The 128,526-nt window shown below is 30.7% G+C and overlaps 3 protein-coding genes across 10 annotated transcripts; 2 read left to right on the plus strand and 1 right to left on the minus strand.

Annotated features, from left to right (window-relative positions):
* Window positions 1-8,124: 8,124 nt before the first annotated feature.
* LOC136968901 (uncharacterized) lies at window positions 8,125-14,519 on the plus strand. Its single transcript, XM_067262964.1, has 10 exons — window positions 8,125-8,172; window positions 8,264-8,395; window positions 9,226-9,297; window positions 10,380-10,535; window positions 10,784-10,942; window positions 11,548-11,658; window positions 13,678-13,811; window positions 13,887-14,121; window positions 14,248-14,418; window positions 14,460-14,519. The coding sequence occupies exons 1-10, from the start codon at window positions 8,125-8,127 to the stop codon at window positions 14,517-14,519; spliced, it is 1,278 nt and encodes a 425-aa protein (XP_067119065.1).
* A 207-nt stretch (window positions 14,520-14,726) lies between these two features.
* LOC136968887 (uncharacterized) lies at window positions 14,727-89,806 on the plus strand. Of its 5 annotated transcripts, none has more exons than XM_067262950.1 (5): window positions 14,727-14,811; window positions 18,492-18,614; window positions 21,850-21,906; window positions 21,979-22,263; window positions 89,747-89,806. In XM_067262950.1, the coding sequence occupies exons 1-5, from the start codon at window positions 14,791-14,793 to the stop codon at window positions 89,792-89,794; spliced, it is 534 nt and encodes a 177-aa protein (XP_067119051.1). In that variant the 5' UTR covers window positions 14,727-14,790; the 3' UTR covers window positions 89,795-89,806. The 5 variants fall into 5 exon arrangements, with proteins under 5 accessions (XP_067119051.1, XP_067119049.1, XP_067119053.1 ...); XM_067262948.1 differs by lacking the exon at window positions 89,747-89,806 and adding an exon at window positions 88,140-88,304; XM_067262952.1 differs by lacking the exon at window positions 89,747-89,806 and adding an exon at window positions 85,996-86,047.
* On the minus strand, window positions 36,793-120,461 carry LOC136968886 (nesprin-1-like). 4 transcript variants are annotated; one of them, XM_067262946.1, is made up of 41 exons: window positions 120,113-120,461; window positions 119,645-119,953; window positions 117,196-117,519; window positions 94,755-98,048; window positions 94,518-94,670; window positions 92,693-92,857; window positions 91,454-91,681; window positions 87,802-88,002; window positions 87,444-87,698; window positions 85,340-85,546; window positions 82,829-82,921; window positions 80,429-80,572; window positions 80,185-80,352; window positions 77,323-77,622; window positions 76,914-77,240; window positions 75,817-76,137; window positions 72,714-73,040; window positions 72,315-72,644; window positions 70,109-70,242; window positions 64,287-64,458; window positions 63,949-64,206; window positions 63,814-63,879; window positions 61,945-62,250; window positions 57,933-58,262; window positions 57,537-57,857; window positions 57,072-57,386; window positions 54,054-54,217; window positions 53,802-53,964; window positions 51,102-51,289; window positions 50,861-51,017; window positions 50,484-50,789; window positions 45,548-45,736; window positions 45,336-45,392; window positions 45,132-45,249; window positions 44,085-44,254; window positions 43,658-43,984; window positions 43,434-43,556; window positions 43,139-43,351; window positions 42,569-42,799; window positions 41,560-41,615; window positions 36,793-37,855 (listed from the first exon to the last, which is right to left on the minus strand). In XM_067262946.1, exons 1-41 carry the CDS (start codon window positions 120,413-120,415, stop codon window positions 37,630-37,632), a joined length of 12,039 nt encoding a protein of 4,012 aa, XP_067119047.1. In that variant the 5' UTR covers window positions 120,416-120,461; the 3' UTR covers window positions 36,793-37,629. The 4 variants fall into 4 exon arrangements, with proteins under 4 accessions (XP_067119047.1, XP_067119046.1, XP_067119045.1 ...); XM_067262945.1 differs by lacking the exons at window positions 117,196-117,519; window positions 119,645-119,953; window positions 120,113-120,461 and adding an exon at window positions 105,973-107,089 and having other exon boundaries at window positions 44,085-44,251; XM_067262944.1 differs by lacking the exons at window positions 117,196-117,519; window positions 119,645-119,953; window positions 120,113-120,461 and adding an exon at window positions 105,973-107,089.
* Between the last annotated feature and the right edge of the window lie 8,065 nt (window positions 120,462-128,526).

Below are 128,526 nucleotides of genomic sequence, written 5' to 3' on the forward strand. Positions count from 1 at the left end.
CTATGTGAATTTATATTTTAAAAAATGTTTTATTATTATTATTATTATTTAATGCAGGTTATAAGTTAGTTTATGCTGTGTATATTATTGTAATTTTAGATTTTTTGCCATGAAATTTTTATATGTAAACTGGAGAAGTAAATGTACTAAACAGTTCAAGAATATAATCTCTAAAGGAAGTTTAAAATTACCTAAAGTTTTTATAAATAAAGATGAAGGAATTTTAAAATCTTACACCTAATTTTATCCTTATATTGTTGAATTTTATGAATAAAATGTTTCAAATTTTAAACTGTTTCATCAATGGATGGATTATTGAATGAAAAATGTTAAAAAAAAAAATCTTAATAATTTCATTTTTAAAGTTTCTTTACATTTATACATCACAGATATTTTCTTCGATTTAGTTTTATCATCACAATAGAGACAATGAAGGGGTTACTAATATATTATTATAATAACAAAAGCGGAAGTGATTAAGCAAAATGATTTAACTAATGATTTGTCAGTCAGTCCCTTTCATTACCCAGCCATCCCCATTGTCTGTGTGTGGAGGGTCTTCCCATCTGGTTTGATGGGGAGACCCCCACACACCCATCATGGGTAAACCAACCCGTGAGGGGCATGAAGAAAAAGGGCCTTCTCAGTGCTCAAACGGCGGAAAGAGTTAAAAAAGGATTTGTATATAGATTAAGCATTCGATAAATTTTATACAAATATTGTATTGTATTGTTTATGTTCCAAAATAAATACATTATACGCTCGATAACTCGAAGTGGACGGGACAGATAAATTTTCGAGTTGCAGAAATTACCATTATTAAAATAAGATCGTAAATATCACAATTCAAGCAATATAGTTGGAGTTATACATGTGAGGCCGGGACTTCAAACTGGAAACTGGCTGTCGAGTTAGAGCCATTAAATCGGTGACTAATTCCGTAAACAGCACCGGTGTGGCCGAGGAAGGGGGTGCGAGACGGTTTAATTGTCGCATTCCCGACCTAATTGACAGATCCCCGATCGTACATGGTGAGAAGGATAAGGGATCATCCGCCGGGTAACTTTGGACGGTCATCTTACAGAGAGTTCAAAGCGAGACCTGCTGACACTTCCGTGGAGGGGGCGGCGACCTGGACAGCTGCATCTTCTCCGGGACAGAAAAATACACATTAGAGTAAAATTTACGGGACGGCCATTCAGGGAAGGCTTGATCCGACTCTGGAGGGGATCGGCCCCTAACGGGGGAGATCAGGAATGTTCGGCGACCCCGCGGCCCGAATCGCGCCCCTAGCAACAGACCAGGGATCAATAGAATTACCGGGGATCATCTTTCGGACCAACTATAACCTCGGGATTTCGGGTAAAAATGATATAAAAGCCCGAGATTCCAAGGACTCGGGGCGGTGGTGATCGAGAGCGTCAATCCTTGCGCCGGACTGCTGATACTCGGGCGACAGACAAAAGAGAAACCTTAAGGACTCCGACAAAGGACAGAGAAGAGATTCGAAAGACAACGTTAGAGTAATATACGGTACCCCCATACGGTAAAAAGGCTTTCTCGTGTCATCCTGACAGATCGCGGGTAAAGCGAGGGTCGTAACCTTTTCACCTAAGGTCGACCCTAAGCGAGTAGGGTCGGACGATATTACGCCATTCTCACATACACCAGTATATTTTATTATTTTTTTTAGATACGTTGATATAAAATATAATAAAAAATCTTCGTATACCACTCTGGAAATCTAGGAAGACGAAATATTCCTGGAAATTTCCGGGTGTTGTCTGTTCTGGATATGTCAGTTTTCGTTCTTCGCCACCCAGTCGGCCCACTGTGGATTTGACGAAACCCACAATGGACCTTAAAAAGGTTGTTAAGGTGTCAGACTACTGCTCTAGAGAACGAGATAAGATTTTGTGTCAGTAATTAAATAGTAGAAAGCCTATTCACTCTCCCATTTTACAATCGCAATGCATTCCCGTAGACTCCTAAAGCAAATTTTTTAAAAATTGGGGACAAAATTATCATTAATTTGAATAGAATAAGTCGCGATGCGTTGGCGAGTCTAATAATATCGCCCATTTCCATCCAAATATGTTAAAATATCACACAGTGACAAAGTTATTCCAATAATTAGAACTAATTATCATAACATTATCTAAAAATGCAGTATAGTATTTCAGTATATGTGAAATAAGATTTGTTATAATTCAGATATTTCACAAAATATATTTTGAGAGATGATGATTAATAATTTATTACGGTCGTTTATAAAATACAATGTGCTCTTGAATATTTCATCATGCATTTATACAAGGAAACTAATGCGTGAGAACATGAAAATAATTTTTAAAAAGTATTAATTTATAACATTTATATATAAAAAAAAACAATCGATGTGGCACGAAAGGCGAGGAAAAAGTGATAAGCAGTCACTGTTAATTTACACTTGTTTACTGTATAACATATTAATACAGTATTAACTCAACTGATTTGTCTTATGTTGTCTCTACTTAAGATTTAATTTATATACTGTACAGTATATTTACAGGATGTTTCGCGGGTCTGGAAACATAGGAATTATGTGCATAGCTCTGAGTCAGGAGGAACGAATTCGAGTTATTTAATTGGTAGGAACCCGCAGTTATCGAGAAGTTGCCACAGTTTAACAGCTGCATTCAGACTTCCACCACAGCAGTCTGGATGCGGCTTGTTAAACTGGCAACTTCTCGATAACTGCGGGTTCCTACCAATAAAATAACTCGAATTCGTTCCTCAGTGTTATGAGAACCATCCTTGGTCAGTTATTAAACCTGTAATAGAATAAACATAGATCAATCTAACTCCTGTGGTTCCAAAGCTATGGGATGCCCTGTAAAAAAGTCTGTTTTTTCTCTCTTTTTATAGAATTGTAGACTTAAAAATTAATTTTATAAATGTAATCAGATTCTAAAACGCTTCTAAAAAATACTTTAAAATAACTTTAGAAAAACATTTGAAGACAAAAGAAATAAATCAAATATTAAGAAGCGCGACATACATCGTTTATAACATCGAAAGGAGCCATTAATCATCCGTATATAGAAAATTTAGTAATATAATTGGATTCATTATTGATTACTTTATTATTTTAAATGATAATTGAAACGTTAATCTATAATAATTGTATAAATAATACTCTGAATGGATGATGGACAATGATCTTTATAAAATATTCGTACGTAAGCTAACAGAATCGATGTAAGAAAACTTTAATTCTAAAATTATAATTTAAACTTTATCGTATAATTTAGAAAATGCGATAAGAGCTGATAAAAATTATCCATTTAAATTGCTGATAATTAGTTATAAATCATTTGCATATAATAGAAAGGCGGGTTATACTTTTAATAACCAAACTAATCGAATTAAATTGATAAAGACCATTGATTTCAGGAAAAATACCTAGCTCTCCCTTTCGTTGGCCCCGATTGCAAGAAATGCTATTTGTTGGCCATATTATAAAGTTCAAAGTAGTTTTTAACCCACTTTATGACACTGAGTCTATCGGTAGAGCAACCAGGAAAGGGCCAAGGAGCCACATTACCTCTGTAAATAAATACAGAAAAAATCAAATAAGTTCAAGAAAAAGATTTGATTGAGGTAAACTCACTTATACATATATATATATACTTCATCCACAGCGCTGGTGTACACTGTACAGGATGATAGTGGGTTTGCACGTTCTAATTCGAGCCCGATAATTTCGATTCTAGTTACTCTAATGTAATCAAATGGGGGAATTAGAGTTCGATTTACGACGTCTCTCTCAACGACCTTTGACCTACGCTTTTACGACTTAATTGATTAAGTCGTAAAAGCGGGGGTGTGCTGTATTATTATTTTAAGGATATCATAGTTCATGTACGTAAAACGTTTTCAGTCTGGCCATTATTAATCTCATCCTGTTAACACAGATACGTGTTCTGTCCTATATCCTGTAAACTATTTCGTGACAAGCAATTACTTATTCGTATTTGGCAAGATGTGGCCTTAATAAATGCGTTTTATATGACATATATAGACTTATATGTATATGTTTATAAAAAAATAAAATTGTAAATCAATGATATTTAAATAATATTAATTAAATTTTTAATTAAAACTAATGTTGCAACGAATAGTATATTCGGCCAGGAGCGTGGCCGAATAGCCGAATATTCGGCCAAACTATTCGGCTTGATTAACGCACGTACGAAAATTGGCGCAAACCGCAAACCGCATTATGGCAAGGACCCTGCTCTCTATTGGCCCGCTGTCACTACGCTTCGCCAATCGCGTTAATTCTTGACAGTTGTAGCGGACAGACACACGTCAAGGCAGTATGTGATACCGAATAGTGGTTAAATATTCGGTATTCTGCCGAATAGCGAAAAATAGGCCGAATACCGAATAGTAACCGAATATTCGTTGCATAACTAATTAAAACTCATTGTTGGTATAATTTAGTAAGAAATAAGCAAATTTCCATTATAAAATTTCTAAGAAGAGATATTAGGTATATATTACTTTTATACTATTCTTTCCTTAATTAATTAATTGATGTAAATAATGACAGACATACTGATTTGTAATTAACTTTACTTGATTAATTACAATACATTGTTATAATTATTCTTACATGACACACTTTAAATGTGTAAAAATAGCCTTTTGTCAATTGACTAACTGCTTTAATTGTAGATTTAAAATGAATATATTACAATTAAAGTCTGTCTTGAACTTAGTAATTGTAAGGCCGAGACCTCACCCCAAACAACGATCATCTTTTTTCATCGTGACCATTGTTCAGAGGTTTGACTGTATATAAAAATAATTTTCCTATCGTGTTTAAGAATAGAAATTTTTAAACATTTAGGTGAGCTTTAAATAATTATTTAATCATAATAATTAAAAATTGAATGTTGCATAAAGTGATTTCATGTATTTTATCAACTGAAAATAATATTTAATCAGAATTTTAAATCTGATTGTAATGTTTACAAGGGCATATCCATTTGATCCTCTGTATCTCTTGATACAAAACCAATCAGGTTTGTTACTTCAAAATAAAAATAAATATAATAATACATATTGCGCGACTTCAATGGCAAAATATAGTCTCAGAAACAAGAAATAAGCAGAAAAAATTTTAATTATTTCTCAGAAGCACTTGTCGAAAATTGTGAAGCACGGACATATGAATTCAAAACAACTGTAATGTCGATAATTTCTAGTGAAAATAAGAAATGTAATGATTTTTTTTATCCTTTCTTTACCTTCATTTAGAATCGCACAGCAATTTGTATAATTTGTAATCAATCTATCAATTCATAATTATCATTTATCCATTTTCCATCTTTCACAATTTAACAATTATAAAAAAAAAAACTAACGAAAAACAGCACTCTCACTGTCAAAATCCTTGATACGCCCCTGGTCCTTTAAGATTATTTTCATATCAAACCAGATCAGAAAATGGAATGAAACAAATAAGAATATTTTAAAACAAATTGGAGAATTAAATATTTTAGAAAACACGTAAAATATATTTAGTTTTATTTTAAATTCTTCCTTCTTGAGAGTAGTGCCAAGGCCTTTATCCATGCCTGTCGTGAATTCGACCAGGTTTGTAACGGAGGTGACCGGATGGTGAGGGACGTGGCCTCATATATCCGGATCAATCCATTTATAAAAATTTCTGAATCGATCCGAACACGAAATCAATTCATCGGAACAATATTACAACTGGTAACTTTATCGTCTCGATCATCCGGTTGTCACAATGAATAGCTCGGTTTGCATGACTGCATCTTGATCCTATTGGGTTTTCGTATGAAAAGAATTTGTCGGACAGATGGCCGTACAGGTGAGATGTCTGCCTATAACCGTAAGAGATTCCGATTCGAATCCGTTCTGATCTCCATAATTTAAGCTATTATGGATATTATATAAATTGCAGCATTGTTTTTCATTTCTCACCTATGATGGTTGGTCTCATTGCAGGGCAGATCTACCTGTAACGAATATTTTTCCCCTCAAAATATTCTAAGAAATATTTAAGGCAACAACCGGATGACGAGGCAGTCAGGGGAACCTGAAATTGAATTCCTAGGAATTTTTATGGGCGATATGTCTCGGATATATGTTTCTCACTACCTGGCCTCCTCCATTTGGGCTTGGCCGAATCCACGACGGGTATAATAAAAAGATACTCTTAGTGCTCATAAAGTTAATTAAAAATGCAAAAAATATATATGTAATATTTAAGATGAAAATTTCTACTTGCGCCCACCAGTGGCCGAGTGGATAAAACCACTGAACACTGGTAGTCGGTCGTGGTTTTATGCCCCACCAACGGGCTGGCCACGTGGAGTTTTTCGGGTTTTCTTCACATTAGTAACACCTAAACAGGAACCGGTTTCCCGTAAAAGACCTCTTAGGAGGTATTTATTCCTCCTTGGCATATTGCCCATGTGTCGAGTTGCCGTGTACGAACAAACCAAACGTACTTCCTGTTTTATTAATACAGTAGTTACAAAGCTAGATACATTTTCTTATTAAGTATAAAACTTTTAGATGAAAAATAAATTTCTGTATGCACAAAATTTCAGAATAGGGAATCAATCCTTCAGTCAGTCTGGCCTGATTTTGAGTCGGGTCGAATTCTCAGAAATTTCACAAGTACTTTGACCCAGATATGTCGGATCTCGCTCTCATTATCCAATTCTACACAATGGACACAAAAACAAAGGTCACATTGTGTCCTCTTCTTTTAGGAACGACTAAGGAGAAGAAAGTTAAAAAAAAAAAAATCTAGAAAAATTTCTTGTATTCATTTATGCATAATCCATTATGTCAGTATATTTATCTGATTTGATTTCTCGAATAATAGCTTTTTTTTTTTTATTTTATTTTACTCCGTCCGATCATGGGCACTAAGAAGACTTTTTAATCAAGCCCTTCATGGATTCGGCCAGTTCCACTGCAATGGAGCAGCTGGGTACAGTGGCATACCTATAACTGATATTAGGTATTGCATATTTACCCTTGTATCACTGTAGATAAAGTGTAAATCCTTAGCTACTGCGACATATACATGCGTATAAGTGCATTTGTCACATTCAACTCTTTTACCTATACTTGTTTGATTACTTATTTATTAATTTACAGAGGTAAAGAAATTAGGCTCTCTAGGTCCATATATGGTTAAACTACTAAGGGATGGAACCCGACATACTCCCAAAGAAATAAGCTATCACCTTAACCACTCGGCCATTCTAACAACAGGCTATTTAGTTGAATCTTTTAAATTTGGCATCACTTTCATTGCAATTTGTTCAAGATATCGAACGAGATTGTTTTGCTTTATTGAAGTGTATTCCGAAGAAGAAAATTTGTCACCATTTTCATATATTGAATATTGTCGGATTACTCATAAATTTTATTTCAAATTTGGTTTTAAAGTAATTTATCTAATTATATTCAACTTATTTTAATTAAAACAATGATGTCCAAACAAAGAAATCTCAAATTGTTGAGAATTCTTATCGCAATGACGAAATAACAGTACCAAACTATGAATTCCAATATTCCTACCATCGCCTATCCTCAAGCAATCGCAACATTTTCAATCGTTGCCATGGCTGGATATCAAAGTGTCAAAAATTTAATTTGTGAGATATATTTAATATTAAAACATACATTTACATATAAAATAATAATTTTCATAAAATATAACAAATGTTTTTATTTTTGGCTCTTTCTAACCCGTGGTCACTAAGAGGATCTTTTTCCATACTCAAGTGGTTCTGCCAGGCCCACACTGGGAGCTATTGGTTTTTTTTTTTTTTTTTTTTAACTCTTTCCGCCTTGTGGGCACTAAGAGGGCATTTTTAGCAAGCCCAGTTTGGATTCGGCCATATGGGCTTGGTAAATTAATTTCCATCGTTTGAATTCATTTTTTTTTTTTTTTTTACAGATAATAAAAGACGCATTTCTTCAATTAAGTCAATTCAAAACTGGATTCGGAAACATTACAATACAAATACGCGAGATGAGGTTAAAAAGTTATGTAGTTATCAGAATATTCAGAGATGCATAAGAATGAATCAATTAGTCAAAGAATCAAAAATATCACAATATAGAATGAAAGTATATGGAATTTTTAAATATTTTAATTGGATTTCTTTATTTGAATAAAATTAAATAACTTAAAAAAAACCATCCTTGTTTTTATTTTAAGGAAATTTCCGCTTTGTTGATTCAAATTTGGTGGAAAACTAAATATACTAACAAACAGATTATGCAAATTATGAAGTATGTTGAAAGCCAACGAAATCCTACAGTTTCTTTAAATATCTTAAAGTTAAAAGAGGTAATAACTGATTTATTTTATCAAGTTTTTTACTTTTGATGTCTTAATTTAAATTTTCAGCTTGTTTTTTTTAAATTTAAATACATACTTTTGTCAAGGCTGAGGTCACGCGATTAAAGTGATTAGAGCGTTTTCAGACAGAATTAGATTTTTTAAAAATTCTTTTTACCCTTTGAGAACCAAGACCGCCATTTTTAACAAGCCAATTATGAGTTCGGTCAGGCCCACAATGGCGTAAAGTGGGCCTAACGTATCGGGACGAAGCACCCTCGCAAAAGTCTAGGGTTCTCGTCGCTGGTCTCCAGAGCCGTTAAGGTGTCAGCGTATTGTTCTGGAGACTGGGTTCGAATCCGGGCGGTCGAAAAACCCCAGCATTTTTCCGGGGCTTTTTCAGAATAATAATAGTCATGTAAAATGCTATATAATATGCAAGCATTTATTTAACTTTTCTGTCATGAAATATTTTCTTGCAGTTTGTTATTATACAAGGGTTAATGTTACCTTAGGTAGCCAAAATGGCGGCTCGTCTCTAATTCCAGCAAGAAAACAGTGGGACGCACGTTCTAACCTAATCTAACCTATTGTAATAAATTACCATAATTATTAGTAATCATATTATTAGAATAGGTTAGGTTAGGTTAGAACGTGCGTCCCACTGTTTCCTTGCTGGAATTAGAGACGAGTCGCCATCTTGGCTACCTAAGGTAACATTAAACTAAAAAAGACTATCCAGCATGGACAACAACACCGGTTTTATGTGTCAAGCTTAATTACCAATACCTAGTTTGAGTTATTGAATTTAATTAATATATTGTTTTTACATTTTACAGTTTATAATAAAAAATATCTTGAAAATTTTTTGGAGATTGTTTTCTAGAGAACAGAAGGAAGAGAATGAAAATGTAAGCTTTTATTTCATTCTATGAAATTATATTATTTAAATATGAAAGAATATATATAAATATATATATATATATATATATATATATATATATTTTTTTTTTTTTGAAGATTTATAATTGCTATATATGTATGAACATAGAAATATTTGAATTAAAGTTAATTATAAAGATTAAACTGTAGTAGAAGATTACTTTATTATTTAAAGAAGATTTACTTTATTTTAAATTAATTTTCATATATCTTATATTTAATCAGCATGTTTCTTACAATCAATACAAATACAATAAATTTTACATTGTAAATCAGTAATTTTCAAGTGTTTATCATTTGAATATATTCTTAAAATAGCATTCACATGTATATACTCTGTAAATATTCTTATCAATTAATTCTATTTTTCTAACTTTGTGAAGAAATAAAATAAATTTGAATGGTAAGTGAAATTACATGTGAGGATTTTGCTTCCATATTTCATCACCTTCCAAGAAGTTTTTAAAGCGTTTGCAAACTTTTAGGAAAATAGTGATAACAGACTAATAAAGCGAATTCAAAATATCATGGCTAGTTCTTCTAGATAATTAATATAAGATAATTAAGTAAAATAAGAGTGCAGTAGACAATTGAATGATTGGTTTTTATAATTTGTTAATTTCTATTAATAATCTGCAAGAATAATTTGGTACTTTTCTGTTAACCCCGCCAATTGTAACTAACTAATCTGATGCGTGATTTTGTCTCCTTACTCACATAATACAAAGCCAGAATGGCCAATTACTTCTTGCAGTTTAAACTGAAGTACATAGTCTAAAGTCCAGCCTAGATGTTCACAAAGTACAAGGACTTCACCCTACTAGGAAAAAAGTTCCAGGATGCCACCCTGTTATGCCCTGGCACAACTACAGTGCTGTTTTAATTGCTTTTACTATTAATTTGTTTTTAAAAATTAAAGTGCTAGACTTTGAAAGAAAATCCCTACTTCTTTAGAGCTTTTTGTTTATAGCAAATTTATTAGAGCTGAGAAAGTGTATTTATATTATTACAATCATTTATTCAAAATTGAATTTAATATTATTTTACATAGGTTCAGAAAATTACTCATGATGCAGTTATTTGGTGGGAAGAAATGTTATCTTGTAAGCATCATGGAGAAGTTTTTGACAATTTAGTTATCATTCAAGCTAGATTAAAAGGATTAATGGAGAGGATAAGATTTGTAAAGATTTGTAAAATTCAAGAGGTAAATTGGGAAAACAAACACTTATAATTGATTTAGAAATCACAAAAATATTTATTATTTAATTATTTTTTATATCTTGATTGTATTTTATCATCATGATACTGCTTACAATTAATGTTGCAGTGCCTGAAACTTTGAATAAAACATTAAAACAATAATTTGATTTTATTATTATTATATTAACTGTATTATCAATCATTATTCAGCATATATTTTAGTTTGTTATATTTATATTTTTAATTTTTTAGAATGATCAAATTACAGCAAAAATTAATCTTTGGTGGGATAAACTTCTGGAACATAAGTACAGGAAACCAATTTTTAACAGTTTAATTTGTGTACAAGCATTTGTAATAGGATTCATAAAAAATTTGCAATTAAAAAAGAAAGTTAATAAAGTTGAAAAAGTAAACTATAATTTTATTTAAAAGTTTTAACGTTTTTGATAGATCATTTGAAATTCTTTTCTTTTTTTTTTTTGAATGAATGCCTTAATTACTAGTATTTCAATGTAATAACCGTTGAAAATTTTTCATATTTCTTTCATAAATATTTTTACATGTTTATAAATACAACAGTAGTAATGTGTATAAATTTATTAATAATAACACATTAATTTATTATGAAATTTTAACTTTTTACTAGAACTTTTTCAAATTTAATATGATGAAACATTCCTTTTATTTGTGGGAATATTTCTTTTCTTTACATTTAAAAATGTACTTGAAGTTAATGAAATAAAAAGAATTCATATCTTTTATATAGATAAATACCCAAATTTGTTAAAAATAATATTTTATTTCTATATCTGTTACTATCTGATTGCTATAATGAATACAGTACTTATAATGAGGTTAAAACATTCTCCATTTAATTTACTACATAACAAATTCTCCATGTTTCTCTGAGGCAGTTCATTTTAAGGAAGTTTGACTGTATAGTACCTTATGCATTATTAAAAATCAATATTGATTATTTTCATTTTTGAATTGTATATAATTATTTTTTTAAGGAAATGGCAGCTTTAAATATTCAGAAGTTTTGGAAACACTTTCAACTAAAAAAGAATGGATGCCAGATTTCAGTGAGAATTACATTAGAATTGCAAAATTGTCTTCACAAAGTAATCATTTTGCTTATTTTCTGTATATTAATTAAACAATAATCTCTTAACCAGTTAAGAAGTTTTTTTGTATAGTTATGTACTCTGTAAATTAAGAAATAAAAACAGATCAGATTGATTTCTAAGGATGGATTAGCTTCTGTGATTACTCCAGTTGAATATTATTAATTAATGTACCTTTAACCTTATTCTAATTTTTGCATAAAAACTCCATCTATTTAGCTTATTTGTGATATTTTTACAAAAAAATAAATACAAGATACATTAAATAGAAAATAGAAAAATGCCATTTAAAAATTGAAAGGATGAGCAATAGAAATTTTGACATGCAAAACTTTCAAGTTAGAGACAACAGTAACTGTGACTGACAACACAGTTAATGTGCAAGAACATAAAACAACAGGCCAATAAAATGGCAGCCAGCAGTGTAAGAAGCAAGAGCCATATAGTGTTGCCCAATTTTGGACAAAAAAACTAATCAACATCCATTAGCACATACGGGTACAGTAAGGGGACGACTGCATGAAATGGCACACAAGTTCCAAAAACGGCCATAGTTCTGTGGAAGATTCTCCATGGCATTCACTATGTATCACTAGCTGTGGAGAATCTTCCAAAGAATTGACTGTTTTTGAATTTTAGAACTCAATTCATGTAGTCATGTGGTGGGTAAAGCTTCCCTCCATGTAATTATGTATATATTATCATATTTTATAAGTTAACGGTTAGCATTGTTTTCACTAACCCTATCGTTTATAATTTTTTACTCATTTTCTAAAATATTTTTCTTGTGGCGAGCTTTGGGCGAGTGCGAGGTCACCCACCTTGTGTCAAAGGTGAGAAAGTGGATTTTCGGCATTCGAGGGAGGACTACGAGAGGAGGAATACGTGCAGAGAAGGAGAAAGTCACCGAAAAAGAAAAGAACAAGAGAGGGAGATCCAGAGTTGTGTTCGAGGACTGGAGTAATCAAGAGATAAAGTAGTTTTTTTTTTTTATTTGGATGTTTCGTCCCACCGAAGAAGTTCCACGTGGTCAGTTTATGTCCTTTGTTAATCGTAATAGACTTCCTAACTCGCCAAACAAAGAAGAGGAGTTTTCTTATAACACAACTATCCTGTACTTCCTTTTTTTTTAATCTAACTAACATTAGTCATAGTCTAATTTAAGTAGGTTTAATTGGTACTGTAATGCGATTAAAACCGATTGTGAACCAACCGCTTTCGGGGTTTGAATGTTCAATCTGCACTACACACATTGTGGACAAAAGAAAAAATTAATTGGCTTAGCCTTTGTAATTTACGTCGACAAATGAATAAAATTGTTATTACTATCGCTTATTTGTAATACGTGTGTATCCGTAATATTATTCATATAACGTGGTTTTCTTTAACCCGTCACACCACAGTCATCCCCTTACTGTACCTGTATGTGCTAATGTCCAAAATTGGACAACACCATATGGCTCTTGCTTCATGCACTGCTGGAGAGGAGCTGCTATTTTATTGGTCCATTGTCTTATGTTCTCATGCATCAATAGTGCTGCCAGTTACAGTTACTGTGACCTCTGACTTGGAAGTTTTCAGTGCCAGAATAACTACACTGTGCTTCCTTGATCACCTAAATCTCAATTTAAGTGTTTATTTTAAAGACATACTGAAAACATCAAACTGCGTGTGTGGAAGAACTCTGTTAAAAACTCTATCTTTGGAATGTGATTTTGAATTTAGCTGCTATTATGTCAAAATTTTTGCTTTACTCAGGTTGTTGTGCAATTTATGTATAAAAGGTTTTCTCTTTTCATGTTAGACAAGTTTCTAACTTATGATAGTATTTTACGTAGAAAATCCTTTAATCATTTTGTCCCTAGATTTATTTATCATTTAGACAGTTTCCATTTTGCAGAGAGTTTGTTATAGACAAGCTTTACTAAAAATAATTTATTATTTGACAATTACTTATTTATATATTTAAATCAGTATAAATGAAATATCTAAAAAATTATTTTCTACTGTTTACAGTTTAAAGAAATCCAGAAAATTGATAAAAAATTCAACAAAAGTGATATGACAAGAAACACCAAATTAATTAGAGAAGAACTTAGAATATTATCAAGTAAAAAGCTAAGTTATGGAAGACAAAGAATTTCTTTAGAGTATGGAATATAACTGTTTTTCCTGACAGTCTAATTTATTACATGAAATTAAAAACAATTATATATTTTATATAGGAAGAATGAACTGCAGCCCTATTCAAACTCTGAATTTAAACTTCAGGTCTCTGCATTTAGTAATCAATCCACACCACTTTCTCTTAATTTACAGATTTTCAAAACTGAATATTTTCTATTGGTTTTCGAGTCCACAAACAATAAGAAAAATCTTTCTAACATTATCACTTCAATTCAAACAGTTATTCGCAGATTTATCACATTTTTGAAATACAAGAAAGAAATTTATCAACAGGTAAAATAAAGCGTAACAAATTTAGTTGTTTCTTATTTATATATACGCAAAAGATTTGTTAATCAGTTTTTCAAATAATTTCCTTAATAGATTTTGTAATTTTAAAAAGTATTTTAATAATTATAGAATGAAAATGCTCAGAAAATAATCAAATGGTGGAAAGAATTAACTTCAAATTTAAATAGATCAAAGGAAAAGCTAACATATCCTTCGCAATTAGAAAAACAACCTCGTAGTGTAAAGCAGAAAATTTTTGATATTGATGGCTCCCAGACAGACAACAAAAAACAATTTATGGTAAGTACATTCTATTTGATTTAAATTTTTAAATCAAAAAGAAACATCAAAGTCTGCTGCTATTTAATGGAAAAACTTTTATGGTAGTTTTTTACAAATAGGTTGTTTCATTAGTAATAAAGATTTATTCTTCTTCACTTTTATTGAAAGTTATCTCAAAATTTTTAGTAAAATAGTAATATAAAAAATCTAAAAGTAGAATAAACAACTTTATAAGAAGTAGTAAATATTATATAATATATATATATAAAATATATTTTTGATTTGAAGGAAGACGCAGAATTAATTTCTCCAAAAGACAATGAGAGAGATGGCTCTTTGCTTTCTTCATCAGCTTCAGGTAGTTTGGTTGAAATTACATGTAGTGCAATTATGAAGGAACAAGAGAGAAAGGTATGAATGTTAAAATTATATTCTATAGTTTTATGAATAAAGTAATGAAAATAAAAACGAGCAATTATTCGTGACAATGCCAGGCTGCACATTTTTCATTATATTTTTAATTTATTTAATTTGAAACATATGCCTCCGCGTCAAATTAGTAGTGCCTTGCCCGTGTACATCATAGTTTTCCTGTTATCAACAGAGTAATGCCAGTCATTATCTAATTTCTTTTAGGGGAAAAATTTATTAATTGAAATAATGTGACTTTCAGTTTGAACCGACGTTCGTATATAGTTAATTGGGGCCTCCTGCTCCTAATCTTTCCTTATCTGGTCACGACTTTCATATAGCTAATTCCATTCTTGAGATTCAAGAAAGATCGACAGAGGGATGGACAGACGGACAACAGTGGGGATGTTTCCACAATTTTTTTTTCAAATTGCAGCCCAAAAAAAGGAAATATCCAAAAATACTAATCTTTGCTCTGCTTGTTTAGTATTGATAGTTGTTTATTGTTATTTTCTTAGCAGAAATAAAAACAAGAAATAATCCATTAACACTGCTACTACTTTTCATTAAATACCTATATTTTGGGATTATTAATAAGAAAGGTGATTAATGGAATGTTCAGATGTTTTTATAAGTTACTAAATATAAAATCTTGTTACATAATTAAAAGAAATATTGATAATAAATTGCTATTTATTTATTTTTATAAAAATACACCAAGTGATATATTCTAATAACAATTTTAATTTATATTATTAAAATATTTATGAAAGTAAATATTCAGATAATCATGCTGCTTTTGATTATTAAGTTTTTAGAAACTTTTTCATTTATTGTTATAAATGCTTGCAGCAGATAATGTAGAATATTCTTCGTTATAATTGAATCCACATTATAAACTGAAATTCACTAATGCTAAAACAAGTTTTTAAGGAAAATTAAGATTTTAAAATTTTTAATGGTCTCTATGACAAGTGACGCTATCATAAGTGAGAAAAGAGAACATCCCTTTGTGGGTATGGCTCATTAGTTTGATGACCAACATGTAATCTGAGAATTATTCAAATAAGACTGATTGGTTTCTTCATAAACACTTTCCTACACTATGGACTCGGTTGCCATGGATAGCAACTGACCCGATTTCAGATGGATGTGGCTATGATCAATGCTAAAAATTGTTAAGTTCAAACATATGTGGTTGATTTTTTTTTTTATATAGTTTGTATTCTGTATATTTACTTTTATTTTCTAATATTAAAACGTATCAATAATTTCGTTAGATTTAGTTAGATAAGTTACTGATTTATAGAACACATATTTAAATTTTTGAAACAAAAAATTGTTCCAAAGCTATTTTAGGATTCCTCTCCTAATGTGTATAATGACAAAGTCTGATGATGGGAACTAATATCCTGAAAAATGTTTAATTCTGAAATAAAATGATCAGTTGAACTCCTTAAAAACTTATTTTAGCATTAGAAAACTTTAGTACAGAATATAATAATCATAATTGTAATTATAGATAATTACAATTGTTTAAGTATTATTATGATTAATATCAAACAATTTCTGGATTACATTGGGCTATAATAATGATACTAATTACTAATCAAATGTCAAGTAATTTGGTCTAGAGGTAGGCATTAGGCATCATCTGTTGATAAATTTAATAATTATAATTAATATTTAATAATTAATTTAGAAGGTTCTGGAAGAAAAGAACTGGCTCTGAGTAGTGTGACTACACACCATATTTCTAATGTATATTTTTGTATAAATGTATATTACTTTAAAATTGTTTGTTCCCTGTCCCCTGTCTATCTTTTCTATTGTCTTATTTTTCTGGAATGTTCTTATTTTCTTATTTAACCCTCCTTCTTGGTATGTGGATAACTAATCTCTGAGAACAATAGATGGAATGCAACCCTAAGGGTGAGAAGGGTAGCACGTGGCTCATTCTGGAACAGGAACCCAGAGAGGTAAAACGGTGAAATCGGTCTCCCCAGTGCATTTTAGCCTCGCATGGTAGAGACAAGGACTTCGGGAAGAGAGAGAATGATTTGTTGTGAGGAATAGAAAACACAGTCGGCCCTTTGAACTGATTATAAAATAGTGAGAGAATTGAGCCCATTCAGGATCCCAGGAAGAAATCTCGTCTCAACATACCAACGAAAAATAGAACATTGCAACAGATTGTGGGTACCCTCTTTCTTATCTCCTGTTCTTATTCTTCAGTTTTTCTAATTAATTATTTTATTTTTATCAGTTATAAGTAGTCATAAGCACCTAGTTGTAAGTTATGTATAATTCTAGACAATTTGACGAGTGATTTGGGTAGAGGTCACCACGCAAATTTTATTATCGGGAATTGATCTTGTGTTATTTTTCATGTGAGTACTATTGTGTATTATTTAGTGGGAGAGGTATTTGTTGGCATCCTAAAAGAATCTTGTATTGCAATGATCAAGAAATAAATTTTTTTGTTATTTTATTTCTTTATCTACATTTTGCTCTATCAAATTTCACATAGGATTTGAACTAGCAACTGTTTATCGTATGGACACATTGTCAGTTAAACTAGCTGGACCTCCATCCAATCTTCACTTCCAGAACTATTAATTTAGATATAACTGTGAGAGTATAAAATGTGAGAACAAGTCATGTCGACTTGTTCTCACATTTAGTACTTTAGTGATTATTCGAAGGGACAAATTTAAAATAAGCGTGCTTGATAGAGCAGATGCTTAGCAGGGGAAATCCACTGATCTCAATAGGGACTAGACAAAGGCAACTATCCAAATAACAAGATAACCCTTTAATTTTCCTGAGAACATACAGTACTTCTAGGAAAAAAACACAGGAATGTACGGAGCCCGACAATCCAATATACCGAAAATCGTTAACATCAAATCTCCCGACAATATACTGCTCAAAATTCCCGTAATGTGAGGACATAAAACATACCAACAAATGAGTTTGAAGTGCACCTCTTCCTTTTTCTTCGTACTGGGCAGAAAACAGTTTGAAATTCAAAATATCCACACTGACATGGTTTCACAGTCTTTACTTTTCCACTTCCCAACTATTTTTCCCCGCACTTTCACACAGCACCACTACTTTGCTTCTTCTCCATCCTCTCTCCACTTCCGTTCTAACTTCTCCCCGAGACACACCCTCCAATAAAACTCCCACCCTCGGTTACACACCCAGAATTACACAACTCATCTCCACCGAGTCGGACCCGCCATGTGGCGAAGGGGGGCAGGAAAAGATGTAAGGCACAATAACTATGATGATTACTCAAAGTACTGAATAGGATGACTTCAATGCCTATGGGCTGTAACTCCCATCATGACACTTAGCAAGCTATCGCTTTACTCCAGCATGGTGTATATATACAACTATAACCTGATATAACAACATCCATTAACCTGATTTTTAGAACAATGCCAAACAATTATTTGACATTTAATTAGTAATTAGAAGCATTATTATTATATATGATTTATTCTAAAAATATAAATTTTAGTTACACAAAAATTGTGATTTAATTAATGTTAGCTCATTAAAATAAATTTTAAATTTATGCTTATAGAATTGTTTTAACAATTTATGATGAATTAAAAAGTTCTATACAAAGTAAATGAATAATCTTATTAAAGACATATATATTAAAATAGGAAAGTGAATCATTTATTGAGAGAAAATATGAAGAAATTTGGAGCATAATAATTGTGCAAACAGCTGTTCGAAGTTTATTGACATGGTTTCAATTACAAAAAGATGCAATGGAAATGACTCAGGTAACTGATTTTATAGCTTTAAACTTTGCTTTTTAAATAAAATATAATAAAATTATTACAATATTATATTTTATTTGGTGAATGTCTGAATTCCACCTTTACTGTTGAGTATCATGTTCTATTCACAATTCCTTCAGACTGGAGTGACAGTATTAAAAATTCTTTAAAGTATCCTTCCAGAGGGGAGGATTTAAAACGTTAGTCTACATATGAGTAAGGAGTTACTGGAGTTTTATTTTAGAAGGTACTTCAAAGAATTTTTAATAGTTGATTAGCATATTTCCCTCACTGCTGGTGTGCTGTTTTAGAGAGCTATCTCTTATGACAGCCATTTTCCTGGCAGATAATGCTTAGCAGCATAATTGTTTCCCAGGAATGTCTCCCTCACATTGCCACACTTCCTAGGTCTGATCAATCTCCAAATATGTTGCCCATCAAACATTTATAGGACCAGATAAGATACCATCTTAAACCATGAGCAAGTGTGAGGGATCTGGAGTGGCAGTTGCAACATTGTAAATCTGTTGCAGGATAGAATGTGGTATCTGTATGCCTCAATGTCTAACCACATTGTGCATGTATTTAGCGAAGAGAAAATCCTACAATGCACTAAAGGTTTCTTTTAAATTGTATCTTTGTTCTGCAGGAAATTTTTTTTATCCTACGATATCGTAATTGCTTATTGCCATTGTATATTACCCATTAAGCTCTATCAAATCTACATACATCTAAATCTACATACATACATCATTTCCACATAAAACCAAATAGAAAATTTTTTAACAGGGATGGAAATTTGACTTTCTTATAATAAATAAGAAATAATAATGACATTTTTAACCTGTCAGCTGCGCACTGGATAATCCGAAACAACACAGCTGTTGCGTACAGGTTTTGTGGTTTTTAAAGTGGTTTTTCGATTTGCGATATCTCACTTAAAAATTGTAGTAGATATAATCTGTTTTCAGTTTTCTATCACGTACATATTACACTTTACGATTGTTAACTTCAAAATATTATGTACGTTTAAAAAAATTAATAAAATTTAAGATTTTAAAATATTTTAAAAAAATCGTTTTTTTTATAAATTTTCCATTAATTTGTTACATACGTTACTTAGACATGTATATTTTCTGTCAAATAAAAAAAACTGCAGCTTTCTAAATCAATGTAGAGAAATAATACGGCCTATAGATTATAACGCCGATCGGCGTGGGGGGGTGGTGGCCTTTCTAAATCTAGGTTAATACACTTTTATTACTGATGATGTGTATTTGATTCTATTTATACGTTATTTAATTTATTGTACTAATAGTAGACTATAATAAGCGATTATTACTTTATTATATTAATGACTATACATGTATATCTTATGTATTACGGAAGTACCACCATAACCGGAAGTACTTTGTTTTTTGAAAGATTTATGGCTGAATGGCTTTAAAAACAAGCTTATTTGTTAAATAGGATAAACATACATAAAAATTTATTAAATTCATGCTAAAAATAGATAAGAATAATGATTTATAATTGTTTGTTTACGTTTGTAGCTGACAATGTAGCTCAAAGTTGGTATAACTTTTTCCAAGAAAGTTCCCACCCCACAAACCCAAGTCAATGCTTATTGGTCAAAGGATAGTCATTTAGCTATAATATACCAATTAGAACTTAACGGGCATGCTAAGTAGGATTTTATTGTCAAATGAACAAAAGAAAAGTCTCCCATAGACTTAACATGGAATGGAGGAGTTTCGTGCCTAAATTTAAAAATACGGGGTGGTAACAAATATCTTATTCGTTGAAACAGACTTAGTCTATGTAAATAAAAGCCAATCAGTGCTTAAATCGCCACCAACTAGTTAATTACGAAAGAAAATTGACAGTTACTCCAACTGGAGTACTCCGCAACAGTTTAACGAAAACTGGTTACTCCAATAGCAGTACTCCACAAACAACTGGTTAAGTTCTTTTTCTTGTATTATGAGAAATTGGAGTTGCTTTATAAAAAGTATGAAGTGTGTTCAGAAAGTAAAGAATGTCTGGTAATAAAAAGTAAAAAAACAGTAATAACAGAAAAATTTTATTAAGTAATAATTTAAAATATATGCTCTCTATCTCAACTTAGTAATGTCTTGCTGCTGTACATCATACTTTTCCTGTTAGCAATAGTTGTGCCGGTCATCTAACTTGTTTCAGAGGAAAATTTTTGATTTAAAATAATGTGACCTCAGGTTTGTATCAGTAATTTGTATATAGTTAATCAGGGCCTCCTGCCCCTAAGTTTTCCATATCCAGTCTTAGCTTTCATCTACATAATGCTGTTTTTGAGATTAGGGAAGGACAGACATCACTACTTATGGACTACTTATGGACGACAGTGGGAATTTATAGGTCTGCAATTTGGAAAAATTGCAGCCCAATTAGTGTAAAACCAGTTACTTCTCTACATAGTTGCCATTATATTATGTACTGCTTCTCGTGTACAATAGTCCACGAGAAGCAGTACACAAAAAAAAAATAACAGCAATAATTTTTATTTTTTTTTACGTGATTAGCGATATACAGGATTCTTTTGGATTCCAACTCTTAATGTTATACAATATCCCAAACTGGGGCGAGGAATTGAGCGAATACAGAACAAAAGAAAACTTAAAACTAAATTTATATATATACATTAATATGGCATATTGCCCCAAAAGCAATTGTCATAGCACGACACTAGTTTTTGTATTCATTTGTCATAGACTTCCATCACCAGTTCCTATGGCCAGTTAGTGACAGCTTCTTTCATCTCTCATCTGTTTCAAAACATTCCAAATCCACCCAAAAACTCTTTCAGCTTGGGAAAGAGGTGAAAATCACCGGGAGCCAGGTTGGGACTGTATTATACAGTTATCTTTCTTGAACTATAATTATCAATAAGTAAAAAGAAGTCCTTGTTTTATAAATGTTATAAGTACTCTGTCAAACGAAGAATTTGTAGTGATGGTTCATAAGAAATCATTGCTTTCAAATCACAACTTTTACAGAATATGTAGTGTCTTTAGTTTAAAATACTATATTTTTATAAATTGTTAATTGTTTTATGCTCCTTCAGCTCTTTCTTATGTCTTAGTTCTTATGTTTTATGCTCTCTCTTCAAATAAATGTTAGAGATATACATTGATGATATATTAATATTTGTGTATTTATTTTAAAAAAATCTGAGTATTAATAACTACTATATTTTTGATAGAAAATTATGACTACATTATTCGAAAATGCACAGAACTCGCTCATAAATTTTTCTGAAGTAAGTTTTTTTTTATTTTATTAAAAATAAAAATAAATTTAAATTTAAATTGATAAATTATTTTAAAATTAGGTTGAAAAAATTGATTCTGAGAATATCTTAAGTGCACTGAAACATGCAATAGAACGTCCAATTGTAAATAACAATTCCAATAATTTATGCCTGCTTCAGGATGACAAAAAAGAAAATATTACTGAAGTAAAAACTGTGAAAGAAAAAAAGAAATCATTGGATATTGACACAAGCCCATTACTTATTTCAAGATCAAATGCAACCGTAGGATCTTTTAAAGAACTGAAACAAAGTATTTTCAAGAATACTGAAAATATAAAATGTAAAAGAAAAGAGGTTAGAAAGGTTAGAAATTATTGATTATTATTATTACTGCTACATTAATTTTTAGTGTATATACAGGATTGGCTCAAAGCAGGTGTAATGCATATAAAATCATGCAGATGCCGAAAGGCATTGAAATCTTCTAAGATTTGCAGATTTTATAACAAAATACAGTTGTTCTTTATGGTGGCACAATTGTATGGCAGTACTGTTGCTTTGTTGGCAAAGTGTGCTGTGTATAATTGTGTGAACAAACAGAACGGGCTATGATTAAGAGCACAGATGAGTAGGCTGAAGCAAAATATGAGGCAAAAGCCTAATCCCAACACTCCCATGTTTATATGGAATATGCAATTTTGACTATATAGTTTATAAGACACATGTTAATAAAACAGTTTATGTTAAGTTTACTGAATTTTAGCTAAAGGACGGTGACATTAAAACTCAAGTTTGTTTTTGCTTTTCTTTAAATTCCATGACTTCCCTTGGAATTTTTAATTTAAAGTAACTCTCATTTATTTATTTCTAATCAAAATAATCAAAAAAGTTTCTCTTAACAAATATTATTTTTTTGGCCTTTTGTTTTTACCAGAAGATTCCAAGTATTCTTTACCTATACTCAATGTTTATTTAGAGCTGGCTCTGTGCATACATGTATAATTCTGTATTATAGCTTTGCACCATGCTTAGTAAAATAGATAACTATTGATAACTAGCTACACAGTAGCAAATTTGAATTTTTCAAATTATGATTTTAAGTAATTTTTAAAATATTTGTTTTGTTCTTATAAATTAAATCATCCATTTCATGTTTTAAACATGCTCATATTGAGAGATTACTATATAGATAGATTGTGAGATACGATAGTGTTTCAATTAGCCACAAAGGCAAACACACAACAAATGTGCAATTTCTTTGACAGATACTTTTGTGGATGTCAACTCTAGGCTAGTTACAATTATGTTGGCATTGCCCAAATCTGATAGTCAGTGGAACAATTACAAAATCTATATACACATTATGACACCAAATTGTGACAAGACTGTTAGTATTGTTAGCCGAGTATATGAAATAACAAGACCCTGAGAGTCGCTCGGCTTTGATAGAATAAAAAAAAAGGTTTATTAATTTCAGCGAACATAAATAATTTACAAAGAAACGATTACACACACTTACTAATTACTAATACAAATACATTTGGGACTGCGCGTAACAATGTCATCAATTAGTCCCCGCGTGCCGACAAGACAAAGAACTTATTCTAACATATCTAGCTTAACTAAGTACAGGGCCCTAGAGAAAGATAAGGTGGAAGAGAATTAAACAGAGATGATAAGACTGAAAATTGGTTCGAAGGGGTGACTGGCGGTAATAAATAAGAAAAAAAAACCTCGGATCCGTTCCTTAATAACTTTCTTTGTTTCTGTTCGTCCCGTTTTTCTCTCTCTCCGAAAAATCTTCCTTCCTCTCGCTCCTGTCCTCCTATCTCCTCTGACGTAACCCCTCGACCCCTCGGTGTCACACCCTTTTTGTTTTTATTACCGTCCAGGCCACATGTGTCGACTAACTACCGCGTGGTTAAGTAAATAGAAAACGGAAGTAAAATTGTTACTACAGGAAGATAGTATAAGGAAAGTAAAGAAAAGAAAATAAATAAGGTTTAATAAAGCCACATACGTCCCCACCAAAAGACATATTAACAATTAACAGAAACATTAATATGGAGATACACAACCATTAATGGATGATGAACTACAGTTCATCTTCCAAAGTGAAGCCGGCGATAGTCCACTTTCTGCCCCCGTAAGTTATACGGGTGGGAGATATTACCCCTCTGTTCCAGCATGGTCTCATTACCCGAATCCTTGCGGTCTCCTTGATGCTGCTGGTTATGTTGATTATACCTATTGTAGCTCGCCCGTTGCGCAGTGGGTAGGTGAGGGATGTCTTCTTCCTCTTCAATCTCCTCGATCTCTCCGGATTGTGATCCTTCGTGTCCAATTGGGATGTTACGCTTCCGTCTAGGCTCACGGAAGTTTGAGAAGCACGGTTTTAGTCTGTCTATGTGTACAACAAGTTTTTCCTTTTTATTACAATTTTGGATTTCCGCGTTAACAGGCCCCAGGAGGCGAGAGACACGGAAAGGACCTAAATATTTTGGAGAAAACTTGCCTTGCTTCTTCCCTTTCCTTAACATCCAAACTTTCTGCCCTACCTCAAAGCTCCTCACCTTCCTCCCTGTGTTGATGCGGTTACGGTTAAGTTTGTTACGGTTGCGACTTAATTCGTATGCCGATTCACGGATGCATCGTAGCTTATCCATAAGGAAATCACGATACTCCCGAATACCCGGGTAGTCATTTGTCTGTTCAACAGGGAACGCATGAGGGAATTTAGGATCAAATCCGTAAAGAAGAAATGAAGGTGACTCACTAGTAGAGGAGTGTGTAGCATTATTATAAGCGAACACAGCAGTCTGTAAGAAGGTATCCCAATTGTTGTTGCTGCCGCCTGATATTCTGGCCAAAAGGTTACTGATGGATTTGTTCACACGTTCACAAACTGAGTTCGAACAAGGGCGATATGATGTCGTAACATTGTGCTTGACGGTAAGGATGTTGCACATTTCATTAAAGATGGAGGACGTAAAATTCGTGCCCCGGTCAGAGATGATGATCTCGGGACTGCCATATCTGCAGACTATCCTTTCGAAAAACACATTGGCTACAGAGGCCGCAGATTGGTCCCTTAAAGGGACGGCTTCTGTGTATCGAGTAAACATGTCAATTATGGTGAGAATATAACGATTACCCTTATGTGTTTGATTTAAAGGGCCAATTATGTCGATTGACACCTTTTGAAACGGATAATTAGCGACTTCCGTTTCTTGAAAGGGGGCTCTTCCTTGATGTAAGTTATGTTGTTGGCAAACTTTGCAGAACTTCACGAATCTATCGACGAGTTTTTTCATCTTCTTGAAGTAGTAGTAACGGTTGATCAGGTCACACGTTTTTTCTTTGCCGTAGTGTCCGGCTAATGGTGATTCATGGAATGCTTTAATTACGTCATTAATTGCTGTTTCCCCTACACAAACACGCCTCCATTGACGTATTCCAAACCGTCCCGGTCGTACGTGGACTAATACATCACCATCTACTTGATACTCAGGAAGTATGCCACTACTCGGGTAATCATTGTAAGAGGGTGGGAATTTAATTAAATGATTTCTCATTGGACCAAAAATTCTGTCCCCAATCTGGGACTTCTTTACCTTTTTCCACAACTCTTCACTGATGCAATTAATGACATCGCTGTTTGAGGGGGCTTCTTCTCTACTACCATGTGGTCGAGACAATAAATCAGCCACTGGGTTACTCTTTCCTTGAACATGCGTAATGACCAAATCAAAATTAGATAATTCTACGGCCCATCTCATGAGGCGGTTATTGTGATTTTTCATATTTTTCACAAAGGTTAAAGGTTTGTGGTCGGAAAGCACAGTGACCTTCTGACCAAGAATAAGATGTTTAAAGTGGCGGAGGGCTAAGATTATTGAGTAGCATTCCTTCTCGATAGTGGAATATTTTAGTTCGGGCCCACGGAACTTCCTACTAAAGTAACCAATGGGAATGAGTTTCCCTTCGCTTTCCTGTTCTAAGACCGCACCAGCCCAGGTATCTGAAGCGTCCGAGTGCATGAAAAAAGGTATTTTAAAGTCGGGATGAGATAGCACAGGGGGTTTAGATAATAGTTCTTTAAATTTTTCGAAGCTTGATTGGCACTGGTCGTCCCATAAGAACTTTACATATTTTTTAGTCAGATATGTAAGAGGAAGAGCAATCTCGGCAAAGTTTGGGATAAAGTTGCGGAAGAATCCCACCATTCCGAGGAAACTCCTGACGTCTTTCACATTACGCGGGGGTTGGACTTCTTTAATCGCATCCACGTTGCAGGGATCAGGTCGTATCCCCTTACTATCGATGATGTGTCCCAGATACCGCACTTCTTTCACCATGAATTTCGATTTTTTTGGGTGCAATTTCAAGTTGGCTTTGTCTAATATAGAGATTACCTCCCTTAGGAGTTTCACGTGATCTTCAAAGGATTGGGAGAACAACACAATATCGTCTTGAAAGACGAAACAATTGATATCTATGAATCTCCCCAACAGCCTAGACATGGCGTATTGAAAATACCTCCCGCTATTCTTTCCACCTTGCGGGAGGCGGCACATCTGGAATTTTCCCCAAGGAGTAGAGAAAGCAAAGAAATGACGTGTTGATTCATGTATGGGTATCTGGAAATATCCAGACTTTAGGTCGATTACCGAGAAGAATTTGCTTCCCTGAAACTTCGTTAAGATCTCATCCACACGGGCTAGAGGGAACTCCTGGGACTGGGTTACTTCGTTAATTCTTCGTAGATCGAGAGTAACCCTTAACTCGCCGGACTCCTTCGGGACAATGTGAAGGGGGGAATTCCATTCAGAAGTACTCTCCTCGCAAATCCCCGCCTTCAGATATGAAACTATCATTTTCTTTAGTTCACTCAAATAACATTGCGGTATTCTATATTGTTTTGTATTAATTATTTGGTTACTCTTAATGATAGGTGTATGAAGAAATTCCTTAGTACCGGTCAAATCTTCTATTTTCCGTGCGAAACATCCGGGGTGTTCATTAAAGATACGCTCCACTTCCTTTTTTTCGTAGTCTTTCAAATGGGATAAATTAACCTCCATCGTATTATCGGATTCCTCCCTTCTGAATCCACAACACTGATAAAAGTCATCAATTTCGGTTCTATTCCAAGATGTTACATTCTCACCTGTTTCAATTAATACTTCCGGGAACCTGTTTAACACATCCATACCCAATACTCCTTCGTATTCGACTTCGGATGGCAAGTGCATGCAAGTCATTTGAACATTTTGAGTTCTCCCTCCTCTTTCGATCTTGATATTAGACTCCCATTCGCATTCGATAACCTCCCCACCGATTCCTCGTAGTCGTTTCCAACTCCTGTGAAGTGCACCGTTCGGTCCCCTACTCCATATCTCGCTCTGAGCGATCTTCAGGCTTAGCACGGACCTTTCCGCACCCGTATCGACCAGAAACTTGATACTGGTACCATAAGCATCACCAAGAATGAGGGGAAGGCCCTTTTTAGAGAAGAACACATTAGGGGCCAGGGTTAGCTCGATGCATGGGACGTGATACTGGCTATCATCACGCCCCGTAATTAGTTTAAATCATTTATATTCCGTTGAGGGCACTGGCGGGCCAGGTGGCGAGGATTCCCACAAATGTAACACCTTTTTAGGACAGATCGGTTCGGGCTATCCTTATTTTTATCTAGATTTCCACCCAGTCTTTCGACCAAACCATTAACAGTACTACATAACGACCCCACCATTTTTTCCAACCTTTCAAGTCTATCGTCTTCCTTTGTTTTCACAATATTCATCACACCATTCGGATCCTCATTAGCGGTTGGGTTCTTTATTTCAATGGTGTGTACAAATTTATTTTCTCTACTAACGTTACACTCGAGTTCGACCCGTTCTTCCCTCTCCGCTTCCTTAATTGCCTGATCTAAGGTCTGGGGTTCTCTCCTTAATACGTATCCCTTTAGCTGGGGCCTTAGGCCCTTTATAAATCTCTCTCTAATAATGTCATCCCTCAAGGCACCAATTTTTTCGTTATTGGAAGCGGCCTTCGACAACAGTGTATTCATGCGGATGACATAGTCACATACCGTCTCATCATGGTTCTGCTTAATACTTAAGAGTTGGTCGAGTGCATTCTTTTCCTTAAGTTCTCGCTTTTCGTAACATTGAATTAATTTTTGCCTAATTCCCTCAAAAGTACAAGGATCTTGGTCAGCCAAGCTGAAGAACGTCGATAATGGCCCCCCTTTTAACCGAGCTTGTAAGACAGCCAATTTCACTTCACTGTTCCACCCAGCCAGGCGAGATATATTATCTATGGTCTTGAAGAATTGGCGGACATTAACCAAATCACTGCCACTATTAGAAAAAATGGGAACCATTCCTAGAAACCCTGTGACTACCGGAGGGATCCCCTCACCCTCGCCTCCTGAGGATGTAGCAAGATTGTTCTGGTTACAATCATCCATAATTAATGATATAAAAATAATACAATTGATTACAAATTGTAGGGCCTTAAATCTACAGGCACGATAATACAATGCTACGTTCTATACAATAAAAACCGTATCCCGTTACTAACAGAATCCTGTCGCGGACGCCATTGTTAGCCGAGTATATGAAATAACAAGACCCTGAGAGTCGCTCGGCTTTGATAGAATAAAAAAAAAGGTTTATTAATTTCAGCGAACATAAATAATTTACAAAGAAACGATTACACACACTTACTAATTACTAATACAAATACATTTGGGACTGCGCGTAACAATGTCATCAATTAGTCCCCGCGTGCCGACAAGACAAAGAACTTATTCTAACTTATATCTAGCTTAACTAAGTACAGGGCCCTAGAGAAAGATAAGGTGGAAGAGAATTAAACAGAGATGATAAGACTGAAAATTGGTTCGAAGGGGTGACTGGCGGTAATAAATAAGAAAAAAAAACCTCGGATCCGTTCCTTAATAACTTTCTTTGTTTCTGTTCGTCCCGTTTTTCTCTCTCTCCGAAAAATCTTCCTTCCTCTCGCTCCTGTCCTCCTATCTCCTCTGACGTAACCCCTCGACCCCTCGGTGTCACACCCTTTTTGTTTTTATTACCGTCCAGGCCACATGTGTCGACTAACTACCGCGTGGTTAAGTAAATAGAAAACGGAAGTAAAATTGTTACTACAGGAAGATAGTATAAGGAAAGTAAAGAAAAGAAAATAAATAAGGTTTAATAAAGCCACAGTATGAAAAAAATATTTTATTTTCTCTTTGTTTTAGGCTTGGTATTTGGCCTCATATGATTCTGACGGTTCCATTAAAATAACTAATGCATACTTCATAATTGCAATCATTTGCAATAATGCAATTATTGAATTTGCATCCTCCCTTCAGCTTGTGATACAATGTAATTCTGTTTATATTCTGACATGGACTGAGTTTTCTTACATATATTAAAAGATTTTTTTGTTAATTGTAAAATGTGCAATAAGCCAAACTTAGTATTTAAATTGAATAGATCTAATGCTTCCAAGCATGTGTATGGTTTTCGATATCATCCACATAATTATCTTCTATGACCATAAATACAAATGTTAATGCCTTATCATTGACCTTAACATTCCATCAACATACTCGGACCCAGAGCCGGCCCTACTATAGGGCAAACAGAGCAGCCGCTCCAGGTGCTAAGTCCTAGGGGGTGCCTCAGTGGTAAAGAAAATTAAAGAAAAAAAATTTTTTTTTTACTTTTTGATATTTTGATTGCGATCATGTGGCCAGTATGTGAACGGCCTTATCTGTTGTGATACGTGCAGGTCGAGTGCGTGGGCAGAGTTCCACCCCCACCTCAGTTACATTACCAGTGTTGCCACCACAGGCGCTGTCATTTTAGTTGGCGCATCCATTTCAAAGCGCCAGCACTGCCGAGCATGTTCCCGCGCTTTCTGCATGAATTTCACTTGTCAGCTGACGTGTGAGTAAGTATTTTTTTATTCGTTAAGATATTCTTTCTTACTTTACAGAGATATCTATGAGATGTACTGTCCTGTACCTACTTTGTATTATAAAGGGCGTCCCAAAATTTATGCAAGATTTGAATTAAATAGAAAACAGTTTTTTTTAAAATTATAATTTCTTTATTGAATCATAAAGTACTGTACCTTAGGTCGACTCTTGCAGAAGACAAGCTTTCTGATCTAGCCTTGCTGTGCATTGAAAATGATATAGCTGACATTATCGTATGAGGAGATCATAAAAAAATTTGCAAGTGCAAAAGTTCGTAAGCAGCGATTTAATTAAAACTTGTTCTCCAGGTGATTTAAGTAGTTTATTATTGTTGTTATTATTAGGAGCCTGTAGCCTGAATAGTTAAGAATTTTATAAGTATCGTTACATTAATTAGTGAACATAATAAATAAGTACCGATACCAAAGTTGATAATGCTTATTGATCTTGTCAATGAATATTGACTGAATTTTCATTTACTAGTTAGTAAAATAATACCAATGAGTGATTTCATTATAAAAGTAATATTTGTGATAAAGAAATGTACCTTAATCCTACATATATATATTTTTTCATTCTATATGAACTGTTCCTATAGGTACTGTGAGGAGTGCAGTGCCAACGAGTACGGCTGTTTTCAATCGACAAATTAGACAGATACTTAATTAAGATGTTGTTGAGATCTTCCAAGTTACTTCTTTGCATGTATCACTGGTATATATCAGGGACAACCAAGGGGGTGCCATAATAGGATCTTGCTCCATCCTAAGACTTGCCTCGGGCCGGCACTGCTTGGACCATATCCCGGGGGTATCTCTTTCACAACTAACAAACTAAAATTTGTAAAGTGTTCATTTTCTTATAGTATCAGTCTCATAGTCTGTTACAAAAGTAAATTTATTGTTACAATTTGCATACATGTCCTCCGTTAAAAGTCTACAGGTAAGCGAGAACAAAGATAGATAGAACAAAAGAACATTAGGAGAACACGAGTATAAAGATAATACAAAAAAATACAATTTCATAACAGTTCCTCATTAGCATTACAATATTAACAAACAAACAAATTATTGGTAATGTGACTTTTTTAGAAAAGAAAGCAGATTAGGCAGTTAAAGGATATTGCTACATTAATTAGAATATTAGTGGATAATGTACAGCAGTGAGCTAAATACAATGATCTAAATCAATTTCATCGGTTTGTTTTCATCTGTCTTTTCCATATTTCAGTTTTTAGATATAAAATATCAAAAATACATAAACATTATAAAATATAGTAGAGAGTTGGAAATCGGAATCAATTGGGGACTGGGGTTGTTCAGATTAGTGATTTGTTCGGATTACCGATTATGTATGAAAAAATATTTTAACCTATCTGATGTTGAAATTTTTCTCCGTTGCGTGTTGCTTTGTGTTGAATTTTCATCGATTTTAAGCTTAACAAAAATTTTTATAATAATAATCAAGGCTATTGTATCGTTAAAAATTATTTCTTTATTTTGTACAAACAAACTAAATATATTGAAAAATATAAAAACAAAAAAATTATACTTTAGAAGTTAATCTAGTATCAAAAACGTTCAATTCAGCACAACACAGTCCGACTGGAGAGCTTTCGGTTAACCGACGTTTCGGTTGACTGGTTTTCGGATAAACGATGCTCTACTGTACTTGATAATTTTTTCTTAATCATAAAAAGACACTTCATGCCAACAATCAAATAAAATAATTAACACAACAATGTTGCGACATTGCAGTCGTGATTTATTAGCATAACTAAGAGTTACTTGCTAGTAATTTTGACAGCTTATGGCCACCATCCTCAGGTGAAAAAGAAATCGAATACAATTAATTTTCAAACGTTCAGTTTTTGAATGGACTTTTTAAAATTATTCAAGTGACATTGATGGAATACAGAACAAATTGAAATTAAATTGAAATATTTTCAAAAAATTATAGAAGTACATAGTAATTGATGTCATATTTTCCAAAAACACTTAAAAAAGGAATTTAGTAAGCCATATATGGTTCTGGTACACGTGTGAATACAAAATTACAAATTAAATCGTTTGAATGACGTTACCCACAGTTATGGGATTTCTATGGTTGGTGTATTGAATGGTGTTACAGCAGATATATAGAGGTTCTCTCATATAAATAACTCTCTTTGATCATTGCACCACTTAAGTAATTTGGTGTGTGCCCACAGTGATGGATAATCCTGGTCCAGTATCCTTTTAGATAACTCGGTTGCTGGTCTGTTGTTTTTAATATCATCTTGATGTTCCAGGATACGGGACTAGCATTCTAGTAGTAGCCCCAATGTAAACAATTTGCTCTCCCGATAGTACGTGTTGTAACGGAATTTTGTAGACCCCTGATTTTTCATTTAATGTGAGTGTGTCTCTATCATTACATAACACTCTTTTGCAGTGTAGGTTGGGGGGCTACAGGCAAAGTAAAGCCATGCTTTTTAAAAAGATGTGCTATTCTCTGCAGTATAGGGCCCAAAAATGGTATTGGGGTTTATACTATCCTCAGTTTATCTTTGTTGTGGAGGTAAGACTGCAGAAACAACTTGTTTTTGACCTGGTTATAGAGATAACAAAACCTGGAAGGAAAACAACCAGCATTGTGCACTGCCCTATTAATAAGTTATAATTCTTTGTTTACTAATGTCTGGGTGGATGGGAGAAGGAGTGCTCTGCGAATAAAAGAATTTCAGAATTTACAAAGTGTGAAGGCTGGAATGCAGTTGTGGGAACAATATGTGGCATCCTGTTGTTTTTATTGTATACAGAAAATAGCAGTTCAGGTAATCTATATATTTACAGATCTAAACAAAGAGATTTTGGCATTTAGTTCTTCCACAGTAAAGTTGATAGTTGGATATATAGAAGCTAACATATGAATAAAGACATGTAATTTTTCTGTAGAGCCATCCCGTGCAAGCAAGATATCATCTACATATTGTAAATACAGGACTGGATAGTGAACACCCAAAGGGGCATTGAAAATACTATATTCTATATTCTTCATGATCTCTGCCAAAATCGGTAAGAGGGAAAACCTATTGACACTTCCTGGTTCTGTCTGTATACTTCCATTGAATTGAAAATAATTGTTTTCTGTGATGAGAAAGAGACCCTCTTGTAAATGTAACACTTGTGACACTGGGTATCCAGAGCTAAGTAGCAGCACATTTACAAGTTTGACTGCTTCAATATGTGGCACCAATGGATATAAGGAAACCATGTCAGTTTTATACAAGTGGTATGAGCAATTGGGCAGATTCTTTGACTTGATGACAGAGGGTGGAACTAAAGCTGTAATTTGTTTCACTAGTGTTGTCTCTAGGAAGTATGTGGGGTGTGAGAACATTTATTAACCAAAGGTCTTAAGGGTCATGCAGGTTTATGAGTCTTTACCACGAAGAACAATCTTGGTCAAGCAACATTTGTTGGCAGATTGAGAGGCCCTACTAATGAAGCTATCATTCCTGGAGTGCTATGACCTTATGCGTCTTCCTTAGTATAGTCACCGTTGGGTTTTCTTTTAATACAACAGACTTAGATTGCTCTAGGAATTCATCGGCTCTTGATAGGCAGTCCTAATTTTTACATAGCACAAATCTTTTATCTTTATCTGCAACTAACAGATTTAAATGATTATTTTCAAGAAACAATTTTACCATTTGAGCAGTCTGTATGTTCGATTTCTTGTCTTTGAACATCGCTGCGACACTATGCTAGTTATCATAGACAGCTCCAATTTTGGTTGTAATTCTGGACAGGTGTTCTTTATAGCAGCCATGGTGGGTGGAATGAGTTAAGAATAATCCAACTTCACAGTGGGTGTATGCTTTGACCCTCATAATAATATATGATGCTCACAATTCTTCAGATATAATCATAAACAATACAAGATTAGAAAAATATTTGTAAAACAATGCAAATGAAAGTAGATGAAAGAATAAAGATACTATACAATCTTTACTACTGAAAGTGCAGAAAAACTGTCTTTTGGCAGTGTTATAATTTTCAACCATAAAAATGAACACCAAAAGACAGTTTTAAAAAGTCTGTTCAAAAATGAATTGTATTAGATTTCTTTTATGCCTGAGGATGGTGGTTGTAAGTTGTCAAAAGTACTAGCGAGTACGTCTTAATTATGCTAATAAATTGTGATTGTAACACTGCAACACTGTTGTTAATTTTTATATTTGACTTTTTATTGCTCTTGCAAATGTGTTGAACATTTGCAAGAGGGTCTCTTTCTCATCACAGAAAACAATTATTTTCAATTCAATGGAAGTATACAGACAGAACCAGGAAGTGTCAATAGGTTTTCCCTCTTACCGATTTTGGCAGAGATCATGAGGAATATAGAATATAGTATTTTCATCCACAAGTAACTCATTTCTTTTTCTTCTTGTCAACACAATTTGCATTAATACAATGTGTTGAACATATGAAATACTGTTTTCATATTTTCTGTATTTTATTGTGAAAAACAGGAGAACAAATCTATTCACCTAAAACTGATTTCTGGGTTAATTTCTTTATTATTCTAGTGTTTTTGTGTTTCTACAACCCATAACATTAGCAATCAAAATCACGTCAAAGAAAATCAATTGGAAAATGTATTCTGTTAACAAACACCATCTTCTAACCCAAAAACACTAGAATAACAAAGATATAAACTGCAGAAAAGTAGTTCTGGGTGAATAAGTTGATACGGGACACTGGGAGTTGTCTTATACGTTAAAGGAGAACGAAATGCTACTTTGCTAACAAATAATGTTTTAAAGCAAAACCAAATTCTAAAATGGTTAGAAAATGTGACTTTAAAAACTTTAACATGAATTTTAATTTTAAAATATTGAATTCTTGTTTTCGTAGGAATTGGCAGTGACGATTATACAGAATTGGTGGAAAACAGTTCAGAGAAAGAGAGCATATCAAATACATAACACACTACAACTATAATTATGAACTTTTAAGAAAAAGATTCGTCATATAAAATTTTATATAATAAAAATGCAATTTTATCATCCTTTTTTATTTTATTTCAGTTAAATCTACATTTATCAATTTCATGTTTCAAAAGAGATCAATAGCTAATAATTCATGATTACGATGTTTATAATCAATTTTTGTGTAATTCGTCTTAGAACAGTTTAGAATTGTTTGACTTAACACATTAATTTGATCATAGATGCTTATAATAATATAATAGAAAATAATTGAATAGAAGAAAAAATAATTAAAATGATGGGAAAGAAGAGAATTAAGTGCGAGTTTTCCTTGGCATTGAAAAGTTTAAGTTTAACAAACAATATTTTTCATTTTCCATTATAAAATAACTATCAATCATATTGGTTGTCAATGACTACAAAAGTAATGCAATTCACAGATTTGTGTGTATGCGTAATAAATATATCTAGCGAATAGTTACTTCAAATACCAAATGAACAACTGGATTCTTTATGGGGCTATGAGGCTAAATAATTAGTAAGCAATTTGGCAGGAGGTAAGCTGTCTGTTCTTGTTAAATCTAATAATTTTAAATAAATAAAATTTAAATTTTAGAGTATTCCAGAAGAAATGTGTATGCGAGTACAATATAAACAAGTTACCATGAAGCGAGCAATGCTATAATATTGCAAATGCCATTTTTCTCTAAATGTTTTATTGAATTCTAAATGCAATGTTTTCTGCTGCAGAATAATAATGTGGCGATAGTGGCATTGTAAGTAGCTGTATTTTGAAGTTGAATTTATGTGGAGCCGTAACATTTAAGGCACTAGAGTGCAAGTCATGTGAGTTTTGGCACTTAAAACATATCAGCTTATATTTACATCATTTTGATATTCCAGAGAATTTTTAACTTACAAGTTAGTAAGCTTTTTATTCTTTGAATTCATGTCAATTTTACAATAATTTACTAGAAAAGTGTTTTTGGCATTTACAACATTATGGCATTGCATGCTTCAGTCTTATAAGCTGCAAGTGTGTAAGGCAGTTTTTACAGTTTTAATAAATGTTATGTTCATATAAAACATTTCAGAATTTAAGACTATAATAGTATAATATATATATAATAGTAATTACATTGTATTTGAGTTTATGGGCTTATCATACATATGAGACTATTATACTAAGTTACCATAGTATGTACAATTTAGACCATTTTATTATATATATATATATAATTGGGAAAGAAGAGGTTTAACACTATAATTACTATTTATGTTTACAGCCAAATGATCTGCCAAATTATTAGACTTTATTAAGGCCTTAATATAGCTTGATAATCTGGCTTAAATATAAACACTCAATCCAATAACCTAAATTTTAATGTTTAGTTTAGTGTAAATGGGTCATGAAATTTTTCGATTTAGGGAATTTTGGCAATGAAAAGTTTGAACGTACCATTGTGTTGAGTATGAGGTAACAGTGTAAGTCATTAAAATGGATATGGATTTATTTCTCCAATTAGTTGTGGCCTGCAGCACCCGCAGACTGTATAAAGACTATCCACAAACAATAAAAATGGGTATCATACGTTCAAGGCCAAGTTTTAGTTAATATATGACAAAGTTGCATGGGACATTGTTCATTAGTTTTTTTTTTATATTTGCAAAATAGGTTAAAAGTCATGAATTTTCTAGTGTTTGTTGATAATGGAATTTGGGGGGGGGCCCCTTGGAGCTAGGACAATGTGTTTCCCAAGCGGGGAAACATATTGTCCTATCTGAATTGTTTATCCAGCATGACAATGGCACTATGCGTGGATGCAATTGGATTGATTGGCATACTAGATCAATCCTGAAAAGAGGCATGCCTTATTAGGCACCTCGGGTACTTAAAAATAAAGAAATTCTCACGTATGGAAAAATCAACGATTTATTTGACTATTATTTTGTATACAATAATGACGGACCAAAAAACATTAATTTTGTTTCTCGTTTAAGCGTGGAAATTTAAATTTGGAGCCGTGAAAACAGTTATCGTCTTTACATACATTATTAAATGTTAACGTCTTCATAAAATTCAAAAAATAAAACAATAACAGGCATCTAAAAGCTATGTTTGCAACTAAAAAATTTTAACAATGACTAACAATTACAATTGAAATGGGATAGCACCATTCGGTTATAAATTCTATAAATCTATAACAACAAAATAATAAAAATTGGAGATCACTCAACACTATGTAGCAGTATCTAAAATTATTATACATATCCTTCCGATATGCTGGTAACTTTTTACAAAATTTCGGATGTTAACCTTTTAAATATCCCGATTAAAATGAAATTTACGACCTCGTGTACCCGACACGAGGTCGAACAACACAAAAGATACAATACGTACGTTCGCACCGTATTAGTCGTGTCAATATGACAGCAATACACGTTATCACAACACAGTAAATAAGCTGCATAATATGCTAGTTATTAAGGCCCGATCTTACTTTTATCAGAGTATTTTGCATGTCTTTCGAAACAGATGGAATGAACTTCTAAGGCAATTTTATAGATATGTACTTTTTGATTTTCTGGAACGTCAATTAGGCACGTTATAATAATTTATTTGAATATTTCCGTTCTTTCGACTGTCGCGATAGGATAACATACACATTACAAAACATCGGCACCATTATGGTAAATCGAAATGACGACAATCTTTTCCGTACGATGCGATTAGAAAAGTCATCGTGCCGATTCATATGGGCGGAGGGCCGTCTGGATATTTCAGCATGGGGTCGAACGATCTGGCAAAATTATTCGTAAGCACGCAGCTGAAATCGTTTTCTGACATGGGAACCAGACTGGCTATGCCCAACAGCAACAGCATGAGTCCCTGGATGGGTAATGATGCCCTTGCCACTCGAGACAAATATCGGTAACAACGGTTCAGTCTTGATCGTTCTACTTCAGATTCTCTCAAACTGAAAGAATTAGAATATTAAAAATATATATAGTGAAAGTAGATAAAAGTTATCAGATTGTAAAGATGTTTTTTAGACATTTTGATTTTTTGTAGAAATGATGACTGAAATTTCTAGAATATTTTTTCCAATGTAGAGTAACCAAAGGGTGTTTCATCACATATTTTGTTAGAAATAAATGCATCAGCAACTTCTGACTATATGAAACTTAGCCACACAAAGCACAGTGTTTATCATGTCATTGCAGATGACATCAAAAGTCACCATAATGTTTTTTAAAGATTTCACAGGTGAGTAAAGGTCAACCAGCTGTTGCAGATGTCAAAGGACAGACAATGCCAAACAAATGCTTTCTGCGCTATAACGAGGGAGCTGTTTCCAACCAAATTGCTGTCATGGAAGAAGTATTGTGGCCAACTGGATCATTTGAACACCAAGATCAAAGAACTTTGTTAATTTTTTGACAAAGTCCAATACCACCACAACACTGTACCAGTGCACAAGCAAAGATGATCTTAGAGAAGCTGGTCAACCTAGGCTAGGAGGTCCTACTTCATGTATTTCATGTCCTGCAGAATCATATTGCCCATATACAGTTCAATGACACTATGCAATGCTCAAAACTTTCTTCAAAGAAAATCCATGGTCATTCTATGTTCATGGGATTGAAAAATTGCAGTAAAGGTGGTAAGATGTGGTTGTTATTGGTGGTGATTTGGAGGCCAAACTCTAACTGTTGTTGAGTTAACTGTCGATAAAGTTTTTTTTCAAAATGTGTACATTTCATCTTTACAGTCTGGTAAATATTTTATAGTAACAAGGCCAAGGTCAGAAAAAACATAAAATATATGAAAATAAAGATGCCAATAACCCATGTATACTATATGCACTTGTTGACAAAAAATTTATGCACCAAGGAGGTGGCATTGGAATTGAATGAAATGATGACAGTAATGAGTAAATACAATATTGTAGCAAAGGAACAATTTCAAGGCACTTTTAGTACCTTATAAAACCTTCTCTTACCTGGATATGTGTAACTATGTATATAAACAGGCATGAAGGATACAGGCAACATATGCTAATAAAAGATTTGCCCACAGATGGTACAGCTGTTGTTTCCAGTCCTGCATACTTACAGTAGTAGATGGCCAAAGCTGGCATCCCTGGTGTGCTGAGCTGGGAAAGCTGCGTGTCACTAAACATCAAAGACGAGATTAAAGGACTCGCCAGTACTTCTGCACGTGTTAACATGGTGGCTGTCAGTTTCCAAACAAAATCGAAATCTGTTGTCGCAGCATCTCTACAGAAAAAGCAGATGACAACAGGGAATGGCAGAATGTGTAGAAGTTGCCGTGAATGCAAACTTTCCTGTGTTAGTCACTTGCCAATGGTATGGGAAGAGACGGGGTTCTGTAGCAAGACTTTCACCTGACTCTGGATGGGGGACAAAGATGCCATTGCAACTGTTCATGCTTATCTCAATCAGATGTTCACCTCTCTTCCCCTCAGGTATCCACTGCCCCCAACACAGAACAGATAGTGAGCAATTTGGTGAAATGCCCAGCCTAATGATTCAGTCTTTCTCAAATTTTCTTAGTTATGTATAATGATTTTAACTGCATCAGAAAGGCATACCTGGCATTCAAAATTGTAAACTTTTTATACAGTATACTGGGATAGCAGTTTTAAGATATTCTGGTGGCATTACCTGGCATGCAATCAGACCAAAATTGTAATCATGTACCATAGCTATGGGTTAAGTTTTGCAGTAATCAGGCAATTCTATCTGGGTGCATAAACTTTTTTGTCAACAAATGTGTTTTCTGTAAAATGGTTAGTTTTCATCATAAAACATTTTACTAACTTGATTTGTTATCTAATCAATGTGTCTAATTATAAAACATAAAAATAGTTTTTTCACCATTTTTGTTTAGATGAGGAATTTAAGTCTTACAGTATGTGTTATACACTAGATCAGAAAAATTACTACTACAAGACACAACTTTCAATGTGTGCTTATTAACTTGTGATATAAAAATAGCAAAACAAAGCTAATGCATACTACATTGGCTTTACTACACAAAGTATAGACACAAACCTTGCACCAAGCTATATCTTGCTTCTGCACTTCTGCTACTTAATAACTAAATGCAATTGCACTAGAGTATAGGTAATCAGTAATACGCTAGTTGGAGGATACCAAGCATCCCTAGCTTTCCTTCACGTGGGTGCAAATTCCATCTTAGGTCCTACAAAAGATAATGGCATAGTATTTCAAGATCAGAAGAAAACATTTCTTTTTATTTTTGGTTGGTCTGGTTAAAATACTCAAAAGAGAAATGGCTGCATATCTCTGTATGACTTGGAACACCTAAGCTCAAGGGCATGCAGTGAAACCTCAGTTTCACCACTTATTTTTTGACTGTGTCCAGTCATTTCCCCTGTGGATATTTTAGCTGAATAAAAAAACATTTTATACTGATCTCGAGACACACTGCACTATTGCAATTTAAAGTAATTGCAGTCTTTCATAGGACCCGTCCTTATGTGAAGGGGAGTTAGGGTGCACGAAGTCCAAACCAATGAAAATCGATTACTTACACTCCCAGTGCAATTGCGTAATTGGATAGCCGAAGCAAGATGTAGCTTAGTACAGTGTTTGTGTATATTCTGTTTGAAAGCAATTATATATAGAGTTTAATATTTTACTGTTTGCTTTTATTGTACTGTATTTAATAATATCCACAAAGGATTGTTGCAAATAGACATTCAATTGATTTTTGAGTAATCAAGTAGGAATAATAATTAAAGCCAAATGATTGCTGGATTATATTGGGCTATATTATTATTACTACTATTAATTAAATGCTAAGTAATTTGACACTAGAGGCAGATGTTAGGTGCCATCTCTTGCTAAATTATAATTATTAAATTTAACAAAAAGATGGCACATAATCAATTTGGCATTAGAAGCAGGTGTTATGTGCCATCTTTTGCTAAATTTAATAATTATAATTTAGCAAGAGATGGCACCTAACATCTGCCTCTAGTGTCAAATTACTTAGCATTTAATTAATAGTAGTAGTAATATTAGAGTTCAATGTAGTCTGGCAATTGTTTGGCTTTAATATATAACTATTGGGTTTAAGATTTCTATATTTGTAGGATTAATAATTTTATTATAACTGAGATTAACATGCTTCTATTTGGAAGTAGTAGTAGTTTGATTGTTAATTTTTATTTTTCAAATTATATGATTATTAAATTTGACCTATATTCATAAAATCAGTGCCTGTCAAATATAAATTTTGATGATATTATTATTATTATATCAAAAGTGCAAGATGAAATTCTACATATTTATAGTATGCTTGTATAGATACAATTTCTACAAATTATCTGTATTTTCAAGTTCATTTTTGGAAGGTGTAAAAAAAGTTTAAGCTGTTACCCCTTAAATATTTAATTTTGTCTTGGATCTGATATCCCCAATACAGCACAATTTTAAACTTTCTGAATTCAAGCAAATAATTTTGTGAGAAAGCCCATTACATAAACAATGTGCAAAATATCAAGCTTGCAACTATATTATGATGAAGGATATTATTTAGAAAAAATGTCAAAGGAAATTTTTGAGTAAAAAAGAGAAAATAGACACATTAAAGTAATATGATTTTTTAAAATCGGAATAAACGGCATACGTTTTGTTATCCTCGGAGGTGTCTTTACTTCTCCCGAAATGACCGACCACTGCATTCTAGAGAATAGAAATAAAAAAGAAAACTAAATATAAAATTCTTTTACTTTAATCATGCATTTTAAATAAAACATGCATTTTAAATAAAACATGCAGTGCATAAGAAAAAAAAAAAAATTCTATACAAAGTTCTATTCTATTGTAATTCAGTAAGGTGGTCTCAAAATAATTGCGGCGACTATGTCAAGCAATAATTTAGTGTTGAATTTTCAATAATTCAAAGCAAAATGTTTTCTTTGGAAACAGAATTTAAAAAGTAAATAAATAATTATATGTATTTCTTTAACATTGTTTTTGCATATGAATGACTGTTATTGGAATTTAAGTTGTTGTTAAATCTATTATGATTAATTTGTATATCATGTTTACTTTTCAGCATTTACTATAATGGACACGACAAGGAAATTCTCTGTATCTTGTGTAAAATTATTCAAAATTAATTTTATATATTTTTGTGTGGACTGAAACACGAATGTTATATATTATTTAAAGCGTGTATCTTTTATAACACATTTGTAGGGTTATATACAGTATGTTCAAATTCCAACTGGAGTAGTTTGTTATGGAAAGAACAAAACTTTTAACAAATAATTAATTAAAAACAACTAATTTTTAGCTTTCTTTACATAATTTCTGTGACACAGATTTAAACTGAAAATGGTTGATTTAAAAAAAGCCAAAAATGTTATTTTTTAATTAAATATTTATTTACCTAAGAAATCAACATTTTTTGTTGTTTTCATAAATAGCTTTATATGCATGAGATTTTTTTTATTCGAGTAACTATTACTGAATAATTTAACGTTAACAGTAGTTGTAGTGTTTTAGCTTTTGTAGATGTTTTAAATCTTATTATCCAAATTATATCAAAAAATCAGAAATATTAAACGAAATTGAATGTTGTCAATTTGAAAAAATTTAGTAAAATTATGATTCCGACCGAGACGACTTACCTCTTCTTCCTTAGACTGCAAGAATACGTTTAATCTACGTATTTCTGCATCACATTTATCTATGAGTGACTGCAGACAATCGTTAACTTTATTTAGTTGCATTTGAATTTCGACAGTTTCGACTTCCTTTCCCAGAGATGATGCAATGGACGAAGGTATTGTTAAGTTACTGGCTGTCTGTTCAAAAGCCTTTATTTTTGGTTTACATCTTTCTAATTCTTGCTTAAGTTCCTATTAACAGAAATGTAGTGTTATTAGAGACTTTGTATAATATTGTAAAGATTAATCATAACTACAGGGTGAATCAAATGTAAAAAAATATTAACGTATGCTATAAATTTCTAAAGTCGTTTTGCTTTTCTCATGCCTACTACAATTTTTTGAAATCAGAAATTGGGGATTTTTGGCTCACCCTGTATAATTAAAAAAATATAGTAGTTTTTTAATGAAACAGAAGCATACTAGTAAAATCCTGAGTATATTTATTAAATAGTAATGTTAATTTGTTATAATTTAAGCTGATTCGATCAATTATTGCCCGAAGTCTAGTTTCCAAAATGTAAGACTTACTAAATATTTATTGTATTGAATGGATATTATATTATGATCAGCCATATTTCGTAAGGTTCCCATCTGATGGATTCGTTCTTCACTCATTTCAAGCCAAGAAACTAATTCTTGTAAAGTATTTTGAAAATCCGGACACTGTAGGAGGGCTTTCTGAAGTTCGTTTTGCCAAATCATAGCCGACTGACAAAGATTCTCCCAACGTTTATTTAAAACCTAAGTGTTAAAAAAATTAATGTGATGCAAATGAACTTGTAATATGATTTATTGAAATATTACAATAATAATAAATTTTAACCTTTAGCCTCGTTTGTAATTCTTCGGATTTAATTTCGTTTGTTGACGAAGTTAGGAATTTCTGAGTAAGCATATTTAAAGATAATATTGTAGGTTTGTACTTTATCATTTCCATGAGAAATTCCTGCAATGATTATTTTATTTTATATTATAGTAGCCAAAGAAATCTTAAAAAATTGATAATTTGTTGATGAATGTAAAATAGGCAATTAAAAAACTTCTTACTCTATGATTTTGTATCATTAATTCTAGTTTTGACATGTCTTTCTGAAAGAGTATCCATCCTGCTTGTCTTTTTTCTGCAGTATCTAACCAATCTTCCACTGCAGTTAAATCATCTATATATTGCTGCCACTGATGACGTGCCTGCTGTAGACGTCTGTCTTTCTCGATCGTTTTTGCTTCTAATATTTCCCACCGCGATATTATGCCCTGAGCATGGTTATAATGGGAGGTGGTTGCCTGTGACAAACCTTCTTCTTCGCATTGTAATAGACTGTTGAAATGTTTCAGAATGTCGATACTGCATCGGCAAGTGGCTAGAAGTCTAGACTAAAATTTTAACGTTTAAAATGTAATTTTTCAAAGATTAACATCAAAAAACATATTTTTGTAAATTAATTTTCACTTTATTTTTCTTATCTTAACTTACATAATTATGAGAGACAATTTCTGTTTCAAATCCGATCGGTGTTTGACTACGAATAGCTTCTTCTGTGATTCCTAATTTTTCTTCTGTTTCTTTCAAAGCAATTTTCAGTTCATCTAATACACTAATTTCTTCTTTTTCAATTTCTTGATGTAGTTCAAGGTTTACAACTGCTAAGTATAAAGAAATTTGTTAAACTTTTAAGAATAATGAATAAAAATTATTTGCTTCTGGATCTGTCTTTGTTTCTAGTATAAATCTTAAGGTGATAATATTTTTATTTGTGCAATGAAATGAACAATTGCTTTAATAACGATTTTAAAATTATTTTATTATTGTTAATAAAAATATTATGGGACAATTAGACCTCTATCATCCTCTTTAGATCTGTTTCTATCTACAAACTATTTGTTCTAGATCAAATTCAAATGAAACTTCCAAGTTCTGTTAAGTTCAAAAGAGTAAATTTTTCTCATATAAAATGTTAAGTAAACTGAAATCCTTGTTCAACCAGAAAAATGGATTCACTTAAGAGTTTTTCAAATGCATCTCATGGAAAAAAATTACACTAGGAAATGCACAAAATTTCATGTTATTGCACACGACTTTGGGCTATTTTGAACACAGATTTTACAATTTTCTTATGTAGTTATCTGGCAACAATCAGCAAGATCAATACATGGTGATACTGTAAGTCTTGAGTTTAGGTATGGTTTTAGATCTACAAATACCATACAAGTTTTCTTTAAAAACTTCTTAAAATTTTACCATATTTAAACACAGAATTTATTTATTTTTTAAATCTTCAAAATTTAAATTGTAAACATTTTTCCTCTTCCACTAATATCTAGAATTGATGCTTGAGAATCTTACAGTTCATGCAATTGAAATACAATAGTGACTGATTAAATTAACTCACGATGTCTCTACTGAATACAAAACATTTAGTTTCTCAAGCTAACGTTGTAACTAAGATATTAGTATAATTTTAAAAGTTTATGTTCTATTATTTATATAAGGAAAAAAAGACAAGTGAAAATATATACTAACTAGGATTCTCTAAACTTTTAACATCAGATGATTCATAAGTTTCTGCTGACTCGGTAATAATTGTTGGTATAGGAAGATTTAGAATTCGATTTTCATTTACAGATACCTCAGTTTTTATCTATAAAAATTTTAAAGGTATATTTTTATTATTTTCATATCACATTTTAAGTACAATAATATATATCATAAAATATATATCGATACCTCATTGCTATCTATCATTTCTTTTGATAAATCTCTGTCTTTATCATTGGTATCATCCTAAAAAATTAAAAATATGGATTAGAGTCTAATTATTATTATTATTGAACATTTTATCAATGATCTAATTTTGAATTATGATGATGAATTAAACTTCTTAAATGAGGTGAAATAATATATAAATGTTTAAAAAAAAATTAACATGAAGCAATTACTATTTCATTTGCTTTCTGCTGTAAAATGGACAGTCGCGAAAACAATTGATCCCAATACTGTTGAACGTTTTGTACTAATTCTTCTGCCCTCGTACTATCCGAAGGTTCGCTTCTTTGTTGTAAATATACCGATAACTGATACAGAGAATTCTTTTCCTCTTTATAATCTTCAACTTCTTTCAGATGATTCTGAAATTAATAAAAGAAATCGTGAATAGTGTAAATTCCTTTGACTATAAAGCATTGTATTCTTTAATAAAACTTGAACTTCATTTGCAATTTAACAAATTTATTAATAATGAATGAACAGCTCAATAAAATTTTACTTATAATCATATATAATATAACACAAAACAGTGTTATGAAAAATATTTTAATAATTAAACTTTATTTACTAATATAGTATATTGATTACATTATAACTGACATTTAAAAGTAGAAAAAGAATGGTTTCAGGTTTATTTTATTTATTTTTTAAAAGAAGTTCAAAGCTTTTATAATGAAATATTGTATGCGGTAAAAATAAATGTTTAACTTGAATATATGTATATTCAAGGCGATAATAAGTCTCTCCTCAGCCAATTATTTCAAAGAACAATCACTGTAGATGTTTTGCCGATGCATACTATGTTGGACGTGTGCTAAATGATGGTGCAGATTTCTACTCCTCCAGTCCTACTATTGGAAAGGGCTGTTGTAATCTATGCCCCTAATGAAAATAGGTTAATACTGTCAATTAAAAAGTTGTAGCACATGGAAAGGTATGTACTATTAATTTTAGTGAATTCTGAAATATCAAATGGAATCCTGGAAGGATTTGTCAAATATGACACGTACAGTATATCCCTCACTCATTCATGAATACAATGTGGGAGTGGTCAAATGTGCAGTTAGCAGTGATATGATGATCAAGTTAATGCTGTTTTATTTTCAATGTCTGATCACTTCCTATCAGAGTGGTGGAGCAAATATAGGGCCAAATTTGGTAATCTTCAATAGCTAGTTAGGAGGAGAGAGATTACCCCCAACAAATAATTCCACTGTCAAACTTTCTACCATTTTCCTTAAGTTGTAAATGTGAGGACTCGTTGGATTTTCTTGAAGTGGGTCCTTTTTATTCTAGCTGAGACCAAAGTACTGAGATTCACTACATTGGAAATGACTGTGTAGAGTCTAAATTGTGTAATTTGTTCTCCAAATGAATGAGAGAGTACAAAAGAGTACTTGCAACATATTATTACACAGATGGCTTTTGTAAGACAATGTTCTTTCTTATTCTGTAACAATGGAACAGTAGTTCTTTCCATTTCAAAAACATGTTCTATCTTTCTGTTTACATTCTATTGTAAGTTAACCTGACAATGTTCATTTAGTTTATTAAAGTTTTTCCCAGCTGGATATTTTTGGTTTCAGTGTGCAGAAGCAGCGTAAGGCGTGGGCGACGTGGGCCACCCCCTATGGCCTCGTGCCTCGAAGGTTTATTCATTACTTAAAAGCCGTGAACGCAACGAAAAAATTTTACTTGTCATAAAACAATAAATATCTTGACATACCAAATTTATTTAGTCTAGCAATGTTTACTGGCGTTGCGTTGCTATCGTGGAGAATCCCCGCCAGCCAGAGCTGGGCATTTCCTGTTCTGTTTGTTTACGTTACTTTCATGCTGGATTCGAAAAATACTCGTCTGATGCTCGTCAATTTATTGAGAATAGTAGTTATGAACTGCCTAAAGGCTTTAAAAATGAAAGGGTAGCCAAAAAGAAAAGGATGTTCGATTATGAAGGCAGAGATCAACCTATACAGTCTCCCAAAAGCTGGTATGAAACAGATTTTTTTAACACCATGATTGATTCTATAATAAGTAATATGGATTTGTGTCTTTAAATTAACATTTTGAAAATTTTGGTTTTCTCTATGATCTAAGCAAGTTAGAAAATATTCCAAAATAGCAAATATTAAAAAACTGTCAAGATTTACACTCAGTCCTGCGAGAGGGTGGGAGCAGTGACTTCCAACCTTACGAATTATATGAAGAATTACAAACAATGATCTCAAATTTACCCACCTTCATTAAAGATGTGAAACAGCTTCTCCGATACATAACAGAAAATAACTCGAAAGAAATTTACCCAAATATTTACATTGTTGTTCGAATTTTGTTAACAATACCGGTAAGTACTGCCTACGCTGAAAGGAACTTTTCAAAATTAAAACTAATAAAAAATTATTTAAGAAATACAATGGGTCAGGAAAGACTTTCAGCTTTTGCAGTTTTATCTATTGAAGCGTATATAGCAGAGGTGGGCAAGCAAGAGTTCAGTGGGAACTGAAATGTAGGTTTTGCAAAATGCATGGGAGCCGCAGTTCTGTACTGCCATGGCAGATAGTATAGTAAGGCAGGGAAGGATAGGGTGTCCCCCATCCAGATGGAGAACTTGGAAATAAATTACTAAATATTACATATATATACTTACACATATTCACAAAATTGTAGAAATAAAATTGTAAAAAAAAAAAATAAAAAGCAGAAATTAACACTTTCAGCAAGAACCACATGTAACTCAAAAAGAGCCGCATTTGTCCATGTCTGGTATATAGCATCTAAGCTGAATTACGATACAATTATTAAAGAGTCCAGTAAGGCTAAAAGCAGGAAATTTCTGTTTCTTTAATTCTTTTTTTTTTAATTTTTTTTAAATGTTAGTCAAAAATATAGTTTGCATTTTTATGAATAAAAATTTGACAGTTTCAACTGCTTTTTATTTTATAAAATCTGTCTTCTTGCACCACCAGAAGGTGGCGCAAGAAGACAGATCATTTCGTGGGCAGGGTACATTTTGCGAGGCCTTCTGGCCTCACGAAATGTACCCTGCCCACATCAAATTTAGGTCTTTCCCCGCCACTGTCAGTGTGTTTAATGGTTTCACATCCAGTATCATATTTATGCATGGCTTTGCCAGCCAAATCATATAGACAGTTATTTGACTGTGCTGAACTTCCCCAGAGTTGAACTTTTTACTACAGTGCAGATTCACAGGCTGTTTTATTTAACAGCATTTTATATTATCTATTAAATCAGATTATCTGCATATCTATATCACTGGAGGTAGCAGTAATTTGCACAATTGTTTTGCACATGCTGATATGAATACATAGGACAATCACTGCAGATCTTTTGCCAATTAGTTTTTGAAATAATAAAAATCTCTCCCCCAGACAATTAACATCTTGTATATTTAAATACATTTTTCCAAGACTTGCTACAATATAATTTTTAAATATTTTTAATTTAGTGATGACCTTTTTCAATATTGATGCAACATTCTAATATTAATTTTAGAATTACCAACATAAATAACATTCATTGCTTGAATACAGTGTAATCTCTGAATAGTGGACAATGTCAAGATCAAGAAGTTTGTCTGCTATTTAGAGGTGTCTGCTGATGGCTATACTTAACCTGGTCATGATGTAGTGGAGAATACAATGGATTACAAAAACATCAAATTTGCATTAGGAATGTGAATATACCAAAAAGTATACATAGCATATTTAATTAAAATATATATATAACATGTTGTTTATTTTTTCAGCTGTAAAAATTTCATTTTAATTGAATCTTGTTCGAATGTTGAGTTATGAAAGTGCTTTGCTATCCACTTTAAAGGGGGAAAATATATTTGGAATTGTTTCATTTATATCATCATTTATGATCTAAATGACTAATAAAAATCAATCCTAGTGATTTTTCTGATTTGTAATTATCAAGTAGGTGTAACTTTCTGAACATTTTTGCTTTTTTCAATAACTGATTTATTAAAAATTGATTAATGACTTGAAACTGTGTCATGCTTGATTGTTGTTAACTACAAAACACAATATAGTGCTTTGATGATCACTTGGCTTTCTTCTCCCTTTTATTTAGTTGTACTACTAAATAAAAGGGAGAAGAAAGCCAAGTGATCGTCAAAGCACTATATTGTGTTTTGTGGTTAACATGATTTATTAAAAATTACATTTTAGTCACCACAAAACTGTTAAAATGATTACAACAACAGCATTTGTTTTGTGAAAGTTCAAAGATTGTGTTACAAAAGCGATTTGCCGACCACTTTAAAGTGTGGGAAGATATTTGGTTTTCTCACATTTATTATCTGAAGTTTCTTTTTCATTACTACTATACTACAGTTCTTGTGGAATGAATGAATAACTTCAGAAAGTTTATAGTTTTTGGTATCATAAGCTTAATTCCAACAATAAGACAGAAGTTTAATAACATTATACATATTAATGACAAATGACAATGTAACCAGATTAAACTTTTCTGACAGATAAAGAATATTGTTCACAATCTTATAACCTGCCCTCCTCCTCTATTCCTATTTTAAGACAGTCTTTATTTGACACCTACAGCCAAAATCCTTTGTCTGAAAGAGTATTTGAACAGATTCTTTGATTTTGTTTTAAAATATATTATATTTACCTCTAAATAATGGATGCCATCATCCATAACCAATCTTATGAAAATGCAATGTCCCACTTTCAATATCCTGAAAGAATTATATGTCCAGAAAATATGTCCTATTTGAAGGGTCTGGAGATTGTAAAAATGTCTGTTAAGTAGAGGTGTCTACTATTCGGAAGTATCTGTTAATGGAGGTTCCACTGTGTATGAATTATGTACTTTTAAGAATTTATTAAAACATTAGGAAAATTAATGAATAAACAACAGCTACATACAGAATATCAAATTGAAAACAGGCTTTTAATATTATTAAATATTCATTTTAACACTGGAAGGCCATTTTCAAGTTTATTGCAATTTAATATTAAATAGTTTGTTTTAGTACAAACTATTTAAGATTAAATTGCAATAAACTCTCAAGAAGGAATTTTACCTTCTGTTGTTAAAAAAAATTCATTTAAATTGATTTACCTGTAAAGAATCTTGTTTTTCTGGAAAATATTCTGTTTCTGTTAATATCAGATCCAATTCTGTTAACCACATTAACAATTTTTCATGTGATGCTTGAAATTCCTCCCAAAGTTGTAGGGTGTATGACAAGCGACATATAATAATATTAATTCTTTTGTTGAGTTCTGACCAACATGAATTTACAGAGTTCACTCTATTAGATAATGTATTAGCTTTATCTAAACAACCTTCTTGCTCCAGTTCTTCATACTGTTTGTTGATATTTTCCAAAAGTTCAAAAATCGAGTGAACAGACTGATAGAGTAGCTGAAAACAAAACAGAATTTGTTAATTTCTAATTTGGCAAGTATACTAAATTCAGTTATTATTAATATTACTTCGTATTTTTTTAATTCTTCACAGATTTCGTCTCTCGTATAAATAGTAGCACAAGTTTTCGGCATTTCGATTTGCTTTTTGTAGTCGGAAAGTAATAATTCAATTTCGTCCAAATCGATCATGATCTTCTTCCACTGGTTCCACGTCTCTTCAATTCTACCAATTAAAAATTTCAAAATTAACAAACGAGTTCAGATGTTTAAATTATAACTTGAGACTAAAAAATTACAGGAGAAATACCGAGATTTATGCTCTGCGGGAACCGTGCCAAGTTCTTTCCATCTTCGTTTGTAAGACTCAATAGATCTTTGAATGGCATCTCTTTCTACTGGATTGACTATTGCATCGTTATCGTGCATTAACATCTCACACATACTCATTATTGTTCGAAGAACTCTGTACTGATTTTCTATTTCTTCTTCGTACTCCTAGTAGAGATAAAAATGTTGTTACTATTATTATTATTATTATTATTAATAAATTCTTGATAAAAATCTTTCAACAATAAAATTATATTTTTCTTTAAAAGAAGATGTAGTAGTAATATTTTTTATGTAATATGAGTGAGTTTCAATAAGTAATGCCTTTTATTTTTTTAAGCAAAAGTTTTAATGCATATGGAAAATACAGAATATATTCAAAATGAAATATGTGGATTAGGCTACTTCTTGACATAGGAACCATTCAAATTCAAGCACTTGATCCAGCAATGTACCTGCTTGAAGATGCCTGCATTATAGAATGCCGATTCCTGGCCATACAAACAGCTGATTTAACCTCCTTGTCAGAATGGAACGTGTCTCCAGCCAGGAATTTCTTCAAAGGACCAAACAGGACAGTGAGAAATTTTTCCAACAGCATCTTCAAGCAAATGTGCTTTGAATCATTTGATCAACAGTAGCAACTGTTTGAGGCAAAGCTGCACTTACTGGATGACCTAACCGGTGCTCATCAATCACACATTGATGACCATTTTAAACATTTCGCACCATGGAATTGTCACTGTACACTTTCTGCATTTCTGAATGAATTTGTTCATATTTCTTGCCCCCTGCCCATAGAACACTTCGCTACTCTTGGAACATGGACGATCTTAGCCTGCACACTAATTTCTTTCCATTTGTCAGAAATGTCTGACAGGCAACACAAGTGTTTCTATCGTGCAATAGTTTGGCCAGAAATTCAAACTTCATTTATTATATTCAGGTTTTTGTGTACACATTAAAACATTTGTTTAAAAAAATGAAAGGCATTATTTATTGAAACAACTTCATAGCTAGTTAAAATCATTATTCATAAACATAAGAAAGAACAAAACAATCCTTTAATTACAGTTAGAACATAAATAGAAAATGAATGCTGTAGTTATCAATTTTATTTATTTAATCATTATTTCTACATGTATGTGATTGAAATAATTAAGATTTAATATGATCAGTGTTATATTGGAGATAATACAAACTGAGTACTGTTGTAAGGAACTGAGTCCAAGCTGTATTTTTATTTTCTATTTTTTGTTTTCGTTATGTATATTTTATTTTGGGGCTTATGTTTAGTTAGGGCAAAAGTTCCCCACTCACCCTCCAGAACAAACAAAAAAGAATGGAAGAACCAACTCACCGAACCGACGAAGCACCATAGGAAAAAAAACTAACGCGCCATTGTGCGCCCTTACTTGGAAGTTCATACGGATGTTCTGACTTGAGAAGGGGGGAGGACCCCACACACACGCTTAGAATCAGGAGTTACTAAACAACTTAAAAAAGACATCTCAACTGTGAAAAAATTAATTAAGTAAAAGTAATGTAAAAGTCGTTAGTAGATTGTCGAAATATGCTGACCAGGTAAAAATGTAAACCACTGTTAGTGTCTAAGTATGTAAATGAGGGGGTGGTTCCAGAGAATGATTGTAACGTCACCTCACGACTAAAAAGAGAGCAAGATCCGACAAGATGAGTGAGGTGAGCTTCCAATTGAAGGTGTGCTCTCGAGCAAGGTGTGCTGCCAAGAAAGTCGAAAGTGAGGTGCGAGTAGTGAATTCCAGCTTGGGAAAAGGATAGGAAAGTTTGCGATTCAAAGGAATTGGATAGAAGATTCTTGTAATTGAAGTGACGAATAGTCATAGATTCTAAGTTTAAATTGTACATAGTTATAAATTGAATTTTGATTTTGTCGGAAGTCTCAGGGGACTAGTTCTAGATAGTAGTTGATAAGTTATCTTGTTTTGTCAGTTCTAAATAAGTGTCCTTTGTGAAATAAATTGTTTTAGACTTTACTAATTTGTATATAGTCTTATTAGTTCACATTAAAACTTGATTTGTTTTGTTATTACTGGTTGACTATTTATAGTTATAATTTCCAGAACACGCAAAAGTCCAGGCCTGGCATAAAATTTTTTCACGTGAACCCATGTAAAGTACCCGTTGGGTCGACAGTCGGTAAGTTAGCGATCGTCTTGCAGTAGTTCTTTAGTCAATTCGATTAGTACTTTACACTGTGTATACATGTAGTTGAAATGTCTGATTTGTGTTAAGCATACGTTACTGAAGAGGGGTTATGAAATATTAAGATAAGCCAAAATGCATCTAACAGTTTACAATAAAGAAAGCACACAAGCAGAGAAAATAAAGGTTAAATTCTAAAGTTGTGGACTATTGATTTACCGAAAGACCCCATTAATCACCTATACCCACAGGATTATGGGAAAAAACCATTTCAATATTTGATCTTCTGTGTAGCAGGATTAAGGAGTGAAACAGAAAAATTGTTCATAATTGTTATTTCCTAATCTTTGAATGGTTAAATATTTAGCAATTATTTAGCAACAGTAGAAATTCTAAGGTCAATGTTGATGTGTTTAGTATTAGCAAAGAGCATATTTTTATGACTAACATATACAATTCACAAATGTTTATGTAAAAATACTATAAAAGTTCATACCTCCATTTTCTCTATTTGTTTTGTTATTTCAGAATATGTGAAATTTTCATAAATGACAGGTGCAAAGAGTTGATGTTCTTTTCCTTCTAGCCACTCATTGAATTCAAACATTTTCTGTTGAAGTTGTTTTGATTCTTCCAATAAACTTATTAATTTATCCAATCTTTTTAAAATAAGAAAAATAATGTAAGTGATAATTTGACAGGTGTATATATATATATATATATAAAAAGTTTATACAAAAATTCAAACCTGCGTGTTCTAAACATAATCAATTTCTTCCAAGCAATTTGTACTTCTTCTAAATCTTCTTGAACCAAGAACTCTTTTTCACCTCCTGCTGCTATCAATCTCTCTCCAAATTTAACAAGATCATCATATTCTTGAGTTTTTTGTTCTATTTCCAAATAATGAGTCTATGGAAAATAAATATGTTAAAATGAATTTAGTATTTATTAACAACACCCTTCTCACTCTTCCAGCAAGAAAATTTCTTCCTTTCAAACGTTTACATCCTCTTTCAGGGATGTGGCTCCAGGTTTTAACCATTTCAAATCAAACATCTGTCGTGATTTTAAATTGGAACTTTCTAACAATTTTTTTCTTTTGATGTCATCATGCTTTGAATAATTATGTTTACTTCAAAAGTAAATATTTAAGTATAGATAATACTATAAATATTTATACCTATTTGATTGGCATTTTTTACATAAAGTGGAAGAGTGAAAAAAGTATTGTGTAATTCAATATTTATTAATTTTGACTATACACTACATATTATGACTACATTAAAAAATAAAGGATTTTATTATATATACACTTATATTTATTAGTAAAAAGTTTAATAGCTTTCTGTTTCTCCATGTGAGTCCAAGGACTTACTGGTCCAACTACATTAGTAGTTATTTCTCTCTTTTATTCACATTAGTATGAGGAACATGCAAAATAATTAATACAAGTGCACTAGTTCAACAAAGGCAACAGGTTGGCTCTATATGTATTCAGTAATAGATGGCTCGTATCTCACTAGTGTCTGGTAAAGGATATGCATTGACTATGTTGGTTGCCACTTTGAATGAGTGGAACAACACGCGATGAAATTCTATGTTATGGAATGCATTAAACTAACAAAGATTCATAGACAACTCAAGTATAGTTTGGTGATGAGACACCCAGCCACAGTAAACCATCTGTATGATGCAAATGATTTAATGAAGACCACACTTCTGTATGTGAGGATCCTATATGTGGTGGTGTCACTCTATCTAGGATCATCCCATCAATTGTCCCATTCAACAGTCAATGTGTAAAGCTTCTGGTTCTTGATCATTGATGGATAGCAATCTGTGGAGTTAGATGAATCTTTTTTTTTCTGGCACTGAAAACACAATCATTAATAATCATCACACTTCCAAAGATAAGCACATGTTAGGTCTTAAGATGGCTTTTACTTTGACAAGGATAGGAGAATGTAAGTGTGCATTTCTTTGAAAGAACGTTTTGACAAAGAAGTAAAAATTTATATACTTACATATAATGCCAAATATAGTATAAAGAAGAAAATGCATTAAATTTATTTACTTGATCAGTTAAATACATGCAAGTAATTTAAACATTTTGAAATGTCAAAAGTATTTGCATGTATTTAACTGATCAAGTAAATAAATTTAATGCCAAAAGACAGTACATTTTCTTTCTTATTTGACAAAGAAGGCTGGGATTTCCTGGTTCAAATCATCACAAATGATGGAATCTGCACACATTACTACATGCTGAAAACAAAACAAGCAAGCAGGCATGCAGTTTCTTCCACCTAAAAAATTCCAAGTAACTGTGTTTTGGGACAGAAATAGGAAAAATTGATATAGATAATTCTATTTCATGGTGCCACCATTAACAGGGCCTACTACTGCCAACTGCTGAAAGATATGCATAATACTCTGTTAAAGAGATATCCTGGATTGATTACCACAGACGTACTTCTTTTGCATGCAAATGCATGACCCACACTTCCCATGTTACAATGTCTCCCAGCTAAATTCCTGTAACTTGAAGGAATTTGGCTGGGAAATAGTCACATGCTCCTTACAATTTGGATCCCTCTCCCAGTGATTACTACCTGTTTGGCCCATTAAAGGTTTACTTGGGAGACTGTGTTTTAGCAGTGATGAGCCGTTGCTCCAGCCCAATCAGTACTTCACTGTAATGATGAATCTTTCTGTTCTAATGGAGTCTAGTCATTTATGAAGTGGAGATTGTATTGAGAAATAAATTCTATTTCCATACCTGTTACAGTGCTCTGTTATTCTGCATACTAACAACTCACAGTCTAACTTGGACATAACTCATTATCTATTATGATTGATTTACTAAATCCTAAAAGTATCAGTATCCTAACTCTCCTTAATAACCATTACATTTAAATAGGAAAAACAGGAACTGCACACCAATTAACATATTATAATAATGCTGTTAGAATTTTAGTACACCATCACTATATTAATTTAATGCTATACTATTATTAGTTCACTATATTTTACAGTTTTAAATTATGTGAGTTATATTATCATCAAGATTCTCACAGTTGATGATTCTAGAATTTAATCTTAAACATATGCAGGCACAAAAGACTTTACATATGTCTTTTAGGTTTTAAATTTGATACAATGATTATTATAAATAAAAAATATACACTGGTGTGCAAAACTTAAGTAACAATTGTTTTTTGCCATAACTCCACAAGAAATCACCTGGGAGTCATTCTACCACGTGTAAAGTCAACCAGATGGTTTCTTCTAGCCATATGAACTCACTTAAATTTGCAGCAAATGTCTTTAATAACACCTATTGTCCTCCTTTTTATTGTAGTCTTGCACTACGCATGCTGACTGCATGCATTTTGCATGCCCTCATGCCACTTGTGATGTTGTCTTCATAATATTTGCATACAAATCACTTTTCTACTGATTGCAACAAGCCCTTTTCTACAATTTCATGGCTTAAAAATTACATCATTGCTTACCACTAGTGTTTTGCACACCAGTGTATTTTTTCTTGGAAACTGTTTGGAAATATCATTAGAAACTAGTATAAATACTTTAGATATTAGGAAGTTTTTTTATTCATCTTGTTTATTTTACAAAATTCCAAATTAAAAGGTTTGCAAGTATTTAAAATATTTTATATATAAACAGTGCATTATATTCTATAACAGTGTATGAATGTATTTCCAATGTATTCTACATATATAAACAAATTAGAATTACATACTTTTTCTAACTTCTGGCATGCATCGTCAAGACAGTAATCACCTCGCTGACTTAGTACTTTTTCCAAGTTTAATATCCATTCGAGAAGATTGGCACAGTTTGTATGAAATTTTGGCCATTCCTGAAGACTTTTGTCAATGATGTTGATACGATTAATTAACTTATAATAAATAGTTTTCAGATTTTCTCTAAATGTTATAACATTATTCCTAATTTGAAGAATTTCTGAAGAAGAAAACTTTTCATTTAAAACAACTATAGTATTTTCTAGTTCTTCTACGCTACTTTCCGAATCTTGCAGCTTTTTCTTATAAATCTAAAAATAAAAATGAAATTAATATTAATTAGAAAGTTTCATTGTTTTTTGTCATCATATGGTCATTAAGTAATATGGCATTTTAGTAAATTAGAACATTTCAAAATTTATAATAAATATAAATACCATGATGTAGCATAAAATATATACCTTGAGCTGTTGAAGTTGATATAAAAGATCATCGTATAGTGATGGAATTTTTTCTTCGAGTAAATTTTCAATTTGTTCAAGTAACTGTTTAACGTCAGTCATCTTGGCCTGAAATTTATTCCATTCCGCATCCAAGTTATTCAGTTGTACTTTTTGTGCCGAGAACAAGTTCCAGAGTTCATCCATTCTTTCTCTGATATTAATTTTTTCTTTGTGAATAATCTCCACTGATTCAGAATTTATGTGCGGAATAAGGATTAAATACGAAGAATGGAGTTCTTGGAAGCTATTTTCCCAATGACTTTTTTGTTCAAGCATGCTCTATAAAATTAAAATAAAGTCATGTAAAAAATATCTAAAATTTTAAAATATATATAAAAAAAAAGAAAACTTTACATTGATATAAATAATTCCATTTTTTACTTCTTCTATGGTGAATAAACAATTCTTTTTGAATTTCAGACTTTGTAATTCGGTCTCGTTTAACCGAGACTGTATTTCGTATAATTTTCTCATATAATTTTGCCAAAGAGATATGATGTAAAGGATTGTATTCTTTTTCTTTGTAAGAATGTCATTAATAAAAAACCATTGTTCTTGTAATTTGTACAGTTGTTCGAGGAACTTCTCTGCATTTTCTTCACTCATTCTAGAACTTAGTTCGAGACCTTCTTGCATGAAAGACAAAAGCACTCCTTGTTGAGCAGAGGTGATGATATCTAAGACCTGTAAAAGGAAACAAAGTCATAGTTCAGTCAAGCAATAATATGAATTCTCAATTATTATTATTAGTACATAATTAGAATATACATCTACAATATTTTTCTAAAAGATCTCTATATAATAATTAACAGAAATTTAAATATATACATAAAACATTCAAGTTATTTGACTTATCTTAAGGAATGCAAACAAAGTGTTTGAAAGTAAACTATGTTGATTTTCAGATTAAAAAAAGTAAACTTAAAAAAACTGCTGTTATGATTATGTAAACATCTTAAACACATAACTGTAATCAATTATGATATGAACATTTTTGAGTTAAAAATTAAATTGGGTTTTATGATCAGTTATTTCCAGAAAATAAAGTCACCAAGACTTATGATAAAAGTCTTGGTGACTTTATATTTTACTTCCTTCAAAAATCCACATGGTCTTGGCTTTACAGAAATTTTCTGCAATATTTAATAAATCTAATAGTTCAACATTATTTCAAGAATAGCCAAATTACATTTTTATGTAGGAAAAGTTCATTTTGGAACATTTTATTTGATTCCAGAAGTCAAATAACTTAAAAGCACTTCAATTATTAATGATGCACTTGGAACCAATTACAGTGTGATAATGAAAACAATGAAAAAACAAATGTTTTCAAACCACATCTGGACCGTTCTTAACCATTCCTAGATGGTTATTTGTTTAAGGAATAATGATTAAACAAGAGTTTGATTATAAGTTCAAAAATATTTTACAAAAAGCCATGTCACGCATGTGCAACAGGTCAGCCTGCCTGGACACAACGAGTGGCTAGAGAGGTTGTGAATCAGCTCTTGCCAGGCCAATGACAAAACCATCTTCTCTTTAAAATTTATGCATGTATCTGTGACTGGATTTGAAAATGTGGATAGCCTCTAACCATTTGAGGTGTTCAGTGGGAGGCACAGCAAGGATGAAACTGGCCTGTGAAAAGTCAGCTACTATGTCTGAATCTGTTACATAAGTAGCAAAGGCCATGGAGATTCTCACATGACGAATATCTGCCTGATGTTCTTGTATTCTGATGCCCAAGGAACATTTAGTAGAGCCTATATATATCAGGTCTCTATTGCATCTATTATCCCTTATAGGGACACTATACACACTCCGGGGAATCTGCTTGGATTAGGAGGGTCCTTCACATTATGTAGGATGTTTTTTCATTATTTTCATTATCACACCATAATTAATTCTGAGTGTGTCATTATCATTAATCTGGTATGGTGAGTGGTTATTTACTTCAATTATATTTAATTTATATCTCTGTTAAAGCAAATTTTGTGTATGCTTGAATTTATGGAAGTATGAATTACACGTATATACAGGTATACCTCGCCTTATGTCTGTAATTGGTTCCAGGAGAGGCGACATAAGTCGAATTTACTTGTGTCGTTACAACGTAAGTCGAAACTACGTTGGAAAATGCCAATAATGAGCACGTAAAGACCGCTAAATAAGACAACAACACAGAAACACAGATGTTTTCATGTTTCATTCTCTAGGATCTATGATGATTATATTAACATTTACTGTAAATGTACATATTTTAATATGATTTTATGTGCTTTTAACGCTTTTCTAGTGATATTATGACTTCAATATTTGTGGCAGACGGATGTAAAGTTAAATAAAATGACTTAAACTTGATTTTTATTTTTCCATATACTTTTTTGACAGACGACGTATAATTGAAAACGACATAACTTGAGGTATACCTGTAAATAATTTCAATTTATTTTAAAATTTAAAAGAAAATAAAATGAAATTAACAGTACAGACAATGTGAAGTATAGTGTACCCTTGATTTATAAGCATCTCTTGTTCCTAAACAACTTAAAAATAAATATGCACGCCCCTATTTATTTCTTATGGCCAAAATTTGTATCTCATTCTAGCATAACTGAGTCACCCTGTCTATGTTCCCCAAAAACATTAAAGTGTTGCAAAACACCTACTTACCTATCAATCAAGTTTCTAATTGAGAGGAAATGATATTGTTAATTACATTATTTTATTATTTGTTGAAGTAAAAGGAATAGATATGACATGAGCAAACACAGTATTTTATCAGACATTTCTTTATTTAACAATAAGAAAGCAAGTAAAATAAAATGAATTTTTAATTAATAAAATTGTAATCATTGATAGAAGGATTTATAATGTAGAGATACAGCTGTGTAGTTTACTTTAATAAGCTTTTTTACAGTGAATCACATCATCTTTATAACAAATACAGTGTAAAAGAACAAAAATAAATAAATAATGACTGGAACTTAGGAGCCATCTGATCAGAGCGCACAGAAATTTCAATCTCGTCAAATTCACGAGTAGAATATTTTGTTCTCATAATTATTGGTCGGTGCTGTTTGTTTTGAATATTTCATATTGTAAATTAGGAAGAAAGATAAAATGAAGCAGTCCACTGTATAGAATTCTCATATATCAAGCACTCATAAAGTGGAGTCACACTACACATCAATCCGAGTATTATGGCAAACGGCATAATAATGTAGTTGTTAAAGCCAGGAATAACACCTGTATCTGTTGAGTCACATTCTAGAAACAATCTGTGAATGCTACTGTTATTAAAACTTTGCCAAATTCCTTTACCCTTAAGTTAAAACTTTATTTAAATGTGTCAAAAAGTAAAATTAAATTTTCCTTAAAATTTTATTGTTTTTGTACGGTCCAAGAAAAACAGCTTAAAGTTACTTATGTTTTTAAATGTACAACTTTGTGATTGTTTTCAATTTTATTACTGAAAGATATTACTTATAATAGACAAATTTAGGTAAGAATACTAATTAGATGACCAGATTTGACGGTCAAGGCAGTGAAAGCATCATCCAGTAGTGTAACTAAGCTTATTGGGTTCATAGGAAAGGAATTATTTTGGGTTCCTAATTTTTAATTAGTTATAATCTACAAACATGTTGAACTATTTAAATAACATAAATATGCATTTTATTTATGACATTTTAAAAACATGAGAAGTAATATTGTGATGTACTATTTATTAAATACAATTTAATAAACAAAAAATTATACTAACAGTAATAAATTTATAGAACAAGTTAAAATATTACTTTTCGTCTTTTACATTTGCTAAATTATTAATTATATCTTTTAAATCCATTTAATTGGCATATTTATGCTCAGTATTGCAATATTGCAGCTACTTTGACCAATGGTCTGTTTTTATAGTTGATTTAAGATTAGTTTTCATCAAAGCTTGGCTTATCTGGTTGATTAAAGTTGAGTTTTTTTAATGTAAATTCAGAAAAAAATCCCATTTTTTGTACTATTTTTAAAAATTAAAAAAATATTTAAAAAATTTTTGTAATTTCTTAAATAAATAAATGATTATATATCACAACATTCAAAGAAATAATTATAAAAACATGATTAAATTAGAAAAAGTTCAGAGTCCAGAGTTAAAAAACTTACAACTTTTTCAAGTTTCTTTTTTAAAATAAAACCAATGAGTAAAGTTATCTTGGATTTAAAAATTATTTTATTATTAATTAATTAATTACTTTACAATTGTTTTTATGAAAAGGAAATTTTATTAACAACAACAATAATAATATTATTTTAATGAAAATTAAAAGTTTCTTTTACTAATTATCATCAAAAAAAATTTCAAACTTACTTGCATATTGCAATATTCTTTAAGTACATTTTCATAACTCGATGGTATTTCATTGCGTAGGTGAGATCTGAGTTCGTGAAGAAACAATAATAGCGAATGACACTTTCTAATAAAATCCTGTTTTTGCAGCCATTGATTTTGAATTAAGCTGTACTTTTTGACTATATTTACGCGAAATCTTTTCCATCTTAGTAAAACATTTAAAACGTCCTGGCATGTTTCGGAGCGTGAGAGATTATTCTGTACTAATTTTTCGCTTAATGTAAAAATGGAGACTTCGTGTTGTGGAATCTGATTCATATGGAACTAAATTAAAGTAAAAAACATACAATAACTTAAAATCTTATAAAGACATTAAAAAATCATTTGTAAATTAACGTATATTTCCGCGGATAAGACGATAGTTGAATCATAAAAAAACACCCCGAAAATCTGGGGTCATCTTATAGGACAGATACAAAAAAATTAGATTGAAATTTATATAAATTAAAACCATTATAAAAAGACGAACAAACCGTAATTATTTACTAGAAGAGAGTAGGGCATGTCCACAAAATAGAATAGCCCGTACGACATTTTTGTGAATAGTCAAGGTCATTACCCAAATGCCCGAATCAGTGCAAACGTTTGCAACAATAGCAAGGCAGAAAATAAAATTTGTTTATTCGAAAAATTATGGAATAGGACATAATTCCGTATATGCTATACAGTATTATGCTAAAACTATAAAACTTTTACGAAAATTTATACCTCGTCTTATCTGAAGGTCATCTTATCTGTGGAAATATACGGTATTTACTAAAAGTTTACAATGTTTTATTAATTAATAATTCTTTCTATTCTGATATTTATTACTTTTTCCAATAAAAAAATATTTACAGTATTTACAATTATAATTATTGACATTTGAATTCATAAACTTGTTAGTTTAGCTGCAATTTTCAAATTGCAGACCTACACATTCCCATTGTTGTCCATCCATCCTTTGTTAATCTTGAGAACGGAGTTGGATAGATGAACATCGAGACCTGATATGGAAAACTTGGGGCTGGAGGCCCCAATTAACTATATATGAACTTCTGATCTGAACTGGAAGCACATGACTTTCATTTACAATTTTTACTTTACTATATGGAGCAATAAAGTTGATATAGAAGAATTGATCCTTATGATAAACTGAGATCTATAACATATCACTTGACTCGATAAGATTACAATATTCATGTGATTTTCACATTTTAAAAATTTAAATAATTTATATTTTTAATTAAAAAATGATTAAAAATTGCAGCCTAGTTTTGCAACAATGTCACAATAATTGTTTTTTTTTTTATCTGCTAAAAATGCGATCATTATAACAATATATGTGACAATATGATTCAATTAGTATTGCCTAACAATACACCAGATTATTTATTGGGCTATATATCTGATGGTTAAATTAACCTTAATATAGTCTGATAAATAATCCGGCAATATGGCTAATATATAGTTGGCCCTGTATGTAATGGACTGATGGGGAAGAGATATTCAATATTGCCAAAAGTGCATTAAGTTGAATGTAGTTTAAAAGCATATATTAATAACGTTTTAATACATCCTGTGCATTTTAAGTTTGTTTTAATGTATACATACGAATAAGGTACAGTAATTTATACTCATTGACCCATTTTTTAGCATGCTCTATTCACAAATAAAGTTCTAAATATTTTGAATGTTTACTGTATTTACTATGATAAACAAAAATTCGGCATTAAATCATATTTTTAATTTTAATAGTTACTTACAGATTAATTTATACAATTCTTTAGAGTAAATAATCAATTACTTCAATATCACCACATAAAAATAAATCTAAATACAACTTACTTTAAGATCATTGATTATTTCTTCTATTTTGTCTTCATCATAAACATCCCACTCTCTAGATAACTTCTGATAGAATAAAAATATTTAATTTTTAATTAAACTATTACTAATTCTTATCAATAAAACAATTCTGACCTCTTCTACAACTTCTAAAAATGATGAAACTTGAGATATTTGTGCTTGATATTCATTCATTTCTGTTGCAACATGTTTTGAATTATTCAAACAATATCGAAGAGTATCGCTACAGTCTTGTAATAGTTTCTTATTATTATTGAAATAATGTATCTTAAATGCAGAACGATCAAAAATTTCTATTTCGGATAAATCTTTTTCTACTTTTTCCAAATCCGATGCTTCATTCTGTTTTGTATTAATTTCTTCTGCTATATTCTGAGTAAATTATTATTTAAAAACATTAAATAATATACATTAACTTACACATGAAAAGTTATTTTAGAATAACATTTTACCTGATACGATTCAACCGAATTTGGATCATTTTTTAATTGTAGTATGTGCTTCTTTGTATCCGTAATCCAGTTTTTAAGAATTTCTGACTGCAAAACCAAAGATGCTAGTCTCGGTTGAAGCTGAACGTATTGTTGCGATAATGCATTGCAAGAATTTGTCAGCAGGTTCCAACTAAAATGTATAAGAATAAAATCTTCAGAATATAATTATTAACTACATTTTCTTAAGACCTAGATTAAGATATTCCAACGACAGCACATTTGAAATGAAGGGAAGAATTTGAATTAAAGCCAAAAGCAGTTATTTTAAAAGTGTTAAAAATAGATATGCTACTGCAGTACCACATATGAAAATTTAAAATTTTTCTACTTAAAAAGAAATTGGAAAATTATTTTTACAAATATGAAATAGAAAAACCTAATAAATTTTTATAAAACAATATGTGAAAGTTTTATTTAAATTATTAGGATTTTTAAGGAACAATTAAATAAATATACATTAGTAATAATTTTAGCACATTATACTTCAAAGCAGTTTTATTTTAAAGAAAATTTCAAATAATGGATATTCTATCCATTTGTTAATGTTTGTTTACTTTTCTCCGGTGTGAATTGTATAAAAAGGATGATTGTAAGTAAACCATAGGGAATGGGGAAAAATTACCAATCAATTGTTGTATTTCACAATTCTATAATGGTGCAATGTTACATTTGACCACATAAATCTTTTAAATTTTAACTTAACTTTACAACTTTTAATGTTTTCTTTTAAACTGTACAATGATGTAAACTATGTAAAAAAAAATTAAGTAATGAAAAAAAAGAAGAAAAGAATTTTTCCTAAATGTATTTTTAGAATTAGATCACTCCTCATTGTTTTGCTATTTTCATTTATATGACTTCCATTTTGTAATTGATTAATAATACAAAACTATCAACCATATGAAAATTAGTTTGGATAAATGCATCAGAAATCATCAATAATCTTCATATATATGTGAGGTCCCAAAAACGGGTTAAAATTAAATATTTATATTAGAAAATTTTTAAAGCAAAACTAGAAAAAACTCTCCATTGTTAAAACCAATCAAAGATTGGATTAGTTGTGCTAGTCATATGAAACCGCAATGAGAAAAAATGCTATTGATGTAAAACAGAATGCAATATATGTAAACGAGCATCTTCCAGTAGAGATGGACCTTTGACAAGGCGCTTGTATCTAAATAATTGGAACATAGAAATTTTGAAAAGGGGGAAAGGTTAATGATAAAAAGGGGATATCAGGTCGTTAAAATTTTAAGATGTCATAGACTAGACAACAATGCCGCAAGTTCAAAATCCCATCAACACCTTCTGTCCAGAGTTAGCGGATGGTGTTGGGTAAATTCCCCGAAGCGAACCTTCTCGGGACCCAAACGAGTCTTGTCTTTTGCTTAGGGACAATCGTGGAACCAATCAGAATGGACAAAAAGGGAAAACAGAGATTGATAATACTGATCTTGAAGGACACGATGGAGGACCCTCCTAGAAGTTTCGGAAGCAAGAACATGTGTGTTAATGCACGGAGTTTTCCGTACCTGTGCCCATCAAGAGAGCCATGTCACCAATGCCAACTGACAATTCTCCTCGCTTGCCACAGCCCCAGAGCTCACCATCAAGCAATTATAGAGAAAACCATCTTCGAGGCTCTGAACATTCGAACATTTATTTGTTGAAAGAAACTTTGTGCATAGTGTAAGTTATTTCATGTTAAAATAAATGATTTTTTTTAATAAGATACTTGTCATCTGTGTCTCCTTCACCACACCCACACACGAACGACCTTAGATGCAGGATTAACGATCCCCCCAAAAGTTGGAGAGCTTACACTGGTGTCCGAGAAGTGGGATTTTAAGTCCCCAATCTCCATCAGGTTGGCAAACTTATACATATATACATATATATATATATATATGATGACTATTGTGTTATGGCTCTATGATGTGTATGTCCCTACAGACTCACAATGCAAGGAGTCCACAACTAGAAGAAATATTTAAGTTGGTAATAGTAATAAAGCATATGTAAGATTTAATATAGAAACTTCTATAAAGAACACTTTATTTTGTACATTTTAGATTAGGTTTGTTACTGTAATAAAACTGTTTTAGTGTAGCTAACTAAATATTGATTATTTAGCTATATTTTAATATCATCACTTTCAGTTTACATTGTTTCTAGAGAAACATTTTGTTCATCCATTATCAAAAGACATTATGAACAACCTATTAGTTTCTTTAATCAAGATGCTAAATCACTTGAGTTCTTTCTGTAAAGTTGACAAAACCTGAAAACAAAAGGGACACAAAAACACTATAACAGAAATCATTCAATCAAACAAAAACTGGTTGAAAACATGGCTTTAGAGTAATTGCTATAAACAGTTTTATTTTGTCATAACAACAAATCCCAGGCTAACTGTATTTCTTAATTTATTATTATTTTTTAATTCTTTCTGCCCTTTGGGCACTAAGAGGAGTTTTTTCTATACCCATTGTGAATTTGGCCATGCCTGCAATGGAGCTGACTGGATAGTGAGGGGCATTCAACTCCACAGGAATGGAGTTGAATGCCCCTCACTCAGGAATTTTTCATGGAAGAAGACCATCCTTTAAAAATTCCTGAAGAGTTGTTTGCCTGAATCCTCCAGAGCTGTAAGCTGAGATGTCTTAACTGCTTCAACTGTCTAAAGGGAACACATGTTTGCCTGCAGTAGTTTCAATAGGAACACAGACAAAATATTCCCTGATGGTTTTTAGATATAAGTTTTAATAAGTTAGTTAACACTGTATAGGTTTATGAGGTTTAACATTTGACTGTATAGGTTTGAGATTTTCTGTTAGAAAATATTTTTTTTAATTCCTTTTTATTATAGAATAGTAAATAATAATGATATTTGCTCATGGAGTTATAACAGACAGAAATTTGCCAGGGATCTACAGTTTCCTGTTATAGTACTGATAAGTACATAGATATGCATGTTTAAAATATATATATATATATATATATATATATATATATATTTATATAATTTCAAATATATAAAGAAAAGTTGCTGACACAAGAAAAATAAATTTATAATTGTATCCTTAAGCCTTTCAAATAAGTTCATTGGTTTTAAAGATATAATATTACCTAATTTAAATTCATTACAATACTTTTTTTTAGATGTATATAATATTGTCTTTTCATAGCACTCAATTACCATAAAAAACATGAGATAATTTGATTGAAATATTAAAAACTTTTTCCTGTATATACATATATACTTTAGTGTATCAGAAGAAAACTAACAAAATGAGATGATTCATTCCTGGTCACAAAATAAGAATCTTGAAGTAATAGATGCATGGTTTATTCTTATTAGTTATGGAGACATTGAGAATGTATATAAGTAGGCTTCCTTTTCCAGTAGTATATTTTGTATCAAGTATCGTAAACATCATTGTACCAGTGTAGTTTATCTGCGACAGCTTAAAGTTAAGTAATGAAAAAGATCTACCAATTTCATCTGCTTTTATTTGATCAAAATGTCTCCCATTTATATCTGTGTAAAATTAACTAAAGTACTCTTTCAAGAGCATCCAACATAGAATGTATGGTGTTGAAACTGCTATTAATTGAGCCACCATATTCTGTTCCTGCATGATGAGGACTTCTTATACAGGATATAATTATAGTCTTGATCCATTTTTGTGAACATGGTAACAAAATTTTTGTTTGCAAGTCGTGTGAAGCATGCTTATCCAAGAAAAAAGAATTGCTATTGTTTGAGTGAATTAATATACATGGAAGTATCATCAAATCCTCCTGTTCCATAGCCTTCAAGAGATCTTGACACATTGCTTGGTGAGTGGTATAGTCCTCTTTCAGCTTATGTAATATCTGAACATGTTACAAACATTTATGAGTTTGTAATGAAGGATCTCCCACACTTGGAGTTGTGGTTGTGACACAGTGAACACCCGGCTTAGTCTTCTGGTTGATGGTGTAGATTGTTATTGCACTTTCTATATGTTAAACCATTTTGTCCGGTATAATGATTCTCCTGGAACAATGTACATTACCCATTTGCCTGAATTTGGTTACCAACAATCTGATATTCACCCTGGTAGAAACTGACTTCCTGAATTTCTGGATGATTCTCTTTTCTTGGATCAGTATGCTTCACATGACCTGCACACAAATGATTTTATCATCATTTTCACAAAAATGGACCAAGACTTTATAATCACCCTATGTAATATGTTTCCAGAAATCCATGTAGTTTAATCTGGAGTTGGCAACATTTGAAATAATGTGCAGGATATTTTTATATTTTTAATACAATAGTGTGAGTACTCTTGCAGTAACATAATTTTCTAGAAAGATAAAATATTGGAAATGAGTGTCTGAAGTAGGCTTATGTCCAATATGTCTATAAGAAATAAGAATCAACTATGCATTTTTATTTCTAAACTCTTCAGTTTCCAGGAATCCATTCTTATTTTGGTCAGTTTTGTCCTGCTAAATCTTATATATCTATAAATTATAACTTGAAAATATTACACCCAAGACATATATGTAATTTAATAATTACTGTAGTACATTATAAAGTTATTAAATATGTAATGAAATGACTTAATTGAAGGTTTACTTTATAAATTTTAGGAACTAATATTCAAATAATATCTAAAATACAGTGATAATTTTTATCAAATTGCTATTATACATGTAAATAATATTAATAAAATATTATAAATCAAGTTAACGTATTTAGAATCGAGAATGTTGAATGGTAATTAAGAAATCGTCGTCATTATTACTCAATAAAAGTTACATTATTTTTCTATTAAATACTGAATAATTACAAATCATCTGTATAAGTTTAACTAAATGTTAAAATATATATGTCTGAAATTAATATAGAATATAAGATACCAAGATAATTTATAATGCAATAAGAAAAGATTCCTTGCAGAAAAAATATTCAACTTTATATGATGCTTATGCACAGGTTTATAGTATATATATTCTATTTATTTAAAATAGATTGATTTATATTTTCTAAAAATGTTTTTATGTGAATAGATAATAGAATTCCTGGATAAACTCAAATTTTTCCCATTTATTCTGGATAAACAAAATCTGCATAAACATCAATCATATTTATTCTAAAACTACATGAATGAATCTAACTAATTAAAATTTAAAACTTGTGCAAATTTTAATATTCTTCTGTTAAGATATTTTTAACTTAAAACTTTTAAATTATTGTATTTCAATTACTCTATTCATGAAAGCACAATATGCTTTCATATCTTATAAGTATACATGTTGGAATCAAAAATTTATATTTTTAAAAATTTAATAACTTTCAGGGACTTTGCAATATATTTTACTTTGATCATACTTTTTTGCAATTCAAAATTATTCCATTTTTTGAAAATAAGAAGTTCCAGTTAGACCTGAAGCAGACTAGTGAATGTAGTCAAAAATGCTGGTAAATAATCTACTTCACTGCTGTGCTGGTAAAGTACTGTACATAGGGTACTTGGTTGGATAATTCAAAATTATCTTCTAATTTTATTAGTATTAGTATTTGATAACCTCTGGAAAAAATGAAACTTGATAAATAAATAAATATAAAACTTAATTGAATTAACTAATTAAATTGAAAAGTCAAACTGCTTGTTAATTGACTTTGAACAAATTAATAAATGAATTGATTTTTTTAATTATTTGATAACTTCTACTTACAAGTTTCTTATTTTATGAAAAGAAAAACAATCAAACCGACAAACCTTTTTTGTGTTCCTTCCAAGACGGCATTTAATTCAAGCTGAATAGTTACATCAACGTCTTTTATTACGTCTATGGTTATATTTTCAAATTCTTTCAAGTTCTGATGATTTTCATTTATAGCGGCAAGAACGAACTAAAGATTAAAAACCATGTGTTATTATTTTGAAATGAGTTACAAAACATAATTGTACTTATATTATGCAATGCTTATTCATTAAAAAATCTGCAATGTAATCATGGTATCATGAGATGTGCATCCCACTGGAGAACACACTGTTTCATCGTTGCAGATTTTCAGATAAATATTTGATATTTCTTATGTATATGTCACGCAAGTTCAGATGAAGAATGACTTATAATCTTATCTAAATCATATATATATATAAACTTTGAATTTTTGATACCATACGCTTTGAATTTTTTAAACACATATATATGTTACAGTCAAAACCCGTTTTTAGTTAGAACGCATTTTAATTAGTTGAAACTAGTTTATACTGGATGTCTTTGTTATAACTAGAATTTACTGCTAGTCAAAAATGAATTTGAGTTAAAACTAGTTTTAACTAGACAAAATGGGTTTTAACAAAGACATCCAGTATAAACTAGTTTCAACTAGTTAAAATGCGTTCTAACTAAAAACGGGTTTTGACTGTAACATACATACATACACTATATATATATATATATGTTTAAAACCTTCAAAGCCTATAGTATCACTTTTTACAGACAGAGACTACAGGAATGAATTATTTAGACTTTATTGATATCAGTTACAAGAAAATGCTTTTTGGGTGTTGTACCCTCATCAGTTCTTATCATCTTAGTAGTACCTGTATTTTTTGTAAATGTTTTTTAGTTTAAACCGATTGTGTTAGAAATAGTACATCTATATATATAATTTTTGTAATATTCATATGTATATATATATATATATATATATATACACATATGAATATTACAAAAATTATATACTGTGAACACCACCAGACATACACATACATACATACATACATACATACATATATATATAGACGTTTTTTATATGTATATCTGGTGGTGTTCACAGTATTAGATACCTATGCTTACCTATTGATAAACAAGGACCTTTTCTCTGAATTCATTCTTAGAGATGTTCATTCTTAATTGTAACACATTATGTACAATTATTAAAACATTTCTGGCTAATGTTTTTATTTGCTTTTTATGAGATATTAATTAATTAGAGGGTAGTTATCTCTTGTCTTCAAAAGTCATTGTTATTTTTTTCGATTAAAACAAAAAAAGACCAGCTAATGTGACTTCACTTTAGGATTTTTGACTTTTGTTCATTTTTTCACTGGGCCTTTATTTGATTTGTTGATTTAACCCAGGGGATCAAATTTTGTTAGTATATTACCTGAAGCTATGTGATAAACCAATAGTTTGGGTTGTCCAGGATCTGGAGATATTTGCTTGTCAAATTCTTGCAAAACAAGTTTCAAAGACAATGTCTCACTCACAATGTGTTCCTTTCTGGTGTTAGTATGTTGAGATTTTGCTGTTATAACTGTTAGGAATTCTACAAATGACACAAATGATGTAGTTTTTAATAATTTTGAGTATATCAATGTAAAGACATATAGAAAAATCAAGTCCAAGTTAGGATTTGATTAATTAATTGATCTGAAATTGAAGATTGGACAGATGTACACATATGCCATTGGCAAAGCATCCATACAATAAGCAGAAGTTGCAAGTATAAGTCCCACTCCAGATTTTTTTCTAAGGTAATCATATTAAATTTAATTATAAGACAGCAATGTAACCATTACTTTTACCATAAATTACATAATACTTGTATAATTAGCCAAGTTTAGACCATTTAATTATTAGGAAATATAAACTTTGAACGTTTAGATGCTACAGCATTCTAATGTTGCCTTTTAACCATACTATTTTGTTTATCTGTAAGAAGTCTGTTTTTACTCAAATTTGTCTGTACTCATACAGCCAGGGGTGTATACTCTGCGTTCATCTATGGGATTAAACTACTTGTCTGTAAGTGAGTGAATAAAATAGGGAGGTCAATGTAACTTTAAAATATAGCATAGATTTAGTCATAAAAACTATTCGCGTCATTTTTCTCAAAAAATGAATTTTATCTTAAATTTAGTAAATAATAATAATAATAATAATAATAATAATATACTGAAAACAACTTACTCTTAATTCATCAATACGAGTTGAACATATTTTTGGATGAAAAACAGGAATTTTACATTGCATAAGGATATATTCCATTTTTTTCTGAAAGTTATTAATAGACTCCAAGTAAAAATGATAACGTTCCCATTTATTTTGTTTCTCTTTCAATAATAATTTAATTCTCATCAGATCGCTGTTAAACTCTGATAAAAGTCTTTCATTTGCTTTGATTGAATAAGAAATGTGTGACTGAATGAAATTATATTTTTTCATTTCTTGAATTGCTTGTCCAATCTTTTTTATTTCCTCAAGTTCAATTGTTCTTTCTTCAGCAGATCGTTCAATTAACTGAAACGTGTTCAAAAGAATCATAAGTGATAATTTACATTATTTTTTTAAATATTTAAAGTTACTAACCTCCAACTGATTCAATGAATCATTTATAGCATCTTCTTTCTGCTTATATCTTAACTGTTCTATATGATTAATCATAGTTTTATGTTTCTGGAGACATTTGTTAAACGTATTCGAAATCTGATTAAACTCCGTCCATTTTGTAATCAACATTTCAAGTAGTTTTATTTGTGCCGAAACTTCTGAAGAAACTTCTTGCCATCTGATAGTTAATGTACTTAATGATTTTCCACTTGCAAATTTTTGAGACTGTAAACTTTGCTTCTTTTTCTGATCCAAATTAAGGGATTTGATGATGTCGTGTTTAACTTGTAATTCTGATTTTAATCTCTGTTAATGAAAATATATTTGAAATTAAAATTAAGATGTAATTAGTTCTTCAGTTTAGAATTAGTAAAAATACTGGTACATTATCAGATACAATGATTAAGTTATTTTACAAAAAGTGTCAATTTAATAATTCATTTTTTTCTATTGTTGTATTAAATATTTAATAAATGCATAATAAAAATGTTAAATTAAATAATCAAAAATTGCCAGATTCTTTTCCTTTTCTATTTGTAAGATAAATGAAAATTTAATAATTTAAAAAAATTTATTTCAAAGTTAGATAAAATTGTTATTAGATAATATTCTAATAATTAAATGATCAATTATTTTATTGCGAATCATCAACACAATGCCAGCCTGCAATGTTTAATCATATATTTTAAATTAAATAAATTTGAAAAATATGTTTTCCACCTCAAATTAGCAGTGTCTTGCCCCTGTACATCATACCTTTCCTGTCATCAATAGAGTTGTGCCGGTCATCTATCTAACTGCTTTCAGGAGAAAATTTTTAAATTGAAATGATGTGACTTCCGCTGAGGACTGAAAGTTTGTGTATAGTTAATTGGGACCTCCTGCTCCTAAGCTTTTCGTATCTGGTCTTGATTTTCATTTATCTAACTCCATTGTCAGGATTAATGAAGGACAGACAGTGGGAATTTATAGGTCTACAATTTTTTGAGATGATTGTAGATTTGAACAAATATCTCAAAAGTTAGTTCAAATCCACAATTCTCACAAATCAGAAGAGCGTATTGTTTTCTAATTATGAGCATCTGAATGATCTGAGCTATGTTTTCTTCTTTAGACTTATAAGATCTGTACAAATTAATTTCCATTTCCACATATTCAATATGTGAGTGAATAATTTATAACTCCGAGTATCAATGGAGGTATGTAGGGAATATATATACATATAAAAACAATGACGACTCAAAACTAGCTATACTTAATAAACAAGGTGAAAGAAACCAATATCCAGCACAAAAATGTAAGACAGTTAACGTTTTTGCCCGTGTTAAACATTAGCTGTCTTACGTTGTTGTGCTGGATATTGGTTTCCTTTGCTTTGTTTATATAACAACACTTATACTAGGTTTAAGTTATTTATACAACAATCCAATTCAATTTGTAGTGCCAAACAATCTGCCAGATTATTTATCAGGATATATAAAGGCTAATATTAAACATTATTAAGAATATATTAAACATACAAAATTTGTCTTCACAATCACCAGTGACAATCTAAAAAATAATAATAACGATTTTCAATTACAGAGTTGGTTTTTTGAGGCTAAGTCTCTGTTTAAAAAAAAAAATGGTTAAAACTATCCTCTGGGGATGGTTTTGTATCTTCAATATATTTTTATATTTTTAATATGTAAAAGCTAATTTAGTAATTAGAAATAAAATGATTTGACTAAATGTATTATGAGACGACAGCCTAACTGCCTACTTCTAGCCAAATTGCTTTATTTCTAGTTATTAAATTAGCCTTTATGTAGCACAATAAATAATCTGGCAGATTATCTGAAATTACAAAACCTAATATATTTGTTCATATTTGTTTTACATTTTTACATTGAGAGCAGGGCTTATTTCAAAGCATTCTGATGTTATAATTAAAAAATAACACAAATTTGCAGAAGTTATGAGTTTAAATCTCATTGCAAATAAATTTTCGTAGAAATTTTTATATTATTAAATAAAGTTTATAATAGTCAAAGTTGTGCCAGTAATTTCATTTATCTTAAAGACAATTCTTTCTAATCATTAATTTCTGTTTTACCTAAATGGAGTGAGTAAAGAATCCCAGCAATATTTGATTTTTGACTTTAAATATATACCATATTTCATGGATTATCTGGCATGTTGGTCTATTTGGGAGACCATGAAATCAGATATTTTTGTATGGTAAAAACCAGCATGCCAGTTTAAGTGAGGTTCTACATCCCTCTCCAGAGGGCATGTGAAACTCAGATGCCAATTTTTATTCTAAAATTGTGAAACTGTCAACATTACATCATAAATTATGATAATATGTTTAATTTCTGCATTTTGTCTTCTTTCTAACAATGTAAAATACTCATGGAATACCGAAAGTACTTTGTTTATTTTATTCTAATTTGATGCAGAAACACAAAAATACACATCAAATTTCAGAAACTCACTAAATTATCAAAACTTATACCAATTAACACATCTCTCTGTGTGAAATTTGAGAGGAAAATGTTATCTTTCAGGGTTGACTGTCAGTGCAGCCCACATAAACTATTACTACTAATAATGTAAATAAGCTGCTAATTGTTTTATTGCTCCGTAAACAAACATTCTCTTCCATCAGTCAAATTACAATGTCATTATTTTATTGTACTCAGAAGTATGTTTTCTTTCACATTTATTTAAAAACTAGTTTTGATAGATCTGATTAATTTTAGTCACAGTTTAGCTGGCATGCCGGTAACCCTGGGATTTCCAGCATGCCAGTCTCCCTGAGTGGCATGCCAGGAAATCCACAAAACTATGGTACAAATTGTTAAATTTTAAATATGTTGCAATTCACATATTCTTTCATTTGTTGTCTTCCTGAAGATAATATTTTGAAATATTGAAAACGTTTGAGTTATTAAAAATATCATTTATTTAACATGAAAAAAACCAAGTGTTTTTTCTTTATTTGAGTTTATAGAATTTTCTTGAATAATTTGTAAGTGTTAAAGAAACAGTCCAATACTTAAAAATATATTAATCTTAAATTTAAAATAAAATTTCATACCTGATATTTCATTAACAACATTTCTGAATCAGAGAAAGAAGTTATATCGTCCACTTCTTCTTCTAGAATTTTTTGTATTTCTTCTATCCAAGTCCACAAGTTTGAAACCAATTCAAAACCAGGTAATTGTAGCAAATATTTATAAGCAGTGCTACGTGCCAATAATAATGCTTCAGAAAGTTGAGACCAGGAATCGTCTAACTGTTTTGTCAGAAGTTGCCCATATTCCGTCTCATAAATTTCCAATGTAATTGCCATTTGAAGTGACTGTCGAATCTGCTGCCAGAATGACTCTTTATTTTCTTGTTCTGTTTGGATTTTCTAAATCAAATAAATTTTTAGTAACAAAATATTAATGTGCATTACAAGATACACTTAATAAATACTTTTTATATTATGAAAACTAAAATTTTAAATATTAAAAAGGCATTTTTATTATTTATAATTGAAAAATAAGTACAACATTAAAATATTTGAATTACAAAAAAATTTCAAGAAAAAACATAATCGTAACTGTGAAAACAATGCTATACAATATTTATACAGCAAAATTATAATTAATTACAATAAAAAAAAAGATTTTAGCACTTGAAACAATTTTCCTAACCATCTCATTTCTGCTATAATAGTGATGCCAAATTGCACATAAGTTATAGGTAAGTGGGCCAAAAATTTTTTGTATATTCCAAATCAAAAGTAAGTAGGCCCATTTCTATCATTTACAAATAGACAGTCACACATCCTTTATTGGACTGTGTGAGAATCTGGAGTTAGGGAATGGTTTAATTTAAAAAAAGAAATGGCTATTTTAACAAAAATTTAAAGTAATATTTTAATTAATATTTGGGAACATTTGGTAAAATAAAAAGAACGATAAAAATTTATCAATTTATGCATCTTGCTTCAACTTCCTCCTATTCAGCAAATGCTTAGTTTATTGTAGATGGAAATTTACTAAGAATATGACCGCATCAGGAGCAAAAACAATTGGCCGTCAATTTCTCTATAAAAGGGAACGACGACCCCACCGCTCGAGGCAATTTATTTCTGGTTTTTATTATATTATTTATACTTCTATACTACAATAAAAAACTTACCACAATATCTTTTATGCAGTTGATAAGAGCGGCTGTATCATTTTCAAAATTCTTAATTTCGTCAAACTGTGGTATCAGTTTCTCTGAATTTGTAATCCATATTTCAAGTTCTTTCAAATCATTTTCAAATGCTTTCCACTGACTTTCGAAATTACTTATTAGAGAAAATTCTTCATCTACATCCTTGATAAATGATTTCCAGTTTGTAAGAAGGTTATGAACTTCATCCTCTAAAGTATGATTTTTTATCATTTTTCTAATTGATGAAATGAGTTTTTCAATCAGTTTAATTTGAGGTAAGTGGTTTTGAATATCTGATTGAATACTCTAAAAAGTAAAAATAAAACAGATTAGCAAACTATTTACAAAAATGTCATTTAAAAAAATAGAAACAATAAAAAAGATTTACTTTAAAAAATAAAATATATTCTTCCAATTTTCCTTTATGCTTAGTCTTTTCCATTTTTAATGAATCTTTCTGATCGTTCAACCACTCGGAGCTAACATTCAGAAGATATAGTAACTCATTCCATTTTAAGACACACTGTTCTAATTGTTGTCCCTTATCAATAGCTCTTGTTAACATTTCTGATGCTTCATTCAGTAATTCATTATGCCTGTTCTTCTGATGAACTTGAAAAGAATCCGAGAGATGACAATACATATCCTTTAATAATGCCAGTAAATAGTGAAAATTCTGGAAAAATATCTGTAAATATAGTAAATCATATATGTTATTAATTTAAGTTAAACATATGTTCAACATTCTATAAAAGTTTGTTGATTTTTATTTGAAAATATTTTTATTTTCATAAGTAAAAAGCTTTTAGTAAAGGTAAACTTTAAAGCTAAATGATCTGCTGAATAGTCAGTCTATTTTTAAATTAATTTTTTAGGCTATTATTAAATTAGTCCAAAAATAGTCCAATTATTTGCAGAGCATTTGGTTATAATCAATCAAATGAGGTTAAAGAGCTGATGTTATTATATAAATAAACTTTAATTTTCATATATAAATCTAATGGATTATTTATCATCATCATCATTACTGCTGTTATAATATTGTCACAAGACCAACATGCTAATAAACATGATGTACTAATTTAAAAGAATTACTTAATGCACCTTTAACAAAGTGCTCTTTTTTTAAAAAATACCAAACATTTTCAACATGGTTGATAAGCCATCCTCAGGTGTAGACAGTCAAGAGACAAGTGTTTTTGAGGATTGCCCATTAACTGGGTTGAAAATGTTAGTAATCTTTTTTTAAAAGATACCATTGTTAAAGATACATTAAGTAATTCTGAACAACTGAGTCATTTTTATTAATTAATGTGGAGCAGTGGCATGCCGTGACATTTGATGATAGGGAAGCTGTGTTTCTGTAAGAAGTCAACTTCCAGGGGCAATCAGTTAATTTCGCATCAGTGATGGTCTAGGGTCCATTTGTATTCGTTTGTTCAATAAGCTAGTAAAACCTGTAGACTTCTCTAAATGTATTTTTAATAGATTATCTGACGTACTTAATAAATAAACAAGTTCAATATAATTACCTCTGTTATTAGATTCAATAGATTCCCTCTAAATGCCAATTCTTGCTTTGATAAAAAACATATATCTAAATTAATAGATGTAATATCTTTACTATAACTATTAGCTGTAACTATCTTGTTATAATTTTCAATATTTATTTTATATTATTTACTAATGTTAATAGATTGTCTGTCATTTGTTTTCTAACCAATTCCTTTTACGACCAGGTCTCCACAGAATTTTCCAAAGTTTACAACTTTTCAGTCACTCTCATTGAACTGGAAAAATTTCTATCTTTATTACATCTAATATTACAAAGAAATCAGTCCCCACTGTACTTGGCTAGAGATTGGTTCAGTTAAGCTTTTAAGTAAAATTCCTGCTCTTTCAGCAGGGTTTTATTTATGTCCCTAATTCCCTAATCTCTTAATTATTTAACTACTTGTTAAGTAGAAATGAGTTGAAACTGGTTACTTTGTACTTGAATATTATAGTCTTGGGAAAAAAGTGGAAAGACAATTTTATGACAATGGATACATAGATTGTAAATTTAAGGAATATAAATTATTAAATTTGTACCTTATGCATCTCATTCATTAAATTTAGTTGTAAATGATGCTGCCAAAGTAACAGTTAATTTTTTAACAGTGTACAAAAATTGTACATGTTTTTTCCTGCATCCCCTTATAGATGGGACATACTAAATTGTAGTGTTACCACCTGTCCAGTTTTTAATTCATTGTCTGGGTTAACTATTAATGTTGTCCAGGATTTTGTAGAAATCCTGTTGACTTTTTTTTTTTGCTTCTTTCTGCTTGTAAAGCCAAGTTATTTCACTTCTTAATTTAAGTTACTCCTACACCACAAGTCCTAACTGGTTTAGAACTGGCATGCATGTTATTCTTCGCATGGCACATGAAATGACATTGCGCATGTGTCAGGGACTTGTGTTCGAACAAACCAGACCTGCCATCTGGGTCAGTGATTTTCAAAAGGTGGCAACACTACTAAATCGTAATATTACTAATTTAACATTGAAATCTGTAAGTACTACAAGATGGGAGAGCAGAATAAATATATCAAATATTTTAATGGATTTTTTTAAACTCCTGTCAACTATCCAGAATTATCATAAAAACATACCCCAACCAATAGGAGTTTACTGGTAAGTTATAAATCTACTCGCGATTCATATAATGGGGTGAAGGTGGCCAAATATCTAGCAGGCAGGCAGCTAACAGTCCAGAACCGGTTCTGGATAGAATTATTGGAAGCATTTTGGTGTGTAGCATCCACGAGCTAAACCGCACGAGTTTGGTGCTCTGTAAAGTGCATGCACACATGCCTATAATCTGGTTGCTTTACACCATTCAAATATTTTTCCCCTGGAAGCTGTCCCGTATTCGTACAGCACTTTCATTGAGAATATGCATATACGAATTTGTATTCTAAATTACAATATCAATCTTATCGTTTTTCTCACATGTATAGAAATTTGTAATAAGATACATAATGCAGTTATAATAAAATATTAATTTCAATTAATCCAAAATACGTTAAAATATGGAAATAATCGCACAACATGTATTTATTTTTTAGAAAATACCAGGGAGGTGGCGTTTCCACCACTTCCAAGGACAGCACGCCACTGATGTGGAGTCATTTTATTAATGTGATTAAATATCTTTAAGATGGTTAACTTTTCTACTGTATAACTAGAAAATTTTTTAAAATTTACCTTATATTCATTTAGGTATTGATTCATTTCATCTATGTCAGAAATTGTCAGTTCTAAATGAAGCCAACTTTTCCCAAATTCTAAAAAGTTCATTAATTGGTTTGCTATTTGTAAATAACTTTTTTCCATTGATAACTGCCTGTCAATAATATTGACATCCTCACAAACCTATAAAAAGAGAAAAAAATATGATGTATTGACTAAAGATTCTGAATTTTTATATCGCAAATCAGTTTCCACATACCTGAATCTGCAAATTTTGAAGACTTTCGGAAAGTTGATAAAATTGTGGTGCGTAATTACACACAGTCTGTAATGGTAATTGTTGAAAATTTCTTTCTATATTCAATAATTTCTCCTTTTGATTGCATATTGTGTTTTCAGTTTCCTGTATAAATATATGTGCTTAATATTGTGAAGTAATTTAATTTAAATATATCCTAATTACAGAATTAAAATCTTAAAAATTATTAACGTTTTACTATAAAAAAATTATTACAGTAGCCATCATGAGATTATACACATAAATGACATACAGGTATGTGCCACTTAATGACTGACTGTATATATGATGGAAGTTCCTGTAAAATCAAAATAAAGCTTAAAAATCCATACCTACCCGTATCTTTTCTATGTTTAGATACATAAGTACTTATCATTATGTTACATATAGCATATATAAGTAGCAGATTATACCATATAGGTTTGTCTAAGTACACTCTATGATGTATTTCTTGAAACATATCCCTGTCATTAAGTGCTGCATACTTGTACAGTAGAACATAAACAGAACTAATTCTATTTATGTTCTACTGTTCTATTTACTCTAAATTCATTTACAAAAACAATATTAAAAATTGAAAGAATATTCTAAACTATCAATTTGAGCTATGTTAAAATATAAAAGGTATTATTATTGGCAACATATAAAAATTACCATATATTTGAGTATATGATATATAATCATATACTCAAATCTTTTGTCACATTGACTTGATTTTTTCATATTCTAGATAATGAAAAAGTTATTTAATAATTTCAGTTACTTCAAGGAGTCTGAAAATTTATTTTTCATTAGTTACATTTATGTATTATTGTCCTAATTTATTTTATAAATATATAAGTATGAAGAAAATAAAGACTATGGAATGTTAACATGTAAGTCAAGATTAATTATCCTCATTAAACAACGATATTCACGCAGTGAAAGTGTACCTAATGTTAAGGCACTTAATTTTTTCCAAAATGCTTACATCTTTATAAAATTAACAAATATATTATTCCTAATTTCACAACAGAATTAGTTAAAACTGCAAAAGATGTTAAAGCTGTCATCTTTCTTAAGTCTATTATTGTATTTTCATTCTTTTATTCTGAACTAAGATTTATTGATGAATATCCCTTGTTTGTGCTTAGTTTTTAATGTGTATGTAATATGAATTAAGAAGTAAATCCTAATTACAAAGTTTTGTTGACATCTCAAAAGATTATTTGTATTGTAACAGTCTTGATTTATTTGTAATAGGGAATAATAAAATGATTATGTTTATAAATATGCTGAATTATATATACAGTATAAGTTGGAATCAAAAATTATTAAGATAACATTTTTTATTATTATTTTTTGAGTGTTTTGTACACTATCACTTAACTCTTTGCACTCTAATGGAATTGTTTTTGAACAATTTTAGTTAAAAATGTGAATTTTATTTATATTTACAATATAAATTTGGCATTTAATTTGTGTTGTATACAATTTTTTTTAGTTTCAAAAGATTTTTATGTAAGTGATGCTATAATATATTCATTTATATAACTAATATATCAATTTAACAGACTTATTTTATTTTAATAATTAAAAGCAAAAGCAAAAATTTTAATTGTATCTAAAACCAATAATAAACAGCTTATATAACAAATAATTAAAATTTTTCGATACAAAATATCATGTTAGTGCAAGCAGGCTGGCTGCTTGCTGCATATATATATATATATATATATATAGGTCTATTACCAAGTAAATATCATGCTGCTTCATTCAATTAAATAAAAAATAATAGCATTTGTGGTTCAATGATCTCATTACATTTGTCTAGAGAATATACAAATTGAAAGTGTAAGAAATACTTGTAGTTGATTAACAGTATTTTAAAATAAATTGCTTCTGGGAGTACGCCTACTTCCTGGAGCTATAAATTAGGGGACACAAGAACTGTAACCTACTTCTTTTGGCTCGTCCCTCATTGTAGTCTATGTGCCGACCTCTACGTTCATACAAATTGCTGTTATAATCTCATATCGTGTGAAAATTTTTGGTATAATAAAAAGAATATAACTGTACTTAAGTCGTCTAGGTGTTTCTCAACAACACTAATGAGTCCACAAAATAATATGTAATATTAAAAAAAGATTTGTTTCTATATTTAAACAACTTCTTGATTAATAAATTAATTTGACAAAATTTTACTCTAAATAATTAAAAATGTTTTTCAGTAATTAATTCTGGATTACATGTACACATTTCATTGTTAATGGGTAACAAAGTAAACAAGAACAAATATTTTTGTTATATTATAAAAAGACAGAAAAGGAAGTACAGATAAAGATAAATGTATTAATATATTAAAATATAAAAATTAATTACTTTTAAAACTATAAATTTTTCATTGGGTAATGAATCACAATGTATCTTTTCTTTATTATGATCAATTTCCAATTGAAAATGTTCCAATTCATCCTGTTAAAAAATAAAATAATGTTTTTTATTACATTCATTAAATCAATATTTAAAGTTCAAATGATTTTAAAAATTCATTTAAATGAATGTTATAAATTATTTAGTAACGTTTCGAATTTAAGAACTGTCAAACATAGTAAGCAAATTAATTTAAAGACTTACTATACTTACTTCTGTTTAAATACAAATATACAATTATCACTTATATTAACATATCATTTAGTTTTTAATTAAAATTTTACCAAAATATATTATTACTAATATAAAAATGATTGTGTGCTGTGTCTGTGTGTGAATTTCTTATAATTTCTACAATTTTTGTCCAATCCAGTTAAAATTTTGGTTATATTTGTCTTATGTTCTGATGGAAAGTATAGGCTACTTATTTTGTGAAAATATTAGCTATAGAATAAATGTTTTATCAATTTGGGACCGATGGTTGCTCTTACATTGCAGTGACCTTATGACATTCATGCTCAAAAAGGGAATTTCCTTTAAGTTGCATTTTTAAACTTCATTAAATTTAAAATGTAAACTTTATAAAAAGATAGCCACATCGTATCACTTCTATAACAAATTTAAAAAAAATCTTTTTATAGTGACCACATGATGCTCTATTATCCAATTGAAGTAACAATCTAATGAGCCCATTATTTAGAAAGTGTTATCACTCTTCTAATTAATATACTGTACATATAATTCATCTTTGTTTTATCAACGTGGAATTAAAAAGACTCGCCATTTTGTCGGAAAAAAATGCCTAGGAGAAAGCTTAAGAGTAAAATTGTTCAGGTAAATTCTAGATCTAAAGGAATAACAACAACCAAGACCCCCGAAGATCGTAAAGTCCAACTTGAGCAACATCAAATAAGAATGGCTTTGTCAAGGACTGCAGAAACAGCATCACAACATCAAACTCGAGTATAAACTACTTAATTCCAATGAATATTAGCAGCTCTTCTTGAATTTCTTGAAATCGCTACTCTTTTCAATTTTTTGATCTCTACTTACTCACAAAAAAGTATTCCATCATGCTTGATGGGAAAATTTCTAGTTTTAATATAGAATTTTTAATAATCTCTAATTATAATATTTTACTTACTGAAATGAATAAAAATGTTTGTGAATATGATATATACTTAGTCTGGTGTAAAAGACCAACAATTAAAAGACAGGGAGGAAAAACAAAAATTTCAATTTTTTTTTTGTTATATGATCAAAAGACAGGAAAGATTTATTAATATATTAAAATATAAACATTTCTAACAATTAAAACAGCTTTTAATTAATTATTATAATAATAATAATCCTAATATTATAGCTCGTTAAAATTTTCATTCTCTGTTAATAATGTTATTTTTGACATTATAATATACACCCTTACACCTCTCCTCACGAAGCCACTGATAGTTATAGGATTTTTTCCTTTAGTATTTTAATATTTTTGAATAATATTTAAATAAATAAATAAATTTAAAATATTATTTTTCCATTTATGTTCTTAATCTTTCTTATGTTTTATTTAGCCTAGTAATACCTATTGTAATAACTTAAAATGTTGTATCCTCACACTTTCTCTTTGTAATTAAAAGTATTTTGTTTACTGGATGTACAAAGATTTTTAAATCTTCATATGAAAATCAAGTTAAACAATTAAAATTCTAACAAATAACTATATATTTGCAATTAAATGGATAATCATAGCTTTATAAGGGGAAAACAAAACTGCATAAAAATTCAAAATATTAAAAAGATAACAACTTTGATGAATTTATGACTACAAAAAGAGTTAAAATAGTCGATTTCAATAAAATACACTGCAATTTTTAAATCTTATATGTAATAATTTTTTTATTTTACAATAAAATCTCAATTATCTGACATTTACTCAACATTGTCATATTATTGCCACAATAAACAACTATATTCACCCTGCACTGTAAATAACAGTATTGCATTATGTACAGTAAATAATACGTTGCACTAAATAGCAAACATTACTATTTAGTGTTGTATTCTGTATGTGCATTTATAGTATTACTTAGATAATGTTCTTGTATCAAAGTTATTGTTCCTTCCCATTATTGTTTTATATATCAATGTATCATATATTATCATAAATTAGTTTATTCATCCTTACTAGTGATTTATATTTTTACTACATGCTCTTTAATATATTTTATTTTTTCAATTGTACTTTCTTCTTATTTGAGCAACAGAGCAAGTAAAAAGAAAAAATGGGGGAATAATTCTTTCAATAGAATAATTATTAATAAACTGATTTCCACTAAATTTAAGATTTATTTTATCTTTTCTCCTATTGTTTTTTGTATTATCTGATACTCATTAACCACCTATTGATTCCATTTACTTCAGATAACTGAGATTCTATTACATTTATTTTTAAATTAGACTTACTCCAACAGATTTTATAGCATTTATTTCTTCTTCCATCATTTGAATCTTATTTTTCAAAGCACTTCTTATACATAGATAATGTTCTTGTATCAAAGTTAAGCACTGAATCATTTTTCCTTTTGTATCTTCTTCAATTAAATTCATTTCCATTGCTGACATTAAGAAAATGATATGTTGTTCAATTTGAGAGAGGTTATTTTCAATAATCTGTTAAAAAAAACAATGTACAGTGTATATATATATAATTTATATTTTAATTGTATTAATATATATTAATATACATTTATATCTTAACATATAAGATATAAAAACTATGTAATTTCCATTGTATGATCTGCAGATTGTGTTAGAAACCTTCAACTTTGATGGTATGGATAAGACACTGTAATCTACAACAATCTTTCCATAACATCAAAAACTAGCAATGGCATTAGAATGATAATCCTGAACTTAGCAATTCTGCAAAAAGTTAATTTCATTTTTTATTTTGAGACCTTGTAATGACACCAATCTGATAAATAAATTACAATATATTATTATATATTACGTATTTATTGCCTGTTATAAAATTGCATTTAATATTTAAATTGTTATATTATGTAGTTAGCAAGTATAATCAATTGTTGAAACTTAAAAATTATTTTTTAATATACTAGTTTCTGCTGTCATAAGTATGGGTTATCACAAGTCAGTAAGTCATAAATTGAGAACTAACTATTTTATAATTTTTGCACTTTAAACTTTCATTGTACAACTGTAAATTGAATTGTTTAATTTCTTTCCTAGATTTAGGTATCTTTCTTTTTAATTATTAAATATCCTTGCTAATGCACAAACTTGGATGGCACCAGATTAGGCAAGAGTGGGCACTAGCCCATCTTAAAATATCCTTGCCCATCCATCCATCCATCCATCCATCCATCCATCCTGAAATAATTTATTCAAGTCTACCTATACCGACCATTATTGAGGTGGTTTCTTTAAATATGAATTACTTGTTTGCCAAGTAATGTTCTCATTAAATGATTTTTCCACTTTTATGTCTACTGAAAACCAATTTCTAAATTTTAAAAATTAGTTTCTTTGATGATAAAATATGCAAATACCACCTATTCCACTAAAACAACAGTCTGCCCTCCCATAAAGAAAATCCTAATACTATAACTGTGTCCAAAGAAAGCAAATAAATGAAGAGAACATGGACAAATTATATGATAAACTTTTTGCAAATGAAATTTTCTCTTGTAGATATTACACTACTGTAGATTATGTAGTAATGAAGTTTTTAGTCAACAAAAAATTATTTGTGCAAAATTATAGGTAGGAAATTACAGTAAATGCATTTATTATTTTGTTTCATTTTGTTGTAACCTTCCTTGTCACAATATATCACAAGAGGGTGGCAAGAAAGAAAATACAAATTTATTTGTATTTGTCTGAGTTAGTTTTGGTGTTGGTTGTCACCCCAGTCAGATATATTATGGATCAAATAAAGACAACTGTTATTAACCAGTAGTTTTATATCAAAAAGTGCTCGATACAAAATATTTCTTCAAAACTTTTCCAAATGCAGCTATATTCATCTTAATTGAATATTTAAAACATTGCATAAAAATAGCTATCATTACACAGATAAAAATATTATCCTTAAATTATTCTTATTATATTATTAAATATAATAAGAATAATACAAAATTTTATAAGTAAACATTGGTAAAATCAAATCTTTATTGTAAGTTTTTGTATGACATAATATTTTATTTTCATTCATCAACATCATTATTTGTATCAATGCATGAACGTAAATGGAGAATAAGAAAAAATTCTCCTGGAGATGAAGAAAAAATGAACATATAAACTGTAGTCAATTTAAGGTGATGATTTGCTTTCCAGACTATTCTAGACCATTTGTACTACTATTTTTGGTATAAGATCTTTATAGTTCCTGTTTAAGATTTCACTAATATAACCTACAGATTGTATCTTACATTAATTAAGTAAATTTAAAATAAACCTGTTATACTAATCATTTATAAACTTTATTACCTTTTTTTATTATTTAAAGTTTATAAATAACAAATATAAAAATTATGTTTAAACTTACCTTATATTCTTGAAGATGCTCTTCAGAATTTGTCAATGTTCGATTCAAGTAACGATTAATAATTTCAAAATATTTTGCAATAGTTTCAATAATAATCACAAAATTTATTATAAATATGTGTAAAGAAGACTCTCTATTATCAGCTGCAAGAATATTTTTAAATATTTGCATTCTTCTTTCTATATTAGATAAAATATTTTGTTCTTCAAATGTTAATTGCAATGAAAGAACTTCTGGAATTTGTGCAGTTATGTTCTAATATGCAAAGAAAAAAATCAAAATAATATAGAGATTATAATTAAGGTTTATTTACAATATAGTATATAAGCCTTTAATAATATAATCATATATAACTTACTTTGTCTATATTTTCTGTTGTTTCTTTATTAGTTTTATATCTGATATCATTATAACATATAAATGAAGAACAAAGTTCTACTTGTTTTGATATCATCATACTTTCAAACTCACTGCTATATGCCTCTTCCTGATTTGAAGAAGCTGCACTTTGTAATGAATCTAAAAGATCTTCTTGAATAATGATACTTTCTTCCAATTCCTATCAATTAAAAAACTTTTAAGATAAATAATTTAATTAAAGCAAAAAAATAATATTTAAAGATTATTTATGAATATTTAAAAACAATTTGCAATTGATGCAATTTTTACTTCCTATATGCATTCTTTGATGGCCAGATGATCAAGCAGTTAGGGTGTGAGTCTACCTCTCAGGGAGACCTGGAAATGAATCTGAATAGATCAAAATCCCCAGGAAATTTTTGGGAATGTCCATCCTGGATATGTCAGGATTATCCCTAACCACTAGCTGCCACATTGGGGGCCTGGCTGAACTCTCAATGGGTTTGATTAAAGGGCTCTCTTAGTGCCCACAAGGCATAAAGAGTAAGAAGAAAATATGAATTCTTTAATATTTGTATCAATTATCTTTCCAGATATTTTAATTTCATCCAGTATAATAATAAATTTGATTGTTCAACTCTAATATTTATTTACTGTTTAATTATATTTACATTAAATAAATTAAAATTTGCTAACTTAAGAACTTGCAAATTTTTGTAATTTTATAGAGTTTGCACACGACGTATTTTATGTTATAAAATATCTATTATAACTTTATATATAACGTACCAGTATAAGCAAAAGAAAAGTTTTACGTTAGAAGTTTATTTTATAATATTGTGAAACCAATCGTATTTGATCCTTTATTGATGTTAATGCATCGTCGTCGTTATGTATGCACGCATAAGAACGTGCTCGGTGTTTGTCTGACGTATTGTCTTTGCTTCGTATGTATGTTTGCAATTTTGCTTTTAGTTATCATCTGTTAATTATGACCAGAATAAAAAAAACTAGATTTAGATTTACCAAATTAGAATGATTGAAACTTCTACAAGAAGTATTCAATGTATGCAAAGACAGGGGAAGCAGCAAAGAAGAGCTGTGGTAGAATATTCATTTTGTTTTAAACCGAGATAGTTTGGAGTGAGTTTATTATTTATAAATAAATTTATGTAAAATTTAAATAGAAAATACTTGATGTTTATACAAACACCCTTAGGTTTAAATTCTGTAGTATACAGCTGATGAAAGATCATATCCTAGATCAGATTAGAAAATTTAAAATTGTTTATTATATTTTTACAACATAACAGGTTTGGATGCACAACTGCCATCTAACGTTATGTATTTATAATTATAATGTCTGGTAAATATAATGTAAAATATGTTGTGTGCAAACTCTATTTTATTTCATTTATGATAAATTTCAAAGCATTTAGTATCTGAAAAACTTTTTAACATATTGTTAGCTATGTTGAAAACAAATTAATAAAATCAAAATGGCTTGGTTCTATGAGTCATTGATTCTTTAAAGGAAGTTATTAGACACACACCAATATGTAATCATTATATGATAATTAAGCTGTCTTGAATTATTAAAATAACCAGAAATTTACTCAAAAATCGCACACACTGTAAATATATATTCACAAATTACATGGATTATTTATTTAGAAGATGATCTACATTTTAATTAAGATTATTTTAGAATCTGTAATTGAAGATAGTAGTTTCACTACATTCTAAATAGCTGAAACTTCCACTTGTGACTTTCCTACTAAACTCTGCTATTTGTTTGGCCTATATAATGTCTTTCTGACATATAATATTTTTTTTGAATTCTTTACATTATTCCCTACTACATAAAAACTGAAAGTGTAGCATCTACAGCAGTTGATTTAAATTGTTCTTACTCTAATTTTATTTTTATATTGTCCACATAGACCTTGTTTATGAAGAGGACTTGTTATACTGGTGTGGTTTCTAATTAGCAAAGGGAGAAATTTTAGTTAAAAGGTAAAACAAAATTATCTTTATTTTCACTCAAACCTGCAAACTTCCTATACTAGCAACACAACTGCTTACCATGCAATCGTGTTGCCAGTACAGGCTGTAGGCACTAAGTTATCTCCAGCTGGTGCCATTAGTAACTGAGCATGATTATATCTAAATTAATAAGTTCTGGAAGTGAAAATTGGACAAAAATCTTGGTAGCATTACCAGGGCCGGTTCTAGGGTTTTGAGCGCCCCGGGCAAAACAAAATTTGGCGCCCTTTCATACAAGAATATACAAATTTACTGCAAATAAAAAAAAATAGTAAAAAAAGGCAAAAAATCAAAATTACACAATAAAGAACTGTGTAAAAAATGTGTATGTAACGTAAAAATAATAAAAATTAATTAATTCCACAACGAATACGTCTGGCTTGTGTGAGAAGCCCTCTGGTGGTTATTTTCGTGGCATTTTTCCTGAAATTTTTCAAAAAATTTAAGTGACCTTTATTTGGTATTATTAAAGAAAAAACAATTTATTGCTTGCTAAAAAAATGCTTCGATGTCTCATGAAAAATGATCAATTTTAATTTATAAAATCTAAAAAAATAATGAATGTAAAAAAATATTTTATTTTTATATCGGCGCCCCTCAAAATTTGGCGCCCCGGGCAGTCGCCCGGCTTGCCCACCCCTTTATCCGGCCCTGAGCATTACTGGCAATGGCACTGCATGGTAAGTGGGAGTTGTGGTTTTGAATCCCACTTCAGTCCAATACTTTTCTTCCAGAACCTTCTACATGAGTTATTAAAATATTAATTTAATTATAATTATTAAATTTAGCAAGAGATGGCACCTAACACCTGCCTCTAGTGCCAAATTTTAGCATTTAATTAATAATACTACAAGTAGTACTTGTGAGGCATTATTTGGATGAACTAAAGCAGATCGTCAACAGAATATACTCTAAAAAGGGATTTTTCGATTCCCCCCAGGGGAGAGGGACAGGATTAAGGTTTATTGTGAAGAACTAGGCTTCTATTATACTATTTTAGATGAGGTTTCTTTACGTTTTTGATTTGTTTTAATAGGGTACGTCAAGAGAATGTACACTGAGAAGAGATTTTTTGAAAGTGTTATATATTTATAATAGATACATTTTCAGCCACAGCAACGTGTGGCTGGGTCTGCTAGTAATTAATATATGTAAGTTTTATAAGTTATTTTTACAGGTAAAAAAATAAAATGCCAAATTCAACAAAATTTAACAAATTAATAGTTTTGGGCCTAAGAACCTCTTTGGGAATAAAACAATGTAAAAATCTGTTTAAACTAACATTATAATCATTTTAATTCTATGTTTTGGATACATTTTTATATAAGTTTAAAACTTTTTATTTGTGCAATTTCATTATATCTACAAATAAATAATTTTTCTTTAATTATCTAATTAATTATAACCTGCCTATCTGTTATCATTGTTTAGCCTGTGACAGGTATAAATCTGGAATGCTTTCATATAACATTTCCTAGTATACATATGATATAACAAAGAAATTTTAAATGATTTATTTGAAAAGGAGAAAAATAAAAATTAATATAAGAATTATAATAAATAAATTGTTATTAAGAAATATGAGAAGCTTTAATATAGTTTACCGTAACAACTGGTATTTGTTCGTCAAATTTGGAGATTAAATCTTCTAACTTTTCTATTTTCTTATCTATTAAATTGTTTTCCATTCCTAAAACATCTTCAATCATTTTTATTTGTTCTTTCATATCCTGTGCCAAAGAGACCGTATCTTCATATTTTTCGAGTTTGGGACAAAATGCTGCTGTTTCTTCTGTCTGTGCCTTTCGTTCTAATAACTGTGATTTCAAAATCTGATGAAAAGATAAAATAAGTCAATCAAAAACATTTTAAATGTCATAAGATAGTAAGTAAAGGAATCTAATTCCATGTGAAATTTATTATGAAAATGTTCTTTTATAGTTTACACATAAAATCATAAATAAGTATTTTTAATGAAATTATAAATAGTAATTAACTTAAAAGCAAAAATGTTATTGTTACATTTTAATTAAAATAATTTCTTTATTATAAAAGGGAGACAACTAAAATGCAACATTAAGAAATGAATTAGGAATAAGTTTAAAAAATAAATTAAATAAATAATAAAAGAAAAAAATTCAAATTAGTTTATGGCTTTGTGAACATGTTAAATTTCTTTCTATTACAGCAAAACCTGTCCAAAATAGAATATGAAAAAGGCAGAAACAATGTAAGAATAATAATATTTCCCTAGCTTACAAATTTTTTAATTGTTTATGATACATTTTGATAAGTACTTCATCTCTACAGTACAACAAATTAATTCAATTTTACTTGGAGCAGTCATTTCTGATGGTATTCCATTTGATGAAAATCCTTTCTGTCACAGTTATCTTCTTCAAGTTTTTACTTATCTAATGAAACTTCTCAAAGCCAAACAAAATTCTGAATAACAGCTAGGAATTGTATCTTATTAACTAAATAGCAAACTTATTTTCATTTAAGGAATGTTTTTGGTAAGAAATTCTGGTTAGAACAGATTAAATTGGTAACTTATTCTATAGTTTAGTTTTATTTTATTGATTATTATTTTGTAAACTGAATAAGTTATTTTGGCAAAAATGAAAATTCATTACTATCATAGTAATAAATACAAAGTTAACTTTAATTGAAATTTGTTTTTATCAAAAAGCTTTATTTTAGTATTATTCTATGATTACTGTGTTTTTAGTTAATACATTTTAAATAAATAATTCAAACAATTGTACAATTACAGTTGTTATTATTATTATTAATATAAACAAAAATATTTGCGATATTTTTTAATTTTATTAATAGTTTACCTTCATTTCTTTCAATTTTTCTTCTTGTTTTTGTTTTGTTACAAATTCTATAGTGCATGATGTTAAATTTGAATAAACACTTGTTAACCACGAATACGTCGTCTTAAGAAAAGTAATACAGTGCATAGCTTTCTGTCTGGTTTCTTCAGCAACTTTCAATTGATTCTAAAGAACATTAAAAGAGCATAATGTCAGTTTATTAGCAAATTTAATACTATTCATAAAATTAACATACAATTTATCTTCTATTAGTGTTATGCCTGTAAGATCAGTGACTACTTCAGTAGTCTGCAGACCTTTATCTTTCCTCATCTTGAGGAATATGCCCTTTCCATCACCACCTCTGCTGACAGTCTCCGATCTCAAGACACAAAACTATTAAAATTAACATGTTTGTAAGGGATGATAAACCGTGCTTTAAAATCATTCTCCTCCATAAAATCCAGAAATATTGATTTAATGCACAAAATTAGTTTAATAACCTAAATATTTTTTGAATGTTTTTCCATTTTATTGTGGAAATGTGTTATTACAAGTTACAATTTTTCTATTTAGTTTTTATAATTTATCCTTTCCTGTCTTCTGTTTCTTTGTTATTTTTCTTCGCCAAATGTGTGAAAGAGGGTAACCTAAGAGAATAGTCGCAAGTAGAAAGAAGAGAAACTGGTTCTGGCAGATAGCAAGGAAAGGATTTGGCAACATTTCTCATGTGTGGAAGAGAGGTTTCATGTGTGTGGAACAGAATTGGTCAAAGTTTAAAATCCATTTTTATTGGAAGCACATCGACACAGGACTTTTGAGATACAAAAGAAAAAGTGAACACAAAGGATAATGGGTTTTTCACCCAAGCCACGTGTACGAAAAGATCTAAGGATAAAACCTCCTATATATATATATATATTCTCATTGATATTTGGGTATGATATTCCATAATTTTTTATTTTATATATACAATAATTCCTTCTTTCTATCTTCTAATTAGTAATCTATGATTAGTTTGTAAGAGTTACAGTATTAGACAGTGATGAAATTTGTAACCCTCTGTAACATAATGTCACTGAACACATTCTATACCAGGCTTAGTGTATTTTGGTATTTTTTTTTATTTATTTACCATATAAATACCCATTTACCCCACATTAAAGAGTATTTAAAACTCTAGAAAACTTTATAATTTTTAACAAAGAAACTAGTTAAAATTTTTAGTGTGTTTAGTTTATTAAAAAGAATTTTGTGCATTGAATCATGACTTTTGAATTATTTTTTAAGTTGAATTAACTTAAAAAACCATTTTCCTCCAATCTAAAGTATAGAAATTAAAGTGGAAAATAAGATAAAATAATAACGTTTTTGGCCATACTTTACTACATGGCCAAAAATGTTAGAAATTAAAATGTTTAATGCAATTATTAAGGTTCTTTGGAGTGTATTTAGTATTCATAATTGCATTTTTCCATTAGTTATAAATTTTCTTTTATGTATATAGTATGTAATAATTAATTTGAAAGAAAATTTCAAATTAAATTTCTCTTTAAGTTCAAATAAAGTTCTATTTGAAATCTACTTATTTTTTAATTTAAAATATTTTCAAGTCACTTCTCTCTTCAGTCGAGAGAACAAATGTTTAGAGTCTTGTCAATGATCTGATTGCATAAAAGACAATAAATTCATCATTTTTTTGTGTTTAAATTTAAATTAAAATATTATAATCTTCATAAATTTTGGGTTTTCTTAATATCAACATCTATAATTATAATTAAAGTCTTATTTATTAATTATACAATTAAATTTTTTTTAAATATTTAATTTAATATAATAAAATTACTTTTGCAGCATCTTCTCTGGCTAACAGATCCATTTTCATAGCCTCAATTTTATTTTGTACTTCATTTAATATATCGTATAACTGTTCATCCAAAGTTTCTTCCTGAAGATTTTTCACACTACTTTCTAATTGTTTGACATCCTTCATTAATTGCTAAAGAAATAAAATAAATGTAAGTTTAATCGATATTTTAATAAAAGAACTATATTTGTTTTCAAATGTATAAAAATAGCTTACTTTTATTTCTGATATTATGTTTTCAGTAGTTACATGCTCATTAATACTTTTCATAACATTTTGGAGCTTATTTTCTACAACTTGCAGCTCTGAATCTATTCTTGAAATTAGATTAAAGTTTAAGTTCACATGTTCTGTTGCCACATTTTTAAACTCCTGTTCAATAGCAGTGAATTCATCAGAAATTTCTTTCATTTCTTCTTGTGTATAACTTTCTCTACATTCATTTTCTGACTTTTCTGATGATTGCATCTCTTTATTTTCAACATAGGTTGGTATTTGCAGTTCTTGTACACTCTCTTCGCTACATTTTGATATTCCATGTAATGCTTCTTTAATTACATCATCTTCATCCTCTTTCAAATCACAAACTTCATTTTCTGATGATTGCATCTCTTTATTTTCCACCTCCATTGGCATCTGCAGTTCTTGTACACTCTTTTTGCTATATTCTGATATTTCAAGTAACTCTTCTTTACTTTCATCATCCTTTTTCAAGTCTTTTGTGATATCCAAAATTGATATTTGATTTAATTTATCTTCATCTTGTGTTATTTTCTGATTACTTTCCACAATTTCTGATGGAGTAACTTGTGTTCTATGACATTCATCATTTGATGGAACTTGTAATTTTGACCTTTTTTCTTCAAACTGAGATGTTTTTGCAATAACTTCAAAAGATTTTTGGATATGATCTTGTTCTTTTTTCCATTCAGGTAGTAATTCTATACTTTTCATTTCTTGTTTTTCAGAATCTACTTCAGATAAAGTATGAGTTTCAAATTTATCTTTAACTTCATCACTAATGTCTTCTGGAATTTGTGAAGAACTTTTACTTTTTATAAATTCTGATAAGGTTTTATCTTTTTCCGTTGTATATTCCGAAACTGGAAGTACATATTGCTCTTCTCTAAGGAAATTCTTTTCTTCTTCCATTTGTGGACTTTCTAATAACTCAACATTTTCCTGCTCTGATATTTCTTTTAACACTTCAGGAAATTTTGAATCATTTACTGTTTTATCAAATTTTTCTTGGTCTGATTTTTGTTCTTTCTCAAAATATTGTATGGTGCCAATCTCATGTTGTGGAGTCTCTTTAGATTCTTCATAAATTTCTTGTGTTCTTAGATGTGATTCATCCTCTTTATATTCTGATACATGTATTGTATCTTCAGAAATATTTTCTGTTCGAGTACATTCTTCAATTTCTACTGTTGATGTATTTGTGTTATTCAATTTACCTATATTACCTAACAGTTGCTTTGATTCTTCTACGTTTCCATATTGCTCTAATTGTTCAGCTTTCTCCATTTTTTGAATAAATTCTATATTACCATTTTCGTCATTTAAATTTGAGTATACAATTTGTTGAATGTCTAACTGTTTTGGCATTTCAACTTTATGTTTCAGTTCGTCGTCGTCGTTGTCATTGTCATCATCATCATCATGTTGTAATATCGTCACTTCCTCTATTTTTTCATTATCTTGAGAAATTAGTACATGTTTTTCACTTTCTAATTCTGTTGATGTATATATTTTATACTTATTTTTATTTACTTCAAGTTCTTCCATTTGATTTGGAATTACTTCTAGTTTATTTCTGGTGTCTACATCTTTTTCAAGGTACAGATTTATATTTTGATTTTCGTCTCTGAACTGAATAGAATCCTCATTTAATTTCTGCAGTTTTGATTTGTCGACAGTATGTAATTCTTCATCTTGAAACGTTACTTCAACTGTTTCTTCTTTCAATTTCTCTGTATCGTTATCTACCGAAATAACCGAATCTTCTCTAATCAAATCATTTGCATAAATACCCCTGCCAAGGACCATTAAATTTTCAATAGATTGATCATATTTTAGTATCAAACTTTCATTATTATTATTATTGTCATCTTCAATAACTGAATTAGGTTCTTTATTCTTTTCCAACTTATTTTTATCATCTGATAGAGGAACATTACAATTATAATCTAAAATTTCTTCAGTTTTATCTTTACTGGTAACAGATTTATTTACTTCAATATTTTTATCTTGTGAAATATTTTCAGTTATTTCACTATCTTTCTGGAAAACATTAATTTTAACTGACTTAGATTCATCCATATGCAATTCCAATTTTTCAGAAATTTGAACAAAATGCTCAACATTACTAGCATCAGTTTTATGAGAGACTTCTTCAATTATTTCTATTTCACTCAAATCATTTTTATCAATAAACTCGTGATGAGTAATGTCTTCAGAGAATTCCTTGTTTTCTGAATTTATTACATTATTGTTCAAATTTACATAAGTAATAGTTTCATCATCATATTTTTCATCATCATCTAAATATTTTGTTCTTTCAACCAGTTCAGTTTTCATTGTTTCTGGCACCGACTGTTCAAATGCAGATTCAAGTTTTTCATTTTCTACTAAAGGCATAAAAATATTTTGTTCTTCTTCAATGAAATAAGTGGGCTTAGAATCTTTATCATCATCTAACTTTTCAACTTCTTCAAAAACTGTATAATCACACTCGCCAGTGAGCCTTTTTATTTCTTCGTCTTCTTCGTCGTCGTCGTCGTAGTCAATAATTTCCTGAATTTCACACGTTTGTAATGGGTTATCGTCACAAGGTTCTAACTCTGTTTCTTCGTATAATGAAGACGAATCCAAGACACCTTCATTTGACGAGTAAACGGTTGCTGTATTTCCTGTTGATTTTAGAACCGTTACGTTATTTACTGCAGTAAAAGATTTTTGCTCACGGTAAGCAGAATGGTAATCTGCTACATTTTCAGTACGAGACGAAAAAGTTGTTCTTTTAACCGAATGCTGTTTCTTACTTATCATTCCAGCTTCTGTTGTTTTATGACTAACTTGCTGCACAAAAGCAGCTTTTTCAGGAATATTTTCATTGTTATTTATTATCTGCTGTGATTTTTGAATTATTTGTGAGACAACATTTTGTGCAACTGTTCTTATTTGCTCATTATCAAACTGTGGATTAGATAATGTTACGCTCTGCTGTGAAACACTGGATAACTGTTTCTCAAATTTACCAGTTTGTGAAGAAGAAAGCACAACAGTTGGCTTACTGTTGTCTTCAATCTGAATCACCTGTGATGTTTGTCCAGCAAACTCAGTACAGGTGGTCCTCTTTAAAACAGTACGAATAACTTTTTGTGATGTCACTGTACGAGACACCTGAGTGGATTCTTCTCCAATCTGATAATCGGTTATTTGACTCAACGGACTACTTTCTAATTCTACCTCTGCAGGAATGTCTTGGATTTCTTGGCTGGATGTTATCTAAGGAAAGAAAATATATAAATTTTAATTAAAAAATATTTTTGATAAAATTATTACTTTTCATTTTTACAAAAGCAATTTTTTATATTGTCACCTTAGTACTAAATAACGTAAATTTGTATAATTTTAAATTATCTACTTGAAACATTTTTAAAGATTTTAATATTATTTTCTTAAATATATGTTATCTTATATTAAATTCTATATTTACATATCAAGCATTAAATTTAAGTTGCTAATATTTGATGCAAAGCTCTTTAAAACAGTAAATTTTCATTAAAAAGAAATAATAAAAAATAAATATATTCATAGCATTAAGATGACAATATTATTACAAAAAATGTAGCTGTTCTAATATTTCATTCATATAAAATTCTATTAAGTAAAACATGCAAATCTATATGCATAAATTGATTATAAAATCACAATCAATAAATAAAAAAATTCAAATTAGACATTCATTAATAAATATTATAATAAGCATAAATAATTATTAGGAAAACGACTATACATGACATACTTTCAAATTATCTAGATATATATCACTATTTCTAATTTAATCTACTATTTTAAATTATGAAAGTTGCAAGTTCTTCATTTTGATTTCTTCCTGCAATGATAAATACTTCTGATGTTTTCAGTTTAAAATATTTCAAGCGCTTCATAATGCTATTGTGAGGATCATAGGTCGGATTTAGTGCTAATTTAAGGAAATTTTTAATATATTTCTCCATCGTGATCGTTAAGAAAACATTGCACAAAAAATGGATTGAATATCACCCTTCCCGTCAACAACAGGTTGAGAATTATAACAATCTTGTGCTAAATGATAACAACATATTGTTAAAGGAAGAGAAAGTCAACCATTGAACAAGTAAACAGAACAAATCTAATAAGTCTTGAACCAAATATGGTCATGACAGCTCCATCTAAATGGCATTGTAGCACTATTGATAGAAACCTCTGACCTCACACCTGCAGATTCATCACCAAACAATCAATCACCTGATCATTTTCCCAGGCCAAATCTGAATATAAGGACAAAGCACCCGCATTTTGGGACATTCATCAAACCTCACCAGATCCAGCAGCCACCAGAAGATCCACTCACCTTAGTAGGCAGACATTGGTGGACTTCCCCAACAACTATACCAGGTACACGTCTCGAGACCATATTGAGTGGACATCTCCAACCTCGCCATACCGAGTAGACACCAAAGAAATGGACCACCATAGAAGAGGACCCAGTCTCAAACTCCAGAGGGATTCCACCAGGCTCCAACCCATCAGTGACCGGCACAGCTTAAATTCAGCTCCCAACCTCTATAAGAACAACAGATGACAACCAGACACTCCGAGAAGTTAAAGAATTGGTTACCTACCAGAGGTAAAATAATTAGAGAATTGTAAACTCTCTCTCTCTACATAACTTAGGTAGATAGCTTAGACTGCAGTATTTGTAAACTCGTGTGAGCAATATACGCCGTAGGTTAGTCACGCTGCTTTATAGAGTTACTCCCCATATATAGTTGTGTGTTATGTAGTTCTTTTGTATATTCTCGATTTTAATTATAATAAACTCTTGTTGTATATGTTTGCTAATCTGGCTACCTGTTGTTACTCGGAAAAACGGACCCTATCGACTTGCCCACTGCACTCCCCACTTGAATGTGTTAAGACCTCCTATTTTAAAGCCATCCAGTGACATCAAGAGCAGGTCTTGTGACTCGACGACTAAAGGGCTCCACCCTCGTCCATATTCTCACACTATTAACTGGTAACAGTTTATTAGACACCATGTTATAACATCAGTATATTTTTCAATAAATGTAACTGGATTAAATCAGGCTACTTTTTTGCAATTATGTAAAATTAATTTCTAAATAATTTGTCTCTAAAGGAAGGCGGTACGAGTCATCTCTTATTACTAATATATCGGGTTTCGAAATGTTTGTATAAATGTAACGTCTTTTTGACTTGATAAAATTTTGTTTTTATAGTGTTATATTAACTGTGTACAGTAATTGTTTTATTAGGAACAAAGTTATAGAAGCTAGCAATGGCAGAAGTTGAAAATGTGCAATCAGATTTTGAAAGTATTTTTCTGCCTATAGTCTGCAAATTACATATTGAAAATCCTACCAATTGCAATGGTATAGATTATAGATCGCTGTATAAGATCTGTGGCAATTTTTCCACATTAAAAAAATGGTTTTAAAATCATTATACTTTTTCTTTCTTAATCAACATGATAAAACATGAAATATTTGGTTGTTTATACATCAGGGTGATGAGAATGATAAAGTTGCCAACAAATCCATTCAATTCTATTTGTGAAGGGAATACAGTGTTGTTTATATGTTCATTGGCCCCCAATAAACAATTTCAAGTTGATCTTTGTTTAAAATATGTTTTTTCTAGGTAATAAGAATTAATAAAACTCAAATCTGATACCTTGACTAAGAAGACTCCAAGTTTTCCTGGTCAAGATGCCAGATTTGGAAACTATTAATTATCATTATCTACACTATCAAAACTCATTTTTTGCTGTTAACATGGAAACATTTTAAAGTTTGTTCAAATGACAGATCCAGAAAGTTCTTATAGAGCAAGCAATTTAATTTTAATATTTTAATGACACAGAGATTCACAGAAATACCAGGAAAATAGCTGTGTTCAGTCACCAAAAATCATACCTAATAAAGAAAATCCTTGTTTTCATAAACCGACACAAAATTTAATGAACACAATGAACATTTTTGTCCTATTTAGAGGCCAAAAATGTTCATTGACTTCATTAAACCTTTTCATAACCCATCCGACCATAAACTCCACACCTCTCAGAGTAGCTATTGCTCTGTAGGTGCAAATCTGTAATTGCAATTTAAAACTGGTGTATAACCCACTCTATCGTATATCTTGGTATGCTTTTAAATGGTCTTTTAAAAACAGATAATCTGCAGCTTATATGCGCAAAACTATAATAACCAAATTATGAAGCATATCTTTAGGCCAAATTTCATAATTTGATTACTTACTAGCACAGTTAAAGCCCATAAATAATCTGGTAATTAGGTCTTTGCTTAATTCAATGTCGGGCTATAGTTTATGATTGCATAAAGAAAATACTAAACAAACCTTTATTTTTTATTGATTTTATTAATATTTCTTTAAAATAATTGCAGGAGATATATGATTGAAAATTATGCTTACTTTGTAGGTTTGTTCAATTGTTTGAGTCTACAGGTTTTCACACTTTGTCTCCAAGCTTCAAGTTTTACAATAAAATGTCCAGGTTGCACTAATTTTTAACCATGGCCAAATAATATAAAATAAAAAAATTTTGAGCATGCTATTCCATATTGGTGCAAGTGTTAAGCTCAGTTTTTCACCTGGGCTTATGCTAGTAATAAGCTTGTTTATTATTTATTTATTTATCTATTTTCTTTTTTAAATTCCGTAATAATAATTAACAAATAGCAAAAAAGTTAGTTATAAAAAATAAAGCTAAAATGAATATTTTTACACAGACAATAATAATTAGTGATTCACAGTTTTTTTTAATGTAATTATTATTATTTTTACATTATTTTTTTAAAATTAAAATCATTGTAAAATGAGTGAAAATGAACAAGTGTAAAGTCTCTTAATTTCTGAAAAATATACTATTATCTTATTTCTTTTCAAGAGAGCCAATTTCAAAATATACTTTACAGCTTAGAAAATTTAATCTGTACGCTGAAAAATATCATTACCGCAATGCACCAGATTCATGCGCAGGTTTTTAAAAAAGTAAGATTTAAAGAACGCACATTTTTTATAATGTAGTTTATTCGTTTTTACTTTCCCAGCTCTGTTATGCATAACAGATGGAAAGTATGGAGATCAATCAAAAAATGACTCCCGAGACCTTACATTTCTGGACTTGGAACCTTGAAACATCGAGAAATGCAAAAAAATTTGGAGATTTTTTCTGTATGTATGAATGTTAGTGTGTGTGTGGGGGGGCATGATTTTGTTCACCCTCTTTAATTAAAACTTAATAACTCCTGTGCTTTTTGTCAAAAATTTCTGAAATTTTGTAGAGAGGTTTGTTTATTAGGAGGATTGATGCTATTGTGAGAATCCAAATATAAGATTAATTTATTTTCTAAAATCTAAAACTCAATCTAATATTTTGTCATTAAATTGTGCACTTTTCAACCTTTTGAGGGAAATTTGAGGAGAACAAGGAAATAAAGCTTCCTTTCCAAACTGTTTACTTTCTGAGAAAATTACTATCACATCTGATGACTAATCACCTAACTAACTCAACTCATTGTTAGATGACCACAATCCAAACACCTCATTGGAGAAAATTTCTGAATTTAAGGGTTTTACGTGCATGATTTGAAGTGAATTCGGCCAATCCAGCCAGTTCTCCAGAACTTTTGTTGGTGCCTATTCTCCTCCGACTTTCCAACTTCCTCCTCTCATATGAATCATCAAAGAAAGATTAATGATTACATAAAGTCTGACATAATACCTCTGAATATAAACTCTCTCTCTTGCAAAGATTAGAATAACCAGGAGCTAAACGATTCCTAAATTCTCTAGATCTTTTTACTTTATTTTAGTTATCCTTATTAAATTTTGTTGTTTGTTTATCAATGATCCCAATGTCAGTTCAATCGAAATCAGATGCCTATCGACTTGCACATAACTTCCCCACTCAAAGAAATCGTGTCCTTTTTGAACAAATGAAATTTAATATTGTGAGTTAGGACGCGAGTATAACTATCCTAACTGGTGTTGGGAATCCTGACAGGAGACAACTCTTACAATCATCTTGGCTCTAAATTCTTAAATTGAAAGTTAAAGGCCATCCACTGACAAAGTGAGCGATTCTTACCAAATCATTGGCAGATAAGACATAGAATAATATGAGGGTAGGCTGAAAAGTAATGCACACATGCTTGTAGAACACGAACAAAAACAAATAGCAAGATTGGGCAAAAAGTACAATTCTTAAGCTTCAAAATCATATATTTATTTTTCAACATAGTCACTGTTAAGGCTAACACATAAGGCTCCCAATGTGTAACAAGTCTTTTCATTCCGTCACTGAAAAATTCTTCAGAGTTTTCTCGAATCCAGGACTTGAAAGCTGCCTTCACCTCATCGTCCGAGGTGTAATGATTACCCTTGAGGTCTCTCCTGAGTGGAGAAAAAAAATAAAAATTGTAAGATGCAAGATTGGGGGAATAAGGAGGGAGTGGAATCGGTTCAAACTTTAGGTTTCGCAGAGCCTCTCCAGTTGCGCGTGAGGTGTGCGGACAAGCGTTGTCATGTTGCAAGATTATTGGTGCCAGGCTGCCTCTAACACAACAAATAATCACCTGGCACCAATAATCTTGCAACATGACAACGCTCGTCTGCACATCTCACGCGCAACTGGAGAGGCTCTGCGAAACCTGAAGTTTGAACCGATTCCACTACCCCCTTATTCCCCCAATCTTGCATCTTACAATTTTTATTTTTTTCCTCTACTCAGGAGAGACCTCAAGGGTAATCATTACACCTCGGACGATGAGGTGAAGGTAGCTGTCAAGTCCTTCGAGAAAAGTCAGAAGAATTTTTTAGTGACGGAATGAAAAAACTTGTTACATGTTGGGAGAAATGTGTTAGCCTTAATGGTAACTATGTTGAAAAATAAATATATGATTTTGAAGCTTAAGAATTGTACTTTAATGTACTTTTTGCCCGATCTTGCTATTTGTTTTTGTTCGTGTTCTACAAGCATGTGTGCATTACTTTTCAGCCTACCTTTGTATATTCACACCCGACTTCTCATGCTATTAAATTTTGGTGATAGAGGTTGAAGGGGTAGGGAAATAAAGGGGGCTGCATTATCTTGAGCAGGATCGGCCTTAATGACAATTTTTCTATTAGCATTTCCAGTTTCTTTATAAAACCCATCCCTATCTTCAAAATTAAGCTTCTTGCCATTTTATAATAATTAAATATATAAAAAGTTTTTAAAATAAAATATAACAGATGGTGCCATATGCAGTTTTAAATGTTGCCAGGAAAGTTAAGTGACTCATTGTTGGATTTTTATCAAGGAACTGAATGCATGCAAAACAAATATAAAATATTTGCATTTGTTTTATATTATTTTTTTATTTAATATTTTAGTTCTTTCTATGTAGAAAAGGTTAAATCCCAAACTACCCTATGTAAATAGCCTTGCAATATATAGTTTATCATTAAGTGCAATAGCTTTAAAAATGCATTTTAATAGCAATAAACATAAGACAAAAGCTTACTGTTTTGGTCTTGGTTAAATTAGGAAAAGGTGGTCACCGTAGTTTACATAGTTTGTATTTTTACATAGATTTGGAATTATTCTTTAGAATTTCTATTGTAAAACTGAAGACATAACGTCAAGTCAACGTAGAAAATATACACACTATCCTAACCAACCAAACAGATCCAGTATTTCTGTTTAATTATAAAGTAAGCATTTCTAAAAAGAAACTTACTTTTAAAAATGTGTGCGATGCATTGTTCAAGTTCTTGATTTATAAACAAATTAAAATGTTTATAATAAATTGTTGATATTTTAAAATTATACATTATTTATCATTATTTATTTTTATGTTTCCTTTCTCAATAAATGTCAATATTTTAAAAATACAAAAAGTAGAAAGATAGATGAAAACATTTTTAAAAATCAGGGTGTAAAAAATGTCATTAATTTTACATATTTTCATTTTTAAATATGTAGAAATTTATTTTTTAATAAAATTTATAATTAACATATATTTTTTAATATATAAAGTAATATAATATTTATAAAAAACATTAAAAGTTACTTTATTAAAATCTATAAATATATTTAATATTAATATTAGTCGTTTTCTTAACAAGAGTAAAAATTTGCACACAATCTAAATAGCAAATAGTTTCTCTAATTTTATATTCAAAACATTATATAATTCTATTTTTTATGCATCAGTATTTTTTCTCCATAATTTATTATTATTTTTTGTCATAACAACAATATTAATTAAATTTTTATAAATTTGAATTTCAGGCTGTTTTCACAGAAATATATCTCTATAACTTAACTAAAAATTATAATATAAAATTAATATTAAAAAAAATAATAATAATTTTACATGTAAAAGTTTCATAGTAAATGTATTATTATCTTAATTAATCTCAAATATGTCCAGTTTAAGTTTAAAATACATCAGAATAAAACAAATAATTATAATTGCATCAGAGATATATTTCTTTAGAAAGGCCAAAAGCCTCTGTTTTAATTCAAAACTATATTATTGATGTAATATTTTACGTCAAATGTACGAATTAAACTGCTAAGGATGAACTAGCCACTGCAGTTACTTAGCCGAATTAATTAATGCACTTTTAACCGTGGATGAAGTTTAAAGAACACTAACATTTTCAATCCAGTAAACAGGCCATCTTCATTCATGCAACCGTTTACATTTGAAGATGTCCATTGACTGGGTGAAAAACGGCATTCTTTAATTTTCATTCATTGTTAAAGTTACGTTGACTAATTCAGCTGAATAAAATTGGTTATAATACAAAGAAAAAAAAAACTGATGCATAATTAAGCAACCTGCAAAGTATCTTTCATTCTGGCATTATAAAGCAACACAATTTATTAAAAGAAAAACCAATTTTATATTTAAAAAATGCATATCTATTAATATTAAAAATTTCATGCTTAAATTAAATATTTAAGAAATCATGCATTTGAATGAATGTAAAAAAACATTACAAAATGCATGCTAATAACTTGTTAGTTGTACATATCAGCAAAAATGGATAATATTCTCATGATTGATTAGATTCCAATTAGTATTATTGTTTATTCATCATGCGTTTCACAATAAAAATTTGTGCCAACCTGGGAAGCAGATATCGTTTTCATTTCTTTCTCTTCATTTTGTAACTTCTGATTTTTGGAACTATCTGAATCAGTGGATTTTTTTGATGATTCGCTAACATCTTTGCAAACATTTTGTAAAATTTGTTCTTTATCGATTACATTTTCAAACAATTCATCGTTATTAGTTGTAGAATGAAACAGATGAGTTACTATTGTATGAGAATTCTCATCAGCATTAGATGTAGCTGTATCTTGTACTCCATCTGTTTGGTTTATATTAAAATCATCAGTTTTAATATTAGGATTCTGGTTTTCTGGACAATTTAATGGAAGATAATGCACCTGTTCATCTGTAATTTCAATTTTATCTTGTTTATTTTCAGATAGTGGTAACTGTATTGGTGAGCTTTCTTGAAAATTATCTTCGTCTGTTTCTATCTGACTATCGCTATGCTCATAATTTTCCAAATAGGCATGCATTGGCAATTTTGAAGTTGATAAATCACTCTTTATGACAAGAGTTTCTAATAAATTAAATCTTGGCAAATCAGAAAGTTTAATATTTGATATGAAATGTGAAATTTTTTCTTTTTCTGATAAGTCTGGAGATGGAGGTATTGACAAACATCCTTCTTTAGTTAAACTTGAAAGACCGGAATCCGACGTCCCGGATGGAGATGCACAACCATCAGAGAATAGAGCAGAATGCGATCGATATTCAGAAATATGAATTACCGTATCTCCCGTGGCACTTGTCAAAGACAAATTCGCTGGGCTTTGCAATAATATTGATCTCTTAGTTAATGGTGAAGCAAGAATTTTCTTTAATTTTTTCTGTTTACATTTTTTAATTTTGGTACAGACTTTTGGCAGTTTAAAATCAATTTCACCACTACCTTTATGCTCTTTTTCATTTGATGTTGAAGCAACAGGAATTGATTCTGCTGAAACATAAAGAGGATCATTTGTTGTTTTTTCACTTTGAAACATTTTGCCTTTTTTCTTTTCTTCTTCTTCTTATTCTTTTTTGTAGATTTTTCAACATCTGTACTGTGTGATGATGAAGCTAAAGGATGTTTAATGTCTTCATAACTTTCAGATTTCTTTTCACAAAAATTTTCTGTAGTAAGAACACTAACACTTGATTTATCTAATGTATTTTGATGAATATTATTTCCTATTGCATCATTAAATTCTGTATTTGCTGTAACTGATTCACTATCATATATATTGTTTTGATTATTTTCATTTAAACTGTAGTTTCCATTTGATGTAGTTTTTTCATATTTATTATTTATATTGATCTGTGAAATAGTTCCTGAGGTATCAAACCCACAGTCAGATCTTGGAGGATAATTGATGTTAACACTATTATTATCGCTGCCTCTGTTCAACTGGTGCATATTTACACCCTCCTCCATGTTGAACAGAGGCCTATACTCGTTTTTTTGATTCGTATTATCAGTGCTTTGTCCTAAAAAAGACTGATTCTCTTGATCATCTTTTTCTTCTTCTTCAACTTGTTCCCACCAGTCTTTCTCATCCAATTTTGGACGAGTTCGGTGATCAGAAGCCACCTCTAAAAAAGACTGCTGGGCTCTTTGAGGATCGTCGTCATCCGGAGGTATATTTTTGTCTTCAAATTCTTTTGAAGTAGTTTCTTTTTTACTTAAGTCTGGCTGCTTTGGAGAACTAGCCATAGGTGATTGAGGTGTTTTTTTCTGCAATTGGGGATCAACTTTTAAAGAAAAAAATGGAGAAGGACTCCTTCCTCTTCTATCTAATGTAGGAGATCCAATCACAGCAGGAAGTGGACTTCCTATTCTCGCTACTTCTGCATATGTTAATTTTCTGGTATCTGGTGAAGCAGAACGGGGTGATTCTGTTGGAATATAAGTTTTAATTTGTTTTTGAGTATGAGTGGTTTGACTATGAGATAATTGCCTTTCTTCACCTATTTTACGTAGTGTTTCCATAGAACTTGAAGATGACTGAGAGGATTCTGATGTCTCTTTAACAATGAATGAATGAATTTGATCTGAAGGTTCTGTAACAATCTGTGTTGACAAAGATATATCACGAGTTGGCTGCGAAGAAGAAAACACCTCTGAAGGTTGTAGTTTCTCGGGAATATGAAAAGCAGAATGAATAGTATCGGTAGGAAGAGATTGAGAATGCATCATTTGGCTAGATGTAGTTTCTGGCTGTTTAGGAAAGATAGGTTCTGGTTGAATACAAAATAATTTTCCATTAGTATCTACAGGAATAGAGGTTGAAGGGTAAACTGGACAATCTGTTGTGTAGGTCTGATGAGAAAATTTTGACATTTCTTGTTTTTCAACAGTACTTTCACCTTCAGAAGTTTTGATTATTTCCTTTTGATAAGAAGACATCATATGACCATCTGGTGTTGGGGAACTTACCAATAAACGCTCTCGTTGTTGTGGAGTGGGTGGAGTACTTGGAGTGCCTGGTCTAGGGCTTGCACGTCCTGATACAATATCAGCATAAGATGGTTTAGAAAGAAAACCACTGGCCCATGTTGGAGACTGACCATGATCAGATGAAGAAATTGGTGAAAACTGAATATCTGCTTTTGGACTTGATGATGCTGATGAAGAAATGTCTCCTGATTCACCACTTATTTGCACCTTCCTCTGTTTCTTTCTTGCTCCTGTGCGTTTAGGTGATTCAGGCACTTGAGATGTCATTGGCTCATCTTTTTCAATTATTTCTTTAGATTCAAATACAAGCTTTTCAGGTTTGATAATTTGAGTTTTAATTACTTTTGATTTAACTTGATGAGAATATGAAATTGTTTCAACTGTTGATGTAGTAACTTGACTAGTAGTCTCTTCTTTAGCCTGACTGGAAGAATCATCTAAAACTTTAACTTGCATTGTTATATCTGGTGTTTTTCTATCATATTCAGTTTTCTTTTCATCTTTCTTTGTGACAGTTTTAATTAATTTGCTTTCTACTAAAGGACTGGCTTCACGTGAACGAAACACTAAAGGACTAAATCTTCCCGAAGCAACAGCAGCATACGATAGGCGGGGAGAATCTTCAGCTTGAATTTGAGATATGGGTGAATATCTTACTTCTTGATATCTTTGTCCAGGAAATATATTCGGCGATGGCTCACGACTAGATGAAGGAACGTAAATTTTAGGAGGTTGAGGTATAGCCAGAGTTGTTGATGGTAATGATTCCATATGAATTTTATACAATTCCTTATCGGGTATTTTTGTTTGATTAAGTCTTTTAATGCGATCTTGAAGATCTGAAATTTGTTGCTGGTATCTCTTGATTTGATCTTTTAAGGCCTGTTGTGAATGGTTGTTTCATAAAAAAAATATTTAACAAAATATTAACTAAGAAATAATTCAAAATATAAACAAAGAATATACAAATATAAACACATAAAAATAAAATATTCTACTGAATAGATAAGTAAAGAGAAATAAAATTTTTATAAAAATATTTAACTCAAATGTATAATAAAAAATATAATGTGAATATGAATTAATAAGAACACACAAAAAATAACATAATTAATAGTTTGTACTGATAAGATTATATTAAAAACTCAACAATTCTTCTGAAATAAAAAAATGAATTTTGACACCATTCCTCCAATTTACTTGCCTGAAAATTTTTCCTAATTTAATGAAAAGAATATAAAAATTCAATGTAAATTATTATTTATGAAAAAATTTTTATACAATTTTAATAAATACAAGTATATAAAGAATATAATGTATATAATGAGATACTCTTAATATTTTTAATATTGAGTAACTCATTATTTGCAAATTAATACAAGAATTTAGCACTCCATTTAAATATGCTTATCATCATTAATATTATAAATTAGTTCATATATGTATTTTAATATTCCTCATTAATTATTTATAATTTTAGGCATTTAAAACTGCTAAATACTATTAAAATAACAAAATTGGAAAAAGGTAGTGGAATACAGCCTTAAGTATTAACAATAATAAATTTTATTACAACTAATATCAATGTTTTGATGGAATAATATGAAAACAAAGAGCGCTTTTGAGCAAGCCCATCTTCAAGTAAAAAAGTGCCAAATGATTACAAATAAACTTCCAAATGTGTTGTCACAATATTTCAATTTCACTAGTTTTACATACAACATCAACATTTTCTTCCCAATAATTGCTCACCAAACATGAAAATAATTGTCCAGTGGGTAATTATTACAAGAAACTTAATTAATTTTCTTTACTGTTATTAAAATTATTATATTCAATTCTGTTGTCAAATAAAGAAACTGACTGTCTGAAAATAGTTTTTTTTAATCAAAATACATCATTACATATCAGCTGAATCAATCAATATTCCTAAACTTCAGTAATTGATTTTGTTTGAGCTTGTGAATTTTTCTTTTGCAATTAGTGTAAATATCATTTCTGAATTTTCAGCAATTTATTATTAAAATTGGAATAAAGTTGCTTTTTTTGTGTGCATGAATTGATGATCTCATTGTCGGAGAAGGAACATTATAGAAAATTCCAACAAAATAGCTGCTTTTTTAATAAATAGTATCCGGTAATCATTCTGTTTCAAAGGTCAAATTTTCAGGTTATAAATTAAATTCTAGCTCTATTTTTTGTGACTATCTGAAAAAATTAGTGATTTCAAATATTCCAAACCAAAAAGTAGTTGATAAGTTTCAAAAATTTAATGGTAAATTTCTTTTTTTTTTCATTTATCAAGAGCAACATACCTGTAAGGTTGTTTACATGACTTAATAAAGAACAGCAGCAACCACTATACAAATACAATGAAGTAGCTACAGTTCAGAATTCTGTAGTATGTTGAGAATAATTGATAAATATTTACTAATTTCTGAAGAAACATATTATTTTTATTTATTTAATGTTGCTTTTCTTTTCCACATTAATGAAAGAGACTTTAACTTTGATAATAATTTCCTATTTTTTATTATTAGTCTCTTCTATCAGAAGCACCATTATTTATTAATTGTACTATAATCAAATATTTAATCACTGCTTTAAGGTCAAGCAATGATTTAATATTTGATTCTAGTACATAGTTTATAGCCTTCTCTTTTTCTTCGTTAACACAGTTTTAATAAAACCTTAAACAGAGATCCCAAACAATTTCATTAATCAATTCACCGAAAGGTATTGGCATCAAAAGCATTCGTGCTAATCTTATACATCATGGTTTGAAACTGACATCACTAGTTAGTCTGTAAATTTTTAAAACCTCTTGATAGTTGGGCTCCAAATTTATTATCACCTTCCTTTGTAATGACAATAATAAATGATAATTGACAAAGGTTAATAATTCCTTAAATTGTTACTGGTATTTATCATAACGTATTTACTCAGATGACCATATTTCAAATTCTTATCAATATTAAAAGCATTTTTGAAAGTCTGCAAAACCAATCACATATTGATGCAGGTTCAAAAATTTAGCAGATAAACAACAAATTTGTATGGACTTCAGTTAAAAATTCTGTAAGATTTGGTGAAAAACATGTTTGACTTGGTTCTCTTGCATTAGATAAAATCAGATTCATTTATTTATTTTCTGTTTTTTGAGATAATATTGTTGAAGAATTACTGTTTTTTTTTTTTAAATCTATCTTGTCAATAAAGCTAATACAAGAAATTCTTGTTAATTTGAACTCAGATAGTTTGAAATGTACTATTTGTCCCAGCCACAGATAGAGATTTACATGTTAAGGAATTAGGTTACTTTGAAATACAGTTAGTTCGAAATTTGAAGTGAAAATTCTGTCTGAACTGTGATATACATACATTAACTCATTTGTTTAGATTGAAGTGCCTCCATACTGTAAGATAACATAGACCAAGAACAACTCTAATCTGATCAATATGAATTGTTTTTACAGTAACACATTTTCAGATGTCATCTTACCCATGGACTACTCTTTTTTCTCTAATTTCATAAAATGCAGAAGTGTAATTCTTTCTTACACGAAAAACCTTGACAATCCAGTGTTTTTATATACAACTGCAAACGTTTTCAACCCCCTTCGGGGTCTTCATCAGGCACAGCACAAAGGTAGTTTCAAATGCCCGTGAATGGAACCAAGAAACCAAAGTGAATTCTATTCCAATTTTTGAAATCAAAGAAATTGGAAGATAAAAAATGGAACATTATGCACAAGCTATTATCTACGCATGCGTACTATTACGTTCTTCGATCTTTAAATGTAAAACGAATTAATGCAATATTAAGTTATTTGTGAGTGTGGACTTCCCTCATAGCAAAATTTCCAGGCTTGCGAGATGTTGATTGCATCCTTGTAGTTGATGCACGTGTTGTGCAAACCCGCTTTATATATCTCTAGGGTCTCCAGCGTTCTGAGTTGGTCTGTGTGGTGTGACATTCTGATTATACGGGCATTTTGGAGGTCGGCAGTGATTCCCTGCTGTGTGGCATACGTTGCCAGTGTGGTAGATAGTTTATTGTTGGCAATGTCGTACCTGTGCTCTCGGAGGCGCTGATGGAGGGAGCGTTTGGTCGAACCCACATAGACCAGACTTCTATTAAATCTGCCATCCCACAGGGGAAACCTCATATATGCCCGGTGCATGTTTCATGTCCAAATTGTCCTTCCCATTTCAAAGTAAGCTGTATACTGACCGTGGTCTCCTGTAAGTTATTTTATCTCGAGTGCTGGATGCGATTTCTCTGTATATTGCATCTAAATGGTGGTTGTACTCAACTATTTTTCTTGCACTAATATTGGTGGACCTTACCCCGGCTTGTAGGTTGTTACGAGTATTTCCCCGTGCGTACTTGCGTGCCATGTTGTACACTATGTTCCTATCATAACCGTGTTGAGATGCCACTTCCTGGATACGGCCAAGCTCGGCCACTGTGTCTTCATATTTCGAGTTGTGCGTGAACGCGCGCTTAATTAGTGCCCTAAAAGCCGCTATCTTATACGAATATGGATCCTCAGAGGAAGCTGGGATGAACAGAGATACATGGCATTGTTTGTAAAATACCTTATGCGTGGTCTTATTATCCCTTATTTGAATGTCCAAGTCAAGGAAATGTGCGGAGATGTTGCTTTTTTGTTCCAATTTAGCAGTTGTATAAACACCCAACACTGGATTGTCAAGGTTTTCCGTGGAAGAAAGAATTATAATTCATCCAGTCTACAGTAAGAAGTATAGTTGTTATGCAGAAGTGTGACAATCATTCATCATTTCTGTATATAAAATTAAATTGTTGGTTACAAAACCTTTGTTTATAAGCTTCTAGAATGTTCCATTGCTTGTTATTGCCTGGAGGGGCAATAAACCCAGTGGGGGAGCAGGAGAGGGTATATGGTGTCTCATGGTTGAGATAGCAACTCTTTTAGTTTTGGTGCCATTACGGGAAGAACACAAAGGTAAACAAAGATGACTAGTGATGATGGGACTGTACAAAGAAAGCCAATGAACTCTACTCCAATCGACGAGATGACCAGGAGAAGATATCGATTTTGCGACATGAAGATTTGAGGAACTTCTCCTGTTATAGTGTCTCCTCCCCCTGCATTTTTGAATGACTACTGATGGTAGTATTGTTTTGTAAGGAAATTCACAGATTAGACTAGTACATAATTGTTGTGAAAAGACAAAATGACTGATTGTGATAGGAACCTAAGAATTGTACTTTTTTACTACCCTATAATTATTGAGTGTAAAGGATTTGATGTTAACTCGACTTAGAGTTGAGAAAATAAAAACTTACACAAGATTGGGCTACAAATAGCAGATTGAGACACTTTTAGGGCTCTAGGCTACTACATTTGGGAAACTTACTATATTTTGGGCCAATTTAAAAATAATTTAGGCTACATTTTGAGGAATTCTGCTTTACTTTTTATAAAACCTATCTAGCGACCTATGAAGTTCTCACTGGATACATGCTGTTTACCTGAAATTTATTTATGTTACAGGATCCCTCATATAACACAGTAGTTACGTTCCAAAAAAGTGCCGTGTTATGCAAATTCGTGTTATACGAAACAAAGAACTAATGCAAAAACATAGTATACTTTTGCTAACTTCTGGAATGTAACCCTATTCTTTTTCATTATTAAGAGAAATATGTTTAATAAGTAATCAATAATTAATTAATACAGTACTTTTAAATCTGATTGTTGTGTGTTAATATTAATTTTAGTTAAACGAGGGCATTTTCTTTTTACAAAGTATCATTGTCATCTGAGTTTTTTTGTTGATCTTGATCAAAAGTATTAACATTTTCATATTTTTTATCATAAAAAAAATTCTTATGGATGGCAAAAAGAAAAAAAAATGTTATTAATCAAAAATTTGTTCTAGCAAGCCAGATTTGTTCAGTCAAGTAAGGAGTGACATTTTACCAGAATTGGTGTTCAGATACCGAATTGTTCGAGTACCTCACTGTATTTCATAGGTAAGTAATGCTTATAGTTAAAAAAGTTTAAACATTTTAGGTAAGTGTTATTAATCTTCATATTTAGTAAAGTTTGTTTAATCTATGAAAAGAAAACACAGTGACAGTCTTAATGGCTAAAGTCTGAAAGCAACAAAAACAACACCTGGTTGATAGGAAAGTTAGGACAGGGAAGAAATAAATTGCACTATCAGTTTACATTAAAGTAAATCTGATGAAAAGCACAGAATAATTTAAATACTCTAGAATCTGTGGGCAAATTTAAGACAACTTGTGTACTTACTTCATTATTCAATATCTTTTTTAATCAAGTTTATACTTAAAAATTGTGAAATTTTGGAGGATTTCCAAAACCATGTTAGAGTGAAACTGGAAGTCATGTTGTATGGGGGATATCCCCAATTTTCAAACTGTGTTAGTGAAACCACATTGTAGAAGTACTGTGTTGTACAAGGGTTACCTGTACTATTATTATTATTAATTAATGAAAATATGTAGTTGTATTCCACTTGCTTAATAAATTACATCACTTATGAGGCATTTGACATACTGTCTGAGATTCACATATTTCTGTACAATTCAAAACTCGATAATTTGAAGTTGCGATTATTTGTCCCTTGAATTTCAAACTAACGAGGATTTCCTGTATAGTTTTTGTAATTTCCTGCATATAACTCATGGGTTGTTAGACTAGATGTTGCTTGTCAGAGAGATTAGTAAAAACTAGTTAGACTCGCGTAACTGGTTATATAACAAAGAAACAAAGAATACACAAAGATTACACTGTCTTGACTCACAGAAGGTCAGCGCTGAAAAGGGGAGTGTGAAATGAGGTCACCATCCCCGAGTGGTCAACAGTGCCACCAACCTTTTATTACGTAACGGAAGAACGTTTACAAAACATCACGACACAATTCGTTGTACATAACGATGTCGTATAACATTTGATAATAATTTCGATCATTGATTCCGACAGGGTTATCTACATATTAAAGTCAATTTGAAAGCAAGTACGGGCTATGTATATTATAACAATTTTTGTAGATTATTTACTGAGTGTGAGTTACATGCAAGAAATTATGGTAGTTCCTGCTACAACTGCTATTCAATTTGCCTCTATCAGTTTCCAAAAAATTTTTAAATCATAAAAATCTTTTTATCTGTTATTCTGTATTTTGTAGTCACAAATGCTCTATAAGAAATATTTGCTAATATTCTTATTCTACGCTTTTTATTTTTGATAATATACCTGAAGCGAAATTCTTTACAGTAATTGAAAACTGAAAATATGACGTTATTATTTATTTTATTTAAAATCTTTAAAAAATGTCAACAGAACTGCATCAAAGTGCTAGCTGATACTTTCTGAAATTTTCTATTCATTAACTTATTGGATAAGGATGATTTTTCATCAGTTGTTTCGATTATAATAGATGCTAAAATATAATTAATTTATAATTATTTGGCTGTTTCAGAAATAACAAACTTTAAGATCATTTTTGGAACTTAGACTTTGATTCACAGAATAAAACCCTCTTTAACTTCTCTACATATGAATTTCAAAATTTTCACTTATTGATGTAAATTTACAATATTATTATAAATTTTCTCTCAGTTTTCTTAATAAATTTTACAGTAGAATTCATTCATATCAATGTTTTAACTATAAACTATTCTGAAAATCCTTTCAAGAACTATTTATATTTGTGTATGTCTCTGAAGATGGACTTTTGCAGTCTAAAAGCACTCAAAAATGTGAAAGTTATTAACAGTTACTCTAATAATAATGGTTTTTATGAATGATTTAACTAGCTCTACTACAAAAAGAAATTACTGTCTGTCTATAAATCTTCAAAATTATGTCCAAATATTGACATTCAAAATATTATTGAAGTCTTTAATATCACACAGACAACACAAAAGACTGCACTTATATTTTGATATGCCAAATAACTGATCTTGAGAATCTTATATATTAAATAAATTTTGTAATTTTTATGAATGTTGAAGTCATTTCTGAATTACAATGTGCATTGAAACAAAACATAAGTTTTATGTAAACAAAATTTTCTGTCATTAAATACAGCAGCAAGCAAAAACTGGATATATAAAGAAAATCAACATATAATATCAAAATCTAGCAAAAACATGTAAAATATGTCTTTCAGGATTACCACTTGGACAGCATCCACCAATCAATAAGCTCTTCTGTTTTTTGAGTTCAAACATTCCATCATATCCATTTTATTTTTGAATTATTTCAGCCTGATAACGACCATTTAATAGGGAAGAAAACATTTCTAAAGTGTGTTTTTTACATGTTTTTTGCAGTTTTGGTATTGTGTGCTGGTTTTATTTTCTGTCGTTTAGATCTTCTTCTTAAATGAAATCTGACTTGTTTATCACGTATTATGTAATGAAAGCTCAATGCAATCACTATACTACAATTGATATAATTTTTTACTAAACTGTTTTATTTTATAATTAATTCTTATAAAATTTTATATGTTAAAATTAAAAGGAACTAAAAACAAAAAATTTTGATGAAAGTAATGTTTTCGGTTCAACACATGTTCAAAAAACATATTTTGATGTTTAATCTTACCAATAATTAGTTCTCTTATTCAATAATTGGTAACTCTGATTTAAAATATTTATAATAAATATTCATAAAAAAATAATTTTTCTTATAATAGAGTAGAAACTTAATTTTTAAAAATTCATTCTTAAAGTTTTTGTTGATGTGATAGTAATTCAAGAAATCATACTTACATTTTGCAACTCTGTTAACTTGGGTTTATCTTCAGGAGCAACTGATGTATTAGAAGCTAACTGTTGTTGATGTTCTGCCTGAGTAACTAAATGGCGGAGTTGTTGCGTATCTTGTTGATATTTCTCTTCTTGACTTAAACACTTACTTAAATTACTGCACTGATCAGTAAGCATCTGTTGAAATTCTTCCAGATCCCGCTGGAGATTCTTTCCTTTAGAAATCACTTGATTTTCACCAGATGCTTTGGTTCTTAGATGAACCTGAAACTTCTCCATTGCCATCATTATTTTAGTTTTTTGTATTGTCATGTCACCAAGTATTTTCTGTTAATAATAATATACATTGTAAATGAAAGTTATCTGTAATAACAATGTTTAATTCAAAGTGCTCTTAAACTATGCATGAATATAAATTATACATCAGTTTATATTCTAAGATATATTATTATTATTTTCTTAAAACATATACATGAAATAATTATTACATAAAATCAAGTAAAATAAAATTTTAAATGTTACAGTTTGAAAAATAACTGGAGTGAGTTGATTGTGTTTTGTTTGTGTATAAATTAAATATTAATAAAATTAAATAATAAAGGATAAAACTACATTCTGATTACATTGGCAAAATCAACAATAATTTGTATACATTTTGAGTATTTTAAGTTCAGTTTAAAGTAATTTTTCTTTAAATCTTATTGTAACAATCATAAAAATTCCTAAATTGTGATTTATTGAATAAATTTACTTTTAATTAGTGAATCTGTTATTTTGTTATCTAATATTTACATCTCTTAATACAGTATAATATCTATTAAATTATTAATATTAATAGTTTTTAATATTGATTTAACATTAGATAATGATGTTCATCTGTAGTATCTTATTTAATTAAAGATAAAATTGGAAAAATCATTTAACTAAAACAAGTTGTGCCTCAGTAATTTAAGCAAATATTAATGTAATGTGTACCATTTATTATAAATATTAACAGAATCAGTTTGGAATTCCATCAGTTTTGTGATTTTAGAAATACATACACCTATTTACACAGTACTCAAATAGCATACTTTTGGTTTAATGCAGTCAAAAAAAGTGACCAAATTTTAACTTACAACAGTTTCAGTTTAACACAATACTTTAAAATATTTTTCAGTGTTTTATTTTAAAATTAGGTATTTTAATTGATAAAATTAATGCCTAGGACTCTGCCAACCATTATAATGTTGCAGTCACATAACATCTATTTTCAACTTACAAAAAGTGACTTGATTTTCCATTTTGTATTATATGTTAACTTTGCACTGCATGCATAAATGTAGCTCCATATCAGAAAATTTTGAAGAATTATATAGAAATAATAAATAAACTTTGATAACAGATTTTATTGAAATAAGACCATCATGTACAGGGCTGGAGAGGAAACAAAATTTGGTCCTGGCATGTTATTAAAAACAGACCTCCTAAAAAAACCTTGGTCAATTAAAGGAAAAATAAAACTAAGTTCCTAATAATAATTAAAACTTACTTCCTAATTACAAATGAAATAATTTGTAAATAGGAATTGTTACTGCACCTTTAACAGTAGGCTTTTAGAAGGATACTAATGTTTTTGACCCAATTAACAGATCATCCTCCCAAAGCCGGATGTATTAATACTAAACCAAATGATTGCCATAATTAATTGGGCTATTTTTTGTTACAATTAATAATTATAAATTAAAGGCACCTAACGTCTACCTCTAATACCAAATTACTTAATTTATAATTATTAATTGTAACAAAAAATAGCCCAATTAATTATGGCAATCAATTTGGTTTAGATCATCCTCAGGTGTTGAATGTCAAAAGTAGGATGTTAATGTCGAAGAGAGAGCGAAGGATAGATTTAACTAAAGTAAACAAGTGGAGGAAGATGGATTATGATGATGGCAACTGATGTGACAAAGTGAGAAGTATTGCCAGGCAAGGAGAAGAGAGCCCTTATCCCTACTGTTTGCGTGTTGGTTCCTTTCTTCCTGCCTGGCAATATCTTCTCACTTTATCACATCAACTGCCACCATTGTAACTCACCTGCCTGCTTGTTTATTTGTTTATGCAGTGTTATTTTATTGTTCCAACTACAACTTTATCATTGAAATGATAAATGAAAGTTTTGATTTAATGGCATAAAATATATCTGTTATTTCTAAATAAAAAAATTTATAATTTTAGTAAGAAATTAAATAACAATTTTGAAACAAGGTTTAAAATTACTTTTGATAAATAGATAATTTTATATTTTCTTTGTCTGTTTTTATAAGAAAGTCATTTAATTAATTAAGTAAAGATTATCTTATAAGTTTTTACCGATATGATTAAAGATGAATCGACGTAAATCAAAGTTTAAATACAAAATTTTAACTTTTTAAATATATTTCATAAATTAACAACATAAAAATATAATTACTTCTCTCGTGCTTATTTGATCCCTTAAACCTTTCTTCTTAGCTACTGCTGATTCAAGATTATTTTTCGATCTTTCCATCCAGGTAGTAACTTCTTTAATTTTCCTTTCACATTGCTCCCATTCTTCTACCATTTCTTGGAGAAGAGCAACTTCTTCTTGTAAACGGCTTTCGGTGCTGTTCTCTTCTTGTTCAATTTCATCCAATTTGTCAGCTAATTCCCCAGGATCACAGACATTTGTTATATTTTCTAAGTATTTTGACATATCTGACAAATAATGTTGAGCTTGTGGAATCTCGCTTGCAGCATCCTATTCAAAATGAATATAATATATATTTACTAGATTTTCTAATTTGAATTATAATTAAATAGCTTTGAATTTTATTTAATTCTGATATTTATGTATAAAATAAGATTAGTAAAATTATGTTATTTAAGATTTCAATTATATATTAAAATAATATAATACCTGAAATTCAGAAAGCTTTTGCTTGGCTTCAGAAAGTACATTTAATTGCATTTGTTGTCCTAAAAGATTTGAAATCTTAATGAGCCATTCATTCAACAGATTATAACATTTAAGAAACAGTTGTTGGTTAGCTAAAGCTTCTTCAATTTGTTTCCTTCTTTCTTCAATCCATGAATCAACTTGTGCAAACTGATCTGAAATAGAATTTATTGTGCTACTTATAACATTTTTTTCTTCATTATTTCTTGTATTTTCCATTATTTGGTATCCATTTTTCTTTATTTGTTCCAACAGATCTCTCATTGATGGAAGTTCGGAAAGAAGCGTCTGAAATCATTAAATATTTTTTATTTAAATACCAAATTTAATAGATAATTTTAAAATTTTCTGATTTAAAATACATAATTATTAGTGATGTAACGAATATTCGGTTACTACCCGGTATTCGGCCTATTCGGTCTATTTTTCGCTATTCGGCCGAATACCGAATGTTTAAATCACTATTCGGCCAAATACCGAATATTTAATCCCTATTCGGCCGAATACCGAATACCTAAAAACAGGAGTAAGAAATAACAAAAACACAGTAATTTAATCATTTTGGTAACTTTTATTAATGCTGAACATTAAACTATAATTATTAAAGTTAATAAGAAATAGTGTCTAACTCTAGTATTAAATTCTTTCATAATTAAATAATAATATAGCCTTTATCTAGCCCGATATCTTATGGCATTGATGGCGTGTAGGTTAGAATGTATCGGGCATTAATGTTATTGTTTAGTTAATTATGTTATATTCGTATTCTTGTATATTTTAATATTTTTTACGATATTTTAAAATGATTTACGAAACGTTTTATTGAAACTTAGATAAATAATTCTTTCATTAAATACAATATTTCTAGAAGATGAGTAACTAATATATAACTTATTTTATATATAAAGCAAAGAATGAGCATTTCTCATTATATGCAAAAGATAATATTTGAAATCATGTTAATTTTTAAAATATTGACAAAAACAATAGCAACAAAATATCACAAAACTTCACAAATAAACCCCCCAATAATCTATTTGAACTGTTCCACAACTGGAGAGAAACTAGACCATATGTCCCCACTAAAGTATATCCTTAGGGTACACTATTCAGTCTACAAATACGTAGTAAAAACAAATTTTAGTGTTTAATTAAAGAGTTAAAAAGATCGATTGCAAATAAAATAACTTATAAGTTATAACTTACATCTAAATACCAACAACTGCCGAATCATGTCGGGCTATTTACGGCTATTACATAAATTATAAACCAATTTGGCACTAGAGGTTGACGTTAGGCTCCATCTCACATTAACTTTAATAATTATAATTTAATTAATTAATTTAAATAATTTAGACCTACTGGAAAAAAAAAAAATCGTAGTGACAGCGGGCCAATAGAGAGCAGGGTGCGCGATCCTTGCAATAATGCAATTTGCGCGCTAATTTTCGTATGTGCATCAATCAAGCCGAATAGTTTGGCCGAATATTCGGCCATTCGGTCATGCTCCTGGCCGAATATTCGGTATTCGGCCAAGCTCCAAGCTGAATATTCGGTATTCGGCTGAAGCCGAATATACTATTCGTTACATCACTAATAATTATAGATTCTAAATCTTTAACAAGAATATGAATCCAATAAAACTAAAAATTGTTCTTTCAATCTGTTGACCATTAGAAAGAAACAGTGTTTGATTTTATATCATGTTACTAACAACAAATACTATAAATAACAAACCAGGATATTCAATTAAAAAGTTAACAAGTAATTCAGTGCCTCAAGCATGGCATTTCTCAATCCTTTTTCTCGCATGATCCAGTATATTTTTTTTTTTTTTTTGGTTATGTCACCCAAACGTTTATAATATAAAATTTAAAAAAAAAACTGGTAAATTGGAGTTACTGTATCAATAATGAAGAATTTTGTGTGTGAAATGTATCATTGAGAGTAGTTCAAGCCAATTTTGATTTATAACAAATAATTTACTTCAATTTCAGCTTTTATTATTGAAACTTAACTATTAAAAACGTAAGGCTGACAACTGTAAATAAAGCAGACTGTTTCAAAACTATTCAAGAGTCTATTTTATTTTGAAAAGTACATTTTAAAAAAAAGGGTTCATTAATTTTATAAAAAAATTATTCTTACAATTTGAAAAGTATTACATTTTGTCAACTTTATTTTGTACATGCATAAAAAAAGTCTTTAAAAATTATTTATTGTTCCACTTATGTCAAAATGTACCCATTACTTATTTTTGGGCTGCAGTTTGAAAAAATTCTAGACCTATAAATTCCCACTGTTGTCCGTCGTTCCTTAACAATGATTAATTGCTATTAATTTACTAGTTTGTTATCTTAATATGCATACTCAGTGTTATAACACGCACATGGTGATTTGTTATCTAACAAAGAGATGACAAGAAATACAATAAAAAACCGTTTTTTATTTCACCCGTGGTCTTTACAATAATCAGGATTCTTATGGATTCCGATGCTCCTCGTAGTCCGTTCGTTCTCTTGTACGATCAATTAACACTAAACCCAGACAGAACGGTTGACGCGATTCCCGCGACAAAAAATAAAAATAAACGATCAATAAAAATCTACCGCGGTACAAAGAAGTCTTATATCTAAAAAACTAAAAACTACTTATGCTAACAAATAAAAAGGGAAGAAGGAAAAGAATAGAGAATAGGACGAGTATATCGATAGAATGAGACAAGAAGGGTACCCAAAATTGGTGAACACTCTGGTGGTGGTGGTGGTGGCCGAAATATTTCTTTCGTGAGGGTTGAGGAAAAACGACGTAAATATCTTCAATCAAAAAAAACTTTCCTATAACTTTCCAGAATTCCTGAGATCAAAATATTCAGTCTTAGCTTGACTAATGTCTCTCCAACTGATGCTAAAACAGTCTGGAGAACACTACACTGCGTCTTCTTCCTTCGACGCCCCAGCTAAAAGTAGCTTATCCTTTCTTACTTTTGCCCTCAGGGTTACCACCTTTCTTTTGTGTTCGAAGTAGGTGACTCACCACCCATACTAAGAAGCTTCTAGAAATTGAAAGACAAAAGAATCGAGAACAAAGAAGGAAGAAAGTATAGAAATATATACATATATATTAGAAATATACAAATAAATATTGGTGTACTACCACATATGCCCCCCCTTAAGAATTATTTACCGTGGTGTAGCTTACGGTAATCCACTCTACGACCCCGTAAGTCGTACCGTTGAAGTGATGAGGGAGTTGGTTCAATTTCTCTATTATCCGTAGTCCTATGCTCGCTGTATTCGTTCCGTTGGTCATTTACTTGATCTTCGTGGGGGGCCGTTCTCAGTGTGGACCTGATATATTCGTATATATCTTCACCCAGGTCACTAGTTGTCACTTCCTCCTCTACTACAGCAGGAACTTTGTCCATTCTTCTCTTACTAATTTCGTACATGGGGAAGTGACACGGTTTCAACCGATCAACGTGTACGATCCAGGTGTTCTTTTTACAATTGTCGCTGATTTCCATGGTAACGGGACCTAGCTTACGCGTTATTCTATATGGGCCTAAGTACTTGGCCGAAAATTTTCCGTGACTCTTATTTCTCCCCTTCCGCAACAACCATACACGTTGTCCTACATTCCAATCAATAAGATTCCTTCTCTGGTTAATACATCCCCGGGTATAGGAATTCCGTTTTCTACCTAGCTCGTATGCAGCCTTACGTATAGCATTTAATCTGTCTTTAAAGTCCGTGTTGAAACGCTCCCCCCCGTCATCATCCGGCGATTCAACAGGAAAGGCTACAGGAAAATGAGGGTCAAACCCATAGAGTAAGAAGGCTGGGGATTCGTTGGTAGAGGTATGGGTTGCATTATTATAAGCAAATAACGCAGGTGACAAAAAATCGTCCCAGTTACGGTTGTCACCTTGTGAAATGCGGGCTATGGTACTGGTGATTGTTTTGTTGAAGCGCTCACAAATGGAGTTGGCGCACGGTCGATAAGCTGTTGTCACGTTGTGTTTTATTTTCAATAGACTACAAACATCCTGGAATGTTTTGGAAGTGAAATTACTCCCACGGTCGGAGATTAATATGCTAGGACAACCGTATCTACAAACAATATGATTAAATATGACATCAGCAACGCTTTGGGCGGATTGGTCTTTGATCGGTACAGCTTCCGCAAAGCGAGTATAAACGTCTATCATTGAGAAAATATAACGATTTTCGTTCTGTGATCTTTGTAGGGGGCCGATGATATCTATCGCAAGCTTCTGAAAGGGAAAACTAGCAACCTCGGTCTCCTGAAACGGAGCACGACCGCGATGGAGGTTGTGTTTTTGGCAAATCTTACAATTACGGATGATGTGTTTCGTGTGAGCACGGAGATTCTTTATGTAATAGTAGCGATCAATCAGATGACAAGTTTTATCTAAACCGATGTGACCCGACAAAGGGGAACAATGAAACGCCCATATTAATTCATTAACTAGCATCTTTCCCTACACAAACTTGTTTCCAGTGGCGGATTCCAAAACGTCCTAGTTTATTGTGAACTAATACACCACCCTCTAAAGCAAATTCCGGTGGGATATCACTATCCGCGCATATCGGGTTGGGGTCACGGTTGGAAAAATTGTGTATTAATTTCTTAAAGAAATCGTCCTCCTTTTGGGACTTGATGACCTTTTTCCATAACTCGGAATTAACAGAGGCGACATTACAAGTGCGCAAGTCACAATTAGGCCTAACCTTCTCGGGCCTTGACAATAAATCAGCGATCAAATTCCTATTACCTTTTATATGGTTGATGTTAAGATCGTAATCCGTTAGCTCTATCGACCATCGCATCAACCTTTTATTATGGTTCTTCATGCTCTTTATGAATAAAAGGGGCTTATGGTCGGAGTGAATCTCAACTGGGTGTCCCAATACGATGGGTCTAAAATGACGAAGGGACAATATAATTGCGAAACATTCCTTCTCCACGGTGGAGTAATTCAGTTCTGCTCCACTAAATTTTCTACTAAAATAACCCACTGGGGCGAAATCATTATCAATTACTTGACCTAGCACTGATCCAGCACAAATATCAGATGCATCGGTGAACAGATGAAAACGGGATGAAAAGTCAGGATGTCTCAGCAAAGGGGGGTTAGTGAGTAACATTTTAAAACGGTCAAAGCTAATTTGACAGTCGTCGCCCCAATGGAACTTGGCTTTCTTCTTTGTTAATGCTGTCAATGGTAGGGCAATATCAGAGAAGTTTGGTATGAAATTACGGAAGAAGCCTATCATCCCTAAGAAACTCCTTACGCCTTTAACGTTATGTGGTGGTTGTAGTTCACGAATGGCACGCACATTGTCGGGGTCCGGGCGGATACCTTCACGGCTAACAATATGGCCCAAGTACTTTAACTCCCTAACGACAAATCTACTCTTCCTAGGGTGTAATTTTAAGTTGGCATTATATAGAACACTTACGACTCTGTCAAGCAGTATCATATGCTCTTCGAAAGACTTACTAAAAAGGACAATGTCGTCTTGGAATACGTAACATCCAATTCCGATAAAGGGCGCTAGGATTTTGGACATCACGTTCTGAAAAAAACGGCCACTGTTCTTCGCTCCCTGGGGTAGACGGCACATCTGATATTTTCCCCAGGGAGTCGAAAAGGCGTATACGTGACGAACAGAAGGGTCTAGACTAACTTGAAAATAACCTGATTTTAGATCTATTATTGAGAAAAATTTGCTACCATGAAATTTGCTCATGATTTCGTCGACTCTAGCTAATGGAAATTCCTGTGGTTGAGTTACTTCATTAATAAGTCTGAGATCTAATGTCATACGTAGTTCACCATCGGCTTTTTCGACAATGTGAATAGGAGAGTTCCACTCAGAAGAACTCTCCTCAATGATACCCGCCCTTAGATACGAATCAGTTAATGATTTTAATTTTTTTAGATAACATTCCGGGATACGGTATTGACGCTTATTAATAGGGTACGAGGATTTAAATATTGGCTTGTGGGAAGGCCCTATCATCCCTTTCAGTTCTTCGATGGAGTCAGCAAAACACCCTGGATACTTACTAAGGATATCGTAAACCCTTTCCTTTTCATGAATGCCTAAACCGTCAAGTCCTTGAACTAAAATGGGGGAATTAACAAGACAGTTAACGGGTGAGATGTATCCCTTGTATCTGTTACGATTATTGTCGCTTGTTATACCCCTTCTCATGCTGTCAATAACTTCTGGGGTACTATTAATTATGTCCATCCCTAATATGGCTTCATATTCCACATGATCGGGAAACGGCATGCACGCGATGATATTAGTATGTTTACAACCATTATATATCACCCCGACTCTGATAATTCTATTACACTCGGTAACTACTCCAGTTATCCCCCGAATACCCAATTTTTCTTCATCTATGGTTACTTTACGTACGGAAGTTTTAGATATTTGCTTTAATATACCTGAATTTATCAAAGACCTTTCTGCTCCAGTGTCTATAAGGAGTGTAATATCTACATTGTCTATTCTACCTTTTATAAGTGGGAGGCCTTTTCCGGATTGGAAAACTTGGGTGGCCAAATATAAACTCAACTCAGGGGCGCTGTGTTGGCCATCATGACACCCCTCTATTAGTTTAAATTCCCCCTTCCGCGGGATGAACACTCACGAGCAAAATGTCCCCGGTGCCCGCAAACATAGCATTTTCTATTAGTATTTCTGTGATCCCTATCCTTATACCCGGCGAGCTTTTCAACAGCCTCCGTTAGGGCTTCAATTTTTTTTTCTAGCTTGTCGATTCTATTTTCGCGCTCAATGTTAGATACAGAGATACTATCCGGTCCGCCACTGATCGGTTTTACGTCCTCCTCCGTTACAGTATAAACCCCTTTACGTTCGCTCAGGTTGCTACAATCTAATTCTATTCTCTCTTCAATTTCTGAAAATTCGAATGCCTCCTCCAAAGTTTTTGGAGACCGCCTTAACACATTCCCTCTTATTCTTCCGTTTAATCCTAAAACGAATCTTTCCCTAATTATATCGTCGCGTAATGCGTCTATCTTAGAATGATCCTTTACGGCACGGGACAATAGAGTTTTGGTCCGTATAGTGAAGTCTGTTACAGATTCGCTCGTGCCCTGTCTTAAGTTTAATAGTTGATCCAATACATTCTTTTCCCCAGCTCTTTTTTCAAAACACTTTGTTAAGTCCCGTCTAATATCTTCGTACGAATACGGATATTGTTCTAGTAAACAAAAGAAGGTATTAAGAGGTTCCCCCTTTAGCCTGGCCTGTAATACCGCTATTTTTACTCTATTGTCCCATCCTGCTAGGGTAGCGATGTTTTCGATGGTTTTAAAAAACTGCTTAATATTAATGGAGTCACTTTGGGTGCCAGAAAACATGGGGATCATCCCTAAAAATCCCGTTACGACTAACGGGGGATTGCTAGTGACCCCGTTACCATGGATCGTGCTTCCTACATGATCGTTAGTAGCCATAATAAAAGAAAAACTCGCGGCCAACTTACGAATTTAAACAAATTAAAATACTCGAACAAAACGAGCGTTCTGCTGGTATAGTACCGATGAGGAGACTTATAGACGGAATCCTGTCGCGGACGCCATTTTGTTAAAACACGCACGTGGTGATTTATGATCTAACAAAGAGATACCAAGAAATACAATAAAAACGTTTTTTATTTACACCCGTGGTCTGTACAATAATCAGGATTCTTATAGATTCCGATGCTCCTCGTAGTCCGTTCGTACTCTTGTACGATCAATTAACACTAAACCCAGACAGAACGGTTGACGCGATTCCCGCGACAAAAAAATAAAAATAAACGATCAATATAAATCTACCGCGGTACAAAGAAGTCTTATATCTAAAAAACTAAAAACTACTTATGCTAACAAATAAAAAGAGAAGAAGGAAAAGGATAGAGAATAGGATGAGTATATCGATAGAATGAGACAAGAAGGGTACCCAAAATTGGTGAACACTCTGGTGGTGGTGGTGGCCGAAATATTTCTTTCTTGAGGGTTGAGGAAAAACGACGTAAATATCTTCAATTAAAAACTTTCCTATAACTTTCCAGAAGTCCTGAGATCAAAATATTCAGTCTTAGCTTGACTAATGTCTCTCCAACTGATGCTAAAACAGTCTGGAGAACACTACACTGCGTCTTCTTCCTCCGACGCCCCAGCCAAAAGTAGCTTATCCTTTCTTACTTTTGCCCTCAGGGTTACCACCTTTCTTTTGTGTTCGAAGTAGGTGACTCACCACCCATACTAAGAAGCTTCTAGAAGTTGAAAGACAAAAGAATCGAGAACAAAGAAGGAAGAAAGT

The sequence above is a fragment of the Centruroides vittatus genome, unplaced genomic scaffold (assembly GCF_030686945.1).
Source record: "Centruroides vittatus isolate TY-2023 unplaced genomic scaffold, ASM3068694v2 contig_165, whole genome shotgun sequence".
Classification (NCBI taxonomy): Eukaryota; Metazoa; Arthropoda; class Arachnida; order Scorpiones; family Buthidae; genus Centruroides; species Centruroides vittatus.

Excerpts from the sequence above, each read along its gene's own strand:
- LOC136968901 (XM_067262964.1), top strand. The coding sequence starts at position 8,125 with ATGAATCAATTAGTCAAAGAATCAAAAATATCACAATATAGAATGAAA. Across the intron at positions 8,173-8,263 it reads TATCACAATATAGAATGAAA|GAAATTTCCGCTTTGTTGAT; the intron begins GTATATGGAATT and ends TTTTATTTTAAG. Across the intron at positions 8,396-9,225 it reads ATATCTTAAAGTTAAAAGAG|TTTATAATAAAAAATATCTT; the intron begins GTAATAACTGAT and ends TACATTTTACAG.
- LOC136968887 (XM_067262948.1), top strand. The coding sequence starts at position 14,791 with ATGAAGGAACAAGAGAGAAAG. Across the intron at positions 14,812-18,491 it reads TGAAGGAACAAGAGAGAAAG|GAAAGTGAATCATTTATTGA; the intron begins GTATGAATGTTA and ends ATATTAAAATAG. Across the intron at positions 21,907-21,978 it reads CGCTCATAAATTTTTCTGAA|GTTGAAAAAATTGATTCTGA; the intron begins GTAAGTTTTTTT and ends TTTTAAAATTAG.
- LOC136968886 (XM_067262944.1), bottom strand. The coding sequence starts at position 106,944 with ATGTTTCAAAGTGAAAAAACAACAAATGATCCTCTTTATGTTTCAGCA. Across the intron at positions 50,790-50,860 it reads AAGAATTAAAAAAATACGAA|CTACTCTATCAGTCTGTTCA; the intron begins GTAATATTAATA and ends TTTTGTTTTCAG. Across the intron at positions 41,616-42,568 it reads TGCAGTCTAAGGAAGAAGAG|AATGCAGTGGTCGGTCATTT; the intron begins GTAAGTCGTCTC and ends TCTATTCTCTAG.